We start from the raw sequence: 126,287 nt of genomic DNA, 5'->3' as shown, positions 1-126,287 counted from the left end.
TTCTTTGGGGTTGGTTTGCATAACATACATACCGCTGGCAGTTTTCTGTGCCCCCTTAACGATGTTTTGGAGACTGTTAGAAAAACTTTTCCCTTGGCCTGGACAGTAGATCCAAACACCTGAGCCCTAGTTTTACAGGTAAAATATAGGGATTGAGTTCTAGTTGCCAGAGAAAGTTTCCCGTATTTTATTTGTTTCTATTTTTGCGGTAAATAGTTGTTTAACATCGTTTTTCTTTTATGTTTTTTTAACAGTATGTATACGGTGTGATATCTAGGTACTCCTGCTTTCGCATTTTAAGTTTATGAGGCAACAATTTAGTGTAAGGAAATTATAGTAATAATTTAGGTGACCAGAACTGTTCTGGTTCTACATCTCTCAAGTCCTAGTGGCGTAACCACATCACAGGATGCTACCTGATTTGGGCCATAGGGCTTGTTAGTGTTTAGTAGCTGCTGAAACTGTTTGTCCCAGATGATAAGCCACTGTTTAGGTATCCACAAATATTCCCATGATGTCTGTACACTAGAATGCCTTGTCTCAACAAATGTTGGTTAATAGGTTTTACAATGATGATACTAGAGCTAAAATGGACCCTTGAGATGATAATCTAGAACTAACACACTTCCTCGTTTTAGAGATGCGGAAACTAAAGCCCAGAAAAGAGAAATTACCCAAATTCACACTCAGTGTACAGCCTACACAAGAGCCCAGTTCTCCAGATACTCAGCTCAGTATTTGACTACATGGAGATGGCCCTCCTGAAGATAAAGATCAGAAAAGGTACTGAGAATGCTCAGATCCTTTTTCTTTAAGCTTTAATGAAACATAAGAAATTACGATCATAATGTTAAGAAGAAAACTGAAATCGTTGTCACTAATGACATTATGGATCAAAAATGGAAAACAATCTTTTTATATAATCATTCTTTCAAAATGGCAAGATTCAGCATTCCTTTCCAAAACCACCTTACCTGTAGATTGGCCAATAGCTGACCAGCAATTATGATCCTTAAAATAAGAAATCAAGAGGAGTTTGTCTTAACCGCCGCAAATCTGAAACAGATTTTATGACTTTATGTGACTTTACGGTTGGTTGTAGGGAAGAAATATGTTGAAACATATATGATAATATGAATAAGAAATACGATGAAACCTATATATTGTATGACTAATATTTCATATGATCTGCTTGCAGAATTGAGGTTACAGTTTTAAATTGTCCTTGTCTTAGAACTCTTCACACATATTTATTAAAAATGTCACAGAATACATGTTTAGCTAGTTTACCTAAAACCTAAATGAATGACTTCTTTCAGAAAGGTAAAAATAAAATTACCAAAAAGGAAAAAATATTTTTGTAGGGTTTTCCCACGCTTTTCAATTTATATTTTACCTTATTCTAAAGGGGATTTAGGAAGTGAATGTTACCACCATAGAATACAATTTCTACAAAAGGAATCTGCTGTCCTCCTGTATAGGAAGGAGGCAGCATAGTGGAGTGGAAAGTTCAGTGCCCTACTAGTCTCAGTTCTACTACTTCGTGATTGTGTGACCTTGTTTCATCTATTAAGTAGAGATAATAACCTTCCCAGTCATTACATTGAGTTGTTGTGAAAATCAAATGGAAAAATTTAGGAGAGAGGTTTGTAAACTGTAAAATTCTATATTAATATGAGGTGGTATTAGTATGATACCATTCATTCTAGAATAGGAAATCTGGAAAAGGCATTTTTCTCCATAGAAAAAGGCCATATTACACTGTTAGGAATGAACTAGCAACCATATGTTTGGTACAGGTTCAACTGCATATGGACTAGTAAATTTTGCCATCGTGTCTTGAAACCTCCGGAAGAGATTTTTTTTTTTTTTTAAAAAAACGTGGTATTAAAAAGATGGTTATCAGAAAGTGGATGTAGGAAATTTGAGATCCAAAAGAAAAATGCAGGTACTTGATGTGTCTTTATTTCAAAATACATGTCTCTACAGACAAATAAGAATAGCTAGTTAACTCATTTGTTTAGCTCATAGTGCAAATAGTGGGGGTGTGGTGTATGAGTTCCCAGAACAATTATCCAGAATCCCCTATCCAGCTAGATGACTTTCATATGGGATAAAAGAAAGAAAATAAAAATAGGCCAGCTCATACTGAAAACTACTGTTAGAGGAATAACTTAAGATGCACAGCACCAACAGTTTGCACATTCCATATTTTAATTCTCATACACTACCCATAGGTGTGTAAACTAGTACTTTTTGAGAAGCAATTTAGCAATTTAAAAAATTTAACACGTCTCTATTTGTACATCCTTTGAGGTGGTAGTTCCACTTAAAAGTATTTGTCCTACAAAACCATTTGCACAAGAATGCAAAGATAAATGATCAAAGATGTTCAAGGCAGCATTAATTTTATTGGCACATTGGAAATAGCCTAAACATTCATCAAAAGGGGCTGGCTAATATGTACTGACTTGGGAAAATACTATATAATAGGTTAAAAAATAAGTTAACAACATTATAATGTTATTTTACTTGTATAAAAAAGTGTATTTTCATATAAACATAGAAAACATCCGGAAGCATAACCAACTAGTTTAACTGTGGCTCCTTCTAGGAGAGGGAATTTGGAGATGGGGATTAATCAGGGATTTTTTTTAAAATGCTGTTTGCTTCTTTTAATGAGGATGTATTGGTTTCTTTCATAACTAGAAACTTATCAATCTTTTGGAAGTTTTTAGACATGGTGGCTAACTCTACACTCTACATTCTATAAATTATGATACACAGAATTAAAGAGAAGCAGCTTAATTGGTACAAGGAACAGTTAGTTGAAAATTAATATTTCTAGTTTTGCATTCTGTCATTGTTTACAAGCAAAGACTGGTCAAAATGAGAGAAGAGGACTATAATTGCTTATTCTTGTTTACAAAATGACCACCCAGTGATGCCCACTTTACTTTTTGAAACTATAGTTTGTAAAAATGGCTTTAATTATGCATGTCTACTTAGGGTGACTAACACAATAATGCCTATGACATTTCACATTTCATAGTTAAAATATTACTTCAAATATTAATTCTTTTCTCCATTCTAGCCAACAGAAAAACGACCATTATTCCTCTGTTTTAAACTTTTTCTTGCTGTTGTTTTGTGTTGTTTTTCAATGTAGAAGAGCTTCAGGATAGGAGGGTGAAGAAAACTTTATCAAAGCTACTTTGATATTAAATAAATAAGACTAAAAAGTGGTGAAAATTATGACTAGAAATATTTTAAACTGATATTGTTTCAGTCATTCTGTCTTCCTTTTTTTTGATTGTAGTAAAAAAATACATAACATAAAACTGACCATCTTAATCATTTTTTTAAAAAATAAATTTATTTATTTATTTTTAATTTTGGCTGCATTGGGTCTTCGTTGCTGCGTGCAGGCTTTCTCTAGTTGCAACGAGTGGGGGCTACTCTTCTTTGAAGAGCACGGGCTCTAGGTGCGTGGGCTTTTTTAGTTGTGGCATGTGGGCTCAGTAGCTGTGGCTCATGGGCTCTAGAGTGCAGGCTCCATAGCTGTGGCGCCCAGGCTTAGTTGCTCCGCGGCATGTGGGATCTTCCCGGACCAGGGCTCGAACCCGCGTCGCCTGCATTGGCAGGCGGATTCTTAACCACTGTGCCACCAGGGAAGTCCCATCTTAATCATTTTTAAGCATACAGTTCAGTAGCATTAAGTATATTCACATTGTTGTGAAAGCTGTCATTCTAATGGGTTGGTTTTCAGGCACCCCCTTTGTAACCTGTTTACCCATATCACTATGCAGAACAAGACTCTTAACTTCCTATGATCTGGACACACAAAATGAAGAGCTTTTATGCCTGCTATACAGCACTGTTAAGTATTTAGTTCATAAATCTCTTCCTTAAAAGAATTATAAAAAAAATAAAATAGCTTTATGGTAGTGTTTCTTCTAAATTTTTACAAATCAGAATTTTGAGGGAATATATATAGTTGTTAACAAGCTAAACCAACCAATCACTGTGCAAATTAGTAAAAGAATTCTTTCTGAAAATTTTGCTAGAGGGAATCCAGAATTTAATGATCTAAGAGAAAGAAACTGTCATGCTAACCGGCAACATATAATACAAAGAGAACCTGCTTCATCAGGTAAGAAGGGTGTGTTGGTAGGGTTAGGATGCGTTTAAAGAATAAAAGGTTTACTTTTACATATCTTTATAAAGTTAAATTTTGTTGTATATGAGGCAGTTTATGTTAATATAGATATGGTGTTATTTTTTAATAGATTTTAAGAGCAACTAAGGTACTTTGAATAATACAGAATCAGGAATTTTAGAGCAAAGTGATTTTAGAAATCAGGTAATCTAGTCATTGTCATGTTTATTTGGTATACATATGCATAAAAACTTTTGCTGACATCTCTTCTATATATTAATATATTTCTACTACTGCTAATTCCTATATTAAATATTACTATTATTAACTTTTTTAACTAATTAATTTATTTATTTTTGGCTGCATTGTGTCTTCGTTGCTGCACGTGGGCTTTCTCTAGTTGCGGCGAGTGGGGACTACTCTTCATTGCGGTGCGCAGGCTTCTCATTGCGGTGGCTTCTCTTGTTGCGGATCACGGGCTCTAGGAGCGTGGGCTTCAGTAGTTGTGGCAGGTGGGCTCAGTAGTTGTGGCACACGGACTCAGTAGATGTGGCTCGCCGGCTCTACAGCGTAGGCTCAGTAGTTGTGGCGCATGAGCTTAGTTGCTCCATGGTATGTGGGATCTTCCCGGACTAGGGCTCGAACCTGTGTGCCCTGAATTGGTAGGTGGATTCTTAACCACTGCACCACCAGGGAAGTCCTGCTATTGTTAACTTTTAATTTTTTAGACAAAAAAGAATATTAATACTCATTTTTAATATTTTCTACCCCACCTGTGCACCCCTGAAGATCCCTGAGTTAAAAAACCGTTTGCTTGAGGTATTTTAGCAAGTAACTGATGAAGGTGATGCTGTGGTCTAAGTCTCTCAGTTTGGTCCTATGTTTTCCCACTTTTTTTTTCCTTTCTCGCTGTAGAAAGGGCTAATTTCCTTCATGAAATACGTTGCTTTGGGGAGAAAGTCACTATGTCTGGCACATGGTTGATATCTAATAAGTATTTGTTAAATGACTTTGCAGTAACAAAATCAAGAACACAATTATCTCCCAAAACAACTAAGCTTCCGCTTTTGTTCAAGCACTTCATGGCTCCTGGTATTGGAAACTGCTGTTTCCTTGCTTTAAAATAAACATCCTTGAGCATGTGATTAGAATCAGACTAAAAACTACCTTATCCATATTTAAACCATTACTACCAACATGTGTATAACACAGGTGTTTTTCTATTAAATTGTTCTCTGGATGTCATCAGGGAGTAGGGTGTGTCATCAATACAATCGCCAGGAGATGATCTTTTGCCAGAGTAAATTTATCCCTGGTACAATGGCTCCAAAGACAAAATTCCGTGGGACACGTGTGTTCTTGTAGCAAGCCCAGATCACCAGTAGCCCCGGCTTTCCCCAGAGAATTTTAACCCAAGTTAAATTCTAGCTTTCTTACAAAGCTCTAAGAAAGCCAGCTTACCCTCCTTCATCAGAGATTACCCTCCTTCTCTATACCTCCTTCTCTATCTCTCAGTCAGTTAGGCACCCAAACGTTTAGAACTAAATGTATGCTGCCTTCTCCCCAAACCCAGGCCCTATTTGGAGTCTACTTACAGAGTCCAAGAGAGGTATTGGGTAAGTGGTACAGTAGGTATAACGTCTCTTCCTCCTGTTCTCCCTGGGTTTCCTGCAACAAACAGGAGTGAGGCCAGGCTGTTACTTGCAGCGGCCCCATGTTTCACCCCAAGTGAGGCTTGTGTGCTCTTCTCTCACTTCTCTCCATTTGGCTTCATTGAGGCCTGCTATATCTGGAACCTGCTGTGTTGACTCACCAAAGCGGGCCTGCGTATCACAGAAGGATTGCCTCACTTTCTGATCTGTCCTCCTAGCGGATAATTATGAATCATCACGTTCTCCAGTCTTAAGCCTGTTCACCCCTTATTGATAACTCCTCCAGAGCTGGAACTGTGTTTGTTACCTTCATCCCTGAGTTCTTATTTGAAGTGAGAACAAATTCTTTTAACTAACATTTACTGAAGATTTTTTTTTCAGGTTAACTGTGGCATTGAATACATTTAACATTTAAATTTGCCTATATCCTGTCTTCTTAGGCCCACTCTCATGTTTATCTCCCTCCCCTCCTCTGCCTGGCCCTTAAGGACTATTCCTATATAAGTGAAATTATCTCTTTACTGCAATACTGTGTTATATTCTCATTTTATGAAATCTTATCTAAAAATCTGGATGTTAACTTTAAAAAAACATGTAATATTCTCAATTAAGGACGAATACTTGGAGAAATGAAAACTTCCATTTTAAAAAAGTTTTAAGAATAATGTCAAGGGATTCCTAAGATATTTAAAAATATTAACAAATAATTATAACATTTTATGTTATATAAGTTTTGTTAGACCAAGATCACAAGAAAAACCAGGACAAAATTTTCTTTTTCAAAAAATTGTGGCTGTACATCTACATTGTCCTTGGATATGTAGAAGCCCTGCTGAGCTAAATTGTATGTTTCTTTCATTTGGTAAAGATTTTTGCTATTTTTTCCTTTTCAAGTGGACTTTCAAGTTATTTTATTCTCAGATTTTGAACTTCACATTGTTCTTTTGAGTAAAATGCACAGAAGGACTGCATCAGGGAGATGACAAATGTCATTTAAATAGTATCAGTATGATTTAATTATCTTAGGTTTTGCTTTGCTTTCTGTTAAGTAAAATAAATTAGATAATATGTTTAAATGCTAAATGAAAATTTTATTTACTATTGGGAGACTTAATTGTATGTGAGTCCATATCTAAGCACAAATGAAAATTGCACAGTTATATGTTTAGTACATTACAACACGTTATCCATTTATTAAAGGTAGATAAATACTTACCTAAATCATCATTGTGACAGATAAGAATAATAGCTGTAATTTGAAAGGTCATTCTTTGGTGATACTTTATTTTTATGCTATCTAGTTCATATATATTTCTCATTGGGGTTATATAGAGTGGAGATTTTTAAAAAGATAGCCGTAAACTTTTTATCTCTTACCAGGCTTGGGTTAAGAAGGGGTTAAGGCATTCCTAGGTATGATATCAATATGCCACAGGAAATTCTTACCCTGCTCTAGTGTCCTAAAATATTCCAATGTTGGAGGAAGACTTCATAAATTAGAGTCTTTATATAAATATAGCAATGATGCTATAGAAATTGGAGTTAGAATAGGTTTTGGTAGATGATTTCACATTGGGTGGGCCTAAAGGAATCTTCACTAGAGGGCTCAAGGGACATGTTCTCTGAAATATCTGCACTATTAACAATTACATGTATAGACTCCCTGCAAACTGGAATGATTGCAGATAATGGAAAAAGTCAAGCATAATACTCAATTTTTAATGGAAAAGGGAGGCACTGAAAGATCACGCTCCATTTAGTCTTCTTTGAAATACTATGGTGTTAATCTTTGAAAAACAACAACAACCAAAAAACCAAAAGACAAAAGAACATGATTTATAAGTCCACAGATGGTGGCCAAGTATCCATTGTCTAACATGGATTTGTGAAAAGCAACCTTGCTAAATAAACTTATTTTACTTCTTAAAAGAAGTCAATGGCAAAAAGAAGTATGTATAATAGTATGTTTGATTAGATACATGATCATTGCTGACCCTATGCAAATTGTGTTTTAGAGAAAATTCAGTTATCTGCTCCTGGCTTTGTTTAATATATTCAGATTACTCATACAATTGTACTTGCTATATATGTACAGTTTCAAGTTCTGATTCATTCACTTAACATTATATCATAAACTGCAAACTACTCTTACTTTTATGTGACCAAGTTACTAAGGAATCTGAACTTTGTGGGGATATAAACATAAAATGTTGTATTTTTCCTCTAGTCACTGCTCCCACTGTACTATGTTGAATACCCTTTCCCCCCAGGCAGATTCCATAGTTTTCTGCTCTTTTAAGTTACTCAAAGCCTAGCCTGGCCTAGTTTAAAACTTTGGTGTTTTAAAACCCCCTCCATTGTGGGCCAGACTTGTAGCCACAGGGGATATGAAATGAGGAAAGGAATATAACCAATTTTTCACTTGTTCTCCCTCGTCAGGCCTCTAAAGATTGGGCTGGGGAGAGTGTCTGGTTCTAGGATATGTTTTCCTCTTCCTTTTTCAAGGCTAATTCCTCTGGTATTGGGGGCTAGAAGTAGGAATAGAGGAGAAATGAATCTTGCTCTCTGTCTTAGTCGTTTCTGCTTCTCCGGCTGACGTTGACTGCTCTCAGTGCTCTTACTGCCTCTCCCAAAGCACACATTCTTAATTCCTTCAGTGAGCAGAAAGGGGCCTCCATATTGTACCAATTCCCTGATAAGGAAACTCCGGCACCTTGCTGCTGTTATTTACTTTGTTAGTAAGTCCTCCCTTTTGGGTGGAACGCTGCAAAAGCAATTCAAGCCCCAATATCTTCCTGGTGTCACTTGACCTACAAGAAATTCATGTATCACCTCTTGTGTGCAACCAATGTCCCCAGTGCAATGGACACACATAGTCTTGTCAGCTATCATATCATCACAGGATAATGAAATTTAAAATGTTAGCCAGTGCCAATGCTCTTCATATAAGGTGGGAGTGGGATGGGGAGTGATAATGATATAAAGTATAGATGTTATTGAACCCCTATTCTGTAGGTGGCCTTGAGGCCTAAGTTGATAATCATAACTTCATTTTTCAACCCTTAATTGCATGTCCTAATTATCCCTCTAAGCTCCTTGACTGGGTCTGATTCTTTATCTAGTCCAGTGCCTAAACCTTAATTCCCAAATGATCTGAATCCACTATGGACTTATCTTTGGACTTATCTTATATTGGCTATCTTTACTGAGTTGCCTCAGTTGGGTTTCAGACATAGTCATTCTTGCCCTGTTGTATAGCAGCAACTGAGTTTCCCTTTGATGATCAGGATTAATCACCACATGGCTACAGCGACCCTTTTCTGCTTTTAATTCTACAGCTCCAGAAGCTGAAAATAGCCAGTGGGCAGTTTCAGTTTCCAATTCATCTGAACCTTGATGGTGTTTCCTGATGGAAGCATTCCTCCCGCGGATATAGGACCTCAAAAACCATGAGCCCAAGGTTGTTGGGAAGAAAGACAAAAATTTCTTCAGTGGTGAAGTGAAGAAATTGGTGTGATAGTGAGAGGGTACTTTTACTTCCTCTTTTAGTACATGGATTTGTGTGTTCCAGCTACATGAGATCCTCTTTTTATCTCCAATGTTCTGATATTTTATAATGTGCCTTGGTATTGAACCTTTTTCATTCATTGTTCTGGATACACAGAGGATACTTTGAAACTCAAAACTCATCCTTTGGGGCTTCCCTGGTGGCGCAGTGGTTGAGAGTCTGCCTGCCGATGCAGGGGACACGGGTTCGTGCCCCGGTCCGGGAAGATCCCACATGCCGCGGAGCGGCTGGGCCCGTGAGCCATGGCCGCTGAGCCTGCGCTTCCGGAGCCTGTGCTCCGCAACGGGAGAGGCCACAATAGTGAGAGGCCCGCGTACCGCAAAAACAAACAAACAAACAAACAAAATCCTCATCCTTTGGATTTAGAAAATTCTTATTTTTATTTGATAATTTCTTCCCCATAATTTAAAATCTCTATTTTCTCTGGAGATCCTAGTAGTCAACTATTAGGCCCTCTGGTTTAGTTCTCTATATTTAAATATTTTTCTCCCATTCTTTGTGTATTGCCCTATTTTCTGAGAGATTTTCACAACATTTTTATTACAATCCTTTTACTAACCATTTTATTACCACTTCCTAGCTGTGTAACATTGGGAAAATTGCTTAATATCTCAGTCTGTTTCCTCATATTTGAATTGGAGATAATAGCATGAAATAACCATACTTCACAGGGTTTTTTTGAGGATAGAGTCATAAAAAGTGCTTAGAATATTGTCTGACACACAGTAAGTACTCTATAATAAATATTAGTTAATACTAGGTATTCACCAGTATCTTGTGAATTTGGTTAGTATAAGTGATCTTTGGGACATTTAGAAGACAATTTCTAACCAGATCCTGATCTTGGTGACTTTACCACATTAGGCCTTTTTTGAGAGGACCAAACAGTTGGCCTTTGGCAATCATGCCTCTCTATCTCATTATGTCCTTCAAATGCAACAATTTTTAAAGTCCTTCTCCATTTTTGCCTGTCTCTGTACCTGTGCTTACATGGGTATATTTTGTAATGTAAAATTACATATAATATCTTGTAAGAAACTCTTATTCTTAAAAAGGGAAATGATGGAGGGAAACATGATAATTCATGAAGATGGTCTGCCCCAGAAGTGTGCATTTATTCTTTTATTAAGCATCTTTATTTAACACTGCTATGTGTCTAGCACTGTGTTACTTGCTAGGGATACAGAGATTTTTGTTTTATCTTTTTCTTAATTACTTGTATTGAACATCTACTATGCTTGAGAATCTATGTGAGTTCACAGTCTACAGCAGCATTTTTTTTTCCCATTAGTGAGCCTTTTCACTGTTGTGCGTTTTTTTTGTTTGTTTTTTGTTTTTAATTGAGGGTCCCTTAGTGGTCCTGCTTCCATGAGTGGCTGTGACCGGGGAAAAGGGGAGGGAAACCAGGCAGCGCAGGGAGGGAGGGGTCATCTCCACAACATTCCATTTATACACAGAACTAAACAGACAAGCACAGAGTCACTATTGCGGTTAGAAGTTGGCAGCATGGAAAAAGGGAGGAGCAAGTGGGGAACTGGGGTGTTAAAAAAAATACAGGTCCCCCCACAAACAGGGGTTCCTGGGGGGAGCTTGGTCTGTTTCAACCCAAGAGGAATCAGAAGATCAAAAGCGGTCTGGGGGGCTTCCCTGGTGGCGCAGTGGTTGAGAATCTGCCTGCCGATGCAGGGGACACGGGTTCGTGCCCCGGTCCGGGAAGATCCCACATGCCACGGAGCGGCTGGGCCCGTAAGCCATGGCCGCTGAGCCCACGCGCCTCCGGAGCCTGTGCTCCGCAACGGGAGAGGCCACAACAGTGAGAGGCCCGCATACTGCAAAAAAAAAAAGGCGGTCTGGGAAGGCCAGAACCGTCAGGGATGGAGGGAGGAGGAGGAGGAGGAGGAAGGTCCAGGGGGTGGGGAGGCTGTTTGGTAACTGGGGTGAAGGGACTGCCCTCCCTCTGCTGGGATTCCCCCCAGCCCCTCCTGTCTGGCAGGAAGGGGGCAGCCTGCAACTCCCATGGGCAGGTCTGGGGCTGCCAGATGCTCCAGGCAGTGGGCTGGAGGGGGCTCAGAAAGGCTTGCCCTCCAGGGAGATGAAGGCGCTGCCCCCCAGCTTCTCTGCCAGGGTGCAGAGGTCCTTGACCTCCTCATAGCAGTTTGCTTGCAATTCATGCTTGATCCCCGTCAGCTTCCTCTTGATGGCGTCCTTGGAGCTGGCATAGATCATTTTGCTCTTAAGGGGTGCACACTCAGGGGCCCAGAAGATGAACACCAGCTCCTCCTTTTTGCTCTCCTTGGTCTCATAGGTTGCGTCATAGAGGGCGTAGCAGCAGTCCTTGTCTGGCAGCCTCTTGACAAAGGTGGCGTAGGGGTTGTCTAGAGTCTGACCCACATCACCTACCAGGATCTCCTTGCCCTCCTCCAAGATGGTGTTCTTCTTGTCCTCGCTCAGGCAGAAGAGCACCGCCTTCTCGCGCTTCTTCACCTCCTCTGGTGTCGACGACTTACGCACCTTCATATCATTGAACGCTTTGATGGCCCCATCAGAGACAGCCACACCAGAGGCCATGTTTCTGGAAGAGAAAAGGAGAGAGCAAGGAGAGCCAGAAAAGACAAGAGCCGCTGCTGCAGCATTTTTAAAGTATGGGTCGTGAAATCAATTCAGAATGTTGAAAACAGAATTAGAAAAAAAAATAGAATAGTACAGAATAGTAAATACCAGAGTATGTTGCATGTAATAAAGTTCAATATTACTTCATGAAGTTTTTACTTCAGTGTGTACTGGGGTTGTGATAAAAAATGTCCTTTTTACTATTTAGATCTGGGGCAATAAAGTTTGAAAGCCACCAGTGGAAAAGACAATAAGCAAAGAGGTATTTACAGCACAATGTGATAAATATGATGGGGAGGTCTACGACGGGTGAAAAAGGGGGGTTAAGGATTGTTTTCTGGAGGAAGAGGTTCTTGATCTGTATCTTAAAGGATAGGCCAATTGTAATAAATGTGGAGTAAAATATCTCCAGTAAAGGAAATAGCATAAAAGCTCAAAAATCTTTGTGACTAAAGGAACAAGTATAATAGTAAGATATAAGTAAGAGGAAGGGGCTGGATCAGGAAGCTTCTATTCTTCCTCATACTGACGAGCTTGGATTTTCTACTGAAGTCGCTAGAGAGCCACTGAAGGATGGGGAAGTGACAAAATTTAGTATCTGCTTTATATGGAGCAGTTGACAGCACTGTGGAGAATGGATTTGAGGATAGTGACAGGAGGCAGAAAGTGGAGAACAGGAGGCGTGGGAGAGCAATTAGGAGGCATAATGAAGGCCATTATAATCAAAAGAAGAGATTTTAAAAAGCCTGAAGAGGATGGAAAACACAGGACTGGGTAGCTATTTGTATGTGAGGGGTAAGGAAGAGTCTGATACCCAGCTTTCTGGCTTGAGCCACTAAGGCAATGGTAATGGTCTTACAAAATATAACAGGACTAATGGCTAGTGGTTGAGCAACCAGGTAAGAATAATCAATAAACATTTAAGGGGCTTCCCTGGTGGTGCAGTGGTTGAGAGTCCACCTGCCGATGCAGGGGACACGGGTTCGTGCCCCAGTCCGGGAAGATCCCACATGCCGCGAAGCAGCTAGGCCCGTGAGCCATGGCCGCTGAGCCTGGGCGCATCCGGAGCCTGTGCTCCGCAACGGGACAGGCCACAACAGTGAGAGGCCCGCGTACCACAAAAAATATATATATAAATAAACATTTAAGTCGTACTTACATAGTTAATGTCAAGCATTTAGGTAAGTGTTAGGGCTGAGGGTGTGGATGAAGGAGGAAGAGTAGGGTAATAAGATATACCCTGGAAGAAACAGAGAAATCATGAATTCAAGATGTGGCAAATTATGGTTTCTGTGAAACCTTCTGTATATCACCCACCTTGAATTGATTTTTTCTTTTTCTAAACCTGTATTGCATAAATTTACCACACAGTTAAACGTATGCATTGTTAATTAATGGTTTTACCTATGTTTTGTCTTAATACATTGTAAGATCTTTATGGAGAGGAATAATTATGTTCCCTTCATATTTCCTGCTTATGGATATCAATTATAAGCCAACACTATGTCTAAGAGATGAAATAGAACTTCATAGCCATATAGAATTCCATATGATGAAATGTCCTTTCATCCCTTCATGGTGCTCTAGTATGTTTGAACAAAATGGGATTTGTCTCATCTACTACTGAGCAGTTTCTTCTCTGTGATCCATGTCCACTCTTTACCACCCAGTATGCTTTGGGTTATACTCACTTGGCTGCTGTTCCCTACCTAGAACTCTGAGCCTACTGTCTTTGATGAAATGATGTTGCTGCTTCTGCCACATGGATCTCAGTGAAGGGGTGATATGAGGAAGGCTACACTTCCCATTACTGTGCCTTAATTTTCCTTCCACACCATCAACACAAAACTAGTTCACATAAAATGCTTTATTGAGGGGCTGGGGATGATTAAAGGAAGTATAATTGCTGACTATTTTATTACCCATCCTCATCCTGAACTGTCCATGTAAGCCCATCCATCCATCCAGGCTGATGGAAGAACAGGATGAGCAATGTTTTCTGGGGCTTCGTTCCAAGTAGTAAAAGTGACAGATAATACAGGCAAGACCATGTAGATCTGTTACTCCATGATTTCTTCCCATGCTGACTTGACCAGAGTCACGGAAGAAGCAGCAGGTCAGCATTACCCAGAAGCTTCGTCAAAAGCACAAAATATAGTTAACCCCCCCCCTGGTTTTTTTTGATATTTTGGCCGCACCACGCAGCATGTAGGATGGTTCCCCAAATCCAGGCCTCCACAGTGAAAGCGCTGAATCCTAACTACTAGGCCACCAGGGAACCCCCTAGTTAACCCTTCTTATACATAAGTTTATTCTTATCCATTGTGGCATCTTTTGAAGTACAAAGACCTTATACCATGGTGAAGACCTCATAATTATTTATTTCATTTTCATGTAGTTTTTTCTTATCATATTGTCATTACCTTAAGGTGCTATATATACTATTGTCAGGGCTACTGGGAATGGGAAGTGCAGAATACTATTTTGACTGAGACCTTTTAACAGTTCTTGGTCAAGTTCCTTCTGTGTTCTCAGCTTCTGACCTTTTCCAATCAAAAGAATGCCAATCATTCCACAATTCTGCCCACTTTTCCTCCTTGATTTGTCTCTTTCCACAAGGTCTAACTGTCCTCAAGTTTTAGCTCTTTCATGTTGTTTCTCCAGAACTTTCTAACTTAAATTTCCTGATTATTCTTCTGGTCAGTACAATTTTATGCTGATCAATACTACACTGCATTACATTATTCCTTTATAGCAATTCTTCAGAAGGAGTTTCTTCCTGGGCATACCCTGGTTCCCAGCTTCCTTGTCTTGAGATTTGTGGCCCTCTCTTCCTTAAGGAGTCCTTTTTTTAGGTCTCCCACTACAAACCTGCCCTCCCCTTTTTTGAAACTCCCTTCTCACTGGGGTTGATTTCATCCTAGGATCAGTTCTCCTTCCCCCAACAGGGCAGTCCAAGGACACAATGACCCATTGCAGGATATTTCCCACCAAAGTCTTGAGTTTCTCAGCCTAGATTTACACTCTAGGTGCATTTCAACAGGTGAGTTCCAGGGCAGGCTTCAGATTCCAAGTCTGGTACTCTCCAAGGTTTCTGTCAGTATGTTATGCAAATACACCTCCACATTCTTCCTCTGATTTTCCTGTGGGTAACTATTAGACCAAACAGGCACATAGACACAAACACACACAACTCCCAAGGACATATAATTACTGTCTGAATCCATGTTAAGGAAAACATTTTTTTTCCTCAGTGCAATATAGTCTTCATAGGTTTCGCTGCTCATACTAGAGATATATTATTTGTCAAGCAGTTTCAGTTTCTTTTCCCTACCCTGCAACAATGCAGAGAGACCTGTCAGTGTTTAAGAAACAAGGTCCATTACAATTTCTAGCCAAATAACAGAATTACATAATTGGATAGCCATCTTCAGTATCAAAAGACCCAGCACAATTTTCCCCAGCATTTTATTATGAAAATTTTCAAAAGTATACAAAAGTTGAAAGAATTTTAACAGTGAATTCCTAAATACCACCCCACCCCAGGTTAGATATAACATATCTATCTATCTATCTATCTATCTATCTATCTATCCATCCATCCATTGTCTTATTTCTTTTATGGATTTCAAAGTAAATTTAATATACCAGTACTCTTCTCCTTAAATACTTCATGTCATTACCTACCTAGTTCAATATTTATTTACAGATTTTTTTTCTTTTGAGGAAAAATTGACACACAATGAAATGTATAAACCTTAAGTGTACATTCCCTAAATTTTGGAAAATACATACACCTGTAACTGAAGCCCCTAGCAAGACATAGACAATTACTATTATTCCAGATAGTTCCCTCATGCCTCTTTCCAGTCAGTTCCTCTCCCTAAGCAACCATGGTTCTGCTTTTTCCCACCATAGATTCGTTTTGTTTGTTCTAGAACTTCACATAAATGTAATCACATAGTATATGCCCTTTTGTATATGATTCCATGTAAGGCTTCTTTCATTTAGCATGATACTTTTAAGACTCATCCATGTCATTGTGTGTATCAGTAGTTTGCTCTCTTTTACTGCTGAATAGTATTCCATTCTGTGAATATATCATAGTTTGTTTATCCAGTCTCCTATTGATGGACGACTGGGCTTTTCCAGTTTTTGGCTTTTATTTATTTATTTAAATAAATATTTATTTATTTATTTAATTATTTGGTTGCACCAGGTCTTAGTTGTGGTAGGCGAGCTCCTTAGTTGCAACTCACTGGCTCCTTAGTTGCAGCACATGGGCTCCTTCATTGCAGCAGGCGGGCTCCTTAGTTGTGGCTCCCAGCCTCCTTAGTTGCGGCACGCGGCTCCTTAGTTGTGGTGTGTGAACTCTTAGTTGCTGCATGCATGTGGGATCTAGTTCCCTGATCAGGGATCAGACCCAGGCCCCCGGCATTGGGAGCTCAGAGTCTTATCCACTGAGCCAACAGGGAAGTCTCAAGTTTTTGGCTTTTATGAATAAAGTGGTTGTGAACATTCTTGACCAAGTCTTTTTATCCACACATATTTTCATTTCTCTTGGGTAAACACTGAAAGGTAGAACTGCTGATTCATAGTGTAGGTATATGTTTAGTTTTATAAGAACCCGCTCAATCCTTTCCCAAAGTTGTTATATCATTTACACTTCCACTGTAGTGCACGAGAGCTCTGGTTGCTCCACATCCTTGCCAGAATCTGGGGTTTCAGTCTTTTTAATTTTAGCCATTCTAGCAGGTGTGTAGTACTATCTTTTTACTGTGATTTAATTTGCATTTCCCTGATGACTAATGATGTTGTGCAGTTTCTCATGTGCATATTAGCAATTTGTATATCTTCTTTTGTGAAGTGTTTGCGTCTTTTGCCCATTTTTAAACTAGGCTGTTTATTTACCATTGAGTTTTAGGAGTTCTTTATATCCTGGATATCAGTCCTTTGTTTTATATATGTTTGCTAGTTTTTCTCCTAGATGTGGCTTGCCTATTTCTTTTCTTTTTTTTTTGTCCTATTAATTTTCTTAATGCTGTCTTTTTTTTTTTTTTTTTTTTTTTCCGTACGCGGGCCTCTCACTGTTGTGGCCTCTCCCGTTGCGGAGCACAGGCTCCGGACGCGCAGGCCCAGCGGCCATGGCTCACGGGCCCAGCCGCTCCGCGGCATATGGGATCCTCCCAGACCGGGGCACGAACCCGTATCCCCTGCATCGGCAGGCGGACTCTCAACCACTGCGCCACCAGGGAGGCCCCTTAATGCTGTCTTTTGATAAGTAGAAATTTTTGAGTTTAGTGAAATCTAATTTATCAATTTCTTAATTTATGATTATTGATTTTTATGTTCTGACTAAAACACCTTTATCTACCTCTGAGTAATGAAGATATTCTTTAGTGTTTTCTACTAAAACCTTTATGATTTTAGCTTTTGCATTTAGGTCTACGATTCATCTCAAATTTATTTTAGTATATGTTTTGAGGTAGAGGTTAAAGTTTCTCTATTTTCCCACATGGATATCTAGCTAGTCATGTCATTTGTTGAAAAGACTCCTTGCCCCGTTGGATTGCATTGGCACCTTTGTTAGAAATCAAATGACTTTATAATTTTGGAACTATTTCTGAGCTCTCTATTCTGTTCCATTGATCTATTTATGAATCCTTTTGCCAGCCAGTACCATACTATATTGATTTCTTTAGCTTTATACTAAATTTTGAAGCCAGGTAGTGTAAGTCCTCCAACTTTGTTCTTTTTAAAGTTTGCTTTAGATATTCTGGGGTCTTTGTTTTTCTCTCAGCACAATTTAAAAAAAAATTTATCTAGTTTTGGAGGCGTTGGGTCCTCGCTGCTGCATGCGGGCCCTGCCCTGACACTGCGAGCGGGGGGGCGGGGGGCGGGGGGGGGCGCGGTGCTCAGCCCCTGCCACGGCGCGCAGGCCCCTCACCGCGGCGACCCCTCCCATTGCGGAGCACGGGCTCCCAGCTCGGGGATTGAGGCCCACAGGCACAGCAGCCGTGTCTCGCGGGCTCCAGAGTGCAGGCTCTGCGGTATGACCAGGGCCCGAACCCGTGTCCCCTGCATTGGCAGGTGGACTCCCAACCACTGCACCACCAGGAAAGCCCCACAATTTTTAAAGTGGAAATTTTTTCTTTACTTTGGATCAGACCCAAAGCATCCTTCCTTATTGACCTCTGAGTGGAAGGGAGGCAAAAACCAGATCCAAGTAAATCCCCAGAGGAGGGGAGGGGTGAGCGGCTGAGGGACTGGGCAGGATGTTTGCTCTTCCAGTTATATACTTTTGATTGGAATGGGAATATGTGACAAACCACAGAGTTTTTACCCAATTATTACCTAAAGCTGCCTTGGCCTTTGGCATATACAAAGGTTTTGGTATCATTCGTTCAGCTTTATTCATTGAAAAAATGAATAGTAGCAGTTGCCGCAATAAAATGTTCTCCATACTTTGGGAATCATGCTATTTATTTTTCTTATATTTCCTATAGCTGCAACAGCAAGTTTAGTACCAACACAAAGCACTTAATAAATGTTTGTTAACTAAAATTTGGGTCATTCTAAATCATAACATTAGAGTGTTAAAAGAAGCATTAGGGGCCTCCCTGGTGGCGCAGTGGTTGAGAGTCCGCCTGCCGATGCAGGGGATACGGGTTCGTGCCCCGGTCTGGGAGGATCCCATATGCCGCGGAGCGGCTGGGCCCGTGAGCCATGGCCGCTGGGCCTGCGCGTCCGGAGCCTGTGCTCCGCAACGGGAGAGGCCACAACAGTGAGAGGCCCGCATACCGCAAAAAGAAAAAAGAAGCATTAAAGCTCACCTAGTTCAATCCTCCATCTGATCATAAGGTTTCCCACTAAATACTAGCTTGTACATGACTAATACAGTAATAGGGCACTCACAGCCTTAAACATCTAGAGCAGCTCATTCCATGAATTCGTTACAAAATCTATTGAAAAGAAAACTGGCTGTTACTGCCTCCACAAGGGAATAAAGAAGACTGTGGTCCCAAACTAAGATCACTGTTATCTGCATTGCATAATTTATAGGACTTAGAGTCAGACTGTGAGGAAGAGCAGTTTAGGAAGATGCAATTGCAAGAGTACAGCTATTTCATCTGATTTCTGATATGCCACTCTTCCCTCTCCACCAAAATGAGAATTTATTTCAATTAGCGCCAATGTTCCTACAGGGAGTATAATACTTGTACAGTATAGAGAAGTCCTAAAATGTGTCATTTATCTAGTATCTAACTATAAGTGGCTTGGGTTGAAATAATAATTTCTGATTTATTGCTTTCCAGGTCAGCCTACCAACTGAAACATAATTTGCTCAGACTTGGACACTTAACCCTTCATACTTCTGCCCAGTCTACCCCTGCCGTTTCCCCATATAGACTCTTAGCAAGGAAAGAGTTAAAAGCACAACTTATAAAGCTTGTAGGTTTTGCAATATTTCAATAAAATATAAAGAACCATTTTATACTTCTAGATGTAGGCTCAAACCAATCTACACTTAAAATTTCCAGATGTTCAATATCTTTGTGTGTATGTGCCATTTATTTCATTATGCTATTTATTTCAAATATGTTAAGTGAGCATCTTGATGTGGGGATGGCATAAATGCCAGCTTATTCCTCATCATAGTGATGGTGTATGTACCCTTAATCTAGGAGGAGCCCCACTCCTGGTTTAATTAGTCAGTGATATCCTAATGCTCTACTACATGTTTGTACACCACCTTGATTTAGTTCTTGCAAGATGGCATCCGTCGTAGCTGTGTGGGATATGGAAATGGGAACAAAAATGTATTCATGTCAGTAAAATAATCAGAGGAAGCTGGAATATAAACAGAAAGAACATGTTATTAAAGATAGAAGGAGGGCCAGGAGTTGTGGCAGAACAGGCTCATTGGAAATTGCCTCTTGTTTTAATAACTACATTTTAGTTTATTAGGGCGCTAGGCATTAGGATAATTCTAACTTTCACCCACAAAGTTAATGTAATGTCAGCTGCCTGGGAGTTGGAGACATATTTCTGTGGATTTGTTTAGTAAGCCCATACTTCGTTTTTGCATCTGGGGGTAATATATTATTTTTATGGGCAAGGACTTCACAAGCAGATTTAAATTTCCAGCTCAGTCGAGCTTCATAGTAAATATTTTATGAAACCAACTCTAAAAAGTGACTATTAATGACAGTACCTTTGCAGCTAGTCTCTTAGCCTTTAACTTCCAATTTCACTTTCTGAAATGTCATTCTTTTTAGACTCAGTTATCAAGTTTTCAACTTATAGTTGTGCCAAGGTGTTAAAATTATTTCTTGTTTACAAATATCATTTGCAGTCTAAAGAAAGTTATAAATTTCTATACTGGCATTCTATTTTTAAAAATTATAAAAAGTTTTGAATTATTTCTACCTCCTTTTCCCAAATATTTTGTGAATCTTATTTGACAGGTTTGTCTTTTGTTATTCCATTAACTAATAAGTTTTCCCTCAACCCTAATTGTCTACAATTCAGGAAAAAGTAAGTTGTAGTTTGTTGTAACATCTAATAATACTATTAGCCAATCATCATAACAGAACAACAGATTTCAAAGTTTTTCAGGGCAGAAGCTCTAACTCATAGGCTTTTGTATTTATTTCCATACTTAGTTCATCCCACAGTACATACTTTTAATACCTTTGTTCAATTTATTGTTTGTTATATTTGGATAGATGAAAAACCTAGCAAAATTCACCTTTTTTTTCTTTTGTCCGTGCTGGGTCTTTGTAGTGGTGCGTGGCACATGGGCTACTCTATTTCTGTTGCACGGGCTTCTCTAGTCGTGGCACATGGGCTCAGTAGTTGCGGCGCACAGGCTTAGTTGCCCTGCAGCATATGGGATCTTAGTTCCCTGACCAGGGATTGAACCCGCATCTGCTGCATTGGAAGGCGGATTCTTAATCACTGGACCACCAGGGAAGTCCCAAAATTCACCTTTATTTAGAGTAGCTGAGCTCTCCTAACTTCTCTTTATTTAGGGTAGCTGGCAGCCTTAGTTTTAAATTATTATATCATCTCCATTGCAACTAGATTGGCATCAGTGAAACTCTAGAGCTTGCTCAAATATCAGCTATTTTTTATTCAAGAAAATTGTTATTGTGGCCTGGTGCCTGCCTATACCTATGAATTATTGTGGCGGGTTCTGTCTAAATGTAGTGTTGTCTTCCTCTCTACAAGTGGCCAGTCTGTCCCTAAATTTCACTCCAACGGTATGGATTTGGTCAACAACAATGTGCTCCAATAGAAAATAATCCCTTCATTTTAAATAAATGCCTTCCTTTCCCTTAAGTACTTTTATTCAAACTAAGGGACTTTGGGCTACAAACAGACATCCTTCCCTTGAAAAGTAGCATAAAATAAACAACTTGAGATTCCTACTTAGAGAAACTTCATAAAATAAGAGAGCAGAGTATCAGGGACATAAGGTGCTGGTAAAACAAAATATGAATTTGTAAATCTTTATGTCCAATTACATTGTTAAAAGAACTTTGAACGGACTGAAGAAAGAGATGTGATGGTGGCAGACAGTTAAAGCAATAATATATCATTCCTTAACAATTTCCATTTGCCAGTCCACTTGCCTCATTTCTGCAATATTAACTTGGATACTTAACACAAATATTATGATTAGTGAGACTGGAGAAAAGGGAAGCCTCCTGTGAGCTTCAACACTGGAAATGGAAAAGAGGGTGGAGAGGGATTACAGCGCTAAATGAGATAAGCTAAACCTTGGAGTTGTTAGACTTTTTTTTTAAACAGGAAGCTTGCTTGGTTTAAAAACACAAACAAACAAACAACAAAAAAAATACACTTAGGTTTGGGGTTGTGGGGAAGCACTGACCATCTGTAAACTCCTAGACAGTAAGGGCTATATGTTATTAATCTTTGTAGTCTTTATAAGCAGGACTGTATCTGGCATATAATAGATGCCCAGCAAACATTTGTTGAGTGACTCAATATTCGGCTCAATATAGTCATAATGGCAAGTCTCAGTTTGAGAGACATTATTTTGGTTCAAAGTAGAGCTACCCTTTCTTAGACCGGGCTGGAAATGTTTATGTAGAGGCAAGTTGGGCCAGGATTCAGTGCCAGCCCTGTCAAATGGATTTTTTCCCCCTAGGCATTTGTGCCCCACCTCATGCACAAAGGATTTGGGTGATTAGGAATGTGGAGTCTACTAATAAAGCTTTATAACAGTACACGAAGCACAAGTGTATTAAGCGTATTCATCGCATGCCAATTTAAGGGCCTATTTCTCGTTATGTTTACTTAGGCTTTCCCCAGAGTGAGTGGTTCCCAATCTGTTTTATTGTCAGTATTTCCCTTTAGTTGTCATCAATTCACTTGCTGTTATTCTTTTAAATGGGACGTGTTCTTTGATCCTTCGAAATCTTGCTCAATCTAGGCCCCAAGTGTTGCTCTAAGTCTCAGGAGAAAACGACTTTGGCTGAAGTCGGCTCCCAAAGCCACACCCACTAAGAGGCCTTAAGAGACCTGGGGCTTTCCTGGCGGATACTCAGCTGCCGGCAACCACGCGGCACGCCGGAATCCCACGGCTTGGTCCCCCAGTTTCCCTGGCGGGAGGTACGTCCCCCTCCGCGCCGCGGGCCAGCTCTTTCTAGCCGGGACGCCGGGCCTTCTGCCGGCCCCGCCCGCCCCGGGCTCATTTGCATAGAGGCGCGCGCGGCGCCGGCGAGCGGGAGGGAGGGCGGGCGGGCGCGGCCGGGAAGGCGGCGCGCGCGTGCCCTGACAGCTCGGCCCTGCTCGCTCACTCGCTCGTCCCCGGCTTCTGAGCACAGCATGGCGGTCAAGGTGACTCTAACTCTCTGCTGCTGCCTTTATTTCATAAGAGACATTCCGGGGACTGTGCCTGCAGCCCCTCACCTCTTCCTATTTACTTCTTTGCCTGGTTGTTAGATAGCGTGTCCTGGGGTTCCAGGGAGAGCCGTGCGGGGCTTGGACCGGAGGGAGAGGATGCCTGGCCGGGGGAGGGGAAGGAGGAGGGATTGTGAGTTGGAGGGGCTTGTAAGGACCACAGGTCGGTGAAGGAAGCGTAGTATCCTGCCCTGGGTACATGGGATTGTGAGCCAGGGGTTGGAGGGCATCAGAAAGGGAGTGGGAGGAAGTGGCATATATAGCCGGGGATGCCTAAGGCATCTGTGTACCGCGGTGGGGGAGGGGGTGAGTAACAGGATTTTGGGGCCTCTGGAGCCGGGGGCAGTGGTTGGCATTTGAGCTGCAGGTGGCAGGATGGCTAAAGTACTTAGAAACGTTGCAGCAGTTTTCATTATTTTAGGTTGGGTGGAGAAAGAGAGGGGCGTGGAGATAATTATATTCTGGATTGCTTTCCACGGGAAGAAAGGCCAGTAGGCCATGCGATTAATTTGGGAGTTTCAACTTTCCTGTTGTCTCTACTCTTAATGGCCTCTTGATTTGAAGGTGGGTGGTTGCCAAATGTGTTGCTGGTGGATGTGGAGTAAGGTAGGGGATTGATTCTCATGGCCTTCCCTTTCCAGTCCAGGGGAAATCTATGTGGTAGATTTGCTATATTTTAGGCTCTTCACACCTGTCTTTCCACCTTATGGTCACAGAGCTCCAATTTGACAGTTGTTATCAGTATTAGTGCTTTTGGTTTGTTTTAAGCTAAATGCCCTTATAAAAGATAAGAGCATTGATTGCTGGCATTTGTGAACTGTAATCTCAAGAGATTGCCTGGTCTCTAGTGAAGCATTAACTGGCTTTTTTTTTTCTTACAGGTGCAGACAACCAAGCGAGGTGATCCTCACGAGTTAAGAAACATATTCCTACAGGTAAATTGGCTTACGTGCTGTGCTTTTTCTTGGTGGGGGAGATGTAAGTCTAGTACTTTTTAGGCCTTAACTTTCAGGAATGTTTACTTTCATGTATTCTTAAGAACATGACAATAGATAATATAGATTATAAGTCTCTTATTAAGTTTTTATAAAAAGATTTCCCTCACATTATTTTTTAAACATGACTTAAGACATGTAAAAAAAAAACACTAAAAAGAATTTCCAGCTTCTCTTAACCATTGTGACCAAAATAAAATTTCAAAACATATTGACACTCTTGTGCAATTGATAGGTATGATGATTAAAATTCTTTTTCTTTTCCTTGAAAGTTGTGTGTTTATAAAGTTTTCCTACTTCTAAGCAACTGTGTAATTTGTTACAGAGATAAGAATATTATAGCTGTTCTTAATTTGTGTGTGTTTTCTCCCTCTGTTTATTTATATTATATCCATGGGCATTGGGGGTTGTGTTACAAAATGTTACTGTTTGGGATTCTTGCAAGGATCCACCTTTACTTCTGCTAAGTTTTTAGGATCAGTGACTTGCTGTAGACTTCTAAAAAATTGGCTTAGTTTTTTTGTTTTGCTTTCTTTTCTTAAATTTCAAAAGTTATGCATGCAGGAAATTGTACCTAAGTACATATAAAGGGAGACAAGCTAAGGTGTTCTACCAAATGCTGTGTTTTTCTCTGAAATCTTCTTTTAAGAACTTTCTATTCTGGGGCTGGTTCTCGTATAGAAACTTTGACCTTGGGCAGGTCCCTGCTGGGTATTAGTTTCCTCTGTAAAATGAGAGGTGATCTCCAAGGTTCCTTCCAACTGCAAAAGTCTATGATTCTATATTAGGAACAGACTCTAACATATACAGATCAGCCTGGAATAGATGACATTTTTATCTGAGACATGTGAGTTGCTTAAGCTATTGTTGGGGAGCACGCTTCACAGATGAACAATTAGTGAAAACGAGAATCTTAAATTTTATAAAATCTGATGAAGGGAAGCATCATTTCCAGAACAAAAGTAATTGTGATAGAAATGCTCTATTTATGGTTCAAAACCTTTATTCCTCACAGTTGTTCTTGAAAATAACCAAAAATATGTCAGTGTTAACCACACCATGTACTCAATTGTTTTATGAGGAGTTCATGTGATATAGTTAATTTTATTTTCTAAATTAAGTAGGCATGGAAGAAATCATTTGAAATGCTGCAGGAGGTGATGAACAGAGCACTGACCCAGGTGTTAGGAACACTGGGTTCAGTTGCCAGCCCTGCCTCTATCTGGTTGTGGTACCTGGAAGCTAATTATCTGGCTTTCCTGGGCTTCATCTTCTCATGTGGGACTCATTGGGCCATAAGGGAATGTGAACTGAAGTCCTTTCAGCTTTAAAAATTCTATGGAAAAAATCTGTGATTCTGTATGGATTTGGTTTTGGGGGAGCGGGGAGAATGCAAATACAGAGAGAGAGCTGGGACTGTGCCTAGCTTTTTGAAAACTTTTAAATCTTATCTTTTTACACATTATTTTGATGATGCCCTTATTTTTTATACTGAAAATTTGTAGAATTTATAATTGCATGTTTAGCACTAACTGTAAAGCACTGACCCAAGAGTTATTGATAAGAGACAGAGGAGATAACTTACCGTCAAGTAGCTGAAGCAGCTTTAGTTGAATCAGTTTGAGGGCAGTTAGCAAGTAACATAGATTTTTAAATTTCTGTCTGAAATACTTCAAACTATAGTTACTTGAAGCTGTAGGACATTATTTAGAAAGTTTTGTTTTAGATACATATGGTTTATAAATATTTTAGAGGTAATAGCAGGCAAAAATACATGCTAACTATGCATTTCTTTACAACTTAATGTTGCTACATATATTTACTAAGGATTATTTGTGTGCCATGTATACACTTGTATTTAGTTTAGTATATTGAATAATTACAGGGGAGAATTGAGCCAAGACTTGAATGGTAATAGACATGTGACTAGCTCCTCTTTGAGACGGGTTCCATCTCCGACAGTTTTTGGTAGAGGGAGTCAAGAATAATGAAGGCAAATGCATAGCCTCTGGTATGACAGTCAAGTTGGTTTGTCCAGATAATTGTGGTCATGTGATAATAATGACAGTGGCTATCATTTACTGATCATTCTGTAGTATGCTGGGTATTGACCTAGTCCTTTAAGGGTATTATATTAATTTTCTTTTAAAAATTTAATTGACGTAGTTGATTTACAATATTTCAGGTAAGGGTATTTTATTAATTTTCATAACAACCTTAGGAGATAGCATTATTGTCCCTGTTAAACAGATGAAGTTAATTGGCTTGGTTAATGTCACTTAGCTCATAAGTGGTAGAGATTTGGATTCAAATCAAACTATAGAATCCATCTTCTTAACCCTTATACTCTGCCACTTGTGGGATCTCGAAATGGGATGACTTTTGAAAGCTAGAGGTATGTAAGGGTCTAACAGCAGCTGTGTTTGTTAAGAAGTTAAAGAAAAAAAAATCCAGTTACTTAGGTGATGAAAAAAAGTACCTTTACACTGTGACTACCTAGAACATTTGGCCAAGGAGTTTGGATTTGCAACAGTAGGAAGGCACTGTGGGTTTCTGAGTGGGCAAACTGAAGTGGTGAATTCTGGCAGCTCTTTGTGTATGTTGGATAAAGTGTGGAGAGGTTGGAAGTAGGTAGAGAGATCAGTTAAGAGGCTATTGAAATAATTCATGTTGGAGATAATGACCTGGAGTGGCTGATGGCTGAGGAAATGGAATGGAAGGACAATACCAGGGACTTTGGAAGGGATGAATCAATTGAATTTGGTATTAAATATGAAAGTAAAGGAAGGAGTAGTGAATCTGGCATTTTTAGAATAGATGTTAATTTATAAGGCATCTATTTTGGGAATTTGGGGGGGGGCGGTTTGAAGTTTGGTTGCTAAATAAATGTGTCCCAGTAAGTAAAAGTCAGATACAAATTTGTACAGGTGGTAGATGAATCCTTGGGTTAGGGGGACTACTTATAAAATAAACGAGACAGGGAATAAGGGACTGATTTATAAGTGATATCCTCAATTGAAGCGGAAGGAGGAGGAGGGGGACTAGGGAAAATGATCCCATGGGAGTTTAGAGTTTCACAAAAAGAGTATAGTCAAAGACTAAAATCTAGATTATTCTGTTATTAGTATAATATGGTTTTGGTAGGATTTGGGGGTCACTTGAATTCAGGGTCATTTGAGCTACTTAAAGAGAAGATTTAATTTTGAATTTTAGAATGCAGCTGAAAGCCCTCTTTTGTAAAATTTAGATCTGTGGCATTAACTGTCTAAATTCACAAATAGTCGGTGTAGCTCAAAAAATCATTTGTTTTGTAAACAGCAAAATATTCCTGTTTGAAAGTGCTGTTGTATCTGTGTTTAATGGAATGATGTGTGCAAGTTCATGAGAGGAAAGCATTATGGTTCTGAGTATGGAGAAATAGGTTCATTTTGTCTGTGTTCATTGTTTCTCAAATTCTGATGAGCTATGTTTTCTATTAATTAAAAAAGAACAATAATATTCACTAGGATTCTGCTTTTTCCTGCCACCCAGGTTCATAAAATTGGAGCAAAGCTATGAATTCTTATGTGTTAGACAGCTATAATTTTACAACCAGCTGTCAAGCTAATATTTTACTGTTGCTACCCTTACAACTGTCATTTCTTGATTTATGCCTTCTTTTACCTCTCTCACCCACACACTATCATTTAACCAAATTTGCTACATCAGAGGTATACAGTAGCAAAAGGAGACAATAGAAACAATGAAGAGGGAGGTGAGGTGAGGACAACAGGAATGTCACAGGCTGTTTGTTATAAGCCTGACGAATTTCAAAATGAAGAGTTAATCTGGTTTGGTCTGTGCTTTGTGGCAAAGTAGGTTTATCAAAAAACTGTTTTAAGGGACTTCCCTGGCTGTCCAGTGGTTAGGACTTGGCGCTTTCACTGCTGTGGCCCCCGGTTCAATCCCTGGTTGGGAACTAAGATCCCGCAAGCTGCACAGTGGGGCCGAAAAAACCAAACCAGAACAAAACAAAAAACTGTTTTAAGTGAATGATTTTTCAAGATCTCCGTCTTTTTTAAAAAAATAAATTTATTTATTTTATTTTATTTACTTTCGGCTGCATTGGATCTTCGTTGCTGTGCACGGGCTTTCTCTAGTTGTGGCGAGCGGGGGCTACTCTTCTTTGTGTTGCACGGGCTTCTCATCGTTGTGGAGCACGGGCTCTAGGTGCGCGGTCTCAGTAGTTGTGGCACGTGGGCTCAGTAGTTGTGGCTTGTGGGCTCTAGAGCGCAGGCTCAGTAGTTGTGGCAGACAGACAGGCTTGCTCCGCAGCACGTGGGATCTTCCCGGACCAGGGCTCGAACCCGTGTCCCCTGAATTGGCAGGCGGATTCTTAACCACTGTACCACGAGGGAAGCCCTCTGTCTTTTTTTTAGTTGATAGATTTTCTGTTGTTCATTTACCAATGTATTCTGTGATAAAAGCAATATATGTTGAGACTACCGTTATATATGCTAAACCACATATTATTTTGATCCTGTCCTTTTTTTCATTATCACCAATGTAACAATGAAGATCATATCCCATATAAAATTATGAAAATGCATTTTTTCTATCTTGTTTATTTTACATTAGAAAGTAGGTATAGAAGATGCTGCTGCTAATGTAAAGCAAAGAGTGATTCTTCCTTAGGGTTTTTATGATAACATAAATTTTTTTTTTTTTTTTTATAAATGTGATGCCACAAGCATTTTTTTTTTTTTTAAAGAAGATGTTGGGGGTAGGAGTTTTTATTAATTAATTAATTTATTTTTGCTGTGTTGCATCTTCGTTTCTGTGCGAGGACTTCCTCTAGTTGTGGCAAGCGGGGGCCACTCTTCATCACGGTGCGCGGGCCTCTCACTATCGCGGCCTCTCTCGTTGCGGAGCGCAGGCTCAGTAGTCGTGGCTCACAGGCCCAGTAGCTCCGTGGCATGTGGGATCCTCCCAGACCAGGGCTCGAACCCGTGTCCCCTGCATTAGCAGGCAGATTCCCAACCACTGCACCACCAGGGAAGCCCCAACATAAATTTTTGATTGAAAGAAATGTCCTTTATTCAGTAAATATTTGTTTATATATTACGTATTTATTTACTTTTGGCAGTAACCTGTGGCTGAGAAGGGAATTAAGCAGGGCTTTTAGCAGGAGACTTTTCTATTTTGTTGAAATATGAGTTAGGACTATGTTTTCCAAAGTGTAGAATGTGTACCACAGTATTACAGTTCTAATAAGATTATCAAGTATTGAAAGATGATAACATCTACTGAGGCCAAATGTGGAGAAAAAAGGTGCTCTCATACTGCATTTGTGGAAACAAAGACTCTTTGCAAAGCAGTTGGCAATGGTTTAAAATAAAAAGATACCACTTAAACAAGCAGTCCTACTTTTGGGATATTTATCCCAGAGAAATAAAAATACTCATAAAAACATATATGTACAAGGTTGTTAGTGGCAGCGCTCAATTGTCCCTCAAAAAATAGAAAAAAAAGGGGGGGGGGACAAGTGCTATCAAAGGGAAGTGGTAGAAAAATTATGAAATAACCGTAACATGGAAAATTATGCAGATACGAGAAAGAATGAGTTAGACTTATTCCAGCTGATTTAGAGGGTTTTCCAATGTACTATAAATGAGGAAAGAAAGATGTAAAAAAGCTTATGTAGAATGATTCTACTTTTCTAAACATTACTTCATATATGTTGTATGTATATTTAAACATATATATGTTTGATATAATTTAATGGGCATTAAGAAAGGTATGGAAGGATAGATAATGTTAACTTGGTTGGGGAAAGAATTCGGGCAAAATAAAAACAAAATTTCAATGTATATGTATTAAATTTTGAGCAAGTGAATAATTTAAAAAGTAAGAACTTAGTAATTCAGAACCTGAAGTTAAAAAAGGACTTCGCAGTGTAAATTGGGTTGTAGAACCCAGTAAGAGACACACAGAAGGAGATCTATAGTTTTCTTAGCCACACCGATTAACAGGTTTTCACCAGTTTTTCAGACTATAGGAATTGAAGATGATAACCTTTATCTTTAGTTTATAAAGTATTTGCCGTAAACTATGTAGAGTTCTCATTAATAAAAAAGTGTTAGGCATTAAGGGCATACTAGCAACATAGTGAAGACTTTATCCTTGAATCAACTAGACAGATTAAAAAATAATTGAAAAGATGAAAAAATGTGTTATGAAATGCCATCTATGTTCTACTACCAATCAATACATTTTTAATTGTCTTCTATGTGATAGGCCAGCCATATGTGTGGTTCTACCTTTGTAGATAAGATAGAGGAGTTTAGTGAAGGTAGGACCTCACATTCTAGGTAGGGGTGAGACAGACAATAACAAAGCCCACACACTGAGAAACAAATAAACAAACTAAAACCAACTACAGATTGTGACAAGCCCAATAAATGGAATGATGGAAAAGGTGATTGTTTTTCAAGATGGTGGCTAGTGAAGGCCCCTGAGGAAGTGATATTAGGGCTGAGAACTGAAAGGTAGGTATAGAGAGTTCCGCAAGTGCAAGGGCCTAGATGTTGATAGGGTTTGGTATGTTCAACAAACAAAAATGAGGCCAATGTGCCTGAAGCATCAGTGAGTGAGGGGGTGCATGGCCAGTAAGAGATGAGGCTGAAGGAGCCACGCCAAGCAGGGCCTTGTTTGTAGGCCATGAAGAAGAGTTTGGATTCTTCTTATAAAGAGTGTCGTGGAAACCGCTAAAGGTCCTTCACCTTGGAAGTGGAATGATTCAATTTATATTTTAAATACATTGTATTTAGATAGATCATATTGAAATGTAAGCTTTCTCATACATTTCTGTACTTTCTCGTGGATGACTGCCTTGAGTAGACTGTGATTCTTTCAGTTCAATTTCCTCCTGTCCACAGCATTCTTAGAATATCTTGAGCTGGGCCTTGGTTGACTCCTTTTCATCCAGGAGGCAACAGAGTGTAGCTGGAACCTACATGGGCTTTGTAATCTAACCAGAACTTGAATCCTTATTTGATCCCTTTTTGCTATATGACCTTAGGTGTTTACATTACTTTTGGAGTCTGTTTCCTCATCTGTCTAGAAAGAGTAACCATATCTAGCATGTAGGGGTGTTATAAAGATAAATAAGGTAATGTGTAAATAGTGCCTGACACATGGAGAATCTAGTAAAGCTTAGTTCTCTGTCCCCTTCCTTTTCTTCTGAGGTGAGGACTTTTCTTTCCTGAAAAGGATCTCAGTCCCTTGTGTTCCCCAGATAACTGTGCTGGACCTATAAAGTGACTAAGATGCTAGTAAGTGTTTATGATTATGTACATTTAATCAGTTAATTACTCACATTCTTCTTTTTTTTTTTTGGATGTGTTGGGTCTTTGTTGCTGTGTGTGGGCTTTTCTCTAGTTGCGGTGAGCGGGGACTACTTTTCGTTGTGGTGCGCAGGCTTTTCATTGCGGTGGCTTCTTTTTGTTGCGGAGCACGTGCTCTAGGTGCGCCGGCTTCAGTAGTTGTAGCGCACAGGCTTAGTTGCTCCACGGCCTGTGGGATTGAACCCATGTCCCCTGCATTGGCAGGCGGATTCTTAACCACTGCACCGCCAGGGAAGTCCTACTCACATCCTTGAGATATACATCTGAAGATCTTCACAAATCCTCACATTCAGAAATACCACCGTAAGAGGTAATTTCTCACAAGTCTGTAGGTTCTGAGAAGGGGTGCAGCCATGGTCTTAAGACTGGGAGACTATGGAAGATACATGCAGAGTTTTCTTTTGACCCTTCAGTTGCTCTTTCTGAATCAGAGAAGGAAAAATAGTCCAGCCAAGAAATACCAAGACACAGATGTGAAAGAGAGACTTGTAATTCATTCTTTATGTGTGTAATTTAAAAAACATCATCATCTCCCTGTTCTGTCCAGCTCTCTTTTACTTAGAGCTGCTGAAATTTCTGAAACATCGTTCACTGAAACCAGTGCCATGGCCAGTATTGGGCTTCTAGAACTGTGCTATTGTTTGCTTACTATTATGTCTTAGGCACTGTTTTAAGTGTTTTATACAAATCATATGCAATCCTCAGAACAACTCTATAAGGTAGGTGCCATTAATATTCCCATTTTATAGATGAGAAAACTGAGCCCCAGAACAGTTAAGCAACCTCCTCAAGGTTGTATGGTAAATGGAAGAGACTTACTTTATGTATGTTAATACAACATGCCTTTTTTACTTAATATTGTATGGCAATACAGGTATGGTAGTAAGTGTAGAATCAGCTCATTGTTTTTTTGTAACCTTTTAAAAAGTCTTTTTTATTATGGAAAATTTCAAACATATGAATTTAAAGAAGGTAGCATAATGAATTGCTATGTACCCATCACTGATCTTCACCAACTATCATAGCTAATTTTGCTTCATCTATATTGCAGCTGCACTGGATTATTCTGAAGCAATTCCCAGACTTCCTGTCACTGCATGCATAAATACTTTAGTGTCTGTCTCTAAAAGATGATGACTCTGAAAAACCAACCAAACCACAATACGTTGTCACACCTAAAATTTTTCCTTAACCACATGGATTTCCATTCACTGTTGAAATTTCCATGCTTCTTTCATTTTTTTTTAAGATAACTTTTTTTTTTTAATTTTTATTTTTGGCTGCATTGGGTCTTCATTGCTGCCACACGGGCTTTCTCTAGTTGTGGTGAGCAGAGACTGCTCTTCGTTGCAGTGCGTGGGCTTCTCATTGCGGTGGCTTCTCTTGTTGCAGAGCACGGGCTCTAGGTGAGCTGGCTTCAGTAGTTGTGGCACACAGGCTTCAGTAGTTGTGGCTTGCAGGCTCTAGAGCGCAAGCTCAGTAGTTGTGGCACACGGGCTTAGTTGCTCCACAGCATGTGGGATCTTCCCAGACCAGGGCTCGAACCCGTGTCCCCTGCATTGGCAGGTGGATTCTTAACCACTGCGCCACCAGGGAAGTCCCTTGTTTGATTTTTTTTAAAGTTGCTTTTTTAAAATCAGGACCCAAGCCAGGTTCCTACGTTGCATTTTGTTGATCTGTCTTTGCTCCCTACCAGGATAAAGGGCCTTCTTTCTCCATGGCAAAAATCTTACTATTTAATCAAGGCTTACCAACAGTAAAGCATTCTGTACTCCTAGGAGCTGCACCTTGATTGTCAAACGTGATTTGCCCCAGCTTATAAGTATATACGCTCCTTGTATGTTCCCATGGTTACTTAGGCCAAGAGATTGAAGTATTTATTTTAAAAACAATGCAAATTAATTATTCAACTTAATCTGCCCTGAGAAGCATTCTACTTCCAGTTATTGACTTGTCTGGGGTCATTATTTTATTTCCAAGGTTTTCGGCCATTTTTAGGGGTTGTTTTGATAGACTTAGTTTATTATGGTAGCTTTAGTTGATTTCAGTGATTAACGAGAATCTTACACCTCCTCATTCTAGAAATTGCATTGTTTAGTAGCTGACAGTAGGACTTGCTGTAATGGACAGTAAAAAATACATATATTAAAGCAAAAAGAGAATAGTATTTCATGAAGCAATCAGAGTGAGAAAGGCAGACTTCTGGAGAATTTTCTTTGCAAAATTAACTAGAAGGTTTTGTTTCCAGTATACGTGAAATATGCGACTGAAAGTGCTAATTAGATGTATAAAACTGCCTTTTCCTAATGCATTTGTAGATTTTAGTAAATATCAGAAAAATTTTGTGTCACTAATTAAAATCTCTGTTTAAAAACATTAATGTGGCTCAACAGAGTTGTTAAAATTTATGTGACCATATGTGTTAAAAATTAGTTTTTCTCATTAAAATAGTATTTATGATGGATGAATTCCACATTGTACTATTGTAACAGGGTTTGTGTTGTTGGATCTGTTGCGGTCTTTGCTTGTTGCATAGAGTGCTTGTGTAGTGAAAGGGCATGCATTCCGGACTAAATTTGGCTTCCATTAGGAGTAAGAGCAGTAATGATAGTGAAGGACAGCAAGAGGATTAGCTTCATAGGCTCAGCTCTTGCCTTGGTACCTGTCTTTCTCCTCCACTGTTCATGTAATTCGTTTTTCTATATGGGAAATGCTCTACGTGATATTTGTAGTTACTGAACTTTGTGACGTTGTCGTTTGAGAATTACTGAAATCGCAAGGATGTTAAGATCTGAAATGTCAGTGTATCTTAATTGGAGCAAAGTCTTGGAGGAACAGTGTGTTTTGACTCATATTACAGCCACATGTTGGCTGAGCAGAGATGAAGCTTCCTAGACCAGTCAGGACTGATTTTCTGGTAAACCCAAGAATAGTGGAAGTCAACCCCAAAGAAACCTTGGTTTGGATAAAGGTGAGGAGTTAGAAGAGTAACTCCTTCATGTTCGAGCAGAAGCAGAAAAATTCAATACGCAAGGAGGGAAACTGGGATCCTCTGCTTTTCTGTGTTTTCTAAGCATTTTAGAATAACTATGTCAATATGCATTAGCTTTACAATTTCCAAGTACTTTGGTGTTCAAGATCTCATTTTCTCCCTTACAAAAATACCTATCTTTCTGTAACTTCTTGTTAAAGAGACTCTGAGAAGCTATGTGTTTGCTCAAGAAATCTCTACTAGTTAACGACCCAGGCTTAGTCCCTGTTTTCTGACCTTAGTTTCAGTGTCCATCATGCCATCCTCTCTGAGCAACTTGAGGGCTGGAGCTAAGTTTTTTTGATCTCTACATCCCTAGTACCAGGCCTGATGCCCAGCACAAAGTTGGTGCTTGATAAATGTTTTAAAAGTGAAAACAAAGTAACCTGAAAGATTTGATTTAAGCAGATTTTCGGCTTAATAAGTAGTGCTTTTAGGTATATTACCTTGTTTTGGTATTACTGAAAAAAGAAAATCCTTTATCTTGACACACTGTATAATTTTTTTAAAAGTAACCAACTTTCTAGTCACAGCCTGTCAGAATTTTCCTTTATAATCTCTGGAAAATCTTTTAGAAATATCAAACATCAAATAAAGTCTGTTTTTGAACTTAAACCATTTAAACAGGTAATTTAATATCATTTAGACTATTTGGGTTTACTCATTCATGTCATTGAATTTTAAGTTAACCTTTTTTTTTTCCTTACTCAATGGAAATTTAGGGTTGTGTATAGACTACATAAAGTCTACTTTATAGTTAACCTGTGATGTAGGTTGCATACATTCTAAAGGTTACTTAAGGTTAAATTTGGTAAATTGCAAAGGAGTTACTGTTACCCACTTTACTACAGTCAAGTGAGGTCTTGATGTGTTGATCTGTAGGCTTGATAGGCAAAACATTTCTGGATAACATGATCTTATCACTTGGTGCTAGAGGTAGTTCAGTGCAAGTACAACATAAATCTGTATATGAAATCCTACTGTCTTTTATCAGCAATAATTTTGAATAAATGTATAAAGATTCTAATTTTTCATTAAGATCCATTTTCTTTCTCAAGCTTCAGAATGTCAAGGCTTTTTCAAACACATATGAACTATACTCAAAGTAAATTCAAATATTTCTGGAAATGTCAAAGCTATGTGCACTTTTACATTAAAATACTTGCGTTATGTTAGGAAAAAGTTTAATCGAGAGAATAGACTACCTATTTTTATTCAGATACTGTCAGCTACTTCTTGTCTATGTCTTTCATGTGTCCTTGACTTCTTGCCCAAGAGGGATTTATGACTGCTTAAGAAACATATTTGAAATGGCAAATGATTAATTCTAAAGTTATTTGGAGTATGGATATAATATTTGGTTAATTTCATTTAAAGTCAGTTCAGTTTTTGAAATGATAGGAACAAAATAGGAATGATATTGTGGGACTTCCCTGGTGGCACAGTGGTTAAGAATCCGCCTGCCAATGCAGGGGACATGGGTTCAACCCCTGGTCTGGGAGGATCCCACATGCCACGGAGCAACTAAGCCGGTGAGCCACAACTGCTGAGCCCACGTGCCACAACTACTGAAGCCTGTGTACCTAGAGCCCGTGCTCTGCAACAAGAGAAGCCACCTCAGTGAGAAGCCCATGCACCGCAACTAGAGAAAGCCTGCCTGCAGTAATGAAGACCCAACACAGCCAAAAATAAATAAATTAATTACTTTTTTAAAAACTTAAAAAAAAAAGAAATGATATTGTGAAACTACTAAGTTACTTTAATATATTAAAATTTTAGCAAAGTGTTAGCCTAGGAGATCCAAAACTTTTTTTTACATTGCTTTTTATCATTTTTAGTGTAAACATGCAAGTCATTTTGGTTAGCAGAAAGAGAAGGTCTCAATAAGGCCACTTAACCTTTTCCTATTTCTAGCTGTATGTGTTACTTTAGGCCATGTTTCCCCCTTTTTTTTTTTTGTCTGTTTAAACATTATTATCCAGTCAATTAAAATAAATGTTGGAAGCAATGAAGTTATTTAAAATAAACAGCTCAGTCTTCTTTTAAAAAATACTTTTTGGTTTAAACGTATCACCTGTTTTTGAGGTACCTGCTTTTCTTTGTTAACATAATACCTAAAATGTTTTAGTCTCTTGACTGACTGAGTAGATTCTAGTTTCAGTTCTAAATTCCCTCTTCTGTTTTGTCTGTTCAGGCAGCAGGCTCACTGACATTGCCAAGTAATTGTCTCTAATTTAATGAGTTAATTAGTTAACTGTCTCCTGCAGAAGTCAAGTACTGACTCCTTGTAGGTGAGAAGACTTGTGTTTTTTTCCTCTGAGCTATGCACTTTATCTTTCAGTTAAAATCAAGTTAAAATAGACTAGGAGAGTTGGGGAAAACACTAGCAAAATACCTCAGGGTAAGTGATTCTCCTGGCATCATTTATAACCTAAGATACTGGCAAAGCCTGTTCCAAGTACGTGTCAACAAAAGCATTTGTTTTCCTTGTTGGCCACTGTGTCCTTGGTGATTTGTGCTAAGGCTGCTCTATTTCCTGATAGTTTTAAAGTCAAGAATGTTGTGAAATCCTGGTGATTCAGTAAGTGCAGTATACATTCTGTGTGTGTGTGTTTGTGTTCTGTGTATATAGTGGTGATAGTCCTGGCAATCAAATTCAGGTATTAGTATTAGATATTAGACACCTCTGTGACAAAAGAAATGAACAATTAGTTGCTGTATTTTGTTAATACTAACTCTGAAGTGTTTTCATATTGTTTCTTTTAAAAATTGACATCTGCTGATTAAAGAAAGCAACACTCAAATTGTGAAGTGAGAGAACGAAGATCACCATAACTCATCTCTTGTATTTTCTTATTTTATATTTAGTTCTTAATTCTTTTAAATTTCTCATAAAAGTTGGCCCAGGATTCTTTGTCAAAGAATATGAACATTTCTATGGTTCTTTATATATGACATGTATGTATATTTGTGTGTATGTACATATATATTGCTAAATCACTTTTTAAAATTTTATTTATTTATTTATTTATGGCTGCGTTGGGTCTTCAGTGCTGCTCACAGGCTTTCTCTAGTTGCAGTGAGCGGGGGCTACTCTTTGTTGCGGTGCATGGGCTTCTCATTGTTGTGGCTTCTCTTGTTGTGGAGCACGGGCTCTAGGTGCACAGGCTTCAGTAGCTGTGGCAAGTGGGCTCAGTAGTTGTGGCTCGCAGGCTCTAGAGCGCAAGCTTAGTAGTTGTGGCACACGGGCTTAGTTGCTCCGCAGCATGTGGGATCTTCCTGGGCCTGGGCTCGAACCCGTGTCCCCTGTATTGGCAGGTGGATTCTTAACCACTGTGTGTTAGGGAAGCCCTAAATCACTTTTTAAAAGGCCTGAATTTGAAAAAGCAGGGTGTATAGAACAATGTAAACAGTATGTTATCATTTGTGTAAAAAAGAAATGGATAAGAATATTCATACATACATATTTGTATGTATATATATTGGCACATATATATATATCTTATATATAAAATTTACTTGTTTATGCACAAAACATCTCTGGAAGTATATGCAAGAAATTGATTGCCCCTGGAGTGAGGAATTGAGTGACTGGGGACAGAGGTGGGAGGAAGACTTTTCACTGTATATCCTTTTGAATTTTGAATGGTATGAACTGACAATATTAAAATCATAAATAAAACAAAAAGCCGCTAGCAGTGGGTGAAGGGTCCCCATTGTTTTTCATTTTCACTCCCGTTGCCTTGGTTCAGGCCTCAGTCTCTTTTACCTGGATCATTGCAGTAGCCACTGCTTGGTCTCCCTGCCCCCAGTCAGTTTCTCTCTTCTCTAGTCCATCTTTTACTTTGCCTCCAGAGAGAGCACAGGTCAGATCATGTCTCTCTCCTGTCGTAAAATTTTCAGTGGCTTCCCATGGCCAGGATAAAGTACAGACTATTCAGTTTAGCATTCCAAGTCTTCCACTATCTGGTCTTAAACTGCCTTTCAGCTTCACTTTCTTCTACATATCTTTGTATACCCTCTCTTTGTTACCATTTCTTTCCCCAACTAACTCCTCCTCCCCCAAAAAAGAAATAAATATATTTTTTAAATTTCTGTATTTGTTTGCTTTTTTTTTTTTTAAGCCTGAAATACCCTTTCTCTCCATTTGCAGTTGAAATTAAATTTTACTTTCAAGGCCTATTCTAAACATTATTTTCTTTTCCCTCCCACCAATCCCTTCCCACCTATCTGCAAAATGAATCATTATTTTTGGTTCCCGGTGTATGTTTCTCATACCTTTGGCACTCATTCTAGTTAGTTGTTGACTTGTCAGTCTCTTAAAATTCTATTTTTATACTTCCTTGTATTGATCCCTCTTTCCAGTTGCAGTAGTCTCCCTGACATTGTGCCTTTCCCCACTCCTGCCTGTCCTTAACTCTGGTGGTTTTCGTATCTTGGTAAACATGTCAGGGTATACATGTCAATGTATAGCATAACAATGTTATGTTATACATCGAAGAACTTCAAGGAGGAGAAGAAGCAGTTGACTAGAATTAGTAGAATCCACTCACTATCACTATCAATGCCATTCAGTTTATTTTTTCTTTATCCTGTGTTTGCATGTTTTAAAATTCAAAGATTATTTAGTTTTCATTTTACAGATGCGTGTTTTATCTAGAGGCCTGGGAGGAGAATGGCATCGTTGAAGGACTCACAGCGAGTTAGTGGTAGAGCCAGGATATAAACCCAGGACCCTTTCAGGAATGACTTTTATAGCATGTAGACAGAACATGACTTTATTTTGGGGTGATATTAGTAAGGTGCTTTTGGTAGTACCAGTTAGTAAAAATGTGTCCACCTTTGGGCTGCTTCTTGTGCAGGCTGATAGAGCATTTGTTGTGATAGCCTCTATGGTATTTTTCAGAGTACAACAAAGGAAACATTTAAAAATTTAACTCTCTCCTTATTGAAAGAGCTAGTGGCTTGGTTTAGACAGATTCACAAATGAGGACATTTGAAATGCTTAACCAAAAAGCAGACCAACTGTCCTTTGCTCTTATCCTTCTCATCTTCATCTTGTTTCCTAGAAGCAACCTCTTGTAACTTTTCTAGCTATTCATTTTGATATTTCCCTTCATATTTCTATTCTTTTTTTTTTTTTTTTTTTTTGCGGTACGAGGGCCTCTCACTGTTGTGGCCTCTCCCGTTGCGGAGCACAGGCTCTGGACACGCAGGCTCAGCGGCCATGGCTCACGGGCCCAGCCGCTCTGCGGCATGTGGGATCTTCCTGGACCGGGGCACGAACCCGTGTCCCCTGCATCAGCAGGTGGACTCTCAACCACTGCGCCACCAGGAAAGCCCCATATTTCTATACTGCTGTTTCTAGACACTACTGACTTTCTTTTATAGCAGTTGAGGACTTAGCTTCTTTATACTACTTCCTCCCCCATTCTTCTCCCTCCATTCTTATGAGCATATTTGTAATTGTTATTAAATTAATGTTTGGTATCTACATTATTATGACTAAGTTCTGTTTATTTTCAGCCAAGTCATGTATTATAATATTTTCTATTTTTATACAAAAGAAGTACTTATTTATAATTTACTATTTTTATAGAGTTAAAAATTACCTAACTTTTCATTTACTTAGTGATTTGTGTACCTAGTACTAATTCATTAACAAATGTTTACTGAGTGCCTTCCATGTGCCAGGTATTATTCTTGGTGCTTGGGGATACATCAGTGAACAAACTAGACAAAAATTCCTTCTTTTGTGTTATTTACATTCTAATTGGGAGAAACATAATAAAGAAGTAAAATATATAGTATGTTAGAAGGTGATAGGTGCCAGGGGGAAAAAAAGCAGGGCACCCTAGGGGAATTGGGAACATGATATAGGCATGGGTGGTGATGTGAAATAGGCTGATGAAGAGTAGGTCTCTCGGGCTTCCCTGGTGGCGTAGTGGTTGGGAGTCTGCCTGCCGATGCAGGGGACACGGGTTCGTGCCCCGGTCCGGGAAGATCCCACATGCCGCGGAGCGGCTGGGCCCGTGAGACATGGCCGCTGAGCCTGCGCGTCCGGAGCCTGTGCTCCACAGTGGGAGAGGCCACAGCAGTGAGAGGCCCGCGTACCGTAAAAAAAAAAAAAAAAAAAAAAGAGTAGGTCTCATCGAGAGGAGGGCATTTGCGTAAAGATTTAAGCTCCTCCCTATGTTATTTTCCACATACCAAATGCCTTGGATACCCTGACACTCCAGTTTCCCCAGTGGCTTGCCCTCTTGGAGCCCTCTGTCTGCCCCAGCCAGGAATGGCACTCCAGAGACCTGCAGCACAAATGTTGTACTGGGATTTCCCTTGGCCACTTTACGGGGTTTGATTATCTGTTTCCTGGATCCCCTGTCTTTCTCTTACTTGGTCCATGCTCTCTTTTTGATGGAGCGAATTATCTTGTAGCTTCCTGAGAAAGGGTACATAAAGGGAGAAAAAAAATCTTGAGAACCTGGCTATCTCAAAGTACTTTTAACCTACTCTTACAATTGGTTGAAAGTTTGACTCAGTTTAGAATTCTAGGTGAGAAATCATTTCTCTTAGAATTTTCAGTGCCTTACTGCAATGTCTTCAAGCTTCTACTGTTTCTGTTGGGAAACATTGAGGCCCATGATTCATAATTCTTTATATATGACCTGTTTTTTCTCTCTGAAAACTTTTAAGATTTTCTCTTTATCCTGATGTTCTGCAATTTTATGATGATGGGCCAGGCTCTGGTGTGGGTTTTTGTTTTGTTTGTTTGAATTTGTTGTGCTTGGCACTAGTGGGCCCTCGTATTCCTCAATTCTGACAAATTTTCTGATGTTACTACTTTGATAGTTGACTGAAGTAGCTAAATTGATCAACTACAACCCAAAGGTGAAGGCTTTGGTTGTTCATGTTTGGTCACACCATAGTACATAAAACCCTGAATGTATAAAGAGGCATTTATATGATAGGCAGGTATTATTATTATTTTATTCACTAAAATTATTGACGTAAAAGGCAGAATGTTTTTGTTTTTTCCTCGCTCCTGGAACTTAGAATGAGTACCTATGATGGCAGGTCTTGTTTGCTATGCTGTTGTCATGCAAGGTTTGGCAGGTTGTGTCCCCATCCCCACCCCCACACCCCCGACTCTTGCAGGCAGGAAGTCTCCAGATGTTATCTTCTCACTTTCCATCTTGCTCACTTGGCTGCCGTTTCAGCTTTCTTCGTCTTTCTCATATTTTTTCATATATATCTATACATACATTTGATTGACATCAAAGTCATTACATAAAATTTACCATTTGAAAGTATGCAAGTCAGTGTTTTTTAGTGTATTTACAATGTTGTATGACTATCACCACTATCTTATTCCAGACCATTTTTATCAACCCCAAAGAAAAACCCCCTACGTAAAGTGGTTACTCTCCATTCACCCCTCCTCCTAGTTCCTGGCAACTACTCTTTTCTCTGAAGCTCTGAATTTGCCTGTTGTGGACATTTCATATAAATGGGATCATGTGGTATGTGGCCTTTTGTGTGGTTTCTTTACCTTACAATGTTTTCAAGGTTCATCCATATTATAGCATGTATCAGTACCTTACTGACGTTCTTAACTCAGGCTCTGGGTGTTTGTTTTTTGACCATCCAGAGAAAAATCTGCATTTGTTATTCTTATTTTGATTATGATACTGGCCTTTAATTTACCTTTTCAGAAAACATTTCTTGGCTCCGAAATGATATTGAATACTTTTAAGTATACATTATTTATTTATTTTTTAGTATGCCAGTACTGAGGTCAATGGAGAACATTACATGACTCCGGAAGACTTTGTCCAGCGCTACCTTGGACTGTATAATGATCCAAATAGCAATCCGAAGATTGTGCAGCTCTTGGCAGGAGTAGCTGATCAAACCAAGGATGGGTAAGAACCTTTATGCACTTTTTAAAAAAACTAATGTTCTTCCATATTATATTAAAAAATAGGAAAACCATGAATTTACCCATGACCATCTGGAATTTTAATATTAATAAAATGTATCTTTTCTTAGAAGTTTATAAAAACTTATTGGCACTTATTTAGTGCCATTATCAAATATACTAGCATTTCTTTCTTTTTTTTCTTTTTTTGAAAACAAATTATGTGCAAAAGCCGTATTTTATATTGAATAATCTGAGCAGAGTGGTTTTCAGGTAACTGTCTTTCATTCATTCATTCATTCATTCATTCGGTAAATATTGAGTACCTACTATATTTTAGGCAGTGTTCTAAATACTAGAATTCCATCAGTGAATAAATCACAGAAAACCAATAAACAAAATTTAAAAGTAAATTATGGGGCTTCCCTGGTGGCGCAGTGGTTGAGAATCTGCCTGCTAATGCAGGGGACATGGGTTCGAGCCCTGGTCTGGGAGGATCCCACATGCCGCGGAGCGACTAGGCTCGTGAGCCACAACTACTGAGCCTGCGTGTCTGGAGCCTGTGCTCCGCAACAAGAGAGGCCACGATAGTGAGAGGCCCGTGCACCGCAATGAAGAGTGGCCCCCGCTTGCCACAACTAGAGAAAGCCCTCACACAGAAACGAAGACCCAACACAGCAAAAGTAAATAAATAAATTAATAAACTCCTACCCCCAACATCTTCAAAATAATAATAATAAAAAAGAACTGGTAGTTGAAAATTGGTTAAGTTAAGGAATCACAAGAAAAGTATATATGCCTTAAAAAACGATTAAAAAAAAGTAAATTATAACATTAGGTGGTTATAACTGCTATGAAGAAAAATAAATCAGGGAAGAATTTAGAGAGTGGTATTTATTCATTTATCTGTGTACTCATTTATCTGACAAATATTTATTGAACAACCACCATTTGCCAGGCACTGTTGGACATTAGAAATACAAACAAATTAAATGAGGTTCCTGACCATAAGAAGAAGCTCATGGCTTAGTGAGAAAGAGGATCAGTAAACAAAGAAAAAAAAGTAATACTTTGGGAATAAGGTGTTATAGTAGAACCATATGAAACATACAAAGGACACCCAAGAAAGCATGGTTAACTATGTTTTCTGTGGTCAGGAGAGTATCTTAGAAGAAGTGATGCTTGAGTGAAATCTGGCAAGACAAAAAGGAGCTTGCTGCTGGTTGGACAAATAGGGAGGAGAATTCCAGGAAAGGGAACAACAGTGGCATGAAACATCAAGGGCCACTTGCATGTCTCTGCTACGTACACATTGAGGAGGTTGTGTTATAAGTACTTCGGTGCGGCTGTGGCATTACTTTGTTGTTGTCAGAGTAGCGGTTGGAGTGCAGCTGGGGACCTCATGTGCTAAGCTTTGTATCCTGTAGGCTTGTGACTCTCAGACTTGGAGGTATTTTTAGCCTGGCAGTGTATACATGTGTGCAGTCACAGAAGTTACAAGGTGCATCTTACTAGAGTGTCAGTTTACTCAAATCAAGGGGAAACAGCATTTTTATATTAAAACCAAGTATGACTGTATTATGGAGGGAATGGAATATTTTTATGCCTTGCTTTGTGAACTCTAAGCTACAGCCCCAGGCCTCCAAGGGCCCAGTTTCTTTTTCCTACCTGTAGAGGTGCTTGTGTGAAAAACTTTGAAAAACTAGGCAAAACTAGTTTTAAGTCTTTAAACCTTATTTCTGTTATTACAAATACGATCAGATTTTAGAAAAATGGAAGGTTAGAGTAGGACAAGACTTGTGTGCAGTGAAATTCGTTTAGAAGGCTGTTGTAATAGTTAAAGTAGAAGTGTTGGTTTCTAAGTTCTTTGAATCCTGGATTATTGTATTCATTTGTATTTTCTCACAGAATCTAGCACAGTGCATGAAATTTACTATGAGTACTTTATATCTTGGAAAGATTTTGTCTAATTTATCAATGGCAGATATCGGGGAACTTGTATACATTTTGTGCCCTGTCTCTTAAAAAAAGGTCAAATGAACTGCTGAGTTACTGTGGACCGTTCAGTCATTGGGTCTCTCAATAGTGATTAGACAGTAAGGCATATAATAATTAATCATATTTAATCAGAATTCCTTCTTCAAATTTATTAAAGCTCTTTTAGAAACTTTCATTAGAGTATTTATTGTCATTAATTTGGCCTGAGACTTGCTTTCAGATATCCATATCTTTTCAGATGCTTCCTTTTGTGACCGTCTGCTCTGATCCATCCTACTTGTCTATCTTATTTGAAGCTTCATGTGGTTCTGCCAGAATCAGTTGTGTTGTTAAAATGTGGTCAAGTGGAATCAAGTGTTTAAGTTGCCAGAGTAGGATAAATCAAAAATGGGTTTGGCTAGTGAAGAATCTAATACTGTTGAATAGTGTTTACTTAAAAAAAAAAACCAAAAACTGTTTCTCTTTTGAAAAGGTAAATCTGTTCTATTTCAAATTTTAAAAACATCTTAAACTTCCTTTTTCCCCTCTCTCCTTGGAATAAATCAGATTGAGATTGGGTAGGAAATCTGATTCATAGAGTTAGGTCATAAAAAATATAAATATATGTTTATGAAACATATAGATTATTTCTAAAAGCAGAGAAAGGTGGGATTTTCTAGAAACAGTGATTCTTTGTTCTTTTTAAAATTAATTAATTAATTAATTTTTTGGCTGCGTTGGGTCTTCGTTGCTGCGCATGGGCTTTTTCTAGTTGCAGCGAGCGAGGGCTACTCTTTGTTGCAGTGTGCCGGCTTCTCATTGTGGTGGCTTCTTTTGTTGCGGAGCACGGGCTCTAGGTGCGCGGGCTTCAGTTGTTGCAGCACACAGGCTCAGTAGTTGTGGCTTGTGGGCTCTAGAGCGCAGGCTCAGTAGTTGTGGCACACGGGCTTAGTTGCTCTGCAGCATGTGGGATCTTCCCAGGCCAGGGCTCGAACCCGTGTCCCCTGCATCGGCAGGCGGATTCTTATCCACTGCGGCACCAGGGAAGCCCTAGAAACACAGTGATTCTTAACCTCCCATTCTTGGATAGTCTTCAGAGTTTCCTGAACTTGCTGAAATATAATGCAAAATGAGTGAATTTGTATCTGCATTTTTCTGGGGAGAAATCACAGGTTTTTCCAAAGGGTCTATGACTTCAAAAGTTATGAAGAACCTAGGGGCAAGATGGAAATAAAGACACAGACCTACTAGAGAATGAACTTGAGGATACGGGGAGGGGAAAGGGTAAGCTGGGACAAAGTGAGAGAGTGGCATGGACATATATACACTACCAAACATAAAATAGCTAGCTAGTGGCAAGCAGCCGCATAGCACAGGGAGATCAGCTTGGTGCTTTGTGACCACCTAGAGGGGTGGGATAGGGAGGGTGGGAGGGAGGGAGACACAAGAGGGAAGAGATATGGGAACATATGTATATGTATAACTGATTCACTTTGTTAAAAAGCAGAAACTAACATACCATTGTAAAGCAATTATACTCCAATAAAGATGTTAAAAAAAAGTTAAATATCATTGTTAAAGTTTCTTTAATACATTTAAGAAAATCAGAGGCTTTGATAATGTTTAACTTATTCCAAGTAGCCAACCCTTCCTCATTTAACGTTTAAAGAAAATGAGCTCCAGAGAGGTTGATTGACTTCCCCGATAACACAAGATTAAGGTCTCTTAATTTAAAAAAACTATCTTTTCCCCATTGTTCTGTTTCCCACCCCTTTACCCAGGGCAATGATGAAAAGTTAGAATAGTTCAGTTGGTCCGTCTTTCTTCCAGCTCCAAGAGGTATTCCTTGATTCTATTATACTTTTTTTGATGATGAGTCCTATAGATATATAACTTGAAACAGAATCACATAATATTGTTTATAATTACCCCAGACCAAATCTCAGTTAATAGAACTAGCATAAACAAGTTTGAGTGACTTAGTTAAGTGCATCGGAAAAGGCGGTTTGGGAGTGGTCCAATGTGGCCCCATGCTCTGCCCTTACCCTCCATGTTTTCTTAGCACGTAAACTGCCCCCTTTCTCTTCTTCCCCGCTCCCTTTCCTCCAACAGATAGTAAAATAAGCAGGAGTGTTTTGATACAGGTGCTTGCTATGGAGAGCCATGTAGAAACAGCATTGTATAGTATAAATTGCATGATGGGCTGTCTAAAAGTAAAAGCCATTAGCCAAGCATTATTTGTGAGATTGTGGCTTAAACTTTGAAGTTCTGGCTGTATAATGAAAAGCAAAATGATTTTGTGCATTAATTGCAGATCTCAGGGACCATTATTGTGTGATTTACTCTGAAATATTTAGACAGTTTCTTGTTTGAAACTGTAACTTCTAGAACCATAGTTTCTGTATTTAGCTCTAGTCAGAATTTCATCAGGAGGCCCTATTCTCCTATAATGGGGAAAACTCTAGTTTTCCTTCCTTTCTTTTTCACAAGTGTTTTCCTTTAATATTCTACATGCATATAGAAAAACGTTTAATGAAGAAATCTTGGTTGTTTTAAAAATTACAAAATTATCCTATTAATATTTTGAAATTTTATTAGTTTCCATTCAGTAAATTAAAAAGGAACTCTAGGAAAATTTTAAAACACATCAAATTAATTAAATATATTATTTCAAAGTTATAAAATTAATACATGTTCTTTGAAAAAAGTCAAACAGCAGGTAGGGTAAAAAGTGAAGGTGCCCCCTCATCCTCGTTAAAAGAAAACAAACTATGGGCTCCCCTGGTGGCGCAGTGGTTAAGAATCCGCCTGCCAATGCTGGGGACATGGGTTCGAGCCGTGGTCCGGGAAGATCCCACATGCTGTGGAGCAACTAAGCCCGTGCGCCACAACTACCGAACCTGCGCTCTAGAGCCCGAGAGCCACAACTACTGAAGCCCACGTGCCTAGAGCCCGTGCTCCACTACAAGAGAAGCCTCCGCAACGAGAAGCCCGTGTGCCACAACGAAGACAACAGCAACTAGAGAAAAGTCCACGCGCAGCAAAGAAGACCCAACGCAGCCAAAAATAAATTAAAAGGAAAGAAAACAAAACGAACTATTTATCAAAGTGTGGAGTAAGCAACGGTTTCTTCACTCCACAGTTAGTGGCTTGTGGTTTGCCTTTGTTCTGCTGAAGTCTTGATCAGGTTCTTTTATAGATAGGAGAATCCATGGCAGAATAAAGGAAAAAGAGCTTTAAAAATTATTCTGGAACATGTTTGCTTTATCTTGCCAAATAAGCAGACTGTTTCTTGCTTTCTGAAAAGTATTGTTACATTACAATGTGGTATAAAATGCCTGTGGGCTAAAAATAGATAAGGAGCATATCAGAGAGAATAAGTGGCCTATCCCCACTCCCCATTTCCTCCCAATATTTTATTATGAAAAATTTCAAACATTCAGGAAAGTTGAAAGAATTTTACAGTGAACACCCCATATACCCACCACATGTATTCTACCATTAATATCTTTCTCTACTTCTTTTCATGCGTCTGTCCATCTATCTTTACATCAGTCCGTCTTATTTTTTTTACACATTTCAAGTAAATTGCGGACATTGATAGACTTCTTAAATATTTCAGCATGCATATTATTAACTAGATTTTAGTATTTGTTTTGAGGTTTTTTTCTTTAGATGTAACATTTACACACAGTGAAAAATATAAATATTAAAGGTACATTTCCTGAGTTTTGACAAACGTGCACACCTGGGAAACCCCATGTGACTTATTATTTTTTATTGTATTAAAATATATATAACAAAATTTACCATTTTAGCCATTTTTAAGTGTACAGTGCAGTGGCATTAAGTACATTCACATTGTTGTGCTATTGTCACCACTCTTCATCTCCAGAACTTTTTCATCATCCGTACTGAAACTCCATACCCATTAAACAAGTCCCCATTCTCCCCCAACACCCAGTTCCTGGTAACCACTATTCTACTTTCTGTCTCTATGAATTTGTTCTAGGTACTTCATATCAGTGGGACAATACAATATTTGCTCTTTTGCATCTGGCTTATTTCACTTAGCATAATGTTTTAAAGATTCATTCACGTTGCAGGATGTATCAGAATTTCATTCCTTTTTAAGGCTGAATAATATAAAATGACTTATTTTTAAGTTGCTTTTGTGTTTCTAAATTGACTTTTCTTTCTTTAAGTACATCTCTGTATAACAAAGGTAACTCTGAGTGTTGAGGGTTGGCTGAGTATTATAATAATGTTCTACTTGCTATAGATACCAGATACCCTTTCTATTTTTCAACTATAACTTTAAATTTGGGGTTGGGGGGCAGGATGGTGAACACTGGATTGAAGGCAGGAGTTGAGTCTTTGACGCAGCCCACTGGGTTGCTGAATGTCTTTGAACAGATCACTTCTTCAGATTTTCTAAGGGTCCTTCTGACTCTAAATTTCATGAATATATGATTTGCCTTTTTGAATATACTGGTAGATAAAAATGTAGATATTTAATAAAGTCCATAGAATTTATATTTTAAACAAAGTGGCACTTAGTTGGAAATCTACGCTGCAAGAGTCTCATATCTGCAGGGGCAGGTGTAGATAACTGGCAGGCCCTGGTCTCTCTGAAGAAGGCAGCTTCTGCTAGGCTCCAGGAAGCTGGTGCTACTTGGAACCAGAAACCTGTTGCCCAAGTTCATAGTTTATCAAGAGAAACCAGAAAACTGGATATTTATGTGAAATCTTAGGATTTCCTAATGTTGGCAACAAACCTAGCTAAAAAAATAATGCTTTACATGCTAAAGAAAACATATGGGTGGGCCAAATTCAGTCTGCCAGCCAACTGTTTATGACCTTTGTTAGTTAAGGAAAAGGTCTTTGAAGTCTTCTCATAAATACAGAAAGTTTTACTACTGAGCATGAAATATGCTTTAAAGCTACATATTCTGTATTTCAGGGTAATTGTATTTTTGATGTCTAATTCCTGAGACTTGTTTTGGAAAAACCAAGATGCTGGGCATTGTTCTTCCCTCCTATAATCAGCCTAGCTACTTTTAATTTTTATTTTTAAAATTAATGTTATGAGAAGAAGAAATAATGCTAATTCTTTATTATAAATATAAAAATTTCAAATGTGTCTGAATTACATAACGTAGAAAGTGAAAGTCTACTCTAACTCATTTCCTAGATCACTATTGTATTTGTGTTATACATTCTCATTGATCTTTAGTTTTGTTCAGAGCTTAAAACCACATATTGTTCATTGCTTTTTAGGAGTGTGTGCATAGTCATGATGATACCTGATATATTGTTACTTCTTTGTTTTTTTACTACCCTAAAATTTGTGTACTGATAATCATACTTTTGAGTTTTACTATATTTTTTAGTAATGCATAAGGTGTGTTATAACATGTGGCCTGATAAACAGTTTCGATTGTTCCTCCCAGGATTCATTAGGCACTCAAGCTCCTAATTTCACCAAGGATTCTTCAGCGTGGGCACAGTGAGGGCATAGTCTTCAGTGCCCTGAATACTACCACCACAAAGCCTTTCTTTCCCTCAAAAAAGGGCGAAGGCATAGTGTACATCGTTGCTTTGGATATAACGTAATCTGTGTAATTTGAACATACTTAAAAGTGTTTTAAGTAATAGAAGATGTAACTTTGAATGTAAAATATGTCTTAGATGAATGAGGGCATAAAATGAAAAGTAAAATGTAGTCACTTTCTTAATACCATGTTGGAAAACAGGTATCGCTAAGAAGTCATGTATTCTAAATTGGGTTTATTCAAGAAGATTTATGAGTTCCTACCCTGAATCAAGCCTGTGCTCTGACAGGCCTACCTTCTAGCGGGGAATTGGACTTTAAACAATGAGTTACATAATTACTTTAACAAGAATTCTGTGAGGGGCACTAAAAAAGTACAGTACTGCTGTAAGGTGTGAAGGGGATGTGAAGTCATCTGGGGACTTTAAGATGATTCTCTTGAGGAAATGATATTTGAGATGAGCTATGTAAAGACTGGGGTTGGGGCTTCCCTGGTGGAGTAGTGGTTGAGAATCTGCCTGCCAATGCAGGGGACATGGGTTCGAGCCCTGGTCTGGGAAGATCCCACATGCTGCAGAGCAACTGGGCCCGTGAGCCACAACTACTGAGCCTGTGCGTCTGGAGCCTGTGCTTTGCAACAAGAGAGGCCGCGATAGTGAGAGGCCCACGCACCGCGATGAAGAGTGGCCCCTGCTTGCTGCAACTAGAGAAAGCCCTCACACAGAAACGAAGACCCAACACAGCCATAAATGAATGAATGAATGAATGAATAAATAAATAAATAAATAAATACAGAAAGAAAGAAAGAAAGAAGGAAAGAAAGAAAGGAAGAAAGAAAGACTGGGTGGAAATTAAATGGACAGAAGTTTGGAGATGGTGGGATCATTCCAAGGAAAATGAATTGCTGAATGATGGCCCTGAGTGGAAGGAGCATGCATTGTTTTAGGAGCTTAAAATGAATGGCCTGGAGTGCAGAGAGCAGGGAAGAGATATGGAGAAGTCAGATCCTGTGGGCCTAGAAGCTACATTAAGAATTAGGTCTGTTCCTTTGGATAGGGTGGCTGTAAATGTATTGTCCAAATCAGCCCATTTGAGATACTGTTATATGTATTTCTTGGATATATACTGTCACTTGGATACTAGTCACTATCAGTAGCAGCAACATGGTATGAAATATTTGCAGCAAGATTTGTTGTGGAAGATGACTCTAAACTAGCATATGCCTACTCCATAAGATCACTGAAGGCAATTTCAGTGTAGTTTTGGCCACTGGCTAATTTCACAACCTTGAGTAGTATGGGATGAAATAAGTTTTAGTTTTCTTCCCTTTGGTTTTGAATTTTCCTTTAAAAATTTTATTATTGACATTTCAAACATATACAAAACAAAGAGTAGTATAATAAATGCAATATACTCATCGCCCACTTTTTTTTGAGGTTAGTTTGTGCTTTTATTTGCCAGTATAATTTAACCACAGTGGCCTGCAAACTTTTTTGACCTAAAAAGTACATTTTACATCACAATCCAACAAACACACACACATATATAATATGTATACATATATAAAAGTGAAATAAAAGTTTTGCCAAAAATGTCTACCCTGAGTGTTAATTCTTTTTTAAGACCTTTTTTTTTTTAACCAAGGATGAACTTCACTGACACATCATAATCACCAAAGTCCCCAGTTCATCTTAGGGTTCACTTTAATGAAGTGAATACACCCACTTTTAATAATTATTAAGATAATTATTAAATTTGTTTCACTTATACCTCCACCCATTCCTCCATCCTCTGGAGTATTTTGAAGCAAATTCCAGGTGACATATTTCATCTGTAAATATCTCAGTGTGTATTTCTAGAAGATAAGAAAAATTACCAAAAACAAAACAAAACCTCCTCAAAAACTTTGATGTCTTAATATCATCAAGCATTTGTGTTGTAACAGTATTTCCATTTCCTGATTTTCTTATAAACTAAAAAAAAAATTTTTTTTACTTTGCTTTAATCAGAATCCAAATAAGATCTGTATCTTTGTAATTAATTGCTACATCTCTTAGGTCTTTAATGAGGTTCTCCTCCGTATCTTCTTTAAAAGTTCTTTTTTATTTTCATATACAGAATGTTCACTCTGTAGTTTCCCAGTCTGCATTTTTGCTGATTGTGTTTCTGTGGTAATGTTTAATTTGAGATGTTCCTTTGTCCTTTGTATTTTTCTGTAAATTGTTGATTACATCTAAAGCAGTGGTTCTCAGTGGGGCGGGTGCTATTGGCATCTAGTGGGCAGAGGCCAGTGATGCTGGTAATCATGATACAATGCACAGGAGGCCCCCCACAGCAAAGAGTTATCCAGCTTCAAATGGCACGATTGAGGGCCAAGCTTTAGAAACCCTGATCTAGAGACTTGATCAGATTCAGGTTCAATTATTTTCAGTCTAGTCTCTTTCTTCTTGCCATGTTAGAGGCTATTGATCATTACCCAGGTCCATTAATGAGTTAAGGGTTTACAAAACGGTAACATTCTATCATTCCTTCTTTCTTTCTTATCTGGAATACCACTATAAAGAGCCACTTCCCTTCATCAGTTATTTGGTTACCCTGAGCTACAATTCATACTGTAAAGGCAGCTTACCAGCCGATAATATTTTATATTTTATTCCAGGTTGATCTCCTATCAAGAGTTTTTGGCATTTGAATCTGTTTTATGTGCTCCAGATTCCATGTTCATGGTGGCTTTCCAATTGTTTGACAAGAGTGGAAATGGAGAGGTGACATTTGGTAAGAAAAAAAAAAGATTATATGTTTAAGTGAAGTTAGTGAGGCTGGTTCAGTTTTTAATTGCTAAATTTAGTAACTGCATATAGATTGCTGCTTATTTAAGAGCTAGTCAAAAAATGAAGTATTAATTTCCTAAAAAGATTTACATAGATAAAATTAAAATGGCTTTATTTTCTTTTAAGCATTAGACTATTGCAAAAAATTAAGGAATTTAGAAATGTTGTTGCTTCAACTCATTGACTCTCTGACACTTTCACATTCCTAAAGTAGGTGGTGTAAACTTATCTTGTTCTGGGCCAGCCTGGGCAACATTTTTTATGAAACATACTGAACAACGTGGATTAATCATCTCATACCTTCAGGAATTTGGGGGTAGAGAGTTCAGAGCTTCTCTGGAGCATCTTTGGAAAATTGCTGCTATGTCATTTTAACACCTAAGAACGGAACTGAAGGAGGGAGTTAAGGCAAGAATAGTTAGCATTCTCTGAACCCCCATTTTAGATTTTTGGTTTTAGGCAACAAGGCTAGAATATTAAAGTTGCCATTTGAATTGGATGTGAAAATCAATTTAAATCCTTTGGTAGGCACATAATCTAGCACATTGTGGATGTCTCAAAGCATACAAGCTAGGATTTCTATCTATAGCCATGTATTAGTTTTTTGAAGAGGCTTACTTGTAGAAATTAGTATGTGTTTAGTAAGAGTATCAGCTAATTTTTCCTGCAAGAGGCTTTTCAATAAAAATAATGTAGTGTTATCAAGGACCTAGAGCACTCCTCCCTTTTTTTTTTAATATTTGGATTTTTTTTATTGTGGTAAAACAACACCTAACATAAACCTGAGCATCTTAACCATTTGTAAGCATACAGTTCAATAGTGTTAAGTATATTCACATTGTAATGAAACAGATCTCCAGAACTTTTTCATCTTGTAAAACTGAACTTGAACCCCTTTAGTGGTGTGAATTGGAATCAATATGTGGTAGAGAAACTCTTGGAAATCAGGCTTCCCCTGAGCCACAATGCTACATATTTATTCACTGTAGTGTTGGTTATAAAACAAATATCCTCTCGTTAAACCCAAAGGAAGATGTATCGCTACTATGGTGAGAATGGTGAGAAAGTACAGGTATTTGAAAGGACCAGTGGTGCCTTTGCTGTCATCTTAGTGGGCACATGTTCTAGCTTGGCATTGATTGTTTCCTTCCTTCTGCCCACTGACCCAGTTGTCTTCTGTTGTCAGAAGATTTTCCCAAATAAATACCTATGCAGAGCTCTTTAGGTGTCTGTGTTTATCTTGGCATTCTCTCTGCTTTGGAGCAAGCTCTGGCCATTCTGCCTCCTAAAGAATGTTGATTTTCCTCAGAAACACCTAGATTTTATAGTTTAAAGCATAAAGCCTTTATCATCTCATCATTCAGCATTAACCCTGTACTGCTGAGAATGCTGCATTTTCTATTTTCAATAGGTATCACACATGCTCATATACCTTATTTCCAAATGTGATGCACAGATGCTTGGGAAATAACTTGATATAAATATCTGCCTTAGTGACAGTATGCCCGTGCTTCTGTTGCGTCCATTTCTTAAGAATTAGATTTCCCAAAACCAAATTCTATTTTTTTTGGTCCCCTTTACCTTGGTATCATGATTCTTTGTGTCTCCTCCATTTGATTGCTTTTTCCAATTTCTATTTTAAAAATAAGTCACTCAAGTCAGTTTATTCAACAGACTAACAATAGAGACTCATGCCATTGTTGATTAGCAGATTAAAATGTGTAGGAAGTAGCTGAGTGGTTTATACACACATTATTTCATGCAAATGAAAACTTGTAGTAATTAGACTCCAACTTTAGCATTTTATAGATCTGTTGTTTTTCCCTCAGGCTATGATTTATGAGTTAAAATTTCAAGAAAATATAATTAGGATTAAAATGAGAACAAATCCGTTTTAGTTTTTATAGCACCTGTTATGAACTGAAGAGCATATAAACCCTCCAGAATCCTTCATTCTGCTGCTCCATAATCTAGAGTTAGGAAGATTCTTACGGAATGAGATAAAATTGAGCTCCCTTTCGACATTGTTCCTGTGGTCCCTGGCCAACTGGATGGTTCTCTTGATGGTGCTCACCTATTTGCTGGGGACCTTGACCATTTCCCCTCCCTGCCCTACATCCCTAATTTTGAGGATTCATTTTTAGACAAACTTTCTTAACTAAAATGAAAAGAATCATAATGAAGGAGAGAAATTTTAATTTTATATTCTTAAGAAAAGAAGAAAAGCATTGCAACTGTTACAGACGCCATTTAACAAAATTTCTAAGGCCCACTCATTTCAGGCTGTATTCGAGACTACAGAATTTCAACATAAGGAAATAATTAACTTGGAGTTTGTTTTAATAGGATTTTGGATCTGTGATAAAGGTCAGTTTTCATGTTTGTACTCACTTAATAAAATGAATTGTGCTTTTGTATTTGTAGACGTATGTTTAGATAAAAGGAAAATTTAGATCCATTCTAACTCTAAATCCTTTTCACCAGGTGGCCTTATGTTTCCTAGTTTGGAGCTTATTTAAAGTATAGATTTTTCTTGTGCACATCAGAAGAGAAAGGTGGGAGAGAATATTGGATGCAAGGTGTAATGGAGTGGGGAAAGACTATTACGCCGTCAGTATATCTCATGGACTATGATGATGATGTTATCTGTGTACTTGTGTATATTCTTATCTATGCTTTTTTCTTAGATATGCTTTTTATACACATCAAATTGTGTACTTAAATTGTGTGTATCTTTGCAAATATTTATATATAGCAGTATTGAACAACATTTACTTGAATGCTGGACAAGTTTTTTTTTTTTTAATTAGAGATACCTCTGCTCTGGGCAAGAGGACTTACATTGAGACCTTGGTCATCCATTTTAGAATGTACAAGCTCAAGAGAGGGTTTTGGAGTTTTTAAAAGAGTGAATAAAATCATTAGTTGTTTCTTCTTTGGTGTTCTTTTAGTAAAACTTCTAATGCATGCTGTGGATGATTACTTAATGGTTTGTATATCTGTTTCTGCCTGGTGGCATGAGCCTTATAGGGGCCATTGCATGACTGGTGTGTGCTAGATATCGTGTAAACTTGCCTTGGTCTCACTGTTGTCCACTAGTGTACTGGATATTCTGCTCAATAGAATTAGATTGAGGTACCCTAGATAACCAGCTGTTCTACATTGTGTTGTCAATAGTTGCCATGCATTTGTCCCAAGTTAAAAAAAAAAAAAGCCTATTGCTTTAACAAGGATGTAATCATTCTAAAAAAAAAACCCCAACAACACTCTTACCTATTAACTAATAAATGAATATAAAACATGTTATATATTCTAAATTTTCTATTAAAAATCTCATCAACATTGTGTTCCAAAGTGTTTGCCTGGGAATGGGAACTCTCTGAAGAAAACTTTTCCAGGGGCACATCTTTACCCCAACTGTAGAACCCTCAAAAAGTAGGAATTCCTTTTGATTTTGTACTGTGTTTGACCATCATTATGTATAACAAATAAAAATGTGTTCCATTTGTGCCTCTAAAACAGACTCTTTTTCCCTAAAGGGAATAATAATCTGATTGGGCTGTTTCAGGCATGACCACTGCTATTGTTAAAAAGATTTAGGAGATGGAAGTCTAGATATGAAAAATGTCATATCCTCTCAGTGGAAACAAAGCAATAGACATGGCATAATATGAAATTCTAATGATAATAAATGCCTAGTTTAACTTGGTAAGAATGAGAGCTTCACTTGGGTGTTCAAATTAAATCAGGAATACTTTTTGAGACTGCTTTCAGATATCGCAGAGAAGGTCACATTAATATTCAAGGCTATGGAGTAGCTTAGAATTTGAGGTAAAAAGAGGACATGGTTTTACTTGTTTTTATGCCATTTGGTGATAGATTGTTGAAGCATCTAACTTCTATAGTAATAGATGCTCTTTAAATGTAAACTCATTTTTCCTGAGAAGTGAACCTTTACATATATTTGGCAGCAGGACTACTCTGTTGACTGATTGTACAGTAGTCCCTTTTGGAGGTAGGTAAAGGGTTAATAGAAATACTTTTCCCTCAGTAAAATAGAAGAGGTCACCCCGGAAACTAATGAGCCACCTGGAAATAGAACCTAGAAGTCTGGCCTGACATGCTGGGTTGGCTGGGACTCCTTCTACAAGCTCCTGTTGTTGATCTTTTTGTTGTTGTTTGTTTTCCTTTTTTTTCTTTTTTAGTTTCTTAGTTGTTCCTCTTCTTTCCCCCCAAGTTTTCCCTCACTGAGAAACTCTTTACTTCTGCAAGTCTTGCCATTGTTTTTGTTCAGTTATACAAAAGGATATTCATTGTTCCTGGTGGGAGTCCTTCTAAAAGCCTCTCTGACTTCACTTTAAGAACTGTGCAGGTGAAACTCAGCTACTGAGGACATTTTTTTTCCCTGACAATAAAAATGTTTGATCTCAAGCCTATAAGTTTGAAGGAGTGGCTCCTGCTGGGCTGGAATCCTTGAAATCAGGATGTCGTTGGGCTGATGGTAGGTGGGCTGTGTCACAGGGCTGATGGCTTGTATACCTACAGGAGGAGTTCTCTGGCCACACCGTTGGTACAGCAGCTCCTTCCAGGCTCATTCATGGAACAGGCATGGCGGCAGTCTTGGAGAAGAGTGCCAGCCCCGGTCAGAGGTAATTTTGTACTGCAGAAAGGTGAACAAGACCAGTAGGAAGCTCCCATAAGGACCAGGGGAGGGATGAGGGTGGATGAGATGGGGAGACACAGTGTGGGCTGCTGGGGAAATTAAAACCTCTGTTAAGACATATTTACATAATATATATGCTTCGATGTATTTCATCTAGTACAATCATCATAAGTGACTGATACAGCTAAACTGACTAATGTTATATGTCTGTGAACATTTTTACTTAATCACAGTTGTCACCATTACCTGCCCTCCTGACAAATCATTGTACTCCTCTCCTTTAAGCAAAGAGAACATAATGGCAGGCTACTTTTGTATCTGGCCCCGATTCCCTTTTCAGAGGAATTATAAATCATCTCTTTCATGAGCCCATGCTCTGCAGGAAGTGAAAAAGTGGTCTTTTGTTTTCTATATGTCAGAAAACAAATGGATTCCTATTTCCCTTAGCAGTGCCAACCTAGTATAAAACACTCGATCATGATCTTGTTGCCAATAAGATGTGACTATCATATCCCTTTCATCCAAGCCAGAACTGTGGCCACTGAAATAGCACTCCTTGGAGAGCTAAAGACCCTTGTTTGCCACTGGAAAGACGGGATTCTCTCTGGGGGGAAACTTGCTGTGTAGTTTCAGTTAGATATACTGGGTATATCTGAGATTATTGGTGCTCCCTTTCATGTCATACAGAACCTGATAAAACTGGGTAAGGTAAGATCATCAGCTCTTTGGGCTATTGCCGCACACAAGTATAAGCTCTCCAGTTCTGGAGCTTTTGTATAACTTTTTTTTTTTTTTTAGTAAACATATCCTGGTAAAAGTAAAGTGGTAATTATGAATTTGATTTCAAAACAATAGTTGTACTAATTATTTCTGTAAGCTTCCTGATTTAGCCTTAGGCAGTTGGTAGTGGAAATAGTAACAGAAGGGAAGTGGAATATCAAGAGGTGCCAAAGTAGCTTTGAAATTTTGTAGCCTGTGACATGGCTAAAATAATTAAAAGTGTCTGGGGGTAGTTAATAAACCACAGCATATAATAATGGTCATAATAAAACCGTATACAAAGCTGTCAACTGACCACTTTGGGTGAAGGGAGAAATGTTTAAACAAATATTCATGGAAAATGACACTTATATATTTGGGAAAATTATTATGAGTAATTTAAGCCATCATTTTAATTGTTTCAAAGGTATTGTAAGATTTTATTTAAAGGTTGCTAAGTAGTTTACAAAATAAGATTTTAGTTAAAAGTTTTTATTTTAGAACTATTTTTCTGAATGTAAATTATACATTGTAATTTTGGTTTATAAATATCCTTTTTGTGATAACAGAAGACAATTTTCATGGTTCATTAAATTTTCATAAGTTTGAAGGCTTTTTAATCTTTGGCTTTATTTGATATAGTTTTGTACTTGAGATTCTGATATTTTCCAGTCATACAAAGGGAATTCAGTTTTATTCCACTGTTATATAAAACTTATTTAGTTAGCAATATGTATATTTCTTATCAAATAGTTGAGTTTTGGGAGTTGTGACCTTTAAAATAAAGGTTATAAAATAACTCATTCCCTTTAATAATTTATCTTAATGTTACTTAAATATATGTAGTAATTTAAGTTATCCTAATATGCTTTCCATTAATTTTTTCATAGTCCCTTAGTTTAACACTTAAAATAAGAAATCAAATTAATTAATTTGGAAAGAGAAGCAACTAATTAATTGAATTAGGAGGATCCTAAAAAAATCTTTGCTAACCGGCCATAATACTTTTAACTCTAAATAGTTTTTTGCCATCCTTATTATTTTAATTATTTTGTAAACTTTAACATATCTTACAACTTGTTGAAGTTTCATATAGATTCACGGGTAATCCTTTGTGTTGGTTAGGATCCCATGACTTGCTGTATTGCGTTAATTCTTTGTTTTCAGAAACAAAAACTCATATTTAATTTGTGTTTATGGAAGATGAAAATAATTGACATAATTTGAAAACTCTGAAATACTGTTGCTATTTAGGCCAGAAATAAATGCTACATTCCATTTGAAAGAAAAGATGAGAATCCCATCTCCCCAGTGACATCCAATGCCGCCTTCCAACTGACTAATCACTGTGACCTATTCAGAGCTGTCATGTTGAGTCCAGACTGGTAGGATTTCCAGTTCAGGATTCTTACACTCCCTCCTGCTCCCCCAGCATAACAATGCTTTTATCAAAAAAAAACCAAAGTATATTAAAACTAAAGGGAATCCATTAAACCATTTACAATATGAGATTTATATCTTACTCAAAGAATTTGCAGAAATTAGGTAAAATAGCATAGTTGGAGATTATAAAACATTAAGCTTGTATTTACTAATTCTTTAGTATAATTGATAGCTATAGATAGTAAAATCCTTTCACTAATATAATTGGCTTAAATTTGAAAATAATTTTGTTCTTAAGACATCAGTAAAACGGGCTTCCTGCTTTCTTAACTTTGTTAACGATTTTTTTTTTTTTTTTGGCATGAGCTTCTAAATTAGTCTATCCAGTCTATGCTTGTTAAAGTACCAGTCATTTGTGAATTGACTTTCATAGTAAGTGTAGAACGGTGAAAGAAAGCGAATGACTTTGTAGAGCATGAAGACAAGCTGTCAGAGGGTTTTGGTTGTATATTACACAGTGTGACTGGTTCCTATCTAAAAGTTAGTATACTGTGTTTAGTCCTTCTTTACTTAAAAGTGAATCACTAATTTCACTTATCTTAAAATATTTTAATAGCTGAGACTAATAATCATGGTTTTTATGGGGATCTTGAAGCTTTGTGTCAAGACCATATTTTTGACAATATCAGAAGCTTTTAATAAGGTGCTTGCTGCTGAGCTAATGATATGCTTTTGATAGTATTTCTTATACCTATCTTCAATAGACATATTCAGGCTAGTGTGAATGTAATAATCAAGCCTCAATCAAGCCATACTTAGTATGACAAATATTGCATTATACTGTAATTTAGGTATTCATGCTTCTGATAAAGGGCTTAATTCGACTCCTTGAGGAACCGGGAAAACACTATTGATTTTATACTGGAATGCAAAGTAGCAGCCATTTATAATGCAAGATATAAATCACTTCCTAATTAAAATTAAATCAAGAGAAATTAAAAATCTCATGGCCTTATATGTACTGGTACACAATCTTAACTGTAAAATTATATTTTGTATCAATTGTGCTCCTGTGCATGGGTTTCTGAGCACAAAAATTTTGCAGCTAATGTTAGTAGAAACAGATAATATTGACTTTTAAAATTTCTCTTAATTTCTTTCTGTAGGAACATTGCAGTGGACTAAACTACTTATTCCAGATATAATTTATTTATTTTTGTTTTCCCTTTCAAGAAAATGTCAAAGAAATTTTTGGACAGACTACTATTCATCATCATATCCCTTTTAACTGGGACTGTGAATTTATCCGGCTGCATTTTGGGCATAATCGGAAGAAGCATCTTAACTACACAGAATTCACACAATTTCTTCAGGTGAGCTTAGTTTTTCATAACCAGCGTAAATATATACCATTCCTCCTCCATCTCCTTCCCTTTTAGCTTTATTAGGTTTATTACAAAAAATAGCAATCCTCTGTGGCATTTCACCCCCATTTTTCATTTCTCACTCCCAGAGGCAACTTATTTAAATTTTCGTAATTGTTCCTTTCGGTGTTTACTTTCCTAGCTTTAAATAATAAACATGTGCTGGCACTTCTACTTTTTAATTTTTCACTTTTAGGTATTATTTAATTTGAACTATGGAAGATTAGGAGCTAGCTTTTTCACCTTTCCCCCTCTATCACAGACTTGGACATTTTCTCTCCCCTCCCTCCACATAATTATGTCGTGATTCTGCTTAGATTGGTAACCATATTTGAATCACCACAATTCTGTAAACACTGTGCATGACTAAAATGATTTTCTTAGCAATTCTAATTTTTATTATTTCATTTTCTGTATATTAATGCCAATTCATTCTCAGACTTGGCTTCAGTTACTAAAATCTCATTTTAATATGCTTAAAACAGAGTAGGTGTTTGGTCAATTTCATCCTCTTGGAGCAATCCAGAAGCTTGCTTTCTTTTTAAAAAAATTTGAGGTAAAATTCACTTAACATAAAATTAACCATGTGAAAGTGCACAGTTTAGTACATTCACAGTGTTGTGCAACCACCAGCTCTAATTATTATTATTTTTTAAAATTTATTTATTTATTTTGGGGCTGCGTTGGGTCTTCGTTGCCGCGCGCGGGCTCTCTCTAGTTGCGGCGAACGGGGACCACTCTTCATCGTGGTGCACGGGCTTCTCATTGCGGTGGCTTCTCTTGTTGCGGTGCGCAGGCTCTGGGAGTGCGGGCTTTGGTAGTTGTGGCTCACGGGCTCAGTAGTTGTGGCTCACGGGCTCTAGAGTGCAGGCTCAGTAGTTGTGGCGCACGGGCTCAGTTGCTCCGCGGCATGTGGGATCTTCCTGGACCAGGGATCGAACCCGAGTCCCCCGCATTGGCAGGTGGATTCCTAACCACTGTGCCACCAGGGAAGTCCTACCAGCTCTAATTCTGAAACCTTTTCATTACCCCAGACGAAAACCCTGTACCAGTTAAACAGTCACACCCCATTCTTGCCTTTCCTTAGCTCCTGAAACCACCAATTTACTTTCTATGGATTTACCTATTTTGGATATTTCATATCAGTGGAATTATACAATATGAATTTTTGTGTCTGGCTTTTTCTTAGCATAGTGTTTTCAAGGATTATCTGTGTGTAGCATATATTAGTCCTTCATTCGTTTTTATGGCTGAATAATATTCCATTGTATGGATATATCATATTTTGTCTATCCATTCATTAGTTGATGGACACTTGGGTTGTTCTTGCCTTTTGGCTGCTATGAATAGTGCTGCTATGAACATTGGTATACATGTATGCTTTTGAATACCTGTTTTCAAATCTTTTGAGTATATCCCTAAGGTGTGAGATTACTGGGTCATATGGTAATTTTAACTTTTTGAGGAACTGCCAGACTGTTTTCCACAGCCCCTACACCATTTTCTGGAACTGTCTGATACTGGACTTTGTACTTACTACATAGCTGTCAGCTTGTGATCTCCCTTCACCTTCATCCTGGGGAGTCCATCTGCTTTTCTGTTATGTTGAACCTCTCATTTGCTGGATTTCATCTCTTCCTTTATTACGGTTTGCTTCCTCTTTTTTTTTAAATATTTAGTTGATCTATTTATTTGTTTGGCTGTGTCAGGTCTTCGTTGTGGCACGTGGGAGTTTTTGTTGTGGCGCTCGTTGTGGTGCGCAGGCTTCTCTTTAGTTGTGGAATGTGGGTTTTCTTGCTCTAGTTGTGGCACGGGGGGTCCAGAGTGCATGGGCTCTGTAGTCAGCGGCACACGGGCTCTCTGGTTGAGGCGTGCGTGCTCATTAGTCCCGGTGCGTGGGCTTAGTTGCCCCGTGGCATGTGGGATCTTTGTTCCCCGACCAGGGATTGAACCCACGTCACCTGCATTGGAAGGCGAATTCTTTGCCACTGTACCACGAGGGAAGTCCCTGCTCCCTCTTTTTGGTAGAATACTTACTGCAGGGGCTTCCTAAGGAAAGTAAAATAATTTTTTTGTGAGACTTGATATATGAAAACCTCTGCTCTATCATTACCTTTAGTTTGGCTGGGTATAGAATTTCAGTAATTTATTTTCCTCCTAATTTGAAAATATATCTCTTTTGTTTTCTAGCTTCCAGTGTTGCCACTGAGCAGTCTAGTACCATTCTAATCTTGATTCTGTTTTGAAACTTTTTTTTTTCCACTCTGGAGGGTTTTAAGATTTTTTTCTTTTCAGCATTTTGAAATTTCATGATGATATTCCTTGATGTGAGTTTATTTTTATTCATTGTGCTGAGCATTCAGGGGCTCTTTTAATTTGAAAGCTTATGTACTTCAATTCTTGAAAATATTCTTTCTACTTTTCTTCTATTTTTTCTTCCTGTCTATAACTAGTAAATGTAATAAATGTATGATCCTTTAGTTTTCTTTTCTCTCCTGTTTTCCTTCTGAACCTTCTATTGTTTCTTTTGTTATATTTCTAATTTTCAAGAGTTCTTTTTGGTTTTCTAAATATTTCTTTTAAAAATAGCATACTGGGGCTTCCCTGGTGGCGCAGTGGTTGAGAGTCCGCCTGCCGATGCAGGGGACACGGGTTCGTGCCCCGGTCTGGGAGGATCCCACATGCCGCAGAGCGGCTGGGCCCGTGAGCCATGACCGTTGATCCTGTGCGTCCGGAGCCTGCGCGTCCGGAGCCTGTGCTCCACAACGGGAGAGGCCACAACAGTGAGAGGCCCACATACTGCAAAAAAAAAAAAATAAAAAAAATAAAAAAAAATAAAAAAAATAAAAATAGCATACTGTTCTTTCATGGATGTAGTATTTTCTCTCACTTCTCCAAACATATTAGAGGCAGGGTTTTTTGTTTGTTTGTTTGTTTTAATTTTCTTCTCCCTGCAAAGTGTCTGTTTCTGTCAAGTTACTTTCCTTCTCTTTGTTTGGGTCTCTCTTTTTCATGTTAGCAGCTCTTCTCCTACGTCTGGTGGTTCTTGGTCCTCTGCTCATATTAAAATTAAGATTGAGGCTTATTGGGAGCTTTGGGTTCATGGCAGGATTTATTAACTGGACCTTACTGTAAAGTTCTTTGGCTGGGCTCTTTTTCCAGGGACTCTCTAATGCCTATATGTTCAGGTCTTTTACTTTGGATTGGGGAATCAGAATAATCATTTGGCCACCCATCTGGAGTATTAGATCTGGCTTTTGATATTCTGGTTGCTGAGTAAGACAAAAGGGTTAGAGGTCTGCAACATTCAGTATGGAGATGGACTTTCATTTAATTACCTGTTTTCATCTGTGCCTGGTCTCCCTTAGTCCGGAGATCCTCTGTTAGACTCACCTAGTTGTCTTCCAGGGTTGGGAAAGGGCTAGTGGACTGGCTGTGGTGGAGTATAGCAGGTAACTAATTGCTGTATAAACAGGCTTCCATCTAAGCCTCCTGTTCTCAGCTTCACCTTCACCATTACTTCTGGGGGTACTAGTATAGCCAATTCACAAGTCTTTGGCAAATTCTGTCATGTACATTGGATTGCTTTTTTGCTTTCCTCACTTCTAGTTTTCTTGGGCCTGCTAAGCCAGTTGTCATTTGCTCTTTTGCCCTCTAATCTTTTTTTGTGTGTGTAAATTTATTTATTTATGGCCGATTTGGGTCTTTGTTGCTGCGCTTGGGCTTTCTCTACTTGTGGTGAGCAGGGGCTACTCTTCGTTGTGTTGTGTGGGCTTCTCCTTGCGGTGGCTTCTCTTGTTGAGAGCATGGGCTCTAGGTGTGTGGGCTTCAGTAGTTGTGGCACACGGGCCCAGTAGTTGTGGCTCGCGGGCTCTAGAGCACAGGCTCAGTAGTTGTGGTGCACGGGCTTAGTTGCTCTGCGGCATGTGGGATCTTCCGGACCAGGGCTCGAACCCATGTCCCCTGCATTGGCAGGTGGATTCTTAACCACTACACCACCAGGGAAGTCCCTCTAATCTTAAAAATGTAGTTGCTGTCTTCTTTTCTGTTCTCTTTGTCCTTGAGTTTCTGTATTGTTTTGTTTTTCATTCTTTAGTGTGATTTTTATTGAAGAGTAGAGTTTTGAAAGAGAACAGAGCTAAATGTACTAGTTCAGTCTCATCCAAATCCACAGGATTTCTGAACCCCTGCTATTTTCATCCCATAGTTAGATGAGATGCATTTCTAAAAACACAAGATCTTTAGCTTTAACATAACTTCCTATATTTACCCTTTCCCTCAGTTCCCCTTTCCCACCCTTTCAATCTAGAGCAGATTTATTTTATTTTATCTTTTATTTATTAGAGTATTTTTATCTCTTTAGAATATCTTTATTTTATCTTTTATAGGTCCAGAGTATTGTTTTTCTCATTAGCGTGATCACAGTATCTATTCTACCCTGATGTTTTGATTATACTACATAAATGGAGAGCTCTATATGCAGAACGTTTTTCCTTTGGTTGCTTCTTTTTGAAGTCCTTAATTTTAATTTTTTATTTTGAAAGACTTCAAATATATTTAAAAATAGAATAGTATAATGAACCCCCATGTACCCATCAACTAGCTTCAACAATTATTAAATGTTGGCCAGTCTTTTTTTAATCTATACTCTCCACTCTGTTCCCTACTGGAGCATTTGGGAGCCAATCCCATACACTCTATAGTTTCATATGTGATACTTCAAATATATATCTTTAAAAGATACAGGGGAGTCCTTCAGCTGTTGACCTAATAGAAAATAGAAAATCTATTCTTCCAGCATTACTCTTGCATTACTCTTGTAGTGAGGATTCTGCTTTTCTTCAGTACTGAATGTCATTAACAAGGCTTAATCATGCCCATGATTGCCACTGGATATTTCTGAGAGTCTAAGACGTGCATGGAAAAGACAAAGACATAACAAAGGCATAAATAGGGAGGAAAAAAAAGAGTGAGGAAGGGAAAGTCTATGTAAGATAGAGTGAAGCTCTCTGTGCTTCTGATGCTGCTTAGGAATATCCTTTCCTTGGAGAGCACTTTCAACCATATTTTAAGGCTGAAATAAAGATAAAAAATTCCTGCTTCATTTGAAGGGTGATGTGGTTGGAACTGGGGTGATAGAAAGTTGGAGTATGTTAGGGAGAATGACTAAAGTAGAAGAGGAGAAAATTTACAAATTGGAGATTGAACAACATGCTCCTAAGTAATCAACGGCTCATAGAAGGAATCAAAAGGAAAATCAAAAAATATCTTGAGACAAATGGAAACACAGCATGCCAAAACTTAAAGGATGTAGCAAAAGCAGTTCTAAGAAGGAAGGTTATAGTGATAAACACCTACATTAAGAAAAAAGAAAAATCTCAAACAATCTACCTTTATACCTAAAGGAACCTGAAAGAGAATAAACTAATAAGCCCAAAGTCAGTAGAAGGAAATAACAAAGATCAAAGGAGAAATAAATGAAATAGAGACTAGAAAGACAGTAGAAAAGATCAATGAAACCAAGAACGGGTTTTTTGAAAAAATAAACAAAACTGACAAACATTTAGATAGATTAAGAAAAAAAGAAGTCTCAAATAAAATCAGAAATGAAGGAGGAGACCTTACAACTGATAAAGATCATAAGAAACTACTATAAACAGTTATACACCAACAAATGAGAAAACCTAGAAGAAATGGATAAATTCCTAGACACATACAACCTACCAAGACTGAATCGTGAAGAAATGGAAACTCTGAACAGACGAGTTACTAGCAAGGAGATTGAATCAGTAAGCAAAAACCTCTCAATGAAGAAAAGTCCAGGACCAGATGGCTTCACTGATGAATACTACCAAACATTTTAAGAAGAATTAATATAAATCCTTCTCAAACTCTTCCAAAAAATAGGAGGGTATACTTCTTCCAAGTTCATTGTACAAGATCAGTATTACCCTGATACCAAAGCCAGACAAGGGCACTACAAGAAAATTACAGGTCAGTATCCCTGATGAAGATAGATGCAGATATTCTCAACCAAATATTAGCAAACTGAATTCAGTAGTATACTAAAAGGATCATATACAATAATCAAGTGGGACTTAACTCCTGAGATGCAAGAATGATTCAACATATGCTAATACACCACATTAATACATTACAATGAAGGATAAAAATCATGATCATCTCAATAGATATAAATGCAGGAAAAGCATTTGACAAAATTCAAGATCCTTTCATGATAAAAACTCTTAAATTAGGTGTAGTTGGAATATACCTCAGCATAATAAAGGCTGTAGATGACAGGTCCACAGCTAACATCATACTCAATAGTGAAAAGCTGAAAGCTTTTCCTCTAAGATCAGGAACAAGTCAAGGATGTCCACTGTTGCCACTGTTATTCAAAAAATAATGGAAGTCCTTAGAGCAATTAGACAAGAAAAAGAAATAAAAGGCTTCCAAGTTGGAACGAGAAAAATTAAAATTAAGTTAATTAAATTAATTAAAATTAAAATTGTCCTTGCTTGTAGGGGACATAATATATGTAGAAAACCCTGAAGACTTTACGCTTACACAAAATACTGTTAGACCTAATAAATTACTTCAGGAAAATTGTCGGATATAAAATCAGTATACAAAAATGAGTTGCATTTCAGTACACTAACAAGAAACTATTGGAAAGAGAAATTAAGAAAACAATTTCATTTACAATAACATTAAAAAGAAGAAAACAGGAATAAATTTAAGGAAGTAAAAGATATGTAAACTGAAAACTATAAGACATTGATGAAAGAAATTGAAGACATAAATAAATAGAAAGATATTTTGTGTTCATGGATTGGAATAGTTAATAGTTAAAATGTCCATACTACCCAAAGTGATCTATAGATTCATTGCAATCCCTATCAAACTTCCAGAGGCGTTTTTCACAGAAATAGAAAAAACAATCCTCACATTTGTATGGAACCACAAAAGACCCCAAATAGCCAAAGTAATCTTGAGAAAGAACAAAGCAGGAGGCATCACACTTCCTGAATTCAAACTATATTGCAAAGGTATAGTATTCAAAATAGTATGATATTGTCATAAAACAGACACATAGATCAGTGGAACAGAATAGAGAGCCCAGAAATAAACCCATGCATATATGGTCAATTAATTTTTGACAAAAGAGCCAAGAATACACAGTGGAGAAAGGATAGTCTATTTAATAAATGGTGTTGGGAAGACTGGACAGCCACAGGCAAAAGAATGAAACTGGACTCCTGTCTTAAACCATACATAAAAATCAACTCAAAATGGATTAGAAACTTGAACATAAGACCTGAAACTTTAAACTCCTAGAAGAAAACAGAGGGAGTAAGCTCCTTGGCTTCAATCTTGACAATGATTTTTTGAATTTGACATCAAATTAAAAAATAAAATAAACAAAAGCAAAAATAAACAAATAGGACTACATCAAACTGAAAAGCTGCACAGCAAAGGAAACCATCAACAAAAAGAAAAGGCAAGCTATGGAATGGGAGAAAATATTTTCAAACTACATATCTGATAAGGGGTTAATATCCAAAATATACAAGGAACTCATTCCACTCAGTAGCAAAACAAAACAACCCCCCCCCAAAACGCAATTAAAAAATGGGCAAGGGACCACAATAGACATTTTTCTAAAGAAGACATATAGATGGCCAACAGGTACATGAAAAGTTGCTTAGCATTGCTAATCATCTGGGAAATGCAAATCAAAACCACAATGAAATATCGCCTTGTACTCTTTAGGATGTCTGTTATTAAAAAGACCAAAGACAACAAATGCTGTCAAGGATGTGGAGGAAAGGGAACCCGTGTACACCGTTGATGGGAAAGTAAACTGGTACAGCTATTATGGAGAACAGTATGGAAGTTCCTCAGGAAGTTAAAATAGAGCTACTGTGATCCAGCAATCCTACTTCTGAGTATATATCCAAAAGAAATAAAATCATCATCTCAAAGAGATTATCTGTACTGCTGTGTTTACTTTTTTTTTGTACTCCTGTGTTTATTGCAGCATTATCACAGTAGCCAAGGTGTAGAAACAACCTAAGTGTCCATTGACAAAAGAATGGATAAAGAAAATGTGGTGTGTGTATATATATGTGTGTGTGTGTGTGTGTATGTGTATATATATGTATGTATATACGTATATTATTCCACATTCATACAATGGAATATTTTTCAACTTAAAAAAAAGGAAATTCTCTCGTTTGCAGCAACATGGATGAAGTTGGAGGGCATTATGCTAAGTGAAATAAGCCAGACATAGAAAGACAAACACTCCATGGTATCACTTACATGTAGAATTAAAAAAAAGAAGAAGTTGTACATGTAGAAACAGAGTAGAATAGTGGCTAGTGGGTGGGAGAAATAGGAAGAGGCTGGAAAAAGGGCACAAACTTTGTTATAAGATAAATAAGATCTGAAGATCTAATGTATAATGTGCTGACAATATTACTGTATTGTATAATTGAAATTTGCTAAGAGAGTAGAACTTAAGTGCTCTCATCAAAAAAAAAAAAGATAAATATGTGAGGTGATGGATGTGTTTAATTAACTCAATGCTGGGAGTCCTTGCACAATATATACATATATCAAATCATCACATTGTACACTTTAAGTGTATTATAATTTTATTTGTCAATTATACTTTAATAAGTTGAAATTTTTAAAAAGCAGAAGGGGTTGGAAAGAAAACTTTGTCAAATCATGCTGGTTGTTTATTTTGTACTCTATCTTTCATACATTTTTACCAGTTGACTTTTAGTTTCTCTACTTCTGTTGGTCTTTTCAAGACCAATAGAATATTTGAATATGTATAAATATTTCAAATTCAAATATTTACATGTGTGATGATGGATGTTAAAATGTTTAGATGTTTTCCACAATGTTGTTATTAAATTTTTTAAAAGTTAAGATTATTGAAAGATTTAGTAGGTTTGATATACTTGCCTCTAGCCTATCAACCTGCTAAGAAAAAATATTTTAAAAACTTGTTTTGGGACTTCCCTGGTGGTGCATTGGTTGAGAGTCCACCTGCCAATGCGGGGGACACGGGTTCGGTCCCTGGTCCGGGAGGATCCCACATGCCGCGGAGCGATCGGGCCTGTGTGCCACAACTGCTGAGTCTGTGCTCTAGAGCCCGCAGGCCACGGCTGCTGGGCCCGTGCACCTAGAGCCCATGCTCCACAGCAGGGGAGGCCACCGTAGTGAGAGGCCCGTGCACCGCAGCGAAGAGTAGCCCCCGCTCACCTCAACTAGAGAAAACCCGCAGCAGCTAGGACCCAATGCAGCAGAAAATAAATCAATAAATAAAAATTAAAAAAAAAAACAAACTTGTTTTATTGTTAAATATCATACAAATATAGAAAACCATATAAAACAAATGTATAACTTAATGAATTATGAGACAAACACCTGCTAAGGCAATTTTAATGTCTTTGAATTACTATTGAGATATAGAAAAATATAATTAATTAGTAAAAGGGTGAAACTTCTATCAAAAGCTATTTTAAATGTCAGAAAAGGGTAAATCAACATTGATTTGTAGGCTTTTATAAATGAATGGCAATGCAAATTGCCATTACAATATTTACAATATTAAATTACAATACTTAACTTTATCTGTGAATAATATTTATATATTTAGATAGGAATATTATTTCCAGAGTTGCAAATAGTGTGAAAATGACATCTAATAGCACTATTATTATGTTGTGATAACAGATTTATTTGGATTATGTCCTATGTCCTCAGGGCAGAAATGCTCTAAATTTTGACTTTTATATAGTCCTTAGGGTATTACTGGCACCTTTTGTTTTGATATCACCTATTATAAAAGTCAGCTGCCCAGTAATTTAAAAGTTCAGAGATCTTCTGTATTGTTCTACAGTTTATGAGTATCACTCAAAGCCACACAGAGTGATAGCTGAACAGTATTTATGCAGTTTGTTATTCATAACTTTCACGTTAGAATTTCAAGCTTCAGTTGGTTGAATCTGCGGATGCGGAACCCTCGGATGTGGAGAGCCAGCTGTAATTCAGAAGTACTCTTGGATGATAAGAATGCCTTCAAGCAGGAGAGTTACTAGTTATTTTAAAGGTAGAACTTAAAGCGCTGAAAAGACACTCTGAAAAGTTTTCAGTGATGAAAACTTCTCAAGTAAACAAAGGTTGTTTTTCCTCCCTTTTCTTTATTGACGTTCTGTGATTCACTTTTCCTGAGGAGTAACATGTAGTACATTTTCAGGAAAACGTGCTTTTTAAAAAGAAATGAAGAGTTTTGTTGTACATTCAGAGCTGTATATTGTTCATTTTTGTAGTAAATGCATGTAGGGGAAGGATGTCTATCCTTCTTTTCTAAAACATACACTCGGGATGTGCTTTAGTTAACCTAAGGCTCCATTTCTGACTTTCCCTCCAGGAACTACAGCTGGAACATGCAAGACAAGCCTTTGCACTGAAAGACAAAAGCAAAAGTGGCATGATTTCTGGTCTGGATTTCAGTGACATCATGGTTACCATTCGGTCTCACATGCTTACTCCCTTTGTGGAGGAGAACTTAGTTTCAGTAAGTAAAGACAACCACTTCAACTTTCTGTTTCCTTAAAGCTTTGAAACCATTGTCCTGGATTGCATCCCTGGGCCTATCTCACTCTCAACTATTCTAACTTTATGCTTGGTTGGTAGTAGGTAAACGGGTGTGTGTAAGGGAGGTGGGGGGGGTGATAGTGAATAGTCTTTCCCCAGATCATAGCTGCTTTTTTCAGCACCACCATCTTGCTCTCATGTATTTCCAAATTGTTTATTTCCATTTACAGAGTCCCCCTAAAGAAAACAGGGGAGTTTGTAGACAAGGGTGTGCAAATTACTTTTTCCAGTGGGCAGTACTTCTCTCAGACACTACTGCCTTCACCTTTGGCCTCTTTCCATCCCACCAGGCTCCCAAAGCCTTGCTATAAGGATGGCTCCTTCCTTTGTTGCCAGCAGGGTGCTGTTTGCTAGAGGGATCATCACTGGCCTCTACACTGTTTTAATAACCATGGCTGTGGCAGAAGGTATGGAGGACATATGTGGGCGTCAGCTTCTGTGGCTCACTCCTCTCTCTGCCCTTTCACCTGTGCATTCAGTCTGCATGGACCAGACAGTTTTTTGTTCTCTAAACTGCTAATCTCTGTAAAGCAATCATCTGGACCAATAGCAAACTGATGTCATCCACTTCCTCACAAAGAATGGTGAAACTGTCCTCACTTATCAGTTTTCTTGTTCATGTGTTGTACTTATGTATAAGTTTTTGATTGCTGCTTGTTTTAAATGGAGGGAAGCCAATGAGTGCTTTTGTTGTTTCAGCTGAAGATCATTATCCCTGATTCAGACCGGGGGTAGAAAGATCAACTTCTGTTCTTTTTCTTCAGTGAATTTGAACATGGAGCATGTCACTTTCTCCTACACATTTCACCTCCTTGACACCCATCTCCCACTCCCCTACCCTCACCTCGTACCCCAGCCAAAAAATGAAAGGAAGGAAAGAAAGAAAGGGAGAGAAGGAGGGAAGAAGGAAAGAGAATCCTAGAGAGAAGGACTTAGTGCCTTGGGGTGATGGGACCCATTTAATCTTTTCCAGTTGGGTTAGATAGACCTGTTACAGCCTCAGTTTACCAAATACCATCTCAATTTCTGGAGGAATGTGTTAAATAATTTGAGTCTGGCTTTTGGGTCGCTGGTATCCAAATTCAGGCTAATACAAATATCATATATATTTAGGTTAATGCATGTGTGTGAGGGATGGTGGGGGTGGGAACATATGCCCTGCATTACCTATACTGTCCTTAATGTAGACCTTTATGATTAAGGTTGTCACACTGGTATTTCTATGAGTATTTCTTTGGAGTTTTTAATAGAGAATGTTTTTAATCATCTGGGTTCCTCTGCCTCTTGGCTTAGAAATTAGGCTTTTGCAAGCTATGAAAAATATTCACTTTTGAGTTTATGTCCAAGTGTTGGACAGAGGGAGAAATTACTTCCTCACCCTGTAGAGGTAATGAAGGCCATATTGTCCCCCATCCTTCCCCAGGCATGAGAGAGCCTCTTTAGCGCTATTCTACTAAAGACATGATTTGTATCCCTAGATTTTCTCCACACCTTTTGGAGCTTTTGGTAGTTGTACCTTTTTGTGATAGAGATTCAGAACCTAGCACGGACTGTTTTATATCTTACCTATAACAATAAGCTTAAAAAGGAAAAGATTAGGAGAGCTGACATAGTGAAATAGTCTTAAAGTTTAAAGTTACCACTGGTTTTTGTATATGTGTGTGGGAAAAAAAGCAAGTTTAAAAAATGCTCCTCATATTGTACATTGAGGTTTGGATTATCCAGAACTAGCAGGAGTTCCATAGTTGAAGGTCTTGGAAATCCTGTTTAAATAATCATTGGTTTTGATCTGTGATAATTGTATTTGTTGTTTTTGACCTTATAGGTAGATGAACCATGAAGTCCAACTTCCAGATGTTGCTTTCTTCCTTAACACCTAAATTACATAGACTTCCTTGAGGGCATGAAACACACTGACAGTGTTTTAGCACGATACCTTCCTTGTATTTATGGACTGGCTGTTAATCATTTTAGTAATGAAGACTCCTTTGGATCTTCTTTGAGAAAAGTTCAGTGTCCATAAATGTATTTTTTTGGTTTTGTTTGTTTGTTTAACTTTCTGTGTTGTCATTTCCTAGGCAGCTGGAGGAAGTATCTCACACCAGGTTAGCTTCTCGTACTTCAATGCATTTAACTCCTTACTGAATAACATGGAGCTTGTTCGTAAGATATATAGCACTCTAGCTGGCACAAGGAAAGATGTTGAAGTCACAAAGGGTAAGATTTTAAAAATATACGTTGATTCGAATCTCAGCATTTTCACTTTATCTAGGGAATGAGGTTGGTCTAAGTTTACTACTCTGAAGCCAGATCTAGAAAGTATGTTACCATGTATGTATGCTTCACTTGGGCCATAATGGTCTCCAGAAATCCAGGTGGATTTAATGGGATGCTGAGGTCAGGAATGGAAAAGTGGCTTTGACAGTTTTGAAAAGAACCTTGGCCCAGTCTGTCAAACAGGTTAGTGGCAGCGGCTTGTTTGTATGAGGAAGGAGTTGCCACAGAAAGATGGGCAAGCCTACTCCTTTTGCTGAATTGTAGTGGGAAGTTTTAGGTGACTGGAGAAGAGCCAATTCTTTTGTCTTGTAACTCTGGAGACCAAATCAAATAAACAAGACAAGAGAGAGGATCCTAAAGAGATTGTTTTATCTCTGAAGTTAATTTATCTTTATCTGCTTTTACTGTTTTGTCATCTTAACATTTTATCTTTTGCCAGCTTTCATACTTTTGTGGTTATTTCTATATAATTGAACTTAGATATTGAAATTCAGTTTTAGACTTTTAAAATAATACTGAAATGTTTTTAGCTTTCAAATAATAGTTGGTTAAGGTAGAAATTTGTTATATGTTAAGAATCTTTTAAGATTTTAAAATATTTTCTTTTTCTTCCAGAGGAATTTGCCCAGAGTGCCATACGCTATGGACAAGTCACCCCACTAGAAATTGATATCCTGTACCAGCTTTCAGACTTATATAATGCTACAGGGTAACTATTCCAATAATTCTTCATGATATTTTTTTTTTTTTTTTTTTTTTTTTTTTTTTTTCGGTACGCGGGCCTCTCACTGTTGTGGCCTCTCCCGTTGCGGAGCACAGGCTCCGGACGCGCAGGCTCAGCGGCCATGGCTCACGGGCCCAGCCGCTCCGCGGCATATGGGATCCTCCCAGACCGGGGCACGAACCCGTATCCCCTGCATCGGCAGGCGGACTCTCAACCACTGCGCCACCAGGGAGGCCCTTCATGATATTTTTTAGGACAGTTATTTTAACGTGACACAGTGGTGTTTTTTTAAACAATAGTTTATTCAGTATATACATTTCAAGAAAGAGAGACAGGCAGATATGAGAAACAGGGGAGGAAGGAGAGACAGATGAAGACAGACTAAAGGTAGGGAGAGACGGAGGGAGGGAAAGGGAAAGAGGACAAGAGGGGAAAAAAGAGAGAGGAGGGGAAGAAAAAAGGGAGGGAAGAAGTGGAGAGAGAGCGTAAAAAGAAAGGGAGTAAAGGGTTGAAAGGGAGTAAGTAAGGTGTGAGAGAGGGAAACGGGAAAGGAAGAAAAATGATAGGGGACGGGGAGAGGGAAGTGACAAAAAGTAAGAGAGGGACAGAAAAATTGATTTAATCTGGACTCTAGAGGTGTTAGGAATTTTTAGTGATTTGTGGACATTTGCCTAAATTTCTAAAATAAATTGAAGTACATGTTCAGGAATCTTATAATCTTTTTGATTCATTGTGAATGGGGATTTTACTAAACAGTATATACCATTTTGTGTTGGAGAGTATCATTTTCTTGAAATATGCCTGTGACATTATCATCATGGTTATCATCATAGTTAAGCTCAGATGTTTTATGCCTCTGTTTTATAGATTGAGAAAACCCAAAGCACATAGAGAGAATTTAATTTGCAAAGTCTCATGCAAATCCAGATGAAAAACTCTTGTCTTTGGGCACGCAGTAGGACCTGTGTGATCTGCTAAGTGATCAGATTTTATTAGTCACCTGTAGTAGTTACTTAAGTGTAGGCATATCTGAAAAAAATGGGTTTTAACCCTAGAACTGAAGACTAATAGAAGTTGAGTGTACATAGATGATTTATTACCTTCATGCTACATAATGAATTGTTGAGCTGGAGATGATACTGGATAAGCCAGCCCGTCTTTGGTGATTGACATGAACTATCAGGCCATGTCTCAGCCATCTAGAATTCACATTTTTAGTAAAGGTATTGTACCTCCATGATAATAAATGCTTTCAAAAAGTGCTTCTCAAAACTGGATCTGACGTGACGTACTAGCTAGTTCAGGGAATGTACTTACTTTAAAGTAAAAATTTTTTGAAACAGTAGTGCATTTGCGTAGTTCAAAACTCTTAAGAGTTTAAAAGAGCATGCCGTAAAAATGTCTCCCTTCTACCCTTCTCCCTTTTCCCCTTAAAGGCAACCGGTATTTATCACTTTTATTTTTATCCTTCTCAAGAGACTTTGCACTTATGCAATAAATATGTATGCTATAGGAATATATTTAGTGTGTATGAACTGTCGATGTTTATACTTTGCTTCTGGCAAGAATTATTTCTTTAATTTTATTATCTGTCTTTGGAGTCATTAAATTTATGTACTCCACATTATTTCTTTAGAGTCTTTTGCTTTTTGTGTGGCAAGCAGCGCCTGAAGTTTTCTTTTTCTCTCACTAATATGATCTGTGTGAATAGAGAAATACTACTGTTAAACCATAGTTCTTTTTTACCCTCTTTTTTTCTGAAGAAGGATGATCTTAGTATGAGGAGTTTGTTGGTATCTAACAGTTCTTTCTTTCGTGTGTTTTTGCCTGAAGGCGCTTGACTTTGGCAGATATTGAGAGAATAGCCCCATTGGCTGAGGCGGCCTTACCTTTCAACCTGGCAGAACTTCAGAGACAGGTAGGAGGAGTCTCATAAACAGAATCACCTTCAAAAATGCCGAAGTAATATGTACATGACAGCCTCAGGCTCCTGAATCTATGAAAAGTAAAAACTGCTTTACAGAAAGACTTAACTTAGCTCAAAGACTACCTTTATAGAACTTTTACCCCTACCCTCACAGAGTATTTTATGGAGCAACTAGATTTATGTTTGTGGTTTTTTTCTTCTAGCTTATTAAGATGAGGAAAATAAGAGTGTAGACATACATGGGCTTGGCTTCCCTCCCCCTAGGAGTAGCAGTTTTTTCCTTTTATTTGTCTAGTGACACTTAAAGATAAGTGTTAAGTTCATTTTGTATCATTAAACTGATATTTATAGGGTTTTTAAAATACAAAACATTCCTTTACTGGCATAAATCTTTCACTGAGAATGTGTCTTATAGATTACAACAATAACACAGGAAAACTATCTACTTAATGAACCAGAAGGAAAACCTTGATTATTATTACATTTTTGATAATATTAGTTTTTGTTTGAGTGATAAAAACAATAGCTCTGAGTCCTATAAAGTTAATGCAGTCTTATTTCTGGTTTCAAACATACTGTCTTGGTAGGAAAATAAACCTCATGATATTACCTTGAATAGTGGAACGGAGCAGTTTTTAAAAAATCTGATTTAAACTGAAGCCCTACTTCTGGAGCATTTGGAGGAAGCCTCAGTTGCAGCAATGGTCATATAGTTTTGGTGGGAGGGGGCGGTGAGGGTTATAGGAGGGCTAGTCCTTGTCTAATACACATGAGACCCGTGTCCCTCATGATTCTTTAGGAGACTGTGATGCCCTATGAGGCTAGGAGAGATGGAGAGGGTGTGGGGAGAGGGGGGATGAAGACAGGAGACAAGAAGAGAGAGAGAAAAGCTACATCGGCACGCCATGGAAAGAGAGCAAGTCTGCTTTTTCTTTACTGCTACCGTACTGTTGAATAGCCACATGTGCCAGTGAAAGATCTAGGTATATAAGTGTGCTTCACTGTGGGAAGTTTCAGTAGCAAATCTTTCTTCTACTTGAACTCCATGGAATGATGATTCTGCCTCTGAAACAAATTAGAATTTCCAGCTTTTCTCTGTATAATAAACAAGAACTTTTGTAGTCAGGTAAGTAAATTGAAAATGTAAAATAATTGCTTTTATATCTACATTTTATGTTAATACTTTGCTTGGTGTGTAATAAAGCTTCCTGTAAATTAAAATATATCTGTAACCCACTGTGATTTAGCCTCTTTAGTAGCAAAAAACTCTTATCTGCTGACAACAAAGTATCTTTTCATTACACGTTCTCAGATCCTTTACAAAAATAGATGGATTTATTCCAATTCATTGATTTATAGTAAAATTTAATAAAATTATTTAAACTTTGAGATGTGTTGAAATATTTAAAGAGTTCTTACTGAATTTAATTTCATATATTGTAGTACACATTTATAAAAATTTATTCTTGAAGTTTGAAAAGCTGCATTTCAAAAGGAGATATTTTTTAGTGTTACAGGTCTATTAATAGAGCTTTCCTTGGGGGTGTCCTTAATATTTGTAACTGGGGAATATCTCATTTAGCTTATTAGAAACAATGTGATGAATTAAAAAAACCCACTCATTTCCTCCTTTCTAAGCCTTTCTGCCACTCTTTTTTGTTTCACCTGCCTTTCTTGCCCCTAGCGATTTTCCTGGAGGCCATAAATGCAAGTTGCTTTTGTAATCTTTGGCGCCCTAAGTCTGCATCGCTCATACTTCTGATTCCTTAGGAAGGTGATGTAATTCCGATACTGTTGGAAGTGGTTTTGAAGACAGATTCGAAGATGATTTGCCTTCAGTGGCAGCACTGGTGCTTTTTTGTTTGTTTGTTTGTTTGTTTGTTTTTGCTTTACGCAGGCCCCTCACTGTTGTGGCCTCTCCCGTTGCGGAGCACAGGCTCCGGACGCACAGGCTCAGCGGCCATGGCTCACGGGCCCAGACGCTCCGCGGCATGTGGGATCCTCCCGGATCGGGGCTCGAACGCGTGTCCCCTGCATCGGCAGGCGGACTCTCAACCACTGCGCCACCAGGGAAGCCCAGCACTGGTGCTTTTTATGCTGGCATGGATGGCCTCAAACCTCTTGTCAGATACTTAGAAAGTGGGCAGTGATAAAAACCACTACTAACTCTTCTTACCGTTTGTTTCTGATTGGCATCCAGGATGGTGGTAGAGTGCCTTCTCTGCCTTTTCTCTAACAGTAGGATGGCGCAGGGATCTGCAGTCTCCAGAGAGCATGTAGAGATCCTGGGTGTTCTTACATTGGTCTCAAAGGAGGAAGGTCAGAGACTGTATTATTTTTCCTTTCACATATCAGCTAGATTGGGGAGTCTTATTGCTGAGGGTTAGGAATAGAGAAATAAAGTGAAGATTTTAAATCTATTTTTTTCCTGTAAATTAGGGTAAAAACAACACCTGGGAAAATAAAACTCAAAGAAGTCATAAATAATTTTTAGAATTTCTTAGAAATAGATTTATGAAGATTATTTAAGAGGGATTCAAGTTAATATCCCTAGTTACATCCGTTGTAATTCTGACCTTTACTGTCCTTGGCATCTGGTACAAGTTTCTGTGGGCCTCACTTTCTCCTTTAGTAAAATTAGTACCTGCAGGTATTTCTAAGAATCCTTTTAAGTTCTTGCATTCTGCAAAAGTTATGTGAATCAATAGATTTTTTTCTTTTTCAAAAATTTTAATGTATCTTCCTATTTCCTTGTAGCATTAAAAGCTATGTAAGGAATATAGGCTAGGACCCAAGTAGAATAATATAAAAATATGCCTAAGTTATTATAGCAAACAAAGTAGTAAGCTTTCTGCAGTTTTCAGTCTAGAAACAGGTTTTTTCAGTTAACGTAGTTTAGATTTATGAGGCATTCTCAGGCAGCCATATAGACTTCAATTTTAGTGACTGACTTGTTTTTGAAAATTCTCTAAGCCACAGAATTACATTAGTGCTAACCATAACTGTTTCCATGTCACTTCCAGAAGACATTTTTGATTCTCTCATTTTTTCTATACTACCACATATGAATACATGATTATTTACATTTTGTATGTAGAGTGTTCCTCTATAGGAATTTACTTGAAACTTAGATACAAAATAGGAAGGAAGGCATGTTTTGTTGTTTTCTCAATCTATGAAAGCTGTTATGAAAGCACATGTGCATGATGGAGAATCTGTGAGTTCCGAAACAGAAGAGGCAGACGTTAAGAACTTGGGGACGGACGATGTAACATCTTTCCTTTCTCCGTTTCCTCATTTACTAAGAAGAGCCAGTAGTATCCGTCTCATAGGGTTGTTGTTAGAATTACATGAGATGGTGCACCTACACCTACCAAGCACGCGATAAATGTCAACAGCTGTTACAGGTGTTGTTATTGTTACATATGAAAAGGCTGTCCGAGCAAACTCCAAGTTGGGCTCAGATATAGACATGACACGACTCCTGCATCCACCTCCATCCACTTTCCTTAGGTGGAAGGTGATGGGAAGTGAGGAAGAATTATATCTTTGTATTTTCTTCTTTATTGCCTGAAATGTTTTGCTTTTAAAATGTTTGTGCTGGCTGAAATTCTACGTTGTATTTTTTTTAAAATTATGACCGATGTATATCGTATAGAAAAAAAATTCCCACACCATACTGTACACAAAAGTACGTTCCAGTTGGGATGTTCTAAACTTGAGAGCTTAGAGAAGATAACATAGGAGATTATATTCATAATCGAGAGATAAGCAAAGATTTCACAAACAGGGCACAGAATACCTGTCATAAAGAAAACGATTAATAACTTGAACTTCATTAAATTTAAGAACCTTTGTTCATTAAAACATATCACTGAAAGGGTGAAAAGACAGGCTACACAAAAGGGAAAGATAAAGGATATCCAAATGGGGAAGGGAAGAGGAGGGGAGGGGAGGGGAGGGGAAGTTAGTTCAGCATCATTAGTAAACAGAAAAAAATACACATTAAAACTACAATTAGATGCTGTTTTATACTATCCAGATTGGCCAATATTATACTCTGACAATGGCAAGTGTTGTTTAGGAGGTGGAGGAATGGGAACTGTCAGAAACTTCTGGCATCACAACTGTGGAAACTATTTGGGAGTATCAACTACAATTGAAGAGACATATATCCTGTGACCTGACAATTCCTCTCCCAGGTGTAGTCCCTAACAGGAATAAGTACATATGTTGATTAAAAGGAACATGCAACAATGTATATAGCAGCATTATTTGCAGTAAGTGTCCATAGTAGAATGGGTAAATATGTTGTGGTATAGAGATGACCAATGAGAAAAATGGAAATTTTCAATGGGTTAACTAAAAGGAGGTGGGTTGCAGAGAGAAGAGGATGTGACATTTTTGAAGCATGAAGTGCTTTGGAGGTTAAAGACCAATTCTATCTAGCCCAATGTGAGAATGGGTACGCAACTTCTTTTTTTTTTCTTTACTGTATACTACGTAATTGCTTTTTCAACTGTATGGGGTAAATTATCTATGATGGACCTGCTTGGGCATATAAATACTTTTTTCTTTTAAGTTTTGTTTCTATGGGAAATTACATTCAAGCTACAGACCACTCACACAGAGAACTTTTGGAATATAAACTGGCTTGGGTTCTATCAGAACATTATTAGAATGATTTTTCTCTCTGTTTTCTATATAGTATTTCTTAGACAAATAGGAGTTTGTCTCTTTGTGTGTTTTGCATTCTAATGGACCTTCTTGAGAACTTTGTTTTCATGAGTAAAGATAAAGCGTTAAAATCCACTTACTAATTCTTTTCTTTTTTTTGGAACTTTTAACCTCTGTCATCTGCAATAGTTTTACCATAAATGGAAATCTATTCTCAAAAAGGAGGAGACTGGGTTTCTATACTAGTTTTATTTATGTATTTATTAGCCATTTACCTCATTTAAAGTATTAGAATTAAAGTCTTATTACAGTCTCTAACACAATTTAACCTCACCTCTCACTGAGAAAAAAGTATATATCATCACAGCTTTGGGTTTTAATCTTGTTTTATGAGGCCAAGAGTATGGAATTCAAATTCAGGCATATTAAATTCATAGATGTGATTTGCAGACAAAAGAATTTTATTTTCCCTAAGCTTATTTTGCTGTTACAGTCATACATTTTAGTTGATGTAAAGTCTAGCCTTCCCCTCTCCCGTCACAACCCATGCTCAGTATAAAAGACTTCAGCTTTTCCTTCCTTTTCTTCTGTCCATCAATAGAGTGCCATTTGGAAGAGGCAGTTCTCGTCGTTGGGTTGGCATACTCCATGAAGCGGCTTGATTTGGGCAGGGTGCCTGACTTGTTAACTGACATGATCTTGCCTTATCTAATTCTCATTTATAGGATAAGGTACATTTAACAACCAAGTAAAAGAACTTTCTCCTCTCTCAATGAGCTCTCGAGCCATTTCCTCATTTCCTATCATACACATACGCTTAGGGAGCAGGTGTAAAATCATTTAAGATTTTCAACTCTTATTTTGCTTTGAAAAACACTTAATTAATCTTGTTAAATATCACCTTCATGATCATAATCATAACCTTAAGGAAAAGAGTGCCCTTTCCTTTGGCCCATTTGCTCACGGTAGGTGATCTTCTTAGTGCTGAGATTTTCTTTCAGCCTAAATGCTAAAAAATTCAGTACACAGTCATTAATAGAGATGACAGCTACAGTAGCATTCTACTTATGAATATTCATGAAATGAAATCCATAGCATTAATTATATTAATTTACATACCTGAATATAAGTGAACCATAAGTTATAGTGATAGCTAAGCCTAAAAAAAAAAACCCCTTAGTAACCGTATATTGTATTTTTTTAAAAAAATAGAATGCAATTTAATAAGGGCAGAGATGGCATTTTCAAAAGGCATTTGGGTATTTATACTTAGAGATGTTTTTAGCTAAGAATTAAAGACAGTATAATCCTACAGTTTTCACAGGATTTTGTAGGGCTTATAAACATTCTTTAAAGGAAGAGCATATAGGGCTTCCCTGGTGGCGAAGTGGTTGAGAGTCCGCCTGCCGATGCAGGGGACGCGGGTTCGTGCCCGGTCCAGGAAGATCCCACATGCCGCGGAGCGCCTGGGCCCGTGAGCCATGGCCGCAGGGCCTGCGCGTCCGGAGCCTGTGCTCCGCAACGGGAGAGGCCATAACAGTGAGAGGCCCGCGTACCGCAAAAAAAAAAAAAAAAAAAAAAAAAAAAGGAAGAGCATATAAAGAAAATATATGTGCTTGAACACAGGAGAAAGCTTTTGTATGAGTAAGGGAATTAGTGGTTACTTGATTCTTTCTTTAATTGAGGTATAGGTGATTTACAATATTACATTCCAGGTGTATAACATAGTGATTCAGTATTTTTATAGATTATACTCCATTAAATGTTATTAGAAAATAATGACTATATTTCCATGTGCTGTACAATATATTCTTGTTGCTTATTTATTTTATACATAGTAGCTTGTGTCTCTTAATCACTTACCCTGCCTTTGTTTTTAGTTTTTTAAAAAATTTCATTGATGTGTAGTGGATTTACAACGTTGCGTTTAATTTCTGTTGTACAGCAAAGTGACTGTTATACATATATATATTCTTTTTCATATTCTTTTCCATTATGGTTTATCACAGGATATTGAATATAGTTCCTTGTGCTATACAGTAGGACCTTGTTGTTTATCCATTTTTTAAAAATAAAAACAATCCCACAGCATTTATTGTCATCTGCTAATAACATAAAGGTGAGCAAAACAATATGAATAAATGCTTTAGAATTACACTTCTAACAAAGGACACCTAAACAAACTGCATTGCCTTGTCAACAATTTCTCACTTCATTGATCATTTCTAGTTGGAGACACTTTGGAGCAGAATAATGTTATCTCCTTTTAACATGATCCGACCCAGTTGTTTTCTTTTTTTTTTTTGCAGTACGCGGGCCTCTCACTGTTTTGGCCTCTCCCGTTGCGGAGCACAGGCTCCGGATGCACAGGCTCAGCGGCCATGGCTCACGGGCCCAGCCGCTCCGCGGCATGTGGGATCTTCCCGCACTGGGGCATGAACCCGTGTCCCCTGCATCGGCAGGTGGACTCTCAACCACTGTGCCACCAGGGAAGTCCGACCCAGTTGTTCTCTTGACTTTGGTTTAGAATGAATCTCTTCTGCATCATCTAATACGAGGTTCATATACTCATCAAAACCAGTGATACAACCCTGTATCCGCATATTCACTTGCTCTTAAAGCCACACCTGAATCCGAGATATATTTTGCAAGTGTCTGAAGATGAGATTGATGGGCTGCACCATCCATCACCTTTTGCACCTTCTGGCCCTGGCCCTGGTACGCCATGGTGGAAGCTCACAAAGACCACACTATCCCACACACTCTATCTATCTGATATATAATAGTTTACATCCACTAGTCCTAAACTCCCAGTTGTCCCCCCTCCCCACCCCCTGGCCCCCTTGGCAACCACAAGTCTGTTCTCTATATCTGTGAGTCTGTTTTTGTTTTGTAAATAATGTTCATTTGTTTCGGGGTGTTTGTTTGTTTGTTTTTTGCTGTGCCACACGGTGTGCAGAATCTTATTTTCCTGACCAGGGATCAGACCTGTGCCCCCTACAGTGGAAGCATGGAGTCTTAACCACTGGACCACCAGGGAAGGCCCTGTGTCGTATTTTAGATTCCACATATCAGTGATACCATATGGCCCATACCCTTATCTTGCCCCTCCCCAATATTTGATTCATATTTGGGACCATAGCTCTTTTTAGTCAGTGAGTTTTAAATTTAACATATTCTTTTGAAAGAAGTCATGATTGAAAATAATTCATAATCTGTGAGAATGGATTTATTTTCACCCAGTTTTGTGACTGAGAAACTTCGATTTCGGAAAAAAAGTTTTATGTGTGCATTTTTAGAGGTTAAAAACATATATACTATATAGGTAGTATAACAGCCGCATTGGTTATAAAAGATTTTAAAATCTAAGCCAAAATGCCATAACTTGAATTTCTTTAAAATATGGACTTGAGGACACGGGGAGGGGGGAAGGGTAAGCTGGAACAAAGTGAGAGAGTGTCATGGACATATATACACTACCAAATGTAAAATAGATAGCTAGTGGGAAGCAGCCACATAGCACAGGGAGATCAGCTCGGTGCTTTGTGACCGCCTGGAGGGGTGGGATAGGGAGGGTGGGAGGGAGGGAGACGCAAGAGGGAAGAGATATGGGAACATATGTATATGTATAACTGATTCACTTTGTTATAAAGCAGCAACTATCACACCATTGTAAAGCAATTATACTCCAATAAAGATGTAAAAAAAAAATGTGATGTTGAACATCATCTTTACCTCAGAGATACAGATTGCGTTCATTTTCAACTGGATTGTCTTTGAAACAGAGTATCAGAATTAACTCATTACCCTCATTGTGTTCAATCAATACTTGAAAAACTAACTGAAGCATATTCAGTTAATATAATATTTTAAAGCGATACCGAGAAGGGTTTTGCATTAATAAATGCAAAATAAAATTTTAAAAAATCATTTTATTTCATCTCATTCTTTTATAATTTCTATTTTTGTATGTTTAGATGTATATTATATGTAATTTAATAATATATATTAGATTTTTATGTATATAATTAGTACAGTAAACCATGCGTATAATTTATAAATGAAGTCATATATTGGAGTTAAGTGCTTACAATCTTTGCCTGGCAGGAGTGTTCAGTTATAATGGAGAATGCAGTGGAGTGACAAGGGCCATTGCTCTGCTTATTCCCTATTTCACAGTGAGACCTTTGGCAAGTCGCCTGTCCTGTCCATAGTGTGGCCCTCTTACCTTTGTATGTATAGTGGACTGACTGGCAAAATAGTACAGTGTGGTCTCACTGTGGGTAGAAATTGCTGAGAGTAAGCATCCTTCCATGGTCTCACAAGGGAATTTATTTACAGAAGACTGAAAAACACTGGACCCCTGAGGGCTGCATCAGGGCAACAGTCCTGAGTGCTTGGTCAAGTACTTTCACCTTTTGGGGGACAACAAATCTCTAAACAGTCTAAAGTTAGTATTATTATCATAGTAATAAATGGAACAAAAAATATCTTTGTGGACGGCATATTTTTTGCTGTTCTGTGAATGAGTCAAAATTAGGCTTATACTCAAGGTTTTGTTAAAATATTCTACTCTTTCCCTTATTAAATTTCAAATAGAATGTCAATATTAAGTTGTTAATTGCTCACTTTTGTTACAGCATGTAGATCAAACATAATGGATGGCCATGCAGTTGCTTGGGCTAACTTGCTAGGAAAAAATGTATTCCCTACAAAATCATGATTATGTCTTTGTGCAGTTTTTCGCCTTTTTTTATGATGGTTTCTTCCATGTATTAAATTCAGTTTTGGATGTGATAGATGTATGCTTTCACCTAATTTCATTATAATAAAGTTGGTATATTGGGACAGTTGACATTTATAAAATATGTAGTGATTTTGTTTGAAGTAATGGTGTTTGACTAATTGCCAGATTTTCCAAGGGTTTCTTATTGACTTTTCATCAAACATTACTTATTTTCCTTCACTATAGAATATATTGAACCACAACACTATGACAGGCATAATGAGCTTTTAAAGGTCTCTGCCTACGGAGATCACAATCAAACATTAAATATTTAGATATCACATGCTTTTGTTCAAAGAGAAATGATGCTTACTGTGGTGCAAAATTTACAAAACAAGAAGACAGATAAAACCTTTCTATAGGCTGCTTCCCAAATTGTTTATAAATATCTGGTTTTGCCATATTTAGCTTCCTTAACTGAACTCTGAAGAGATTGTACAAATGAAAGCAAATGAGAGTAGACTAGCTTACTTTTTTCTTTCCTTTAGATTTTAGGCAAGGAGTCCCTCTCCATTAAATTATTCTAAATTATTCTAGTGAGAGTATCTAAACATTTTTATTATGCTGTGTTTTGAAAGCTCATTCAAGTTGCTATTTTTCAAGTTTTCTTATGATAAAGCAGTATTTTATTCCTTCATTTCAGACTGTTTATACACATAACTGTTATTTTCATAATGAAAATATTAAAGAACAAGACTGACACACTACTATAGACAAATTATTTCAAGTCCTTTATGTTGTGGGATACCAATGAAATAACATTCTGAACCACAATAGGTTTTTCCCATTAGCTTTATTTTCAACATAGATTTTATGTTAGAACTACAAATGTGGCTAGGACAGTGGTTCTCAACCTAACTACACAGCAGAATGATTTGAAGCCTTTTAAAAATGTATAAACCCCAGGCCTCAGGGATATATATTTTAAGGTCCCTCAGGTGTTTTCTTTGCGTAGGCAGAGTTGAGGAACACACAGGTCTAGGAGAGCAAATGCTCGGTAGCATAGGTGAGAAATACTATACTTATCTATTGATAACCTCAGTGGTTGAGCTTCAAAGCCACAAATAAAGGGGCAAAGGCTCTGAACCCTTGAAATAGCAGCTATTGAAGTTTTTCACTTTAGCCCAAAAGAGAAGTCCTTGACCTTGTTTTACATATAATCCTCACAATTCTAGTTATGTGATTTCTCCAGCCCTGACAGATGAGAAGCGGCAAAATCAAACTAGGAGGCTGTTGGTAAAAGAAGTAATAGTTGTCAAGCGTGGGAAGATAGTACAAACAGCTGCGTTAGATCTTGATGCAGAAATTGATGGACGTATGAATATGTTGACCTTCAGTCATTAGAGGTGGAAAATTATGATCAATATTATCTGATTTAGGAATCGCGATAGTTTTTATACATTTTAGAAAGATTTTAAAATTTTAAGTTGGTTAAAGAAGGGGGAAGTGATTTTAAACCTGAAATATTTACTTACCTGAAAGATTCACTTCTGTAGAATGATAGTGTATTCCCAAGTAGTAGCAGATAAATGAGGCATTAATAGGCTCGTGCAAATGGGGGGAAAAAGCTACTGAGTCTATTTGGCCAGATATGGTTTTTAAATGCTAATAATAGAAGTATCTATTTCAAAATCTTAACACAGCCAAATTATAGTTTTTTTCATTCGCCATATGCTTTTCCAAAATTTTTTACATGTTTTCTTCTTCCCCACAGCAATCTCACAGTTTAGGCAGGCCTGTCTGGCTCCAGATTGCCGAGTCTGCTTACAGATTCACTCTGGGCTCAATTGCTGGAGGTGAGTGACATGTCTATGTGCTGTTTCAAGCTTGCGTTCATGTAATATTATCTCACTAGACCGGGACAGATCAGCAAAGGTTCAGTTCATTGTTCCCAAGGGTCACGACTGCAGGGCTTTCTGAAGTATTCTTTATTTTTACCTATGATCAGAGGACTTGTCATAGCACGGCCATGCCCCCTCTGGCTCCAGTCTGTCTTCAAGACAAAACCTCTGTAATCATGTGAAAGTCTTGGATGCGTGCTGCACTCCCCTTAATTATACTGGTTAAAGCCAGTACGAAGAAATGGAGAATAAGACTGTGTTTCTGGTGTTAGGAGTGAGGGCAGGTAAGAGATCAAGATTTGGGGTACAAATCCCAGAACCTTATGAAATAAAACAACCTCTCAAAGTGATTCGCTTTTGCTTTTCTGCTTGTTTCCCCCCCTACCTCATCTTTTACTGGCTGAAGAATATCTAGACTTGAAGGTTATTTGTTAAAATGAACCTCTCTTCCCTGCTCCTGGGCAAAATTTGAGAGGCTTTTTTTGCTTAAATCTCTCCATAGAAAATGTATAAAAAATCTGAAGTTGCTTTATTGAGAAGAACCTAGTAGTGTGATTAAAATACTTATGATTTTTCAAAAGAAGCCTAAACTGATGAAACTATTATTTTTACTTTTCAATCTGTTTTAGAAGTTGTAAAGCATGTTTTGGTTTTCAACAGTTGAAAAATATAATACTCTAATTCATGTTATAAATTTTTCAGTCCCTGAGAAATTCTAAAGCCTGGGCTTTTTTTTTTTTATAAACCGAATGCTGTAAGTAGGGGGAGGGTCATGTTGAGATTTGGTTCCAATATTATACTTGTAACTAAGGTTAATTTACCAAAATGCTGTAGTAAACTAAATTTTAAAATTGCAGCCACCTATGTGTAGATATATAGTTATTTTAAGAGGTAACTTGTATAATATGTAGGCATTTAATGGAAAATATAAAGAAATATGTTATATATAAGAGTTTAATGTTGTTAAAGGAAATTGAGTGTTGATTATCTAATGTTGGTGATGACTTGAAAATCCATTACAGTTGTTCTCTGAAGCAGCTGTCTTTATGGATCCCGGTGGTTGCTAGCCTGTGATCCTTCAGCTGTGTATGGAAGAAGGGAAAATAACGTAAAATCTCTTTTGCGAGGATATATACTGTGTTCTGTTTTCTAGTCCTTTGATTTAGAGATTTGTTGTCCTTACAGATTCTCCGTTTAATTGTGCTCTCTTTTAAGCCTTACAATTGTTTCATTTGTAGCTGTGGGAGCCACCGCGGTGTACCCAATAGACCTGGTGAAGACCCGCATGCAGAATCAGCGTGGCACCGGCTCTGTTGTCGGGGAGCTGATGTACAAAAACAGCTTTGACTGTTTTAAGAAAGTCTTGCGTTATGAGGGCTTCTTTGGACTCTACCGGGGTGAGCAAGCAGATCTCAGCTGCTGAAGTTAGTGAGCTTATCTCACCAGCAGCAGGTTTCAGACTCAACTGATTGTGAAAATCAGTGCGCAGCCTTTTCAGACAGACTAGGGCTGTTTCTCTCTTTTTATTTCCTCCTTGCTCATTTCCCTTTTTACATTCTTGCTGGTAACTAGCAATATTAGTCTGCAGACAAGTTCTTTATTTCTTCTTCCTGCAATCTAAAGCCTGCGTTTTCCCCAGCATGGTCTATGGTGGTCACCATGCTCTTACAAACTAAGGCACATGTCTGCAGGTGGAATACGAGGATGACAGCTAAGAAATAGAGAGCTTCTTTTCTCAAAGAATTAGAGAGGAGAAATATATCTCTCCTCTGTGAAATAGAAACCAGACTGCCACTTGAAGGTGAGTGTACACTCTATCTGTTTGTTTCACCTGAAAGAAATATTGCACATTTTTGTCTCTTCCAAGGAGACCAGTGAGTCATCTGAAGGTTAAAAAAAAAAAAAGAAAGAAAGAAAGAAAAGAAAACCTTTTTGCTCCAAGTCTCATTCTTGCTCCTTTTCTCCCTGTAGTTCAGAGGCACTGAGTGGAAGCAGAGAGATTTTCTTTTGCAGGGAATGTTACCACCAACTCTAAGCTGAGCACACTGCTGTCGGGCATCAGAGGCAGCAAGCCCCATGCAGAATCCTCCCCACCCCCATCGGCTTTGTAGGAACTTGTTCTCTTAGGAGAGGGAGACTTTCATGTACATGTTTTCACATTAGAATTTAGGGTTTCCTTTGGGAGGGAGATTAATTTTTTAATCCCTTTGGGCGCCACTTAGAATTCTTTGAAAAACTTTCTACATGCTCAATTCCAGGGCATTTATGTAATTTACTGTACTTGTTTGTTTGCACACACAGTCCCATTAATCCTGAGCTCATTCTGAGCTCTGCTGAACTGTTTGGCTTAGAGCCTCTTCCTCGGAAAGAAAAACTGGGCCTGAGCAAAGCTTTATGCTCATGACCAGGAGGAAAAACACTTCTGATTGGCATTATGTGCAGATACTCAAGTGAAAATGTAGTTCTAATATACTTATACTTGAAGGAGAGGGTCCTGAGGATGTTCATTTTGGGCATTGTGTATAGAACAAGAGAAGAGAGTTGTTCTGGAATCAAACTAGGCTCAATACCCTGCCCCTGAGAAAGAATGTGATGAATTTTATTCAGATATGCAGAACTCTAGCCCGTCTGAATTCTAGCTGTACGACATTTACTCCATGGGAAGAGGTGTGCATTGTTAGAATGCAGATCTGTGCATGTGAGTGCTTGTTTTAGACAGTATTAAACTCTGCATATCTAGATTTTATTTAATAGGGAATCTGAGGGTTAAGTGGCACTACGGTGGTTTTCTTCTTTGACATCTCCAGTCTTTCTTTGTTGAGTAAGAATCTTTCTTCTTCCTTGGTATACTTTAAAAGAGAAGGAACCTAGACATACACCACACAGTTTAGCCTTCTCAATGGATGGATGCTTACAGAAGATTTCATTTGGGAGAGATATCATGTTAATTAAATGGGTCCAATATAGCAAGTTGGGGGTGGAGGGTGTGAAGGGATCATTAGCTTGATTCAGAATGTGAGCTGATACAATCAGTCCTTTAAGTGAGAGATTGTAGGAGTCCTGTACCTGAACACTGTGATTGTTGAGATTGTCATATATTGCTTAGAAGTGGTCCATTATTTTGTCAGATGATTGACAAAATTATTGACAGATTAGCCTAAATTTCTTTATAGTCAACAATGATAAAATGACATAAACCAGTACTTTATTAACATTCCGTGAGCCTTATTGAGGCAAGTAGTAAAACAAACACACATGCTGACACCGTTGTATGGGAGTCAGATTGAAAGTAATAGGGCCTGATAATCATGAGAGTTAGAAAGTTAAGACTGCCATCTGCTGATTTATTCTTTTAAATCAGTTTGCTACCCATTAAAGGTGTGTGCACATTTGTGTTTGTCACTGATAATTCAGTTTGACTGACAGTAGGCTGTATGTACGATTACTTGCTGGCTCTCAACTTGTAGAAAATCACTCAGCAGTATCCTCAAAGTAGGCTTAAGATCAGTAGCGAGCATGCAAACACATACATAACTTCCCCTTGGCTGGGTGATTTAAAGGATATAGTATGTTTAAAGATGTATGCAAAAAATGTATTTTAACGATTTGGATAATCTGTGTGCTTTAGAAAGTTGAGCCCTATGAATAGCTACAGATGTTGAGTTGTTTATATATTTTTTCTTTTGCAGCCAGCCTGGAAAATTTAACTTTCTAAGAATAATGATTTCCTTTGTTTTAGGAGAAATCTTTTGAAATGTCTTAAGTTTGACATATATTAGCAAATAGGCTAACAATGGGCTGTTTTTGCTTGTAGAAGATACCCATTAAATGTTACTTAAAACTGCATTTTTCTTTGCAGTTTTGGCTTTCTTTTAAATAAATGAGTGGGCTTCCCTGGTGGCGCAGTGGTTGAGAGTCCGCCTGCCGATGCAGGGGACACGGGTTCGTGCCCCGATCCCGGAAGATCCCACATGCCGCGGAGCGGCTGGGCCCGCGAGCCATGGCCGCGGAGCCTGTGTGTCCGGAGCCTGTGCTCCGCAACGGGAGAGGCCACAGCAGTGAGAGGCCCGCGTACAGCAAAAAAATAAATAAATAAATAAATGAGTACCGAATTCTGGGTTTCTGTAAAGAGAAAATGATGGGAGTGGTTTTCTGTAATAGCCAAGTCACTGTATGCTATTACGCAGGTAGCATCATTTGTGGCAAAATCTGGGTCTACTTAACAAGACACTTTGCAGAGCTTTTCGAAGCATACAACATTGGCTTCTCTAAAGTGTCTGTGTATGTTAGTATGTTGTTGGTTGTAAAGGGAGGTAATCTGGTTTCACTGCTATTGGCAGTGTTCTGGGAGTAGACAAGATCCATGTGTTCCATTCCTTCCTCATACTTTTTGGGAAGTGTTAGATAACCAGGCTTTAAAGGAGGCATGCTTAAGAAAAGGATTTATAGGCTCAAGAAGTATAACATTGTTTTGACATGAATAATTATTATATACATATGCATAGTTTTTAGGATAAGCCACTTTTCCCATTTTAATAAAAACCCTAAAATGTTTGATGGGTAAATAATATGGGGAAAACCACCTTGTTGGGCTTGTGTATTCACGTCTAGTACATCTATACTGCTAACAATTCTCTCTGTTTACCTAGGTCTGATACCACAACTTATAGGGGTTGCTCCAGAAAAGGCCATTAAACTGACTGTAAGTTTCTTTCTCGTTGAATTTATGTCATTTGTTTAGATTATCATTAAGCCAAAAGTGAAAACTTATGCTGGTAAGACTAGCACACTATCAAGGCACTTGTAAAATTTTAAACTTATTTGTAGTCATTTGCTAATTTTAAATTTTATATGAGACAAATATTTTGCTGATTTGGGAAAACCAGTAATGTACCACTAAAGGTAATGATTGGGAATTCTGGTTAACTGATGTTGTCTTTCTAATTAGGTCAATGATTTTGTCCGGGACAAATTTACCAGGAGAGATGGCTCCATTCCACTTTTAGCAGAAATCCTTGCTGGAGGTTGTGTAAGTATTAATACTGATGATTTCTCATGGCAAATATGTTCCTTAGGATTTTTGCACACTGGATATACTATCTGAGTGACATGCCCCCTGAACTCAAGGGACTCTAAGCAGATTTTCTCAGTGATAATAAGGAATGATTTTTAAAATTTCATTGCATAATCTCACTGGTTTTGGGGCAGAAAAGAGGTATTTTTGTAGAGGTAGTATTCTTAGAAGCTCCTAAAACTTTACCTTTTACACTTTTTAGAGTTCTAATTCTGTTTCTTTTTAAATACCACAGAAAACAGAATAGTGGATAAAGTTACCCTATATTTATATTGACTGGAACTTTAAAATAAGTGTGAGGTGACTGATTAATTGGACCCTTGTATTTTTGGTGTAGAATTGAGTAAGCCATTGTGGTATAATTATAATTTTCCTCCTTTTAGACCAGAGCAAACAACCATAACTATGTTGAAGCTATTGACAATTCTGAACTCAGAGATTCTGTCTTTAAAGTGTGAGCATGACATTGGATTTAGACTAATTCTCAAATCTAAGTTTGCAGCTCAACTCATCTTATTTGTGGTGCTCCTTTCACATTTGGTAGTACATGATTTTTTTAAAGATTTATTTAGTCCATTTTGTCCCTGAAACCCTTAATGACTTCCAGTTGACTTGGCTGACAGTCTTGGCTAAACCCTCCTCAGTTGCTTGTGGAACCTGAGGTGATGAGGTCAGTGACCTTTGCAGCTTTTAATTCAGAGGAGATTCCCTGAGGGTCAGAGAGAGAGGGTGCTCTGGATTCTCCTTCATGATATTTGTCAGCCTGGCACATACCTGGGTCCTCATCTTTCTGCAACCAAAGTTCTTATGGAAGAGGTAGCTTGGCGCATTCTCTTTGTGTGTGTGTGCGTGCACGCACAGGTGTGTACTTATGTGCATTTGCCGCTATACCTGCACACATGCCCAAGTGCATTCTCAGGGAGAAAACTCATGTCTTTGGCTAACTTTTTTCATGGAGGACAAATAATGGACATAGACTAAGACCTTTGCTTAGTTCTTACTGTTGTTTCTCCTCTTCCTTTGCCCCAATTAGATGCTGTAAGTGTTTTTCTTCTAATGAAAGAACCATTGCGTATCATAAATATTATTTTTCTCAGTGGTTTTAGTTTTAATTTGGTTAAGAAATTTCCTAACTCAGCTTTGCCGCAACACTGTGTACATTTGTCAGAAATCTTCCAAGTCATGCTCTCTGTGTTCCATGTAGCTAATTATTTGTTTCCATTTGTGATATCCAGAGGTTTTTGCCCATGAGCCTGACTTGTTCCCTTGTCTGACATGTGACCTAAGTGGTTAAATTATAATCAGGTATTTGGTTCCTTTGTTCTTTCTAGGTATTGACCCTGTTTCTAGGTTTGAACTTTGGGAATTTCTCTTGAAGTCTGGGGTGCCTTGAGGGTTGTGCTGACAGTCTAAATCTCTTCCTTAAGAGATTTATTTCTGGAAGCTTTGACTCATTTCTGGACGCTTCGATGGATTGTCTAGCTGGAAATTGACAGCGTGAAAAATAGGCAGGTTGGGCTATAGGAGGATGATTAGGTTGTATGCAGTTCTTCACAAACACTTTCTGCTTCCCTCTTTCCTCTACATATCTTCATTTCAGGGAGGAAAGAAAATGTAAATTATTGAGTTTCTACTGATGAATTCAATCACACTACAGTATAAATGATTGTTAAAGCACAATCTGCTACTTCTCCCGAAAGTCTACATATTTCAACAGAGAATAACCTTAAACAAAAAGGATGAGTCTCTGCTGATAGAATATCAGGCACCGTGGAATATAGGAATACTCTTTTTGCTGAATGAAACATGGTAAGCAGCCACCAGATAAACACTAGGAAGAGTGGCTGCCCGTGAGGCTGATCAGGAGAACCCAACCCTCAGGATCCTGGGTACGGGTGGTGATAGAATGTGGAGTGTCCTGTGGGTGTTTGGCTGAATGCTGTCAGTGCCACCAGGTGAGAGGAGTGCAGCTGTTTTTCCAAACATCACTCAATTTTAAAGATGTATTGGGTTGGCCAAAAAGTCCCTTCGGTTTTTAAGTAAAAATAAAAGACACGTTTTTCATTTTCACCAAGAACTTTGTTGAACAATGAATTCACCCTTTTGTCCCACTACCTTCTGCCATTTTTCAGGCAACTTCATGATTCCATCTTCCCAAAACTTTTTATCTTTTTGAGCAAAGAACTGTTCCAGGTGCCTTTTACAGTCTTACAGAGAATTGAAGTTTTTTCCATTAAGAGAATTTTATAAAGACCTAAATAAATGGAAATCTGAAGGTGCAATGTCTGGTGAATACGGCGGATGAATCAGAACTTCCCAGCCAAGCTGTACCAGTTTTTGCCTGGTCATCAAAGAAACATATGGTCTTGCGTTATCCTGTTGGAAGATTATGCCTTTTCTGTTGACTAATTCTAGATGCTTTTTGTCGAGTGCTGCTTTCAGTTGGTCTAATTGGGAGCAGTACTTGTTGGAATTAATCGTTTGGTTTTCCAGAAGGAGCTCATAATAGAGGACTCCCTTCCAATCCCACCATATACACAACATCACCTTCTTTGGATGAAGACTGGCCTTTGGTGTGGTTGGTGGTGGTTCATTTTGCTTGCCCCACAATCTCTTCCATTCCACATTATTGTACAGTATCCACTTTTCATCACCCATCACAATTTGTGTTAAAAACGAACATTTTCATTACGTTTAAGTAGAGAACTGCATGCGGAAATACGGTCAAGAAGGTTTTTTTCGCTTAACTTACATGGAACCCAAGCATCAAAGCGATTAACATAACCAAGCTGGTGCAAATGATTTTCAGTGCTTGATTTGGTTATTTTTAGTATGTCGGCTATCTCCTGCATGGTATAATGTTGATTGTTCTCAGTGTCTCGATTTGATCTTATCCACTTCAACTGCTCTACCCAACCATGGAGCATCGTCCAGAGAGAAATCTCCAGCACGAAACTTTGCAAACCACTTTTGACACGTTCAATCAGTCACAGCACCTTCTTCATACACTGCACAAATCTTTTTTTGCGTTTCAGTTACGTTTTTCCCTTTCTTGAAATAATAAATAAAGCATAATAGGCCGAAAATGTTGCTTTTTTTCTTCCATCTTCAATATTAAAATGCCTACACAAAAATTCACCAATTTTGATAAGTCTTTTTTTAAATGCATGCTGATATGACAGCTGTCACTTACAATCTAACAAAATTATTTTGAGTGACGTTAAAGGCAACTAAGTGCTACTAGAGCCATCTTACGGAGAAAACTGAACAAACATTTTTGCCAACCCAATACCTAATGTGTTGACCTAATGCAGATTAATTCAGAAGAAATGGCTCAAACTGAGCAGTTAGTATTGACTTTATAGATTTTTTTTCCATAGCAGAAGAATCAGCTAGGACTAGGGTCTTGAGTTCCCTACATATGGGAGGGAAGTTCTACTGCTCTGAAAATGACTGTGCCGTCCTTTAGGAAATATGATGTACACTAACTAGATCATTGAGGTGACCAAGAAATGAAAATATCCAGTCCTTAAGCACTATGTGTTTTTTTGTTGTTTGTTTTATTTTGTGATCTGTTTTTAAAAGTATGTGATATTAGATATATGTAAAAGAGAACACATTATATAAACAAAAAGTTATAATAAAATGAGCATCCATGAGCCTACCACTCAGCTTAACTACAGTATTACTATTATCATTGATGCTGGTTTTTGCTTTTACTGTAGCTCTAATCTGCTAGAATGTTAATGAGCTGTAGGGACTTTTCTTGCTGGGCTGAACATTTTATAGGCATTCTGTCATTATTATTCCCAATTGGAGTTGAAGAAAATAAAACCTGAGAGAGATCTAGCACTTAGTGAATGGCAAAGTTGAGAGTCAAACCACGTTTGTCTCCAAATCTCTATTAACTCATATTTGGTATGTTTTCATTCATTCTTTCTTCCATTTATTCATTCTCATCCAACAAGCTGTCAAGGCTGAGAAGGATTTAGAGTTTCTTCCTGTGCAAGGAACTAGACTTAGGAAATGTTTATATCTCATAGAAAAAGGGTAGTTCTGACCATTCTCACCAGATAAAACCTAATCTTGTATCTAATCATATTCCACTGTGGTAGTTTGAAAGTAGAATTCCTTATCATTATTTGCTTCATTTCTACATGTCACCAAAGAAAATATGTGCTTATGATTATAATTCATTGTAATAATAGCTACCGTTTCTTGAGCCTCTTGCACTGGCTGAACACTTTATAGACATTATCTCATTATTATTCCCAGCTGGAGTCGAAGAAACTAAAAGCTCAGTGAAATCAAGCACTTAGTAAATGGAAAAATTGAAATTCAAGCCCCTTCTGTCTCTAATCTATATTCTTTCATACTTAGTTTATGTTTCCATTCGTTCAGTCTGTCATTCATTCTCTCATTCATCAAATGCTTGCTATGTTTCAGGAAAAAATTTTAAAATAACAGCTTTATTGAGATAGAGTTCACATATCATACAATTCCCCACACTTAAAGTGTACAATTCAGCAGTTCTGAGTGTATTCACAGAGCTGTGCAACTATCACCATAGTCAATTTTAGAACATTCCCTTCCCCAAAAGAAACCTAGTACTCTTTAGCTATTGCCTTCCAATTTTCCCGCCCTCTCCCCATCAAGTCTTAGGCTACTACTCGTAAACTTTCTGTCTCTATAGATTCACCATTTCTGGACATTTCATATAAATGGAATCAAACAATATATGGCCTTTTGTGTCTGGCTTCTTTCACTTAGTGTAACGTTTTCAAGGTTTATTCATGTTGTAGTATGTATCAGTATTTCAGGCCTTTTTTATTGCTGAATAATATTTCATTATATAGATAATACCACATTTTTTTTTATCCATTCATCAATTGTTGAACACGTGGGTTGTTTCCACCTTTTGGCTGTTATGAATAATGCTGCTATGAACATTCATGTAAGAAGTTTTGTGGACATATGTTTTCATTTCTCTTGTGTATATACCTAGGAGAGGAATTGGTGGGTCATATGGTAACTCTAACTAGTATTTTGAGGAACTGCCAGATTGTTTTCCAAAGTGGCTGCACCATTTTACAATCCTACCAGCAATGTATGGGGGTTCTGATTTCTCCACATTCTTGCCAATACTTATTATTATGTCTTTTCGTTATAGCCATCCTAGTGATATGAAGTGGTATCTTACTGTGATCTAATGACTGACAGTGTTGAGCATCTTTTCATGAATGTACTGGCATTTGTTTATCTTTGGAGAACAATGTGTTCAGAATATTTGCCCATGTTTTAGCTGGGTTGTTCGTCTTTTTTTTTTTTTTTTTTTTTTTGCGGTACGCGGGCCTCTCACTGCTGTGGCCTCTCCCGTTGCGGAGCACAGGCTCCGGACGCGCAGGCTCAGCGGCCATGGCTCACGGGCCTAGCTGCTTCGCAGCATGTGGGATCTTCCTGGACCGGGGCACGAACCCGTGTCCCCTGCATCGGCAGGCGGACTCTCAACCACTGTGCCACCAGGGAAGCCCTGTTCGTCTTTTATTATTGAATTGTAAGAGCTCTATATGTATTTAGGGTATTCTGTATACACACAAGAGTTCTGTATATATTTAGTGTACCTTACCAGATACGTGATTTGCAAATATTTTTCACTTTCTTGACTGTCCTTTGAAGAACTGGACTTTGATTTTAATGAAGTCCAACTTATCTATATTTTCTCTTGTTGCTTGTGCTTTTTGTGTCATATCTAAGAAGTCATTGCCTAATCCAAGATCATGAAGATTTATACCTCTATTTTCTTCTAAGGGTTTTATAGTTTTAGATCTTACATTTAGGTCTTTGATCTTTCACACAAATTTTTAACCTTAATTTTTTCCAGTGTTTTGCTTTGAGCAGAGATATTACCAAATGAAAGTTTTATTTTTCATTGTCAACATTTCAGTATATTTCCTCCTAATGCTTTTATAGACGTGCTTTTGTGCATGTACAGACATGAACACACACACACACGTATGCACGCACATTATATATATTTTTTAACATCTTTATTGGAGTATAGTTGCTTTACAATGTTGTGTTAGTTTCTGCTGTATAACAAAGTGAATCAGCTATACGTATACATATATCCCCATATCCCCTCCCTCTTGAGCCTCCCTCCCTCCCTCCCTATCCCACCCCTCTACGTGGTTACAAAGCACCGAGCTGATCTCCCTGTGCTATGCAGCTGCTTCCCACTAGCTATCTATTTTACATTTGGTAGTGTATATATGTCAATGCTACTCTCTCACTTCGTCCCAGCTTACCCTTCCCCCTCTCCATGTCCTCAAGTCCATTCTCTACATCTGCGTCTTTATTCCTGTCCTGCCTCTACGTTCTTCAGAACCTTTTTTTTTTTTAGATTCCATGTATATGTGTTAGCATATGGTATTTGTTTTTCTCTTTCTGACTTAACTTCACTCTGTACGACAGACTCTTAAGTCCATCCACCTCACTACAAATAACTCAATTTCGTTCCTTTTTATGGCTGAGTAATATTCCATTGTATACGTGTGCCACATCTTCCTTATCCATTCATCTGCTGATGGACACTTAGGATGCTTCCATGTCCTGGCTATTGTAAATAGTGCTGCAGTGAACATTGTGGTACATGACTCTTCTTGAATTATGGTTTTCTCAGGGTATATGCCCAGTAGTGGGATGGCTGGGTCATATGGTAGTTCTGTTTTTAGTTTTTTAAGGAACCTTCCTACTGTCTTCCATAGTGGCTGTATCAATTTACATTCCCACCAACAGTGCAAGAGTGTTCCCTTTTCTCCACACCCTCTCCAGCATTTATTGTTTGTAGATTTTTTGATGATGGCCATTCTGACTGGTGTGAGGTGATACCTCATTGTGGTTTTGATTTGCATTTCTCTAATGATTTCTCTAGTGATGTTGAGCAACCTTTCACATGTTTGTTGGCAACCTGTATGTCTTCTTTGGAGGAATGTCTATTTAGGTCTCCTGCCCATTTTTGGATTCAGATGTTTGTTTTTTTGATATTGAGCTGCATGAGCTGCTTGTAAATTTTGGAGATTAATCCTTTCTCAGTTACTCAGTTTCCAAATATATTCTCCCATTCTGCGGGTTGTCTTTCGTCTTGTTTATGGTTTCCTTTGCTGTGCAAAAGCTTTTAAGTTTCATTAGGTCCCATTTGTTTGTTTTTGCTTTTATTTCCATTTCTCTAGGAGGTGGGTCAAAAAGGATCTTGCTGTGATTTATGTCATAGAGTGTTCTGCCTATGTTTTCCTCTAAGAGTTTTATAGTGTCTGGCCTTACATTTAGGTCTTTAATCCATTTTGAGTTTATTTTTGTGTATGGTGTTAGGAAATGTTCTAATTTCATTCTTTGACATGGAGCTGTCCAGTTTTTCTGATACCACTTACTGAAGAGGCTGTCTTTTCTCCATTGTATATTCTTTCCTCCTTTATCATAGATAAGGTGACCATATCATGCACATTATTTTTTAAACCAGATGGAAGTTTTGTTGGCTCTGACTTCCTGATTAGAAATGCTCTCACTTTCTAAGGGCAGCAGAAAATCACAGCAGAGCTTCTCACTTTGGAAATAGATATAACCTTTGGGAACAGAATTATAAACAGAGTGTGTGTTTTCAAATTTAAATCTTCATTGGGAACATTAACCAAACCTATTTTATAGCTATATTAAAATCTTCTCAAAAAAGACTTTAATAGTTCAGAATTTATGATTTAGATGTGATATGATTTTTTTGTTGTTGTATCTGTAACTCGAACTTTAGATTTAATAATTTCTCCACCCTTCTTTAGGTGGGGATGAGATAAGAGTGTATGCATTTGGATACAGTTACTCAGTAAATATCTGTTATGGATGCTTATGAGCATCCTCCCTTTATATATGTATAAATGTATACATACATGTTACACATACATATATTACATGTCCATATCAGACATAAATATAATTGAGTGTTTAGGGCTTGCCTAGTGGCGCAGTGGTTAAGAATACACCTGCCAATGCAGGGGACACGGATTCGATCCCTGGTCCGGGAAGATCCCCCATGCTGTGGAGCAACTAAGCCCGTGCACCACAACTACTGAGCCTGTGCTCTAGAGCCCACGAGCTGCATCTACTGAAGCCCACATGCTCTAGAGCCCATGCTCCGCAACAAGAGAAGCCACCACAATGAGAAGACCACGCACCGTAATGAAGAGTAGCCCCTGCTCGCCGCAACTAGAGAAAGCCCATGGGTAGCAACAAAGACCCAAGACAGCCAAAAATAATAAATGAAAATAAATAAATTTATTTTAAAAAATATATATATATATAATTGAGTGTTTAATTATGGTATCTGTTGTGTGCAGGAATAATATCAATACTTTGTTGTCAACTTAGAATTTTCCAGTTACTTTAACATGCACTATTACCACCTCCTATAAAATGGGTAGATGAGAAACAGAAGCTCAGACAGGCTAACTCTCATCCCAGATCACACAGCTAATATATGCTGCAGTTTTCATGTACACCCAAATATTTTGATTTTAAAGAAAAGACCAACTCCTTTTGTTCTATAATGCTCTTAGGGAATCAAATCAAGGCCTTCTCCATGTGTCAAAATAAATCTAGATGAGCCCATTCAAATTTGTAGTGGCTTTTCTTTCTTTTTTAAAAATATTACATAGATATATATCATAGAAATTTAGCATATATCTGAATATATATACATATATATGTTATTTAGGTATAATTAATGTATTAAAAAAACTTAGCTGTCAGCTTAATGAGTTTTAACAATTGTATACACCCATGAAATCACCACTCAAGAGTGAGATAAAGAACATTTCACCCTAGAAAATTAATTCATGCCTCTTTCCAGTCAATCATTCCTCCCCTCCCCCAGGCAGCCACTGTTCTGATTTCTGTCAACAGTTTTGTTCCTTCTTGGATTTCATATCAACAACGTGCACGAAATGCATTCTTTTATTGTCGGCCTCTTTTGCTTAACAGAGTGTTTTTAAGAGTCATCCTTGTTATTGTGTGGGTATCAGTATTGGGTTTTTTGTTTATTTGTTTTTGATTTTACTGAGCATTATTCCGTGGTATGAATTAACTACAATTTGCTTGTCCATTCTTCTATTGATGGACATTTGGGTTGTTTCCAGTTTTTATCTATTATAAATAAGGTTGTTATAAACATTCTTGTACAAATATTTTTGTCAACATATGTTTTCATTTTTCTTGGGTGACTAAGAGTAGACTAGGGTAGATGTATGTTCAATTTAAAAGAAACTGCCTGTTGGTTCTTTGAAGTGGGTGGACCATTTTACAGTCTCATCAGCAGTGTACAAATATTCCAGTTACTCCACATCCTCAACAATGTTTGATATTTTTAGTCTTTTTGTTTTAGTCATTCTGCTTGGTGTGAAGTGATATCTTGCTGTGTTTTTTTTTTTTTTTTTTTTTTTTTTCTGTACGCGGGCCTCTCACTGCTGTGACCTCTCCCGTTGCGGAGCACAGGCTCCGGATGCGCAGGCTCAGCGGCCATGGCTCACGGGCCCAGCCGCTCCGCGGCATGTGGGATCCTCCCGGACCGGGGCACAAACCCGCGTCCCCTGCATCGGCAGGCGGACTCTCAACCACTGCACCACCAGGGAAGCCCCCTTGCTGTGGTTTTAATTTGCATTTCCCTGATGCCTAAAAGGTATTGAGCATCCTTTCATGTGTTTATTGGCTTTTTACATCTTTTTCAGTGAAGTATCTGTTCCAGTCTTGTGCCTATTTTTATTAGGTTATTCATATTTTGTTATTGATTTGTAGGAGTTCTTTATAAATCATGGATACAGTCCTTTGTCAGGTGTATGTGTTATGAATATTTTTCCCAGGCTGTGACTTGCCTATTAATTATCTTAATAGTCTCTGTGTTGGTTTTATAAAAGAAAAAGATGATGTAGAGTTTTTTAGACACATTCATAAACCTAAGTGGGAAAAAATTTAATGTCTTTCTGAGTCAGCAAAGCAGGAAGTTTAAAAGTCTAAAGGGACTGACCTACATGTATTTTTCACTCATCTCTCTGGTTTTTATGTTGTTAAATTTAGCCAGAGCAGTTACCTGACTGATCACATTACCTCTTTCAGGGAGTAGATACTTCTGAATGGATAAGTCATAAAACTCAAAATGTATTTATTGCTCAACAAAGGACTGATGTAACCCCATTATGCTGCAGGTGCTTTCATAGCCCTGTATGAACATACCTACTGGAGAACAAATCCCTTCCCTTGGTATTTTGCTTTCAATCTGCATAGCGCTCTCACCTTAGGTTAGTGCACAAGAACTCTGTGAGGTTGTTGGAATCTCTGTTGTCATATTAGGAAAACAAGGAATGGAAAGGTTATGACCTATCTAAGGTTACAAAGCTAACAACCATATAGGTCAACAGCCTTCCAAACCTGGAATCTTTCTACTCTTCTGTCTTTGGCCTATATGTGCACATGGGCACACACACACACCCATACCCATGCCCATATAGGTGCAGCAAGAGGTCCACTTGTTAGTTGGAGCATTTACTAATCCTGGGAGCCACAATTGGTAGCTAGCCAGCTCCCTAAGCCATGTCTTTCTTGGCAAGCTGAGCTTGCACATCTCTGTAAAGAGCTGTTTGGAAATAGTTTCTCCAGCTCCCATTCCCAGGAACCAGTGTGGTCTTAACTTTATGCTTGCATACTTAACATGAACACACATACATACGCACACACATTAAACGTCCATATATATTTATGTCATAGTTGCGTATCATCATGCTTTAACCTGAAATTTTATTTATCTTGGTGTCTATTATTTCAGATCACTAGCTTTAATTGGTTAGATTTTTTTGATGTTCATATATGTATATGTTGATAAGCCTTTTAAAAGTTTTGGATCCACAGATAACAAGTGCTAACTAGTTTTTAAAAATTCATTTAAAGTGTATGAATTACCAAGTTTACCATGGGAAAGAATGTGTGAGAGAGGACCTAGTATGTAAAAAGAGCCATTGTTTCTAAGGCCAGTTCTGTTTCTTATTTGTGGTGCTCATGGGGGGGTTGTTTTTTTGTTTTTGAATAGTTAATACATTCATATGATTCAGGATTTAAAAGATTTAATAGCATATGCTTTGCAAATTCTTTCTCCTAGCTATTTATTTCTCCTTCCAGGGGAGCAACCAATGTTGTCATCTCTAAAGCTATTCTGGTTTTGATAAACTTAGGTAAATTTTGATATATTTGTAATCAATGGGTACCTAATACTTTATGTTCTGTTTATGTCACTTGGCATGATTTATTACCTAATCTTATTGCCTGATTAAGAGCATATAATTATTTCTACTTAACTGTTTACTTATGGGCGTTTAAAAAATTTTTTTTCTGTTTAATTTTATTGCTTTTTAGAATAGCAAACGTTAGCATATTTGTAAAAATACAGGTACTTTTTTATTGAAAAGTTACTATATATTTCACAATTTGACATTTCTGAAATTCTGTATATTAAGTGATTATATTTACTGTAAGTAGTGTTTTTTCCCTGTGGAAAGCTGTTATTAAATTCAGGATATCACTTAACAATTAGTAGCATCTTAATATAGAGGAGAAATGATACTTCCCTGGTGTTTGTTTCTCAGAGGGGAAAAAGCTAAGGATGTGATAACATCATAATCCTTGTTCTTTGTCACTACATTTCTTACCAGAGTGACTGAATTAATTGCAGATCTTATTCCCCCTGCCCCCGTTCCCAGTTTAATATGTATGAGAGTGGTTAACCTCAGCGTTTAAAAAAGGACAATCTGTATTTGCCTTGTATGTTTTCCTTCAAGTGTTATAAAATATCCAAAGTTTTAAACAAATTAGATAGCAATCTTTATTACTCAGTGTTTCTGTATTACTGAAGTCAGGTTCAGCTGCTCCCCTCTTGAAAGCCAGTACCTTGAGAGGCAAGTGTTGGTTGGAAAAGGAAAGGTTGCTTTAGGAGGCCAGCAGTCTGGGCAGAAGGCAGACTCGTGTCCAAAAACCACCTTCAAATATTCTGCTCAACCATGAAAGTTTTTAAAGGGTGAATCATTTGGGGAGGGGGTCAGAGTCTTCCTCATCTTCCACTGTGTACCTTTCTTCTGATTGGTTGGTGGTGAGATAACCAGGCAGTATTCCAGGAATCCTGTGCTCAACCTGAAGTTAACATCCTCCACCTGGGTAGCGGCCTTAGTTCCTGCAGAAGAACTCAAAGGTATTTTGTTACGTATATTCCTTGAGGAGGCATCAGGAACCTGCACCATGGCTGCAGTATTGTTTCTTGATGGCTCCTGCTTTGTTTCTGTGTTCCCTCCCTTCCCTGAAAAGCAACTGTTTGAATCTGCCCTTTGGAACTAAGGGAAGGTCAAGGAGGCTGAATGAAGCCTACAAACTAGAAACAGGGGACCCAGAAAGGATTTTTACCTAGGAGTGCCCCATGGGGTCTTGTTCCATTTCATCTGGAATAGTATTTATCTACATATTCCTAGGTCTATCATAAAGTTCTTAAAAATGATTATTAATTTTTAAAGCATATACAGACGGTGAAATTAGTAGAAATTTTCTCCTTCAATCATAGTAGAGTACATACATAGGTGTGAAACAAACTCACGGTGTGTGCCTTGATCATAGTGTCATTGTTTCATTGTTTACACACTCATTTTTCATATTTCATATATATATATATATATATAGGTTTAATTTTGTGGTTGTTTCCATTGAGTTGCTGGGACTTAGTATATGTGCTGGGTAACAGATCTTCAAAGCATGCAGTGGTTAATGTGTTTGTGTTTCCTTCTTTTAGTTGTACTGTTTTAACTGAAAGCCTATTACATGTACCCGTAGAAAGAAATTTGAAGAGTTGTTAAAGAAATACAAACCTCAGTAAACTGGCAGTTATTTCCAAAAGGGTCTGTGAGAGAGCGAGGAGGAGGAGGGAGCTGTGGCTGGGGGGAGTGCTAGTTGGAGTATTCCTGCTCTGCAGGATGTTATAATTTACTAATGGTTAAAAACATGAAAGAACCTTGTATTTATTTAAACATAACATCCACGTTTAATGAGTAGCGCCCAGGGGTTGACATCATCTGGTGGTGGCAGATTTGGGGGATTATAATAAAAATTGGTTCTTTTTAAAATTTAATCTGATTTAGTTTAGAGCATAAAGTGCATTTTCCCAAAGACAACCTTTGCAACAATTATTTAAACAAGAGATTTCAGGGAAGTAGTAAACTTTTTCGATTTGTTTGGTCTTTAATGCTAGCTACGGGGAGCAATTACTTGGATTATCATTTTGACATAATTTTTCACCCAGCAATCCTTTTGAAAGTATTGTTTGCTTCGATTGAAACATTGAAATACTTCCTCCTGCCGGCAGTGCCCTAGATTAAAAGAGAGAGAAACACAGGCAAACCAACACGTAAAATTGGGTCAGTCATCATTCAGGGGCCTGTGTGCCAGTGGTCTGGATTGTGTCAAGTTGGGAGTCGCAGGAAGTCCACAGAGAGACAGCAAATTGCTGCACCCTCTGTGCTTGGTGGACAAAAAGAGGATTAGGGCCCTGAGGAATCCAAGACAGCAAGCGGTTCACAAAGAGGGAAGGAATCTTGTGTCACTGTTGGCAGTTGTGGATGTTGATAGGAATAAGGGATCAGAATTGGAGCAAGAGTATTTAGTTGGTTTATAGCCCCTGGCCAGTTAGGAGAATGGGCTGGGACTTGTTGCTCCCCCTTGGAAAAGGGGGTCTGGGAGGGCTGTGGGTTTTAGAAAAATTGAACGGGAATGTGGGTGAAGGTAGAGTAATGAAGTGGCATTGAATGTTGCTTGTGAGTATTTTTTTTTTATAACTTTTTAAAAAATTTTTATAAATTTATTTTATTTATTTTTGGCTGCGTTGGGTTTTCATTGCCGCACATGGGCTTTCTCTAGTTGTGGTGAGCACGGGCTGCTCTTCGTTGTGGTGCGCAGGCTTCTCATTGTGGTGGCTTCTCTTGTTGCGGAGCATGGGCTCTAGGCGCATGGGCTTTAGTAGTTGTGGCACACAGGCTCAGCAGTTGTGGCTCGTGGGCTCTAGAGCACAGGCTCAGTAGTTGTGGCGCATGGGCTCAGCTGCTCTGCAGCATGTAGGATCCTCCTGGACCAGGGCTCGAACCCGTGTCCCCTGCGTTGGCAGGCGGATTCTTAACCACTGCGCCACCAGGGAAGCCCCTGCTTGTGAGTTCTATGGGTGTTGTTTGTAGTCCACCCATACCTATGGAATTAGAATCACCAGTGAGGTACCTGTTTCCTGTTTCACATGTGACACGCTATTACAGTGAAGTTATGATTATATAATGTAATATGATTATACGAATGTGGTTCTGATTATATAATGTAAACAGCTACACTTGAGATGAAGATGTGCAAATGAGATTTTTTTCACTTCATGAATGGAGATGTATATATATTTATATTTTTAAATTTTTATTTATTTTTATATATCCATATGTGCACACATACACATAAACACTTCTTTTCTTTCTCACAGAAACCAAAAAAGGAGTTGGTAGCAGTTTTGTTAAACATTTCCCCCCCAACTAGTTAACAGATTTCAGGTGCAAATACACTTTCATTAGCCAAATTCAAATATCTCTGTCAGTCACCCACCCACCGCTAGAGAGTGTGGAGTGTGGCTTTGATTTGCCCTCTCATTCTCATGGTAACTAGATGTTCCATTTCCCAGCTCTGTCTTTGAACAGTGTTTCTGGTTTGGTCTTGAAATGATACTGCAATTGTCCTTCCAAATTATCTTCTTTTGTGGGTGTAGTTGTAGATCTGTCTCAGAGTTTTGTTCAGGATAGTACATTTTAGAATTTGAACTAGAGGAGACTTTCCCCTTTGACTTAAGCCACCTCTGTGGGGCAGAAACACCTCTGTGTTAATTGCTCTGCAGTCCAGTGAAGCAGAAGCAGGTGGTTGAGCTGAGGAGAACGCTTGCTAAGAAGAGGAAAGGAACTGTTGTAGATCCTAATTTTAGCTCCAGCTTGGTGAAAGATACCAATCAATCTTCTACCATCTCTTTCCCTTTCACTGGCTCTCGTGCTGCCACATCTGGCTTCACTTTTGTTTTCCAAATGAGTTTATTAGTTCTGCCATTTTGCATATGGCTGGGTTAACCCTGGAAAGACTGCTCTGGGAAACACTCTTGACCTTTCAAGTAGAAACAAAGCTTGAGACAGAGTTTCGGGCCATCCCTGTGAGCCCCTCCAGCACAGGCCAAAGCATCGGACTCTCATTCCCCGGTGAAGAGGGAAGCGTCAAGTGGTACAATGTGGAGGCATCTCCGGAGTTTTCTTGCCTGTACTTCCAGTGGGGCTGATTTGGAAATCTGCTCTATCTCCTTTCTTGCCTGCAGGCTGGCGGCTCTCAGGTCATCTTTACTAACCCTCTGGAGATAGTCAAGATTCGCCTTCAGGTAGCTGGAGAGATCACCACAGGACCCAGGGTCAGTGCCCTGAATGTGCTCCGGGACCTGGGACTCTTTGGTCTGTACAAGGTGGGTAGATTCCCTTGGGTTATCTCAGTAGAGAGGTTGTAATGTACTCAATAGAAATGTGAAAAAATGTGGAACCAGACTTCTCCCCCGCCAAATGGAAAAGGAATCTTGTCCAGCAGGGTAGTCCCTGGAGTAGAAAATCAAACAAAAAGGAAAAACCAGGACACTTCTATTAGAGGCAGTGGGATATACAAACACGCTCTCCTGTTGTCATCTTCAGGCCTTTATGAAGCTGCCAGCAGGGAGGCCAGCCCTGCAGACCCGCTGGCTGCAGGCTCACAGCCTTTTATTTGACGGTGGGTTTGGGAAGTTTCTTTGGTGTTCTTTTTTGGGCTGGTTTAGGACTTCAAAATAGTCTTACGTTTATTTTGAGTCTGAGTTATCTCTATTGTTATCTTCCCAGTAGGAGCTTCTCTTTGTCTTAATAATTTGACCACAGTGAAACAGTAGTAGAGTTTGGTAGGATTCAGGTCTTTAAGAAGTTAAGTGGTGGGATTTGTCAATAATGAATTCCATTTAAAAACACAAAACCAAACCAGACCAGGGTGTGCTGTACTTCAGCAAAATGCCAGTCAACAGATTCCTTCCCCACAGGTGTACTTACTCCCATCACTACAGATCAGATGTAATGGAGCAGAAGCTATTATTTTTCTTAAACAAGGAAGAATATTTCTTTCTATTCTTTTGCCTGGTATAAAGGCAGTATACGTAAATTTAGCTTTTATAGACAATGTGTTTCCACAGCATCTGATTTATTTATAGATCCATCACAGTAGAAATGTATAAATTGGCTTCTGTAGCTACAAATTGGAAATCAGAAATTCTCTAGATTAGAATCACACAGCTACAAGGCTCTTAGGAGACCAGTAAACCAATGATGCCTATCCTGAGAGAGTTTTGTACATATTCCCTCCCCTCCGCCCCCAACTTCCATCCTTTTTGGAATTCCCTTTGAGAGCTGATTTTTTTTTTTTTTTTTTTTTTTTTTTTTTGCGGTGGGCCTCTCACTGCTGTGGCCTCTCCCGTTGCGGAGCACAGGCTCTGGACGCGCAGGCTCAGCGGCCATGGCTCACGGGCCCAGCCGCTCCGTGGCATGTGGGATCCTCCCGGACCGGGGCACGAACCCATGTCCCCTGCATCGGCAGGCGGACTCTCAACCACTGTGCCACCAGGGAAGCCCGAGAGCTGATTTTATTAAAGTTGTTTCTCTCTGTATCATCTTTCAGAGAGTCCCAGGAATTTTTTTTTTTTTAATGTTTGAGTTTGTCTTTTAAAAACAGAGCCATCGGGGAAACAAGTACCAAAGATGGAGTTTTTGCCTGGCTAGCTAAAGCCTGGGGAGTAGAACAGTGGGGTTGAGGAAGGTGTTCATTGCAACCTCAGTCACTGAGACAAGCTGTACCTGGCTGGATTTCTACTCCCAGGGAAATTTCCTGCTAAAGTATTTTGTCTGGGTTTCCCCCGTCCTCTGCTGTTTAGGACATGGGGAATGAGGAGGGAAGATTGGTAGTTTCTTTTTCCGCTTCCCTAAAATAGTCACTTTCCTTTTCCACTGCTCCTGTCCATAGCTTCTTACCTGGTACTTCAGGGACTCAAAGCTGAGGTGGGTTGAATTGGTAATTTGTTAGTTTTTGGGGCTGCCTTTGCTGGTTGCTTTGAAATCAAGCTATTAATATTGGGTTTCTAAGTCTATTCCCACCCACACGCCCTCCCCCTGGCACTCACCAAAGCCAAACAGAACAAGCAGCCTAGAGATTTGAGCATTGAATTTTTATTAACCTTAAAATCTGAATCTATACTGGAAATGCCAAAAAATTCTTAGTTGTCAGAATACCATCATTACCCAGTTAACTAACTCTAGGACTCCTGGGTCCACCAGTGTTTCTCAGACTTTGAGCAATGTCTCTATTTCCCTGTGCCTGGCTGGTTCTCCCGTTTCCCTTCCACATCAGTCCCAATGCTGTTTGAGGGACATCTCAGGCTTGTCACCCTGGATCCCTCGTGGGCATTCACACCTTGTTTACACAACTGTTTTGCACTGTTTCCTCACTGTGTGACAGGGTGCCAAAGCGTGCTTCCTCCGAGACATTCCCTTCTCTGCAATCTATTTTCCTGTTTATGCTCACTGCAAACTACTTCTGGCTGATGAAAACGGACACGTGGGAGGTATATATCTCCTTACAGCTGGAGCCATGGCAGGTAACTACAATTTTTTTTTTTAAACCAGAAGAGTCCCCGCCTCCCCCTACATTCTCTTTAAGAAGTACAAAATCTGTATGTGCTTTCCCCCTTTATTTCTGGAAAGGTTATTGTTTGTATCTGACTTGGTTTAAATATGATCGCTTTTTCTCCTTTGCGAGGTGTGCTGTAATTCTGATGAGAGTTAATTACATTTGCATAATGTGGATAAACAGCTTAATGCCGCGTAGCAACTCAGAGCCAATTTAGCTCTGCCCATCTCAATTGGGCTTTCATCAGTAACATGTTTCTTAGCCTCCTCTACCCCTGAAACCTTGGGTGCAGCCAAGCTAAGCATTAAGGTGGAAAAATTCTTCATCAAACCAGTTGCTTTGTTGTACCTCATCCTGATGCACAGGTCTAAGCATGCTCTCACTTTCTAATTCTGTATATTGGAATCAACACGATTTGGCTCAAAATTGAGTCTGCTTCAGGAAGCTGTTCCTGTTCCTTCTGCCATCGTCCTCATGAGACCAAAGTGAGCCGTACTTCCCCAGCACACCACCTTGCACTCCGTTGGCATCTCTTCTCTGTCGCTTAACACTTTTTGTCTTTTATTAATGGTGGTTTGCATAAGTTTTACCCTCTGTACCGGACTGGAAGCTCCTTGAGGGCAGGGGTTTCATTCTGTTCATCCTTGCCTTCTCTACATGGCCAACATAGTAATAATAGGAGCTCAGTAAATGTTAACAGAACGAATGAAAATCTTCATCTGGTCTAAGATACCAGATTAAGCACAGAAGAGATTCCATCTGAAAGAGGAGCCCAACAAGTGCAGGAAGGTACTAAGACGCTTCCTCCTGATCTCACGCTCCAGCCTTCCTCTTGAGCTGTGAGGGAGCTGACTCGGGATAGCAGGGGAGGACCAGGCGTCCTTTATTGCACCAGCCCTCAGATGTGACAGAAGAAGGAAAGGGCGCATGTTTGCTCCCCATTACAGCTGATCAGGGAGAGAAACGGGCAAGGTGAATGAACACAAACCCAGGGCTGTCCCCAGGTGCTTAGGGTGGCTCTTACCACTTGGCTCCTGGCACTGCCGTGTGGCTCACTGGGTACCTTCTCCTCTGGTTTGCTGGCTAAGCACAGCAGGATAGCCCGAGCACTCCCTGGAGTGTGGTGTGTGGCCCTTGCTTCCAGGGGTGTTTGGTGGGCATGTTACTCTTCTCATCCACGATGACAGGGAATGACTTGTGATGATCAAGAAACTCTTCCAGGGAGCCTTGAGCCCTTATTTGGGGCAGTCACTTGCAGTTATAATTTGAAAGCCAGTAAAGCTGCCTGCTCTGTCTTGGCACCGAGTGTTCATCCAGTTCCTTTTGGGTGTTCACCAAAGCCTCCCCATTTTATTTATTTTTATTTTATTTTATTTATTTATTTTTTGTTTGTTTGTTTGTTTTTACATCTTTATTGGAGTATAATTGCTTTACAATGGTGTGCTAGTTTCTGCTTTATAACAAAGTGAATCAGTTATACATATACATATGTTCCCATGCCTCTTCCTCTTGCATCTCCCTCCCTCCCACCCTCCCTATCCCACCCCTCTAGGTGGTCACAAAGCACCGAGCTGATCTCCCTGTGCTATGCAAGCCTCCCCATTTTAAGTGAGGGCCAGCAAATCTTCCCCCCAGTCTTTCCTCTCTGCTGTCCAGGCAGCAGCAAAGAACAGTCTAATCATGGACAGGCATTTTGCCAGTGGTTGATGGAACCAAGTAAACATTTTCATGGAACTGTCAGCACCAGCTTCTTGCCCACAGACATTCGATGTCAGTTTTCAGAATGAGAGATGAATTGTTCTAATTTTTACCTGTAAAGCTTTGCTGGCAGGCACTGAGAACATTCAGAATTCAGAACATTCCGAAGGCGGCAGTTCTGTCTGAACAATGTAGAGGGCTCTGGGGGGGGGGTGTTTGCATCGTCTCTAACAGAACCCCCGCCCCCCAGAGTCTCAGCTCCATCTGCCTAGTGACCATTCGGTGATATTCAGGCCAAATTGAATTTCTTCCCCCTGAGGAAGATCATCTTGCTCCTTTGTTCCCTGTTTTGTTTTATAAGTGAAAGGTGTGGTTGTGAAATCCATCTCGTGTGTCCTGCTGCTGATGAATCTTAACATGGCCCCGGGGAGCTGGGGCACAGGGGACGGATGGCAAGGCCTTTTGATGATCAGTTCCATTACGTTCCTTAACTGCTTGCCTGGCCTCCCCTGCTTCAGTTGTAATGACTTCTGTCATGTAAGCATGTCTGAAAGGGGCACAGTCAGCTCTCAGGTTAGCCCCTCAAACGGGTGAGTGGATATATGAGTGTTGATATGCACCTTGCACAGTAAGGTGACAGGAATCAGCAAAAAACACTACAGCTTGGTATCAGATATATTTAGCAGCTCATTAAATTGGCAATATCCTCATTTTTTCTATTATACATGAGAATACTGTATCTTATTTAAGAAAAGAAAGGAGGTAAAATAATTGAAACCTAAAGGAGAACACTTGGGGATTGTCCTAGTAACACTGCTGCATTTTTCCCCTCTCACAGTTCTTCAGGATCATGCAATATAGAGTGATTCTCCTAATTCAGAAAGAAAAACAAAGAGCTTTGCTCTGACCCCATTGAAGCAGCTAATAGGCTTATAGATCCTGTTGTCCATTAGCGCCCAGGTATCTATTTAAGAAGCCTCCAGTTAAAGCTGCTAACTGTATTGTTAGTTTTAGCAGTATGTCTATCCTTTGTTAAGGCACTTTGGATGAATTAAATGTGCCTTTCTCCTGAAAGGTGTGCCTGCCGCTTCTCTGGTGACCCCTGCTGATGTCATCAAGACAAGACTGCAGGTGGCCGCCCGCGCTGGCCAAACGACCTACAGTGGTGTCATCGACTGTTTCAGGAAGATACTCCGGGAAGAAGGGCCCTCTGCATTTTGGAAAGGGACCGCAGGTAGGGGCTGGGGCCATGTGGAAAGGCTGGCATTGGGGTCCTGGTCCCATTACCCACTGGTTGTCTTTGCCATAGTCATCCTGCTGTTAACTGCCCCAGTCTTTCTCTTTCAGCTCGAGTGTTTCGATCCTCTCCCCAGTTTGGTGTTACTTTGGTCACCTATGAACTTCTCCAGCGGTGGTTTTACATTGATTTTGGAGGCCTGTAAGTGCAGCTTTTCAACTCCCTTATAAAGAAAGCACCAAAACCCCAAACAGGTCTTTGTTCAGCCTACTAAGGCAGTTTTGGAACAGAAACTGACAGGACAGAGGATCCTGTAGGACCAACACATTTAAAACAGACAGTGGACTTGAGAAGCTTCAGTGTCGGAGGAGTAAGACCTTGGCAGGGTGACATCGTACAAGTATTAAGCAGCTACTTGGGGAAAGTTTAGGGAGGTAGCAAATTAAAATGTAATGTGAATAACTGTCTTCTAAGCGTAAGCAGATACTGAGCTTCATGGATTTAGCTCCTTATTTGGATTTTATTATATATGGCCTTTTCTCCAGAAGTAATATAAATTTGTATTAGTTACACTTCTGTAAACTTTCTAAGACTCAGTCAAGCCCTTTCACACCCCCAAGATTTCATTATTCACCATAATTTATTATTCGATAGGTATAGACATTCTTAGAACTGATTTACTGCAAAAAAAAAAAATTCAAAGAGAGGTTATGCCCATGGACAAAATCACTGGTGACATTTAGGCCAGAAATTGAGCCTTTTGAAGCTTAGTACTTGAAGCTTGTGCTGTGGACAAGAGGAATCACTTGAATTTGCTGGCGAAGGTTGTACCCAAAGGAAGCAATTACCAGCTTTTCAGCAGAAGATCAAATTCTGTATCTGAGTCTTTTCCTCATAAACCTGTGAACCCCTTTCCTGCTCAGAAGCCAAGTAGGGAATTAGCTGTTGAACCAAGAAGTAGAGGGACTTAACACAAAGAAAGTAAGAACAGTAGCCTCACAATTCCAGGCTTTTCTATACTTTTACATCCTGGAAAAGTAAGAATTATATCTAAGTAATTTTAGTAATAACCTTCGTGAGTCTATTACATAAAAAGCTTTTAAAATTATGTCAAAATAAAAGAAAGATGTAAATTTTCTATGATTAATTTATGCTTAGTGTAAAAAAATTAGGAAAGCAGAAAAATAGAAAAGAGAAAATCATCCATATTCCTACTTCCCAGAGTGGTAATATTTGAGTGTATTTTTTCTGGTCTCTTTTCTGTGGTTCTATATATGTATATGAAATTGAGGCCATTTCTCTTCTTAATCAAATATGTGAATGTGTTGCTCAAAGTAGCTGTAAATAATGACTAACGCAGCATAAATGACAAGGAACTCATTGGACAGACACTCTTCTTTGAGGCACGTGGGTCAGATTGAAAGTGTTCAGTAGTTTTCCATCTTTATCAGTCTCGAGCCCACTAACCATTGGCTTTCCCTATCAACAGCAAACCCTCTGGCTCAGAACCAACACCTAAGTCGCGCATCGCAGACCTTCCTCCTGCCAATCCCGACCACATCGGCGGATACAGACTCGCCACAGCCACTTTTGCTGGCATCGAAAACAAGTTTGGCCTTTATCTCCCCAAATTTAAACCTCCTAGTGTTGCTGTGGTTCAGCCAAAGGTGGCGGCGGCAGCTCAGTGATGAGACAACCATCGAGTGCGGCAAAATGGCGCCCTAGAGAGAGGCCTAGGAGAGCAGCCCCGTAACGCATCCAGTCAGCTGCATGGTGCTGACTGAGCTGAGGGGTCAAACTATCCTTTCTATATGACATATACATATATTTGTTTATAAACTAATCATTTGCCCAGGAAAAAAAAATACAATGCAGTTTGAATCTTAGTTTTATGTGTTGAAATGTTTTCTAGGCCTTGGCATGAATTACTGTCCTAGACTGCTTTGCAGAGCTTGCACTTACAGCAACTGTACATATTGTACATCTTTGTACAGAGACATCTTGGCACCGCGTCCCGACAAATCACATTTATAGAATGTAATGCAGTTCTGAGTGGCTTGAAATGTACAGAATGTTATTAAGAATCACACGAAAATAAATGTATTAAAGTTAAAGTCATTCTCTCATTGGTGACTCAACTGAAATAAAGCATTCAGTATTGGATGTATTTAATTCCTAGCTTGTTTTCCATTCTGGAATAAAAAGGTATTTGCTGATAAGAGGCGTAATGAGGCAAAGTGCTGAGACCATTGAAGAAGAGACCCTTTGGAACAGATGCATGCCAGTGGATGCCGGAGGACCAGGTTAATGACTTGTGTGTGTGCCGATACGTTTCCATTTATATTTCGTGTGTGTATAGATTCTCCTGTGTTCATCAACCAAAAGGCGTTTCCTAGACAGCTCCTCTCCTGCCCGTGTGCATATGGAAACAGGGATGTCTCCAGCATTACTGGCTTAGTTTTGCCTTCCTCTGACACAGCAAGGCAAGGGCCTAGCTTTCAAAAGAGTAAAGAATACTTTGGCAATTTTCATTCATATGGATATGATTCCAATCAAAAATAAAATGCACACCAAAATGTATGCATGGAGTTGGATTTTCCTTCATAAAGGTACCAAGAGTACTTTTTATTTTGATTCACTACCGATTCCCAATAACTAATGATCAGGTTTCCCTCTTTCCCACTTTTATAGGACATCATTTGATTTGGAAAGGGCTGTGGTGGAGTGAGAGGAGTGCAGAAGAAAGAGAAAAGCTCTATCTCATAATTCGGTGGGGTCTAGGCTCTTCGTTATGAATCCAAATACAAACTTATTCCAAAAGTCACTCACCAAGGGTGTGATTGCTAATTTAGATCTAAACATGCATCTTGACAGCCACATCAACACTTTGCTCTGGTTGTGATTTGATGTATAGCATCAGAATTTATTTACTTTAGCAAAGTGCTTTGGGAAAACATTATTGCTATTGCCAATGAGCCGGCATATGAGAATGTATGCAAATATTTTCAAGGGGTGAGCCTGGAGCTGGACCAAGTCACTTAATATCCTACACATGGTTCATCAATTGATGGCTGACAGCCCTGTAACACACTATAGGCTCTCTCGAGGCCCTCCAGGAACAAAAGAATTCGCTTCGAAAGCAAAGTTATTTCCAAATGTATTCAGCTGTTCTCATTGGAATGGAATAAATAGCAATACAGTTGTTTTGCTATTACCACTGGTTAAAAGTAAGCAAGTAGTCCATGGATATGTTCTTACAAAAGATTCAGGACAAAAAAAAAAATATATATATATATATATATAGAGAGAGAGAGAGAGAGAGACAGAGAGAGAGACAGAGAGAGAGAAAGATGTGAAAGTACCCTCTTTACCCTGCTTCTCCCTTTTACCTCCCTGCCCCAGAGGTAATCACTGCTAACAGGTTAGAGTATAAATTTGTAGTCTGTTTTTCATACATATATCTGTATATAAATGTATGTACATATTTATATTTTAAAAACAGGATTATGCTATGTATGTGTTGTTCTGTGACTTGCTTTTGTTCACTTGAAGTCTTTAAGATCTTTCCAGGTCAGTTCACAAAGATTAATTTCTAACAGCTGCATGGTATTCCAGTGTATGGGTTCCATGTCAATAAGGGAGTTTTCACAGAACCTCCCTTACTGACATTTACTCATTTTTTTCGCTATTGCGAGCACTGCTGCGGTGAGCAGTCAACATCTTTGTACGCGTCTTTTGAGTACATGGTGCTAGCATTTCATTAGGATGGATATTTCAAAGTGGAATTGGTACTTCACGAGATAATGGGTTTTACAGTTTTATATATATTGTCACATTGTTCTTCAAAAAGTCTTTACTAATTTACTTTCCTTCTGACAGCATATGCAGAATGCCTATTTCTTTGCAACTGCAGCAAAAAATGGATATTGTAAGTCTTTTACATTTTAGGCAAATCGTGATAGGTGTTTTAGTTTTCATTTTACTAATTACTAGTGAGGTCAAATGTCTTTCCATATTTACTATGTGTATCTTATTACTATAGTGTGATATACAGAAAATACATGAAACATCTATGTGTATATGTATTCACAGACACACACATAGATATTTTTTAAACAGACAGTCATAAAGTGAACACCCATGTAACTACCCAGGTCAAGAAAGAGAACATTTCTAATACCTTAGAAGTTCCCCCACAGGATCCTCCCATTATAACCCCTGCTGTCGTCTTTAACACCATCCCTGCTCTTCATTTCTTTGCTTTTCTTTATAGTTTTACCACCCACATATACATTCCTAAACACACTATTTAGTTCCTGTTTTTGAAATTTATGTGAATCAAATTATACTGTATACTTTTGCTTCCTTTTCTAAACATTATAAGATTCATCCCTATAAGTTGCTATATAAGCTATGATTTGCTTATTCCATTGTATGAATATATTACAATTTATTTTGCCATTTTACTCTGGACATCTGGGTTGTTTCCAGTTTGGGTATATTACAGACAGTGCTGCTCTGGATATTTTGTATGTGTGTTTTGGAGTATGCATTTTTAAAAGGATATATACCTAAGAGCAGAACCACAGAGGCACAAGGTTTATAAGATTCAACTTAGCTAGATCATGCCAAACTATTTCCCAGAGATGTTCGTACTGATTTACATTCCTTCAAGAGTTTATTGGCTCTTTAAGTTTTACCAATCTGTCGAGTGTATAATGTTATCTTGTGATTTTAATTAGCATTTTCCTTATATCAAATGAAGCTGATGCCTTTTATATGTTCATATATATTGCCACATTGTTCTTCAAAAAGACTTTACTAATTTACTTTCCACCGCATAGCATGTGAGAATGCCTATAACTTTATTGGCTATTTGGATTTCATCTTTGGTGAGTGAAATGTGTGTTCAGGTTTTGTCCATTTTTCTTAATAATTGGCAGGGGGTTCTTTATATGTTCTGGATACTATTCCTTTATGAGTGGTGTTTCGAAATCTTTTCCCAGTTTGTGGCTTGTCTTTTCACAATGTTTTGATTAATGTTTTAATTTTAATATGTTCAAATACATCAATTTTCCCCACGGTAGCATGGTTTATATTTCACTTAAAATTTTTTTCTCTCTCCAGGTTATGAATATGGCTGATATTTTCTTCTTAAATGCTTTATTAGTTTTGCCCCTCACAGAAGTTTCATCCTACTTGGAACTGTCTTTGGCATGTGGTATGAGGTAATTTATTATTATTATTTTTTGCTTCTTTATATGGTTAGTCTGTTGTCCCAGCACCATTTGTTGAAAAAAACCTTCCTTTTCCTACTGCTTTGAAGTGCTTTCTCTGTTATATATTAAGCATTGATATATGCAAAGATTTATTTCTGGACTTTTAATTTTGTTTTATTGGTCTTCTCCTGTGCTGTATACACTCTATTCATTACTATATCTTTTTTAAAAGTTTTGATATATAGTATAGCAAGTCCTTTCACCTTGTTGTTCTTCAAGAGCTCGTGGCTCTTCTTGGTTCTTTGTTCTTCCATATCCATTTTAAAAACAGCTTGTCAGTTTCCTGCCCAAAACTAAAAAAACAAACCAAACACATTGAGATTTTGATTGGAGTTGCCATGATTCTGCAGGGCATTTGGAGAGAATTAATGTTATTCTATTGGACCTTCTAATCCATGAACATGTTTTATCACTTATTTAAGTCTTTTTAATGTCTTTTTTTTTAAACATCTTTATTGGAGTATAATTGCTTTACAATGGTATGTTAGTTTCTGCTGTATAAGAAAGTGAATCAGCTATACATATACATATGTCCCCATATCCCCTCCCTCTTGCACCTCCCTCCCACCCTCTCTATTCCACCCCTCTAGGTGGTCACAGAGCACTGAGCTGATCTCCCTGTGCTATGCAGCTGCTTCCCCCTAGCTATCTATTTTACATTTGGTAGTGTATATATGTCCATGCCACTCTCTCACTTCGTCCCAGCTTACCCTTCCCCCACCCCGTGTCCTCAAGTCCATTCTCTACATCTGCATCTTTATTCCTGTCCTGCTCCTAGGTTCATTCATTAGAACCTTTCTGTTTTTTTTAGATTCCATATATATGTGTCAGCATATGGTATTTGTTTTTCTCTTTCTGACTTACTTTACTCTGTATGACAGACTTCAGGTCCATCCACCTCATTAAAAATAACTCAATTTCATTTCTTTTTATGGTCGAGTAATATTCCATTGTATATATGTGCCACATCTTCTTTATCCATTCATCTGTCGATGGACACTTAGGATGCTTCCATGTCCTGCCTATTGTAAATAGTGCTCCCATGAACATTGTGGTACGTCTCTTTTTTTTTTTTTTTTTTTTTTGCGGTACGCGGGCTTCTCACTGTTGTGGCCTCTCCCGTTGTGGAGCACAGGCTCCAGATGCGCAGGCTCAGCAGCCATGGCTCACGGGCCTAGCCACTCCGCGGCATGTGGGATCTTCCCGGTCCGGGGCACAAACCCGTGTGCCCTGCATCGGCAGGCGGACTCTCAACCACTGCGCCACCAGGGAAGCCCCATGTCTCTTTTTGAATTGTGGTTTTCTCAGGGTATGTGCCCAGTAGTGGGATTGCTGGGTCATATGGTAGTTCTATTTTTAGTTTTTTAAGGAACCTTCATACTGTCTTCCATAGTGGCTGTATCAATTTACATTCCCACCAACAGTGCCAGAGGGTTCCCTTTTCTCCACACCCTCTTTATTGTTTGTAGATTTTTTTTTTTTTTGAGGGGTACGCGGGCCTCTCACTGTTGTGGCCTCTCCCGTTGCGGAGCACAGGCTCCGGACGTGCAGGCTCAGTGGCCATGGCTCACGGGCCCAGCCACTCCGCAGCATATGGGATCCTCCCAGACCGCGGCACGAACCCGTGTCCCCTGCATCGGCAGGCGGACTCTCTACCACTGCGCCACCAGGGAGGCCCTGTTTGTAGATTTTTTGATGATGGCCATTCTGACTGGTGTGAGGTGATACCTCATTGTGGTTTTGATTTGCATTTCTCTAATGATTAGTGATGTTGAGCAACCTTTCATGTGTTTCTTGGCAATCTGTATGTCTTCTTTGGAGGAATGTCTAGGTCTTCTGCCCATTTTTGGATTCGGTTGTTTGCTTTTTTGATACTGAGCTGCATGAGCTGCTTGTATATTTTGGAGATTAATGCTTTCTCAGTTGCTCAGTTTCCAAATATTTTCTCACATTCTGAGGGTTTCTTTTCATCTTTTTTATGATTTCCTTTGCTGTGCAAAAGCTTTTAAATTTCATTAGGTCTCATTTATATATTTTTGCTTTAATTTCCATTTCTCTAGGAGGTGGGGCAAAAAGGATCCTGCTGTGATGTATGTCATAGTGTTCTGCCTATGATTTCCTCTAAGAGTTTTATAGTGTCTGGCCTTACATTTAGGTCTTTAATCCATTTTGAGTTTATTTTTGTAGATGATGTTAGGAAGTGTTCTAATTTCATTCTTTTACATGTAGTTGTCCAGTTTTCCCAGCACCACTTACTGAAGAGGCTGTCTTTTCTCCATTGTATTTTCTTGCCTCCTTTATCAAAAATAAGGTGACCATACGTGCGTGGGTTTATCTCTGGGCTTTCTATCCTGTTCCATTGATCTATATTTCTGTTTTTGTGCCAGTACCATACTGTCTTGATTACTGTAGCTTTGTAATATAGTCTGAAGTCAGGGAGCCTGATTCCTCCAGCTCCGTTTTTCTTTCTCAAGATTGCTTTGGCTATTCGGGCTCTTTTGTGTTTCCATACAAATTGTGACATTTTTTGTTCTAGTTTTGTGGAAAATGCCATTGGTAGCTTGATAGGGATTGCATTGAATCTATAGATTGCTTTGGGTAATATAGTCATTTTCACAATGTTGATTCTTCCAGTCCAAGAACATGGTATATCTCTCCATCTGTTTGTATCGTCTTTAATTTCTTTCATCAGTCTCTGCATACAGGTCTTCTGTCTCCTTAGGAAGGTTTATTCCTAGGCCTTTTATTCCTTTTGTTGCAGTGGTAAATGGGATTGTTTCCTTAATTTCTCTTTCAGATTTTTCATCGTTAGTGTATAGGAATGCAAGAGATTTCTGTGCATTAATTTTGTATCCTGCTACTTTACCACATTCGTTGATTAGCTCTAGTAGTTTCCTGGTGGCATCTTTAGGATTCTCTATGTATAGTATTATGTAATCTGCAAACAGTGACAGCTTTGATTCTTCTTTTCCAATTTGGATTCCTTTTGTTTCTTTTTCTTCTCTGATGGCTGTGGCTAATACTTCCAAAAGTATGTTGAATGATAGTAGTGAGAGTGAGCAGCCTTGTCTTGTTCCTGATCTTAGAGGAAATGGTTTCAGTTTTTCACCATTGAGAATGATGTTGGCTGTGGGTTTGTCATATATGGCCTTTATAATGTTGAGGTAGGTTCCCTCTATGCCCACTTTCTGGAGAGTTTTTATCATAAATGGGTGTTAAATATTGTCGAAAGTTTTTTCTGCATCTATTGAGATCATCATATGGTTTGTTAATATGGTGTATCACATTGAATGATTTGTTTATATTGAAGAATCTTTGCATTCCTGGGATAAACCCCACTTGATCATGGTGTATGATCCTTCTAATGTGCTGTTGGATTCTGTTTGCTAGTGTTTTGTTGAGGATTTTTGCATGTATGTTCATCAGTGATATTGGTCTGTAGTTTTCTTTTTTTGTGGCATCTTTGTCTGGTTTTGGTGTCAGGGTGATGGTGGCCTCGTAGAGTGAGTTTGGGAGTGTTCCTCCCTCTGCTATATTTTGGAAGAGTTTGAGAAGGATAGATGTTAGCTCTTCCCTAAATGTTTGATAGAATTTGCCTGTGAAGCCATCTGGTCCTGGGCTTTTGTTTGTTGGAAGATTTTTAATCATAGTTTCAATTTCATTGCTTGTGATTGGTCTGTTCATACTTTCTATTTCTTCCTGGTTCAGTCTTGGAAGGTTGTAATTTTCTAAGAATTTGTCATTACTTCCAGGTTGTCCATTTTATTGGCATATAGTTGCTTGTAGTAATCACTCATGATCCTTTGTATTTCTGCAGTGTCAGTTACTTCTTTTTCATTTCTAATTCTGTTGATTTGAGTCTTCTCCCTTTTTTCCTTCATGAGTCTGGCTAATGGTTTATCAATTTTGTTTACCTTTGCCAAGAACCAGCTTTTAGTTCTATTGATCTTTGCTATTGTTTCCTTCATTTCTTTTTCATTTATTTATGATCTGATCTTTATGATTTCTTTCCTTCTGGTAACTTTGGGGTTTTTTTGTTCTTTCTCTAATTGCTTTATCTGTAAGGTTAGGTTGTTTATTTGAGATTTTTCTTGTTTCTAGAGGTAGGATTGTATTGGTATAAACTTCCCTCTTAGAACTGCTTTTGCTGCATCCCATAGGTTTTGGGTCATCATGTTTTCATTGTCATTTGTTTCTAGGTATTTTTTGATTTCCTCTTTGATTTCTTCAGTGATCTCTTGGTTATTTAGTAGCATATTGTTTAGCCACCATGTGTATGTATATTTTACAGGTTTTTTTTCTTGCAGTTGATATATAGTTTCATAACGTTGCGGTCAGAAAAGATACTTGATACGACTTCAATTTTCTTAAATTTACCGAGGCTTGATTTGTGATCCAAGGTATGATCTATCCTGGAGAATGTTCCATGAGCACATGAGAAGAAAGTGTATTCTGTTGTTTTGGGATGGAATGTCCATAAATATCAATTAAGTCTATCTGGTCTAATGTGTCTTATTTATTGATTGATTGATTTTTAATGAATGGGCAGCTTTTCTTTTTTTTAATATAAATTTATTTATTTACTTATTTTTGGCCGCATTGGGTCTTCGTTGCTGCGCACGGGCTTTCTCTAGTTGTGGTGAGCGGGGCTACTCTTTGTTGTGGTGCATGGGCTTCTCATTGCAGTGGCTTCTCTTGTTGCGGAACATCGGCTCTAGGCACACAGGCTTCAGTAGTTGTGGCTCTCAGGCTCTAGAGTGCAGGTTCAGTAGTTGTGGCGCATGGGCTTAATTGCTCCGTGGCATGTAGGGTCTTCCCAGACCAGGGCTTGAACCTGTGTCCCCTGCATTGACAGGTGGATTCTTAACCACTGTGCCACCAGGGAAGTCCCTAGTGTGTCTTTTAAAGCTTGCGTTTCCTTATTGATTTTCATTTTGGATGATCTGTCCATTGGTGAAAGTGGAGTGTTAAAGTCCCCTACTATTATTGTGTTACTTTCGATTTCCCCTTTTTTGGCTGTTAGCATTTGCCTTATATATTGAGGTGTTGCTATGTTGGGTGCATAAATATTTACAATTGTTATATCTTCTTCTTGGATTGATGCCTTGATCATTATGTAGTGTCCTTCTTTGTCTCTTGTAATAGTCATTATTTTAAAGTCTATTTTCTCTGAAAAGGGAAATGCTACTCCAGCTTTCTTTTGATTTCCATTTGCATGGAATATCTTTTTCTATCCCCACACTTTCAGTCTGTATGTGTCCCTAGGTATGAAGTGGGTCTCTTGTAGACAGCAAATATATGGGTCTTGTTTTTGTATCCATTCAGCCAGTCTGGGTCTTTTGGTTGGAGCATTTAATCCATTTACGTTAAGGTAATTATCGATATGTATGTTCCTATTACCATTTTCTTAATTGTTTTGGGTTTGTTTTTTTTGTTTTGTTTTGTTTTGTTTTTTTGCGGTATGCGGGCCTCTCACTGTTGTGGCCTCTCCCGTTGCGGAGCACAGGCTCCGGATGCGCAGGCCCAGCGGCCATGGCTCATGGGTCCAGCCGCTCTGCGGCATGTGGGATCCTCCCGGACCGGGGCACGAACCCGTGTCCCCTGCATCGGCAGGTGGACTCTCAACCACTGCGCCACCAGGGAAGCCCTGCGCCACCAGGGAAGCCCTTGGGTTTGTTTTTGTAGGTCTTTTCTTTCTCTTGTGTTTCCTGCCTAGAGAAGTTCCTTTAGCATTTGTTGTAAAGCTGGTTTGGTGGTGCTGAATTCTCTTAGCTTTTGCTTGTCTGTAAAGGTTTTAATTTCTCCATCGAATCTGAATGAGATCCTTGCTGGGTAGAGTAACCTTGGTTGTAGGTTTTTCCCTTTCATCACTTTAAATATGTCCTGCCACTCCCTTCTGGCTTGCGGAGTTTCTGCTGAAAGATCAGCTGTTAACTTTATGGGGTTTCCCTTGTATGTTATTTGTTGCTTTTCCCTTGCTGCTTTTAATATTTTTCCTTTGAATTTAATTTTTGATAGTTTGATTAATATGTGTCTTGGTGTGTTTCTCCTTGGATTTATCCTGTATGGGACTCTCTGCCCTTCCTGGACTTGACTATTTCCTTTACCATGTTAGGGAAGTTTTCAACTATAATCTCTTCAAATATTTTCTCAGACCCTTTCTTTTTCTGTTCTTCTTCTGGGACCCCTATAATTCGAATGTTGGTGTGTCTAATATTGTCCCAGAGGTCTCTGAGACTGTCCTCAATTCTTTTCATTCTTTTTTCTTTATTCTGCTCCTCGGCAGTTATTTCCACTATTTTATCTTCCAGGGCACTTATCTGTTCTTCTGCCTCAGTTATTCTGCTACTGATTCCTTCTAGGGTATTTTTAATTTCATTTATTGTGTTGCTCATTACTGTTTGTTTGCTCTTTAGTTCTTCTAGGTCCCTGTTAAACGTTTCTTGTATTTTCTCCATTCTATTTCCAAGATTTTGGATCATCTTTACTATCATTACTCTAAATTCTTTTAATGGTAGACTGCCTATTTCCTCTTCATTTGTTTGGTCTGGTGGGTTTTTACCTTGCTCCTTCATCTGCTGCATATTTTCTGTTTTCTCATTGTGTTTAACTTACTGTGTTTGGGGTCTCTTTTTCGCAGGCTGCAGGTTCCTGGTATTTTTGGTGTCTGTCCCCCGTGGGTGAGGTTGGTTTAGTGGCTTGTATAGGTTTCCTGGTGGAGGGGACTGGAGCCTGTGTTCTGGTGGGTGGGACTGTATCTTGTCCTTCTGGTGGGCAGGGCCACATCCAGTGGTGTGTTTTGGAGTGTCTGTGAACTTAGTATGACTTTAGGCAGCCTCTCTGATAATTGGTGGGGTTGTGCTCCTGTCTTGCTAGTTGTTTGGCATCAGGCATCCAGCACTGGAGCTTGCTGGCCGTTGGGTGTAGCTGGGCCTTAGTGTTGAGATGAAGATCTCTGGGAGAGCTCTCGCCAATTGATATTAAGTGGGGCTGGGAGGTTTCTGGTGGGCCAGTGTCCTGGACTCAGCCCTCCCACCTCAGAGGCTCAGGCCCAATACCCAGCCAGAGCACCAAGACCACAGGGCTCAGAAGAAAAGGAAGAAAGATTAAAAAAAAAAAAAATACAAAAACGGACAGACAGAACCCTAGGACAAATGGTAAAAACAAACCTGTACAGACAAAATCACACAAAGAAACATACACACACACACTCACAAAGAGAGAAAAAGGAAAAAATATATATATATATATAAAAATTTAAAAAAAACTGGGAGAAACAAATCAATAGACAAATCCACTAACGATAATAAGCTCTAAATACTAAACCAAGGTAAACATAAAACCAGAAACAAATTAGACGCAGAAAGCAAACCCCAAGTCTACAGTTGCTCCCAAAGTCCACCACCTCAATTTTGGGAACATTCAT

General features: G+C 38.5%; 2 protein-coding genes and 1 pseudogene across 5 annotated transcripts; 1 reads left to right on the top strand and 2 right to left on the bottom strand.

Annotated features, from left to right (window-relative positions):
* Positions 1-11,339: 11,339 nt before the first annotated feature.
* LOC309809500 (cofilin-1-like) lies at positions 11,340-12,005 on the bottom strand. Its single transcript, XM_082630620.1, has one exon. The coding sequence runs from the start codon at positions 11,945-11,947 to the stop codon at positions 11,447-11,449; it is 501 nt and encodes a 166-aa protein (XP_082486746.1). The 5' UTR covers positions 11,948-12,005; the 3' UTR covers positions 11,340-11,446.
* Positions 12,006-22,776: 10,771 nt separating this feature from the next.
* SLC25A12 (solute carrier family 25 member 12) lies at positions 22,777-115,745 on the top strand. 3 transcript variants are annotated; one of them, XM_082631167.1, is made up of 18 exons: positions 22,777-22,858; positions 23,803-23,856; positions 42,112-42,254; positions 52,441-52,556; positions 60,651-60,790; positions 71,295-71,441; positions 73,600-73,738; positions 74,414-74,507; positions 76,356-76,440; positions 87,627-87,708; positions 88,992-89,150; positions 92,403-92,455; positions 92,702-92,782; positions 108,276-108,416; positions 110,477-110,615; positions 113,421-113,579; positions 113,693-113,783; positions 115,072-115,745. In XM_082631167.1, the coding sequence occupies exons 1-18, from the start codon at positions 22,847-22,849 to the stop codon at positions 115,268-115,270; spliced, it is 2,034 nt and encodes a 677-aa protein (XP_082487293.1). In that variant the 5' UTR covers positions 22,777-22,846; the 3' UTR covers positions 115,271-115,745. The 3 variants fall into 3 exon arrangements, with proteins under 3 accessions (XP_082487293.1, XP_082487292.1, XP_082487294.1); XM_082631166.1 differs by having other exon boundaries at positions 113,679-113,783; XM_082631168.1 differs by lacking the exons at positions 22,777-22,858; positions 23,803-23,856; positions 42,112-42,254 and adding an exon at positions 57,158-57,261 and having other exon boundaries at positions 52,507-52,556; positions 113,679-113,783.
* Positions 83,329-83,853, bottom strand: LOC309809754 (small nuclear ribonucleoprotein E-like; annotated as a pseudogene). Its single transcript has 2 exons — positions 83,605-83,853; positions 83,329-83,418 (listed from the first exon to the last, which is right to left on the bottom strand). The product of its transcript is annotated as a small nuclear ribonucleoprotein E-like (transcript).
* Positions 115,746-126,287: the final 10,542 nt, after the last annotated feature.

Source organism: Mesoplodon mirus (assembly GCF_964341445.2).
Source record: "Mesoplodon mirus genome assembly, chromosome: 8".
NCBI lineage: Eukaryota > Metazoa > Chordata > Mammalia > Artiodactyla > Ziphiidae > Mesoplodon > Mesoplodon mirus.
Note: the sequence above shows the minus strand (reverse complement) of the source record. Positions and strands in the feature narration are given on the sequence as shown.

Bases quoted from the DNA above. Each gene is read 5' to 3' on its own strand.
- LOC309809500 (XM_082630620.1), bottom strand. From the start codon at position 11,947: ATGGCCTCTGGTGTGGCTGTCTCTGATGGGGCCATCAAAGCGTTCAAT.
- SLC25A12 (XM_082631166.1), top strand. The intron at 71,442-73,599 runs GTAAGTAAAGAC...GTCATTTCCTAG, and splicing joins TGGAGGAGAACTTAGTTTCA to GCAGCTGGAGGAAGTATCTC. The intron at 73,739-74,413 runs GTAAGATTTTAA...TTTTTCTTCCAG, and splicing joins AGATGTTGAAGTCACAAAGG to AGGAATTTGCCCAGAGTGCC.